Genomic DNA, 140,157 nt, shown 5'->3' on the forward strand with positions numbered 1-140,157 from the left:
TCCCTGTATTTATCTTTTCAACATCACTATGGTTATTTGTCAGGACTGAAAGATAGGTGTCCTCCTTTTGGAGGTCATGCTGTTGGCATCCCTGTAGGTTTGTATTTTGCACACACACAAAAAATCTGTGGGAATGAATAAAAATTCAATTTTCATACAAATAGAGGCAGTGTTGATGTGAGCAGTAGCATACAAAGTCACACAAACACACACATAAAGATTAAAAACAAGACAAGGACAGGGAAGCTTTAACATTATTATACCTCTATTCTAAGAAAATGATGAAATTATTTTGTAAACAGTCTTAATGTTCGCTTTTTAGATCACATCCAGATGGCTGTTTGGACAGTAATGACACCTCAAAGATGAGACGAAAAACAAATCATTTCTAATACATTTATAGCACGCATTAAGACTTCACATGAACTCCTCTTTCTAATGATTATAGCCAAAAACTGTCGGCTTTAATAATATAATATTAGGCTTTCGGTCCCGAGCTCCCAGCGCTCATACATCAAAGAAATGATTTAGACACCTTCTCTGATTCCACAGACATCCTAACACTAACTCTCTCACACGTTAACACACACGTACACAGATACACACTCTTTGGCAAAGCAAGCTGTGAAATGCACATGAAAGCCTCGCATTCAGTGGATCTGAATTTGGGGATGATCAGAAACTAAAAACAGTTTAAATGCTGATTTCATCTCATAGGAACAGGTGTTGCTGCTTGACACGTCATTAATCAATCACAACTTAACAATGAACTCCTGACTCTGGTGGCAATGACCTCTGACCTCGTCCATGACCAATTTCTGAAGGAGACTGATGGGGGTTGAACCTGCGTGAACCCAAAACTAATACAACATGTCTCCTAATGTTACTCATATTCTGAGAGGAGACTTAAGAAAGCCCTACAGATAACAACCAGAAGTGTATTTATATTCCCCTCTCTGAGAAACGAGTTTTGTATTGTGACTTAAAATAACAAATAAAGATTGTAATGCCATAAAAAGACCAACCACACCAACAATGAATTGAACCTCCTGACAAACACAGTCTGTGTGGCCAAAGCCCGATTTAGCTCTTTCTTCTGTGCCACAGAGCGCCATGGTTGGCCAAAAACAATTAAAATCACAAAATATGAGCCACACTGTTGCACTGGCTGCCAGGTTCCTCCATTACGACGAACAGGGGTATTGTAGTTTATTTTGATTGAACTCCACATAGGCCTATTGGGGCCACAGATACACACTAGAGCCCCAAATCTACGGATGAAAATAGTCCTCAACAGATACACAATTAACGCCTGTTTGCATAATGTTTGCTCTGCTCTTTGACTCTTATTTGGCCACATGGTACCAGCACAAGAAGATGTAAAACTCTGACAGTATGAAACATTAACAGATCCTTCGGGGTTAAAGTTTTTGTTTTTTTTCCCAATGGCCAGCAGGGGGCGACTCCACTGGTTTCAAAACAGATTCACATTGTATGCAACCTTATGAGAAAATTATCCCACGTTTCCTACCTGAGTTCTATGAAAAAAAAAAAAAAAAAAAAATCACCTGCGCTATAGTTGTCATGAAGGAATAAATTAGCTATAGAGACTAGAACCATTTTTTGTACCAGGCTGTAAACATGTTTATTTCTGCTGTAATGTTAGGCATTTTACGGGGATTGACTCGCTTTTTGGAGTCAGTCTCAAGTGGCTACATGTGTGTTGTATTATTTGAACAATGATGAAATGTGATGCTTATGAATTGACATGCCCGAAACAAACAACATAAATAAATAAATAAGGAACTGCAGTTTTTGGTACTTAGGCATTGGCTTCAGTTCTCAGCCCAGGAGTTTCCTGCTTGGTCACAACCAGGGCGTGCCTGCAGGTTCTCACAAAGGTCCAGTCAGGATTTCCTCCACAGCCTCACCCTCCTGTCCAAATATGATCACTTCTAGCTCCTAAAAAAACAAGATAACGATGGCCATAATCCAAAACTGTTTAACTCTTTGGGACGGTCCACAAACCAACAGGTGACATCATGGTGGGTTCACACTGACTCTTACAGCTAACATAACAACTTGATCTGTCGCTCTCATGTATGTCAACAAAAAAAAAGAATTTAAAAAAGGAGCCACTGACAGGAATACAATAACATGTTGCGAACAAATAATGCAAGATGAATGGAGGTGAACCTGCTTATCAAAATGCCACCCAATCCCATAATAATCGCACTGACGGTGATGAGAAATGATTTTTATCAGTAACGCTGTACATCTCGGGCTCCGCGCAGTGTGGAGGGATGGCAGAGGAAGGCGTTTGGATGACGGGCCAACAGGCACACAGCATCAATCAGCAAAGAAAACGCAATCTAGCCTGAAGGATGACAGCAATCCTGTCGCGCTGATAGGCCCATATAATAACAGAAACTGAACACGACACATTCATCTGCTGCCTTTCTAAGACGACATCATCAAACCAACTGTGGATTACTTCTTTTGTGTCTCAGGGTCTCTGCAGAGTTAAACACACACAGGCACACACTGGTGAGAGCCAGGTGACCTTGTGCAGTTGTGGTCTCCATGGCGACGCACCTGAAACAGTAACAAAGACACGGTGCAGCTTTTACAATCTTCTCAGCTTCTCAGTCACAAATAAGATTGATAATCTTCTGAGTTCTCTGCAGGGCCGCGCTGTTCTTAATGATAACACTGCGAGCACAGCGCGGAAAACAAATCAGCGCAGGGAAAGAAAATTAGAGATTTTAAGGCGGCCTGAAAGATATCTGTTCCATCTGAATCACTTATGAGTATTTGACAAAAGTCACAGCAGAGAAATTGCACCTTAGAACAAGAGGAGAACAGAGAAAACATGAATAGCTGGAAGTTTGAAATGATTTCCAAAAGTTTCTTCTAGCAAACTTCTAGCGTCTGTACTTTAAATCCTATACCAATGCGGGTTTTGTAATATATTGCTGTGTCATATCCACAGATGATTCAAAGTTTAGTCCACATACGTGTAGGCCTGAAGTCAATTAGGTCGCAAGCTGTGAAGTGATAAGAAGCGGGGGGTTTATAGGTATATAGTGAAGGCATCGTCTCTGTTCGCCAAGTTCAGCATGATGGCTGATGGCTGGCTGCCAGCAGGGCTGTTTATGCTCTGTAGCCATCAATCTATTTTCCAGCCCAGATGGCTGTGATAGCTGTAGGAGGAGGAGATATGCGCTCTACCTGACAAGGATTATAATCAAATCTGTCTTCATGAGCTGGTACTTTTCAAAAAAATCTGCTCCTTTACTGACAGTTTGCTGATTGTCGGTGTCTGTTGACCTAACAATGCATCAAAAATTATCTTTTGTTGTCACAATAAACAATCAGCAAACATACAGCCCTTGGATGCGTCAGCTGAATTATGTGATGGTGCGAAAGACGCAACAAAGCATTCCTTACAAAAATGTGTTTTCAAATTGAGAGGCGGACATGGACGAGTTTGTCAAGGTTCAACCCCTCGATGTGTAATGGTTTATTTTAAGGGGGATGATGCAGCTCTGCAACGCGCCATATTTAGTCGACGATCGCTTTAATACACGGCTCTGAAGCGCAGATGTCTCATTTTGTTAAATGCCCGTTCCCTCGACTCCTCTCTTCTAGTGTCTCTTCCCTGCCTCGTCTGTTCACATCTCAGGTGGGAGGGACTAAGACTTGGGGAGAGGAGGCAAGGGAAGGAATAGAGGGGGAGCAAACGGAGAAATCTACAGAGGGAGCAGGGCCTCTCCATTGACCGTATTAACACGGTGGCCATTTTCCTCAAATATCACACTCAGGGTGTTCCAGGTTGCAGGTCAAATGCATCTGCCGAGCCAAACACCAGCTCTGGAGACCGGTGCTTTACATGTTTCATGAAATGTGCAAATGTTTCACATTTTTAGCAGCAGCTGAAGAGGAGGGTGAGGCAAGTTGGTCAGCTGGTTACAATCTGCAGGGTGATGTGACTAAATCCTACACGCTGGACCTTTAAAATCGAAACAATCAAAATAAAATAACAGTCCATCAAGTGTTACTCTCTGTATTTTCTCCGTAGGACCTCTTTACTTAGTTCTTACCGTGAAACTTTCAAGACATTTTTAAGAAATGTTAAACAAAGCACAAGCTAAAATCATAATTAACACATTACACTATGCTCATTTCATGCATTTGCAAATGTTTATTTTGTTTTTTGGAAAACAAAGCTCACATAATTAAAAAACTGCTTAAAAAAATGAGAAAAACAAAGTACAGAGTACAGAAGTACCACTGCGGTTTCCTGCAGTGGTGGTTGATACTTCCCCTGAAATGTCAGCTGAAATGTCATCTGCCACCTGCTCATCTTTAACCACAACCTTTTAATAACAAGGCCACAGCATACAGTTTATGTGATACCGCCACCGTGACCCTCAGACTCTATTCAACCCCCCGTGGTTTGCTGTATCTGCCCAGAGGACTGTGCCTAAATGAAATATTCACGGATTGCTATGTCAAAGAGTTTTCTCATAATTGAATGGACAGTAAATCTAAATTAATCTGTTCGCAGACACATTTTTGTGCATGGAAGTGGGGAGGCTTTAATGGAATGTTCAAGGCAACATGCCAAATATCAAAAAGGGAGAAGAACGACTTTTATGAATCAGAGCCCTTTTTTATACTTCCTTTCATTAGTCGCTTTTGGTTTTGTTCCCTTAAAGGCTGATGAGAACACACACATCCCACAACAATTAATATTAATGGTTACCATGCAATTGATGGCAAATCACATGCCAGCATCTATCAAAGATTAAGTCAAACTGCTCTGTGCTGCTCACCACAAATGCGTTTGGACTCACTGACACTGTGCGCTTCGCTCTTCCTGCAATCTGTGTGCTTGCACCTTTTTTTTTATGAACCCTTAGTTCACTAAAAGCAGGAATTAAAATAATTGCACTGTACGGACTTGTTACTAATGTTATAACCACGTAAGGAAGAAATAAAGGCAACAAAAAACAACAACATTTAAAACCACTTTGAAGCTGTTTGTTCTTCAGCGCCAGCTCATTCGCCATGGAGTCTTTTTCAATCGTGTGATAAAGCTAAAAGCTGCAGACACAAAGCATCTCTGTGATGAAAGAAAGTCTTCAGGGATGTAAGAGCACTCTGATATTGTTTGCTGGATGCCTCTGCCGGTAATGGGAGAATAAACACGATGCAGGGAGCGGAATGAGGATGCGTGAGTTACCTCGGTCGGTACAAAATGTTCTCGTGGAAAAGCTATGTCAGAAAGGAGCTCAGACATGCAGCAGTGGCCGGAAAGTTGTGGCAGACAGCACATGTACTCGGGTGCTGTAGGTATTCGGGATCCGATTTGTTATTATCATTACTCTTATTAAAGTGATTTTTTTTCAAGTTGTTCTTTTGACATTTCACATTTTTTTCTCCGACTATGAAGATGGAAATAGTGTCCATTTCAGTCCATAAACAACACCTGACGGGGACAGCCCACCAAAAAACGTGATGGGGCAGATTTCGCAGTTACCTCAGGAGTTGGTGGAGACACACAAAGAGCGAAAAGAAGGGTGAACATTGGAATTAACACTCATCAAGTGGCCAGAAATACAAATTCAGAAGACAGCCATTGGTGCCTCTTATCAGCTGAAAGTCAAAAGAGGAAAATGACTAAAAAGTTCATACATCGACTTAACATTAAATACCAGAGGCGCCCTGGTGGCCGCGAAGATCAGCGATTTCAGGTCTAAATAATGAAGTGGCGCTAAAGGACTGCAAACGCATGAAGAAACAAAAGGACAAGTATAAAAGGTAGTGAACAGCTAAAAATAAATTCACTTTCCCAACTCCCCGTCTTGCCGACAGAAAAATTGCCATGTGATTACAGGTGACTGCTGGTCTCATGGCAGTCAGGTCCATTTGGGCTTCTCGTCAGTCTCCGCAAGCTTCTGCAGCTGGGTGTGGGGCAAATGAATTATTAACTGGCTCTGAATCAGTCAACTGGCACTGCAAGGCGAGCGGAGATCATCGCTGTTCTGGGTTGCAGTTTCCTCCGAGGCCACAAGGCTACCGCTGTAGGTGCTGTCTCACCTGGAAACCCCGAAGAATAGCACTAGGAGAAACAGTTCCACAGAGCTGTGATTTGACGCTCTGCACTGCTGCCTGAGTAATTCATCTGTGCCTATAGCGTTTCATTTGCATGGTGTTTGCACAAGTGAGCATCCACTGAACCACCCGCTAAGTCTTTGTGATTACTGCTGTGTTCTGCCGAGATAAAAAAGGTCTTTATATGACTAAATGGTGCATGAAGGGGACTCTGCCCACTGACCATTATGTTGTTATTCTGTCTGCTCTGTTGCAAGAGCCTTAATTTCTACAACAGGAATTCATGGAATCGAACTAATCAGCTCGCTCAAATTGTTTAAAGCTAAGAAGAAACAATTCGAAGCAATCCAGATGCATTAATCGCTTTGTATTGCCAGAGTGTCAACGGATTAGAACAGTACCTTAAGGGTTTGGTAAGTTATTTTAGAAGCAATTTTGGTTGTATTTGTAGAGAATCTCTAAACAACCGGCAGCAATGAATAAATCAAACGCCCTGGGAATAAATGGAGAAATCCTGTGCCTGTGGCCCTCACAGGCCTTTAATAAGCCCCGGATGCTGTGTTCAGTGGCTAACACAGTTAGCAAAAAAGCACACACACCCACACAGAAGAGCAGTAATTGCTGGACCTGGGAGCCAGTCTTTAGACTGATGAATGTTTGCGACAGCTTTTTAAACGTATTCATTTGACTAAAAGCTTGTTGAACATAGCGAACCAAGTGCTGATTTCTCACCACTGAGTTTTGGAGGAGTGGCTTTTGGGGATTTTTCGGTTACTTTCAAAATTGATCTTGTTCTCTTGTTTTATTTTGTACTAGTTGTCTGGATTGTCTTTGTTGACAGCTTTTTTGTTGCCTGCCTCTTTGTTTATTTTGGATTATTGGGCTGGTGTTCAGTGCTCATTAAAGCTTGCTTTTTGCATGCCTCCGTGCCTCATTTGGGTCATCTTTTTGTGAACATGACACTGACCGACCCCAGCTTTAACCGTTGCCTATAACAACATGTGGACTACTTCTTACGTGAAGGAGGGTTAGTACTTCACAAATGAAACACACCTGCGTGCCTTGCCACTCTTTAGCCAAGACACGGTGCGCAACACTGGCTAACGTTCGCTTGGAAATGGAATCTGCTGGCCCTAACAAACGATCTGTGTAACATTAGTCAAACAATAACAACAGTGTGACTTTGTTTAACCCTATCAACATGATGCAGGTCAATTACATTCTTATCTGCAGTATATCACATCACTGTTGTGGCCGTCACCCAGGAGTGCATGCAAGATACAGAGCAAAATTCACTTAATAGCCCCCGGTGTCAACATTAAGGAGGATTTTCTGAAACCTCCAGATAGCACCTAAACTAGTTTAGTTAAATACTCAAATACGTGCCTGTAAATACAACTGTCATTTCATCTATATTGTCTTTCTTCCTATCTTTCTTTCGTCTTTCTTCTCATACTGGTACTTTTCAGAGACAGTTGATCTCTTTTTTCTGTCGAGCATGAAACTCCCTCGCAGAAGGCATTAAGTCACAACTTCTTCATCCTCGCTGCTGTGCCGTTACTCCCCGCGAGGAAGCTCTGTCCTGGAAATCCGATGCAGCAGAGAGAGACATGATGGGGAACTTCCGCTCTTCACTTCTCCCCCTTATTATCTCTGATGATGTTTCCTGGGTGTGGAGCTTGTTTGTTCAATTAAAAGTCTTTGGTAAGAGGGATCAACAAACACCTTTGATTGGCTCAACGAGGCCAGGTTTGATTCATCTAATTGTGTGATGAAGTGAATAATGAGCACGCAGGCGGCTGATGACTGGAGCTAGCTGGTGATGATGCACGCGACTCTTCGGCGCATGAAACGTGTAAACCGAATACGTTTAGTAAGAACATGACGGTTTGGGCTTTTTCCTCGCCGCTGAGCTGATTTGAATCGAGCTCAGCCTCATTCTGGTGTGCCACCTTGGCTACAACATGAAGTGCCTCCAGCTGGGGAGGAACAGAATATAGAAGTGGCAGATTAGGAAACTGTTAAGAGCTGTCAGTGTTCAGCCACAACCTCCTCCCCTTCTCTATTTATGCATCTCTTCCTCCTCTCCCTCCCTCCCTCCCTCCCTCCCCGCTCTCTCCCATTTTCCAACCTCTCGACACAAACACATCAGAGACAGACAGCCTGCTTTAGTGTCTTGTCTTGCAACGTGCGGTGTGTAGCGACTACATTTCCATCACCAAAAATGCCTCCTGCACTGTGATTTTACAAGTAACTTCTCGCTCAGAGTGACTCCTCCTAACAATGTCTTTTAATTCACATGTCTTTCGCTTGAAATGTCTCTATATTTTAGAGAATTCGAAAGCTGAGAGAAATTATTTCATAATGCAGGCAGCCACTCACTGTAAACTGAGGAGGATCGATACTTTATGAGATGCATTGTGGTGCCTTTTCATGAGGAAACCTCCCAGAAATCAATCACTGTAAATAGTTTGCAGTGTTCAGTACCAAAGACAGATGGACGTGAAACAATAGCAGCAGCCTCCCATAACTGCCCGGCCCACATGGTGGAAGAGGATTTAGAAAAATTGACGATTCGCTGTTACAGTCGTATATGGAGGCCTTTTGTCAGCGCAGACAGCTTTGTCTCCCTCGCTGATGCTTCGGTGAGGATGACACTGAAATATTGATGATAATTATTATGATGGATGCGGACTGTGGATTCCTCTGCCCCCTGCTTTGAGAGATGATAGATTCTGCTTTCAAGCTAAAGTCGCAGCAAAACTTTACCCTGAGAAACATCACAGAGCAATGAAGCCTATAGAGGATTACAGAGGAATTCCACAATCAACTGTCATTAATAAGACGTTTCACTTACACCATCCGTCCCTGAGTGTAAACTATCTTAATAAAAATTTACACATTGGATATGCTCTGGTGATCAATGGCTGCTTGAATCTGCTTCAAGCACAGCATAACAAGTGTTCAGTAATTAGTTGGATGACTCCTCAGCCTCTTCTGTTCTGCCAGAACTGGAGGCACTGGCATCATGTGCAATGCCTTTCATTGTTTTCTCATGATGTTGCATCGCCAAATGTCATGTATTTTCCACAACAAGATACATGTAATTTGGGAGATAGCTCTGCTGGGAGTGCATAGTGGAAATAATTGCGCAGCTGCGCAGGACAGGAAAAGGACTCTAAATAGTGTGTGCATGTGACCCCCAACTGCAGTAAATAAATAGATAAATAGTGGAGGATATTCAGAATGGACTGTCAGTCGCAATGTGACTTAAAATTGCATGAAAATTACACCGTGGATTCCATCTTCTATTATTTACAACCACTTATATTTGCAGGGTAGCAGAGGGCTTGTGCTGTATCCAGCTGACACTGGCAATTGCCAGACTGAATGTCATAAATGTACGATTCTGCAAAACATGGATATGTTGAAACTGACATTTCTTTATGTATATATATATATATATATATATATATATATATATATATATATATATATATATATATATATATTTATGTTGTGACAAAATTGTGCTTATGCTCTAGTTAGGTTTAGGCACAACACCCATCTGGTTAGTGATAAGAACACATCATGCTTTGGTTTAAAACACCTGTTTGGGTGGAAATAAACACAGCTGCAGATCTTCCAACTTCTTGTCAAAAATATCTGTTCTTGCCATCACAAATACAGCTGGACATCGTCCCAAGGTCTCCCTAAAACTATCCAATGGTGTAACACTTACAAACTGATTGAAACACAATCGTGAACTGCAGTCACTGGTTTCAAAGCCCTCTCATTTTGCAGCTCCACCACCATCACCTCCACCTCCTGATACAAAAGCCAGGTCATAAACATGTGCGAAATGTGATGTGGCATGTTTTGTTGAAATCACAATGTGGAATGTAGCTTACGACATGTATCAGTGGTTTGCAGAAACGTTGGCCTGGCGACCCCGGACAGTTCGCCAGCTCATCACAGGACTGAAACATACAGAGACATTCATGCTCACATTGACAACCAGTCACAATAGGGTCACCATTAAACATATAAACTTGCGTGTTTACAGTACGTTGCAAGCCGGAGCACCTGGAGTAAACCCACACAGACATGTAAACTCTCAAAAAAAAGCCCTAGCCAGTCGGAGCCTTTGAACCAAGAACCTTCTCGCTGTGAAGCAACAGTGCTGACGCCTGCAACACTGTGCCGCCCACGCCGTACGGTGTCTTTTTTAATCTTACTACCAGCATGAGGTTACTGTAATATTCATATTCCCAAAGCAGCACTGGAAGAAGTGTTCAAATCTTTTTACTCAAGTAATAGTAGTTATACTACAATGTAAAAATGCCCGGCTACCAAAAATAAACATATAGAAGTATCAGCAACAGTGTAAGTGCTACTTTTATATGCTCTTGTGTGCTTTGCAACGGCTGTGGAAAAATGACCCGTGTCGCCCATTGGTTCCCTACAAACCTTACTATCACTTTGCCCTTCAGTCTGTCGCCGGGCTCCATTTTTACTGCAAAAATGAAAGACAAATCCCACCACAAAGGATGCGCATGATTGAACAACTAAAACGGGAAGTGACGCTGTTTTCCCCAGTCGCTATTCCCAGGTAACGGTGGAACAACTGGAACATCTTTACACTGCAAAAGAAAAAGCACCCCCACTGATAGAGGAAGCAAAGAGGGTGAAGACTGAGAGTGATAGAAAATGAGGCAAAGCAGGAGGGAACGGATAGACAGATCATTCAAAGGTTGTCTGTTCCTGCTTTGAATAATATGAATAAACATATAAACAGCGATGGAACATAAACGCATATTTACCCAATAAATACAATACAATTTTGGGCTCTTTCTTCTTTTGTACCTCCACTCCACTACGTTTTAGGGGCAAATATCACACTTGTACTTACCTACAACTGTTATATAACTTTAGTTGATAGTTAGTTTGCAGCTTGCATGCACATCTTTAATTGTATCAGATTACTACAAAAAAAGGAAAAAGCTGAATAGCCAGGCAGATAATTGGTTGACCCAAAGAGACATGATGTAAGATGCCTAACTTTACTTTTACTTGTACTTTTTAGAACATTTATTGGCAGAAAAACAAACCGTTTGATACCAAAGTACATCTAATATTAGATACCTTAAAGGTGCACTGTGTAGTTTTGGGGAAGACATTTAAATGCCTACTTTCCTTGTTTCCATGACTGAATAAACAAACTGACAGCACAATTTCCTACCGTTTCGCTTTGTTTATATGTGGCGGACCCTGCCACCTTCCTTGCTTCAAATTGTGTTCGGGGGACCGTATTTTCCTCTGAGAACAACTTGTTTATTCAGTTATTGAAAAAATTAGGTATTTCGGACTTTGTACTATTAATATTGTTACTACTCAAATTGTGAGATATCTTTACATTTACTCAAGTGTGACTTCCGGTTAGCCCGCTTTTAACAACACTGTAAATAAATAAAATAAAATCCTAGATGTGCAATGTGAATAAAGCTGCTTAAACAATTAACGTTGAAATATTTCTCTATCAGGGGTGAACGCATACAAATAAATCCAAATTATAACCCATTACTTCAGAAGACAATGATAAAAACATTGAAAGAGGGCGGAGGGGGAAAAAATCGTTATTGCTATTATAAAACTATTATAACTATATTATTGCAATTACATATCCAATCTCAACCAAACACGCGGGTGAAGGCTGGCTTCTCTAGTGTCGCCTGCAGCAGCTGTTGTGCCGCCGTGTAAAGAGGTGTGGATGGATGCGCTCCCTCCTGCGCTCCAACACCTCAGACCACGTGACCGGCAGGCGCACAAAAAGCAGCCTTATAACCGCCCGCTCCCTCCAACACGCCACTCCGCACCGGCTACATGTCTGCCTCCACTGTGTTTGACATTGACGGTGCCTGGGGGAGCCAACACACGACAAATCCCACCGGCAACTCATCAACAACAACAACTATTCTGATTTCACGCCTGCTTCCAGCTCTGGAGTTGTGTTGAGAACTGTTGGTGAAGACAGCAGCAGCAGCAGCAGCATCATACTGGTTTACTCCGAGTTTAGTTTGATTATTATTAATTTTTTTTTCCGGATCATCATGGATCGATGCGAGATGTTTGCACTGAGAACATCAAGGTACGTTTTCTTTATTAAGTTATTTATTTATTTATTTATTCATTTATTTTGTTTTATTAATTTGTACTTTTCTAACAAATCTTCGTCTTGTTAGTTTTCTTTATTTTCTGTGACATTTCTAACATTTTTTAAAATTTTTCTTATAGCTTTGATCCAAACTGTCTCATTGAATTGTCAGTCTTTCTTCTCTTCATGTAAACTTGATTGTTAATAATTAATATTATCATTACTGGCATCAAAGGTGTAAAATGGATCGTTAGACAGACATGCATGTGCGCTCTTAATCTTGTCCCTCCCTCGATGCCTAATTAATCCAGTGATTATTGAGAAAAAAAACAGCTTAATGCTTAATGACCTCCTTTAATTAATAAGAAAAGCCTGGGCTGTCCTACATCCTTAATGCAATGATTTCCCCCGAGGCTGTACAGGTTTGTCATCAACTGTTCAGTTTCCCACTATTGTCTGGGATGCATCTGCTCTGGAGTCAGCTGGCTGATGCGCAGATTCCCCCAATATCTCCTAGCAGCACATTCATTTTCCGCTCTATTATTCATTAATTCATACTGATGCTGCTTCATGTACTCTGATATTTTTAAGAATTCATTTTAACACATTTTATGTATTTAATATTTTTTTTCTTTTTTTTTCTTCAAATCTCTTTTTTTTTTCTTCATAGATGTCCTTTTGCACAGGTCTAATGCTGTTTCTCCACTGAGCTCCTCCATAGCCACAAACCAGCCATGAAGTTGGCTTTGCACAGGATAGCAGGCACCACAATGAGCACGCTCACGACAGGCGTCCAGTATCTCGGCTCCAACGACGCCAGCTACGACGACCCCTCCATCGACTCGACTCTAATCAAGAGCAGATTCAACTTTGAGAAGCCTCACTTTGCCTCGGTTAGCAACCCCTTCCCCGGACTGGTCCCTGGAAATAAGGAGGTCATCTATGGCGGACTCTCTCCCATTTTCCCCACCAACGCTTCAGACTTTCTGCTAAGTAATGGCACCTCTGTGCAGAGCGAGTGCGGGGAGGACATGGTGGACAACATGGAGTGTTTTATGATCCTCTCTCCTGGTCAGCAGCTCGTGATCGCCATCTTGGCGCTCACCCTGGGAACATTTACGGTGCTAGAGAACCTCATGGTGCTGTGTGTGATTCTGCACTCCCAGACGCTCCGATCTCGACCCTCCTACCACTTCATAGGCAGCCTGGCTGTGGCTGACCTGATAGGCAGCATCATTTTTGTCTACAGCTTCCTGGATTTTCACGTCCTGCACAGGAAGGACAGCCCCAGTATTTTCCTCTTCAAGCTGGCCGGGGTCATCGCCTCCTTCACAGCCTCTGTCGGCAGTCTGTTTCTCACCGCGATCGACCGCTACATCTCCATCCACAGGCCCATGTCGTACAAACGCATCGTCACAAAGACTAAAGCTGTCATCGCCTTCAGTGTGATGTGGACCATCTCCATTGTGTTCTCGCTGCTGCCGTTGCTGGGGTGGAACTGCAAGCGTCTCAACTCTGTCTGCTCAGACATTTTCCCTCTGATCGACCAGAAGTACCTGATGGTTTGGATCGGGATGACGAGCATCTTGGTCCTGTTCATCATCTACGCCTACATGTTCATCCTCTGGAAGTCCCACAACCATGCTGTCCGCATGCTGAGCCGCACTTCCCAGAGGAGTGTGATCGTGTACACCGCAGAAGGGACTAAAGTTCAGACAGTGAGGCCAGAGCAGGCCCGGATGGACCTCCGTCTGGCCAAAACCCTGGTTCTGATTCTGGTGGCCCTCATCATCTGCTGGGGCCCACTCCTAGCCATCATGGTTTACGACCTCTTTGGCAAGGTGAACGACTTCATCAAGACTGTGTTCGCCTTCACCAGCATGCTCACCCTGCTCAACTCCACCGTGAACCCTGTGATCTACGCCATGAGGAGCAAGGACCTGCGCAGGGCCTTCGTCAACATCTGCCATATGTGCCGGGGAGCGTCGCAGACTCTGGACAACAGCGCTGAGAGTGACTGGAACAGCAGGAGTGTGAGAGGCACAGCGGGCGGGGCGGGGAAAGATGGAGCCGGCTGCGGAAAGACTCGGGTGAAAGTCGCCCAGGTTACTGTTTCTGGAGGGACTGAGACTTCTACAGCAGAGCCGGTCTAAGAGACAAGCTGCACTGCTCTGATACAACTGTGAAGATATTGTAGAGTATCCCCGACCTTCTTCGTGCACTGCTCTGTTACTGTGAAACGTGCCAAAAAAAAAAATGGCTTCGATACAGAACTGAAAAACAAGTTTTTGTTGCTTTGAAGCTGAAATGTGTAATATTTATATGTTACTATAGTGGAGTGTGACGATGGAGATGCTTTCTTTACTCTGTAAAAAGTAAGTCTACGATTTGTCTGGTTGACAATGCCAGTTTGATTTCACTTCAATCAGTGAACAACAGTCACATTCGCGAGAACCAGTTGGCACAAGGGCCTATTTTTCACACTCTGCTCCGTCATCTCTGCTGTTTGAATGTGCGGGGAGATAGAGATTTTAGAGGTTTTGAGGCAGGAAACATTTCCGTTTTGTTCTTTCTTTTTCTTTTCTCCACATCATAGCAATATTGTGGTGGTAATGCAAGGTGAAGGTGTGTCTACCTTCATGAGAAATGTCACTTTTGAACGACAATGCACTGCTTGTAAGTAAACCTAGCATCCCATTAGTGATTTGAAATCAACTATTGATGCTTCTGTAAGACCATGATATTGTGAAATTTGACATTTAAACGTTATCCTACTTTATTTATTGTATTTATTTATTTTTTACTTTGCAAAGCAAAATGGTGAACCATACTTTGGAATATGAACAGCTTTTTGATCAAATCAAAACTTTAGTCTGTGGTGAGTCGGGGATGTAACATAGCTGGTTATTACTCATGCGCTTATGGTACAGTGACAGCGTTTTGTGAGAAGCTACACTTGAAGCATCCATTGTGCCATTGTGTCTCATGATGGTGTGTGTAAGCAAGGACATGAGTTCAATAAATAAATGAAGTTTGTCTATTTTTATCTTAAATTCGTCGACGTATTTGGTGTCTTTCTTCTCAATAAAATGGCAAAATCCCAGCACAACATCACATGAGCACCTACAGCCAATTTACACACAAGGTAGAGAAAAAAAGGGTATGACTATATTTATTTTGGAGCCATGGGCCTAATCATTTTTGGTTTGTTTGCCCCTAAGCTAAGTCTTGTTATAACCGCAGGGCACAGGCCATCGTCTGAACGTGGACGTGAATAATGAGTAGTTGAACGAGAGAGGAATTTTTGTGGACTTTAAGGCTTCAGAGATGAAAATTGTTTTTCACATACGAAAAAATGCGCATACTTTTAGATACAGATAAACAAATCTAGATGTTTATTTATGACCAAATAAATCACCTTTGTGATCCCTAGACTGTTTGGTACCCACAGCTGTTAAGGCCCTGTGTTTTTTTTTTTTGTGTAACACTGCCCTCCTGTGGATAAAAACCAGACATCATCCATCTTTTGTCCTTTATTTCTGGTGGACAGATCACACCAATGAATGGAGCTGTAGATCACTGATAGTACACTGAGGTTGTATTGTAACTAAATAAAATAAAATAATTAGGACTGATCGATTGATTGATTCGGGCTCTAATAAACCTTTAATTTATCGCCTTTTACGGTTTCACTACATGACCCAGAATGCATTGCAGAGTATTTTCACACCTGACGTCACGAGTCGGAGAAGCCGACAGCCTCATATCAAAAACAAGCAGCTAAGTTGCGCTAGCTAGCTCCCCTTCAGACAGTTGGCCCGCAGCCGGCGGATCGTCACTTCAACTTTTTGGAAGCAACTTTTACAACAACACGAGTTGCTCAACTTAGTCGGACAGTCCTACATTCTCCCCAGAAGGTAATAAGCTGTTTTATTCAAATATACTCCAAAGCGCATAGTTCTAGCAGCGGCAGCCAAAGCTAACGTTAGCTTTGTTTTCTTTTTGATTATTAGCTAGCAGGCACAGCTAACGTTAGCTTGCTAGCAAATATTTAAAGCCTCAGCTGCGCAGTATGCTCACAATGTATTCCTCAGGGAAGAAAACTCATTTGAGGGGACCGTTCCACGCTGTTATTAGCTAGTCGTGTGAAAGAATAGCCATAGCTAGCAGTTATCTGAAATACCTGATGTTATCGCTTCATTATTGTCTTGTTTCGGTATTTTGACCCCCCCTTTCTCCCTTTGACAAACTGAAGTCATGGCGTGTGGAGCCACCCTGAAGAGGACCATGGATTTCGATCCGCTGATGAGTCCTACGTCCCCAAAAAGACGAAGATGCATCCCCGTGTCCCCATCGTCCTCATCTTCATCCCCTAGGAAGTATCTTAGCATGGAGCCCTCGCCATTTGGAGAGTCGTCGTCAACACTTAGTGCAGGTAATGGTACTAATGTCATTCAAGTTGGCCTGCTTGCTGACCATTAGCCACACGTTGAACCACAGTATATGAAACCATTAAAAAAAAAAAAAAACTTCACCGGTGATCAAGTTTAGTCAAAGACTTCTAACAGGACAGCGGTCTTTTGTCTTCGCTAATGAACCTTATCTGTCTTTTTTTTCTTTTCTTTTTTACCATCTTTTGTCCCGCTAGAACAAATCCTCAACAGCATCAAGCAGGAGTACAAACGCATTCAAAAGAGGAAGCATCTAGATGGAGGCTACCAACAGTCAGAGTGCTGCTATTCTCCAGAATCCCCATCCCAGTCGTCTACTATGAATGTTTCCAGTATGCCAGGTTGGTTGAGTAACACACACTGCCCACAGGGTAGACCCGTCCAGAATCGCTGTGACATGTCTCCAGGCAGATTTAGAAATGCCACCAAAAAAAAGATCCAAACACCACGATTCTTACATTACTGTCTGACTTTGTACAGGAACGTCTTCTGGAGGCGTCTCTCCAACTAGAAAAGAACAGCCATTATTCACTCTCAGACAAGTTGGAATGATCTGTGAACGTCTGCTGAAAGAAAGGGAAGAGAAGGTGCGGGAGGAATATGAGGAGACCATGACCTCGAAACTGGCAGGTTGGTACACCAGGAACAAGGATACTTTACTGTGACTCGGAAATCACTCACTCAAGTCAAGTCAGTTTTATGTATATAGCTTTAAATCAGAACACCTTCATGTACAATAAAACCTGTCCTTAGACTCTTGATTTTGGGAAGGGAAAAACTCTAAAACAAAGTGCTTTAAAAAAAAAAATTTGAACCCTCAGGAAGAGTCACTGAGGCATTTTTTTGTTTTTGTTTTTACTAATCAATTAATCATTGGGTCCCTGACTACATAAATGTTGTTGGTAATGTGAGAAATTAAAAGTCGAGGCTCTGGGGAAATGACAAAATCCAAGTCTTATTCCAACAATGCACATTGTCCTTAGGGTTTGGCATGAGGTTGTACAATAATAACTCCTGATATCCTGTCCTGTAAATTTCAGAACAATATGACACCTTTGTGAAGTTCACACATGATCAGTTAATGCGACGATTCGGGGAGCAACCAGCAAGCTGTGAGTTCTTTTCATTTCATCTAAAATCATGGCTCCACATTCCTGTTTCTCTTGGCACTCTGTGAGTGAGAAAGTCTTGGATCTTGGTTTTGAGCTCCGCCTTTGAACTTTGAAGTAACATGTCTGCTTTCTGTATTTTATTTCATCTCTCTTCTCTCCAGATGTTTCCTGAGTGTGGCACAGAAATCTTTGCAAGACGGCCTTCTCTTGCTGCAAGCTGTCATGTGATATCTCAAGAAAGGAGAAAAAAAAGCTCATCATTGTAAGAGATTCAGTTTAGCGAATTTAAATGAAACTTTTCTTACTGTGCCATATTTCTGTCTTTGGGCAAAGGTTTATATGGAGCTTCGTCAGTTGTTACCACTCTGTTGTAAGCAACTAGGTGCTTCCTAATGTAAATTAATGGACCCTATCTCTACCAGTGGCCTATGTTCCTCCTGCTGTACGTGTAATCTACAGTTATCTCACTTTTGTAATGATTCCCAGCATTCCAGGCTTTGTCACTTGTTTTCTTGTTTGTTACATGTAAATATGATAAAGCGGCGCAGAGTTTTACTTAAAGTTTGCTGGTCAATCTGAGAGGAAGTGGAAGAAACACAGCTGAACGGAGAGAATACGTTTGCAGTTTATCCTCAGTTCAGTGCTTTTAAATTGAGCATAAAGTGGGCTAATTTGTTTTTTTCCCCCTCCCTACCAGTGTTTTTATTTATTTTGACTTTATTTTGCTGGTAACTTTGAAACCAATGTATCTTATTGGACAAAACAATAAAAATCTTTTAAGACTTGAAATATTTTGAGGCATGTCAGACATTTCGATGGTATGTGTACATTATATGAACTGATGTCCTCGAAGTAAATTACACTATGGAACCTTGATCCTCTTCTAGAGTTATGAAAGTCAGACTTTTCCCTAAATATAGTTTTTAAGGGACAGTTCACTTTAAGACCAAAATGTTAAATTTTTCCTTTTTCTGCTGTTTATTCTTTTTGGTGATATTGCTTGCTTGCTTTGGTGATGTAGAGATGTCTGCCTTTTATCCAATATAATGTCACCAGCTCTGGACTGCCAGAAGTAGGTCCCATGGGCCAGAGTTGGCCTGCCTTAAAGATACATTTGGTCCACCAGTTGTTTCTAGTGAAAACAAATATAAATGTTTAAAAACACTTCCTTGTATCAAGCATTATTTAATACACTTTAATTTGTAAAATTGGTGGAGTTGGCCTGTACTACACTGCTATGAAAAAAAGACATTCATGATTATCAGACACTACTGATTTTATTTGAGGGGAAAATACAATCCAAAATATTAATCCAAGTCAAATGTGATTAGAGCTTAATTGTTCAAGAACAGCAGCCACCGGTGTGGTCAAGAAGTGTGCGGTGCGTTTTCTTTTTGGACTCTCGGGTCAGCAGCCTCCCCAGGTGAGTCGAGCCACATGGTCCGTCTTCTGTTTGGTGGACTTGATGAAGCCCAGAAATTCGAGCTCTGACACAGCTCTGATGAAACGGGCACTGGAGAACAAGCTGAGGAACAATATTTCTTCACTGTGGATTTCAAACAAATACCCAAACACCTCATCTGCTATGAAGTTAAACATATTAAATGAATCAAAAACTCATAACATAAAGTAATGAAATGCTGAAAGAGCGTGACAGAAGAAACACTGGTGTATAAAGTTATGAAAGGATACTGTTTGACTTCCTCCACCTTCCCGTAATTGTCAGAATCTGGATTGTTCCCCTCAGCAGCAGAAACCACTGTGGCATAGGCCTGAAAGCAAGCACAGGTTTTCAATTCAGTCAATGTCCTGTCTACTCCTGGCCAATATTTGATTTTCAGATCAATAACGGGACACATTGATCCACAGAATCAATACAGCCTCCTCTAGAGAATGAAAAACAAAACTCTCCAACCCTCAAACTTTGGAAGGAAAAGTTGAAAGGTAATTGGCCAAATATAAAATGTATTCAGCACATAAACTCACTTCCAGCCAATCGTAGAGGTTAATCAGCCTGCCGCACTCCAGATGGAGTTTGTACGCAATGCAGATATCGGGAGCAGAATTTGAGACACTCCCATCCACTGTCTTCAGTCTGTCATTCTACAAGAGACAGGGTAGATTTTTAGGAAATGTAGATGAGGGCCCAAACAAAAGACATGGACATAAAATAGCTAGTGGTAAGCTGGTGGAGGTTACTGAGGGAAAACTCTCATTAATGGTCTCGTAGTTGATGAATGTGTTCATGTAGAATAAGGCAATAAGACCAGGTTTAGAATGACAAAGAGCCAACATGCACACACATGGTAATATGAAGCTAGTCAATGGTTAATATGCGTTGGCTAATTCTAATTTTCCAAAGAATAGAATAGTTAAATTATCACTATACTTGAATACTTTCATTGCTTTCGGGTTCTCCTCATGTTAAGCTAATTACACACTTGGTAATATTAGCTAGCTGTACCTGAAGATAGTAGTAGGGGCTGTTGAGAGCAGCCTGAATGGAGGTGCGAGGTGTAGCGTTCAGGTGGCGTCTCACAGTGGCAGAAGAGGTGTAGTAGCAAACTTCATTCAGTGTGTGAGACTCGGGGGGAGACAGGTGACTCCTGGGTTCGAGAGAGAGAGAGCCGTTAGCCTGAGAAGGCTTGGATATGTCATTTAATTCGGTCAAGCAGGACGGTGAAATGTATTACTTCACTAAATTGTCAAGAAACTCGAGAGCTTCGTTTCTCAGAACCTCAAACGGGCTCAGTTTCTTGGCTCTCCGGGACTCGTTCATCTCCAGCAGCGTCTAGAGCACACAGGAATAACCAGATCACTTATGACTCAGGGTATTATAAACACACTAGCAAGGTGGAGAATCTCTTCAAAGAAATGCTGGGATGATAACATTCTTCATAAAACCATAAAAACCTTCTGCAGCTGGAACAGATCTGTTTTCTTTTGAAGATTCCTCACTGGAGAGATGATGGGTTCTTCCACACAGGGGGGAGGCTCAGCAGCTACTGCTTATAGGAACAAGACAAAAGACAAGATTTTTAAGGAGTGTTGTGCATGTGTCACATTTCCACTGCCTATTCCCAGGAATTATTTGAGAAAAGGGGCTAGCCCATGGCAAAATGGGGGAAAGTAAAATCCACACACAGAAAATAACTTCATGTGGATGCTCAGCCTTCATTTTCACGACTTACTGTCCAGCTGCTTGAATTTGGTGAGCAGGTCTGTCAGCTGGAGAAAAGCGTTCTTCATCTTCTTTGACTTGACAGGCTGCAGAATCTCCACACACCTCTGTAGCAAAGCGACCAGCTCATCCTTAGCCAGCATCCTGGAGGCAAAAACACAGTTTAGGTTTACACTGAGTGGTATGACTTTAAAGTCTAACTTTAGACTAGATTGTTGTTGTTAGGCTCATGTCTGGTTTGTTCAGGAGAGCTCCTGCAAAATAAACCTCCAGTATCCAACAACAAAGGCAATTACTATTTTACTGCGTATTAACAGCTATTTGTCCACCTGGCGGAGCAATAATCCTCCAAATATCCATGGATTTGTTGCTGTCTGGTGGTGAAATGTGTAAATAAAGTGGGCTGAGGGACAGAAGAACAACATTTGGATATATTAAGATTGATGATGTTTTCCAAATTTGAAATATAAATGCGTGTAAAGGTAAACTACATTTCTACGGTCAAACACTTTGCATCAGGTCTTCATTATGCATTATGACAACATCGTTATTATGTTACAACTAATTCATGATTATGTTAACAGGTTATAATTATGTTAGCAGGCTGGCAGGGGGCCAGACGGCAGCAGCTGTGCTGTGTGTTGGTTGCAACCTTGTGTGCATCGTATATACCTTTGATCAGTAGGTGCTTTCTTTTTGTAGGGTGGATGGTAGACTTTGATTTTTGAGCATAATTTCACTTTGTCTATTCTTTCTGTTGAAGGAAGACACCTTTTTTTTCCATTTGTTACTGTTTTCTTACTCTAAATTTTGTTTCCCTCTTCTTTCACCCCTCATTTTGGGGGTGCCTGTTTGCTGGTCCCATTTACTGACATGCAGGTTAAATATCTGGACTTACCTGAGAAGCTTCATGGCTGTCTGGTAATCCTCATTCTCCCACACATTCTTCTCCAGACATATTAAATGAAGCTCTCTGACCTGTCACACGCAGACAACTCAGAGTTACATCCAGCCAGGTTTCTTAAAATGACACTATTCGACTTTTGTCCAAATTTTGTTTTAACCAATTATAAAGCAGTCATTTCTTGCCTGTTTTCCGAGGGGGTACCGAGGTAAGGATGAGGTCAGAGTGTGGAGACACCTCAGGACAGGATAGTAGTTTTTGTGGTATTTGTGAAGGCCTTTTATCAGCTTCTGACACACCTCCTGAAAACAGAAATAACCTAAAGCATTAGATTCTTTCGAGGTATGCGCGCTGATTAAATGCAGAGGCAAAAGAATGCACCTTTAAATGAGTGTCGTCCTTAGACAGGTTCACTTGTTCCTGAGGTTCCTGCTTCTCTACATACCTGGGAAATCACAGGTAGGACTCGATTTAAAGGCTTGGTTTATACTTGAACAGATAAGCCAAACACCACAAAACAGAAGTTCAATTCTCTGTCTACCAAGAGATTAACTTTAATTGTGTGTTTCTGTACCTCTTGAAGGACGGCAGATTCCTGATCCTCTCCAAATCGCTGTGACTGAGCTGCATCACATTAAGCAGAGCGTCCTTCTTCTTACAGCACAGTACGCTGAGAGGCTGAGAGTGAAAGTGCTCCAGCAGGGCCAACTGCAGCGAGACAAAGCAGAGTTTGTTTACCACAGGTCTGAATTACATCCGCAGACATCATCTGCAGAAAGACACACATGATGGGTTAAGTATTTCAAAGCCACTCTGTACCTGAAGGCCCTTGATGAAGTTTCTTACTGAGAAATCGTGGTAGAGGAAGATGCTCATCAGCACCTGCAGCACTTTAGCGTTGAGCTTAAAAGGGAAGTGATGTGTCAGGATCAACTGGAAGAAACACAGAGCACAAAAAATGCGATTTCACTTCCTGGGATTTCATTTAAAAAGTTGATAAAACAGCCTGATAAAGAAAAAGCTGTACAGGCTGGTTACTTCAGTTTTAATGTGTGCGAGAGGTTCATATCACACACTGGAGGCCATGGCGAGAAGAAATTATGTAAAGCTGTGACTAAATGGAAACAGACAGAGAGGAAGACTCTAATGGGGATAAAAGGCGTGATAGTGTTTCCCATCTGCAAGGACCTTGAAGCCCTCTGCCTGGATTGACTTATTTTCTTGATTCTTTGCTTCTTCATCTACCCAAAATGTTGGTATTTGACTTCCCGGGATTGAGATTGAGGTTCAGTTAGCTTGGTAGCTGGTAGAAGTGTTCCTCAGAGGGAAACGTTTTACTTTTATGCTTTGATTACATTTCAGAGCCTGATATTTCTTTTGTAAAGAAGCTGAATCAGTGCTTCAACTTTTACACAAGTCACTGTAGTTCTACTTGAGTAAAGAACGTGCGTTCACATGAGTGCGAGTGAAACTACCTGGTCTATGACTGTGGCCAGGTGCTGTGTACAGGACAGGGACTGGAAGAGCTCTATGCACAGCAGGGACGACACGGAGTGGGGCAGCATGTGTTGGATGGTGCTAGGTGACGTGGCGATGCCAAAGATGAACATCAGTGGAAGGCGTTCTATGTAGCGGCTGTTGAACAGAGAGCAACATTTTAAACATTTGAATTATTCCATAAACAGGTGGAGGCTGCTGCAGTAACAAACTCACAAAGAAGCAGTCAGAATGGTTTGACTCAAGAGTTTCTAGTTACCTGCAGATGAGTATGAAATCCTGGAGAACTTTTGGGTTGAAAGCCTCTAAATCCTTGAAAATAATTACAACAGGAGGCTGCTGTGGATCATCTCTGGAAGGAGAGCTTCGCTTTTTTCCAGGAGTGTTGGATTTCTGAAATACAGGGAAAATGTTTAGGAGATGAAAGTCTCTTTGTGCCCCTAACTGTAGAGTTGAAACAGTTGGAAAAGTAATCGATCAAACAAAAATGAACTGCCAACTATTTGTCCAAGTCCAGAAAGTTGAACATTTGCTGGTTCCAGCTTCTTAAATGTAAAGATTTTGTTGCTTTTCTCTGTGGTTTATGACAGTAAATGAAGAGTCTTTGGGTTTTGACTGCTGGCTGAACAATGTAAGTAATTTGAAAATGTCATCTGGGCTCTGGGAAAATTGTGATCAGTATTTTTCACAACATTTTATTACATCTTTACAGACTAGACAACTAATAGTGAAAATAATCTGCAGATCAATCGATACCCAAGCTCGACAAATATTAAATCATCACTAACTGAGCTTCATGGTCCCACCTTTGTTTTTGTCTTGTACCAATCGCAGAGCGTACTGAGTGAGCAGTGCACGCTCTTGTGGAGCGGAGTGCTGGTCTGCTCCGCCTCCTCCTCTTCCTCATCATCTACAGTCACATCAGTGCCCATCAACCTCTCCAAGACCCTCTTCATCAAATGCTTCAATGCTGAAATGATAAAGCAGGCAACATATTGCACATGTTGCTCTAGGGGTACGTGATAAAGTAAGTATTAAGCCACTATCGTTAAAACTCTAAGATACGAAGAGACAATCACAGTGACAATTTTCTTTACGTATTCAAGGCCCTTACCTCCACACTCTTTGGCTTGTACAGAGGCCACATGAGGGGTGACAGACTGCTGGAGCAGTTCAGACAAACTCTGGAAGGTCATGTCATGGTCTGGGACATTCACACCTAACAAGGATGTAGGACATCATAACAGTTTAGGCTTTGAGAAACCATCAATAGCAACACTGTAAAATGAAGAGATATGACTTATTTTCCTGGCAAGCAGCACAGAGCAACAGAAAGACTGTTGAAAATATTAAATATCACACTTTTTTATGAGCATTGGGTTTTTTTTTTCTCTTTAGATTACGCCTTTTGAAATAATTCCCTGCTGTCAGAGAAAAGAGAATGAGCTTCTGCAAATATATTACTACTGCAGAAACAAAGCAGTGAAACAATTCAAAAATATTCAGAATTCATATATATTGACACATCTTACCGAGCACAAGAGCCGCTGTGGGAATCTCGCTGGCCCTCATCTGTGACGCCCAGTCGCTGAGTTGGCGAGTGGAGGAGCACTTCCTGGTGAAGTCCAGCAAACTGTCCAAGATTTTCCTGTTGAGGTCATCCTGTAAAACCTTACAATCAGGAAAAACATTGTCTTTAAATTGTTTGTATTAATCAAAAAAAGAGAACCATTAATTGTTTGTGAGACCTTGTTCACAGCTAATATTGTTTACTGTCTCCTTATGCATAACTGGTTTCAGAGGCACAGTGCTTCAGAGAGTTTTGTTTACAATAATGCACTGTCAAGGTTGTGTGGTGTCACTGTAAAACACGGCTTTGCATTTGTAGCTGGCCACTAAAGGGCACAGGAGAGCTCCAAAACGCATCATATACCCTCATGTTTGATGAGGACACCACCATAAGACAACAACGTGCTGAATATCTGCTCTTACCTCTGTGTCCGATTTAATTTTGTCCCACAGATCTTGACAAAGCTTGAACCGCTTTTCACTGCTCTCAGCACTTTCACAGCCGTGGCTGAAGTGATCCTCTGTGGAGGAATGGAATCACAGTGTGAACAACTTCTGACATTTCTATTCATCTGACTGTAAGCTCATTTGTAGCTGCTGAGGATACTCTGCTGTAAACATGATCACAACTCACCCAAACTCAGCGTCTTTTTCTTCTTCGCACTTGGCTTGAAAACAAAACAGCCCTGAAACATCAACAGCAAAATGTTACAAAAAGTACCCGTTAACTTTACACTTGAACACAGACGCTTAACTTCGAAGTGGCCATGTTGTTTTCACGATTTTCCAATCTCAGGTTAGTTTCATGAGGTTTAACGTTGAATAACATGAGAATATTACTTTACCTTTGACACAGAGGAAGTAGACATGTCAGCATTCGCTACACGTACGACACTTCTGTATTCAGGATACTTCAGTCTGGATTTGTGCCTGTTTAAAGGCAAAATATTTGTTTAAAATGTTGCTTGTGCAGTGCCTTACGAAGCAGCTGCTACTTCCCGCCACAGTGACGTTGACGGAAGTGGTTGTGTTCAATTCAGGTTGGGTTAAGCGGGTATGTTTATAAACATTTGAAGCTCTCCGGTTTGATAAAATATACTAACTATCCTAAACAAGTGACGAGACGAGCCATGTTAACGTGTCTTAACTTCCGTTATGTTTGTTTACATTACCATAATCTCCGGTTTTATCCGCGGTGGAATTTGTCAACATTGCTGATCTTGAACACCACTCGTTAACATTCATGTTCACAGATAACGTGCATAGGTCGATGCTACCTAACGCTGAATATGATAATCAGCGTTGTTTACCTTATAGTCACATTGGAGTAAAAGTAAAAATATTTTGTTAAATTATTTTACTTTGGTTAAACTGAATCGACATGAATATCATTTGAGTAATAGTCTTAAAAGCATCTGATATCAAATCTATGTAATCATCAGAAGGCATTTTTGGCTGCAAATGTGCTGTATACTTTGCATCAACTGATTAGCTGCCTGGTTGATTATCAGATTGGATATAAAGATAAGAATAAATCATTTAGAAATGTTCTGAGTAGTGAGTAGAATGTCCAATATTTGTCTCTAGATTGTAGTTCAGTCCAGCTATGATGTAGCAGAAAATGGAAATATTCAAGTGAAGTACAAGTATCTCAGATTGTGCTCAAGAACAGTACTTTAGCAAATGAACATTTACATACTATCACTGATGACACATATTCATCAGTATTATTTTACATAATAGTATCAGCTTTGAAACTTTTGAATGTTGAATTTGTATTCGTTCAGTTATTTATGTGGCGTGTTTGATATTCAGCTATATCTCTCTAGTGTCAATGAATACTCTAATATTGCTCTGAAAAAAACAGGGACCTGGAAAGGACTTTATTCAGCCCTTTTTTAAAAATACTTACTTTCTTTAATTTGCATTCATACCTATAGGCTACTGTTTATTTCAACTGAAGCTAGACTGCTGGAGAAAGTTACCAAATGATATGTGTAATTTTTTGTAAAAAAAACTTTTCAGACAAGAAGATTTAATTAAGTAATCCTGCTGTCGTGTTTCCTCATAAATTTAGCAATGGTATAATATGCTGCCCACTATACGTCTACTTTCTATCCGAAAATGAACACAAAAAGATCAGCGGACAATAGTTTACAAAAACCAGTATCATTTTATTGAACACTTTGTGGAAGACATGTAAATATTACAGATAGGTCTACTAGTGTTGAAAAAGGATGAAATAAATACAAACAGAACTTGAAATCCCATAGGGATATATAAAAACATTGTTTTTCTTTAAAAGTCTCCATTTAGCAAAAGAAAAAAAACATCTTCAGTACTAAGCATAAATACAAACATGTTTCTAAAATCTATGCCCTATAGATTACCTGGTTATTATAGCTAACATACATACTTAAAATCATCCAAGACAATATTTCGTTAAGTACAAAATAGGCCATATCATCGTTTACTGTGACCATGACTGTTATCAGTTGGAAATCTGATGCATTAACAAACAAACCATTCTGCAGCATAACTTCTCAAATCCTGAGTGAGATTGAGTTGAACACAAAATTGTGGGCTATGATCCGCTATAAAGCCACTTTTTTATAATGACTATGGGCCTCATGTCTTGTAGCTGCTTTAGCAAGAGATCAGCACCGTCTGAAAATGTTTTATCAATGACAATCTTGACATTGTTTGCTGATTTTAGATTCAGGGGATTTCTGAAGTCTACCAAATTTTCACAACCAGTTATTTTGCTTTTCATTGCAGATTTCTGCTTGTGAGTTTGTTGTCTTTTGGACGGCAGTTCAGCACTAGATTTGTCATTTAATTTGCGCTTGGAAGTCTGTGTAGACTCTGAGGTTTCCAAGAACTTAAGAAAAGAGTCTTCAAGTCCTAAAGGCTTGAAAGACCCTGACGTAACCCCGTCGTCACGTTGTTCTTGGGCTGTCGGTGTACCAGGATTTGAGTTCTCTCTGGAACTGTTAACAGTCGTACGATTCCTAAGGGTCTGCATCCTCTCTGGACAAGCTGGTGTAGGATGTACAGGTTTTCTGGGACGGCCTCTTTTAGTCCCCCCTTCTGTCCCAGTGGAAGCTTGAGATTCTGCACTATCGTCATTGGACAGTTTGCTGTCTTCCTGACCTAATCGATCCTCCAGCTCGTCTGTTTTCTCGTCACTGGGATTTTCGCCTTCTTCTGGCTCGGTCTCCTCAGAAGATGAGCTTGACGCCCCCTCTGACTTGTTTGAATCTTTGAATCTGGCACGCGGGTACTTTTTGCAGAAAATGAACTGGCTCCTCTGGTCTTCAATGTATCTTTCTGTGAGGCCATGAGTGGTGTAATGCTTAAATATACTTCTCTCAGCCCGCTCCACTGCGTCACAGCCTATTATCATGCATGGGTACTGCAGGGTGTACTTCTTGGTGCACATGGCTGAAGCCTCCTCATGGGATTTTAGTGTAGGCTTTCCAAAACTAGTCCAGTGCTCAATGGACTTGCCATCTTTCTTTTTAGTGTTTTTCTTCTTCATTTTAAATTTACTTTCCACATTCTCTTTCCCATTGCTAACAGCCATGAAGAGCCCTACTGATTTAGTCCGTCTTCCGTCACTTGTTTTAGGGTCATAAACATATTCATGTTTTTTTATCAGGTGACGCAGGAGGTTTGATTTCGTAGTGTAAACGCGGTCGCATCCCTCATACTCGCACTTAAAAGTTGTATCAACTGAGCCGCTCTCAGAGATGGCAATTTCCTTGTGGAAATTCTTAATGTGCTCAATGTACTTTTCCACATTGTTGAAGGGGAGTGCACACTCTGGCCGATCACAGTTGAAAGTCCCTATGGTCATACTGGCCATCATCGCGGTGGCTTTGTCACGGCTAAACTTGTGAAGTAAGAGGTAATGCTGCACTAACCTTGTGATTCCCATGAACACCCTTGAACAGTCTTTCACTTGACACCTGACCTCCTGATCTTTGCTTATACTCTGAATGCTCTCCTGTACAGGTTTCACAGGAGACTTCTCGGGCTCAGGTTCAGGTTTACTGGGGGGCAGGGCTGCCTGATGCATGGCCCTGTAATGAAGGATCAAATTGTGCTGGATGGTGAATGCAGCAGTGCATCCTTCATGAACACAGCGATATGGTCTATATGGACTGTAGGCATCTGTTTCACACATTTTGAGACTCAACCTTTTCTGAGATTTGTCTTTCTTATGGAGCTCATCCTTCGTCGGTGTGTTTTTGGAGCTGCTAGGTTTCTCTGGGGAGGATGAAGCAGATGCAGATGCAGATGCAGAAGCAGGGCTGGACATTGGCTCTCTGACTTTGCTTAATGATGCATCTGATCGTCCCTGCTGCTCTATTGCTTTGCCAACCGGACTGAGATTCTCCTGTATTTCTGTTTTTTTATTTCTGGATTTGTGTTTCACATCTGGACTCTTGTTTACAACAGCCACTTTTGGTCGCTCTGGGGTTTTAACGTGATCTGATGGTGCTAACTCACCAAATGACCTATCAGTCAAATAGCTGGGAGGTGATGGTAGTTGTGTAACAGTTGATGCGTCAGGAATGAAGCCCTGTGTAACTGAATCTCCTGGTGAGGTGATCTGAGGAACCTCTGGATTGTTCTCATTGTCTGTTTGAGGTGCAATTGCAACGTCAAGCGGTTCTTGTTTTATAGAAGGTAACACCAAGGCAGATGGTGTTGTGTGACTGCTGTTGGCATCAGTGGGTGCACGACTAATAGGCGTGCTTTCTTTGTTAAGCCTAAATGCACGCCTGTTTCGAGCACTGATCTTTAGCTTCTGAATCTCTGCCTTTGACAATCTATGCACTTTTTCATAGTGAATTCTCAAACCTGTCGTTCTTGTGAATGTTTTGGGGCATATCTGACAAGGATATGGAGACAGTTTGGATGGGGTTCTTTTAAGTTCTTCTATCATCTCATTAGTGTAATCGTGCATTTTAGTCAAGTGTCTGAATAATGCCTCCTTTGTCATGAATGAGTATTCACAGTCATCCTGGTCACATTTAAAAGGTTTGGGTACCTTTTCAGAGGGCTTGTCATCACTTTTACTCAGTAATTTACTTTTTTCAATCTCGGGGGCTTTATCACAATGACTGACATTTTGTTCTAACGAAAGAGCACTCCGCATCTTCTCTTGTGCAGCCTCAATCAAATCAAGCCTTTGAAAGGCATGTGAGATTTCCATCAAGTGATCCTCCTGATAAGGTACAGCGAGGGCTGAATTAGCCAGCTCTACTGCCTTGTCTTGCTGGTTTTCAGAGGGAATGGACATTGAGTTTGAAAAGTCCATTATATTTGTATTTTGGGGCTCTTGTTTCAACACCATTGGTGAAGTCAAAGTGGTCAAGCTACAGGATTCCTGTGAGAAATCACCATTTGACATGTTGAATACTCCTCCGTTAGTGTCAGGGACATGGGGGTCATTGAGAAAATCAAGAAAAGATGTTGGCAGATCGGCCGTAAGGTCTATTTCATCTACAGGCCTGCACTGTGAGCGTTTGGACAAATGACCCCCAAGAGACTTGGTGCTTGTGAACTCTCTGAAGCATCTCCTGCAGATGACTTTGCCATCTTTAATGATGGCTGGCCATTTGGTTCTCTTGCTCAGCCTGCTGCGTTTTCCTTTCTGCATGTCGGGGTCACTCGCCTTTTCCTCTATGGCATCAGCCTCACAGTCAACATTCGAACAGCCCTCTTCGAAAGGAAAGTCTGTCTGAGTGACACTTGGTGGACTGAGCATTTCATCAACAGAGTTGTCCATCGGCTCATAACCAGGAGTGGACATATTCTCTCTTTTAATTACGTCGTGTGAGGGTTTTAATGCAATCTGGGCTTCTGGGCTCAGACATTTAATGGGAACATCAACTGATGAGCCTTGAGTATGACAGGAGTTTTCTCGCTGATCATATGGAGTGTGATAACCTCCATCAGGGAGGCTGTCAATTGTTGAGAGACTGTTTCCATTATCCAACTGACTTGTCATACTTGGACTAATTTTTCTCACATCTACACCATCTCCACTGCCCTCTGGATGCATTAGTCCATATTGATGCCCTCCGTTATGTATTTGCCCTCCGTTGTCAAGCATCAGAGAGCTTGACACATATTGGGACATCAAACTTGAATCTGAAGGAGCATGTGATGTAGTGGGACCATGCACCGCTACCATCGAATGGTCTCTGTCAGATGGGACAGACGGCGTGGTTTGATAAGGGTCTGCCTGCCATTGAGGATAGCTGCGAGATGGGTACTCATTCATGTTGAAGGCATCTGGATAGCAGTTATTCACTGGAGGGGCAGACCATGACTGGGACATATCTGACTGCATCATTCCGCTGGGATTATTTGGGCTTCCCCATGAAGGGTAGTGTGTGGGGTTCACCATTGGCGTGATAGGCACGGGCTCCATTGATCCAGGATAACATTGGGCAGGTGAGGTCGAGCATCCTGTTTGGTAATCCATTTGCTGCATCCCCTGTTTGTTGCATAGTACCCCAGGCTGATTTGACTGCCTGTTCCACATGTTCTGAGGCTGACTGGGTGACGCTGGCCCACTTGGTGCCTTTTTTGCTGTAATTTTAGCCACTTTGTTATATTTCTTAGCCAATTTCCAGTCTTCAAATATTTCAGGATGTTGCTTCTTCACATGCCTAGACAAACTTTTGTTTGTACTGTACGCCCTGGTACAGTCACTATATGGGCAGCAATGCAGATTCTCTTCACTTCCAGCAGTTACAGCAGGCGTGCTGGAAGGATATCCTTGCATTGAAGAAGGAATTTCTGTCTTGATTTGACTTGGAGAAATTATTTGTGTGATTGCTTTAGGAGCTTTGTTGCCTTGGACGTTATCAAGAACCTCTCCCTGTTGTCCTGCCACAGGATTTGTGGCACTAGGTACAGGATATATTGGAGGGATTTCACCTTGCCCGACCACATTTGGGGGCGCGTGAGGAGCCTCAGGTGCTGGTGTCACATCAACTGGTGCTGGAGTGGGGCTTGTCAGAGGAGTAAAGCATTGCTCTGGTTCTTCTATTTCAAGCTCTCCTGCAGAGTTCAGCATGCTTTCAATTGAGTGTTTCACTCTCACAGGACCTAGGCCTACATCTTTAGCAATTTCTTGTAATGTGCTTGGTGATGTGTTCGCCTTAGATGCCTCATTCAAATATACATCTGTATTAATCATTTCAAGGCTCGGGGTGCTCTCCAGTGGTGGTTGTTCTTTTGGAGTGACAGGAGGGTTTTGGTTTGTGATGGGCAAACTCCTTGCTGCATCATTTGTACTATGATTCTCTTGGTGAGACAGGAATTGAGACTGTGAGTAGAATATTTTGCCGCAATTATCAGTTTGGCAGGTGTAAGTAAGGTAATGCTGAGCCTCGTGATCATACAACAAGTAGGCCTCACTGAAAACTTGGCCACAGTTAGGGAACATGCACTGGGCCTTAAATTCAGGATGTGTTTTTCTATGCATGAGAAGCTCAGAATTGGAGTTAAAGTTGGCCTTGCAATCCAACTGTATGCATATGTATGGTTTGCTGCCACAATGCATCTGCAAATGATCATTAAGATGTCTTACGTTAACAAACTGCCGTCTGCAATACTGACACACTACCTTCTGCTTTTGTATCTCTAAAAACCTCATGGCCTCTTCATCATCCTTATGAGATCTGACATGAGCCATGAGGTTTCGGAAAAACTTGAAAGCCTTGGAACAGTTTTTGACAGGACAGAAACAGTCTTGACTTATGTGTGTGTCAGATGTAGTTTGTTCTATCTTAACAGGGGATGCCAATTGGTCACCAATTTGGGGTTCAATCTTAACGGGACTCATGCTCATCTTGGCAGCAACTTTTGTATTCTTTGATGGACTTTTAGGTGACTGAGGTGGTTTGGTTACCTTCCTAGCAGCTTTCATTGCAGCTAGTCTCTCTTTGCAAGATTGCTTTACATGTGATGCTACATGTGGCTCTAAAACCTCCCTACTTTCAAAACTGTCAGCACAAATAGGACAAAGATACACTCCATCTTTGAAATGCTTCTGTGCGTGGCGAACTATTCTGTGACCCAGGAACTCCTTGTCGCACAAAACACAATACTGCATGTAGGCTCGCCAATTTCTGAACCGAGCAGACACAAAACCTTGCTCACGAAGTTTTTTAGCCTCTCTGTTTTTTTCTCTTTCATCCGTGATTTCATTGAGTTCATTTGTAGTGGTTAACAGAAAATCCTCCAGGTCTCTGTATTCAGGGAGTTTGCCGAGTGCACTTTCCACCTCCTGTTCGTCTGTGTCATTGAGTGTGTCAATAGATGACACAATAGCTGCCTCTTCGCCCATCAGTGCCAAGCAGTTGCGTTTCAGTGTTTTCCAGTCCCAGAACTCTGGATCAAAAGGCCACTGTGTCTTCAAGGCCAGCAGTAACTCGCACCGTAAAGAATTGGGCACTGGTAGACTTCCGTCCTCCTCAGGCTTTTGGTCAGGTTCGTTGTACAGTGACTCCACAGCATAATACGAGTCAATGGTAGGCTGGAGGAGGAACTCTGTGAGCTGGCATGCACGCTTAACCTCTAGATCAGTTGGCAAGAGGCAGGAAATAGTCTTGCAGATGGTAGACTTGCTATCCTTGTGGTCACTGGAGGTCATTTTCAGAGCTTGAATGCACATTTCCACGCACACTGGAAGCCCCACCTCTCCAACCTACAGAAACATACAAACATAAACACCAAAGACTTGACTTTAAGATCCATTTAACAGATGCAGTATCTTAAGAGTTTGAGTAATTCTTTATGTGAATGGTTATGAGCACAATTTTTCTTACCTCATTTTGGATTACTTTGATTAGGAACAGAATATGACAGACGCTTCTACAGAGGAGAGCCATCTCTTTGCTGTGTCCGAGAAATGCATCCGCTGACGACTCTAAACGCATGAGTAGCTTACTCCAGAACAGTGTGAGTTCCCTGGAAAATATCACAAATATAACTGTTAAAAACAACTCACCATTATTTTTATTACTGTTACATTTGAATACCCATCACAATCTGAAAGATTGGAATGTGCCATTAGAATATGTCTTGCTTTGTCTGAACTAAAGCCAAAAGACCCCAAAACACACATCGCAAAGCCTTTTAACATCAACCATGGATTTTTGTCCAAAAAGAAAAGCGGAGCTAAAAATGGTATACAGCACCACAGATTACTCGCACCGGACCTGGTGTGCCTACTTGTCAAGCAGAAAAGTCATACACAGATTTTTTGTATTGCTGCACCACATTTTGGCATCCAATGGTGTGAAACGAGTTTCACTATAATATGATACACCGAGGAGCGGCTAATTCACACATCTGAGAACTTGGAACCATCAAATATTTGATACGTTGTCCTAAAAAAACTATGTAAATGATAAATCACTTATCAAAGCAGTAGAAATGAGTAAAGTGACTGATTGTTGCAGCTTTATTTATACACGTATTCTGAGTACACAAATTAAAGATGTATGTTTAACTAGACCATTGCTGTTGCAGTTATGGCTTGTAGAGAGTAAACCATTTATACTCATTCATTCACAGCCAGTCTACAGTCCCTCAAGCATTAGGCTATTAGGAGACATGAACCTTCAAAAACACACACACTCAGAGTCCGAATGTGCTCTGCTCAACAGTGATGGTATCTCTGTGAACATGTTTATTGCAGAAATTGCTTCACCCAATTGCATAATTAATCATTTCCATGACCACTGTATTCCTGGGGGTCATTTTGAAAGTGTTTTAAGAGTATTTATCAGACACAAACAGCAACACTCACCAGGCACAATAAACATCTCCTTGGAGAAGCTGTCGCTTGAGAAAGGCAGAGCACATGGAGAGAGCTCCTTTCTCGTCTCCCTCCGACTCAAGGTTGCAGATCATTTCAAGAGCATCTTTACAGTCTATTGACGCAATCTATTATGGAGAGAGAGAGAAAGAGAGAAATAAAACCCTAGTCAATTTAAACAAAATCAAATAACTATCTGACAGACTGTTCAAACCTTTTTTTGTACAAAAATCAAATAAGTGATGAGACATTAATGGGTTTTGCTGTTAGATTTCATATCAGTGAATTTTCAGTCCAATAGTCTATTTGTTTAAATAAAAACACCTTCAAACATTATTGTTTTCAATTTCCTGTTGTATTATTGGGTAATTTGCTGGGTTAAAGATGTAAGAACTGTAACAGGTACATTATCAAGCATTAGATGTGATGACTTTGTGTGTACTGTGTCATTTCTTACCTCTTCCATTAGCTGCTCCTGACTTTTTGTCATGCAGATGCAAACCAAGAAGGTTTGTTTGAAGTTTCCTTTTCCTTCATATCCCGGATACTCTGAGCATATCTTTGCAAGGACAGCAGCTTTATCGACATTGTCCACTTTGATTAGGTGCTTTATTCTCATGTTCAGAAGTGTGGGACCTTCCAACTCAAGAAACTCATGAACTAAGGAACAAAAAGGAGAAGACGGAGACAAGTGATAAGAAACTGCATACACACACACTGAACAATCATAAATCTCACGCAGTTACAACTGTTCAATTTAGGAAGTGAGAACTAACCTTGCTCAGTTTGCGGGATTAGATTTGACATGATGCTGCTTAGTGTGGTGTTGGACCAGACGCCATCCTCCTGTGCCAGAACTGAGAGCAGACAAAGCTGTGTGCTCCCACTTTCTTGCAAAAGGCTGTGTGCCAACTGCAACAGAAGATAAATAAATATGTAGTAAATAAATTGCTAAAACCTCAATGAGTCAATTGTTATGTTACTTGAAGGAATTTGTGTTACCATTCAACGGTTTCTACATTTCTCCCACATTATCTAAAATGAGCCTACTGATCCAAACATTCATCTCATTTATTTTCATTATGTTAAAACGATGAACTAAACTACTTGCATTCTAATGACTAACAGTCAGCTTTTCTTTGCTTATCGCTGCAGAGATACGCCTCAGAAAAAGTCTCCTAACAGCACAGGAGATACTGACCTTCATGGAGGACTGAAACTCCTCCCATAAGGCACCAGGGACATGCTGGGGCAGTAAGAGCAGCAGCTCCGCACAGCTCCTGCGAATCCAACATAGTCATTTGTTAAAGCCACATTTAGGTCAAGGATGTGTACACGCTACACAAAATAAGGGTAGCCATGAAATGTGCTGCTGTAAACCAGAGTGGCATTTTTGAATATCGTAAAGAGAGAGGTGTTATTCAGGAGCTGATTTAGTCACTGTTGGTTTTTTTTATATGCAAAGACAAAATCTTAGAATACGCAGATAAGTAACTGTGATCAATAATTAATTAAGTTACATCCTTGTGCTAGCTGTTGCCTCTGATTTCCTTCATTTTGTGTATGCACTGCACCTCCGCGTGCAGCTCATCCCAAATATGTCGAAGCTCCCCAAGAGGTAGCCTACATTTCTGTTCTGTATTACAGCCTCAAGGACTTTGCCTCCACAACTGTTTCAAGAGCACATTGTGCGGATAGCTGAAGAGCTCCTGAATACCGTTTGTAGCATATTTCCAAACTTTTCATATCTAAATTTCCGCTGGGATTTGGATGTGCTTTTTTTTTTTTTTTTTATTCTTATTGTCAAATATTGTGCATCTTTCATGTAATATCTAAAGAGATCACTCTCAGCCAAACCTAACAACACCAGTGTGACAGCAAAGCAAACTTAGCAAAAGCAAACCTGTAACTCTCTCTTTGCCACCTCAACTAATTCAGGAAATTTAGACTCAAACCGGAATTTTGCCAATTTCGCCTTTGTATTACTACAAAGTTGGTAGATGATGCAACTGAACAATGGTAACTTATCTCTCTTATTTTGCTTGCACCCAGAACCCCCACTAAATGATATTAAAAGTGGCACCTTGTGGATTTTATGGCTGTTTTATCAACTACAGATTGTACTTCTGCATTTTTGAATGCCTACATCCATGGACACAAAAAGTATAGTCGGATCCAGACAGAGAGAGAGACTCAAGTCAGGGGCGTCTTACAAAACTTCAATCAAACTGTCCAAACTAGGCAACCCTGATAAACTATAAACTTAGATTCTGTTAACACATCTGCAGTAAAGAAAGATCGAGAAGTGGCATCAGTATTGTCTCTCATTTTGTGAAAACGAATGCTGAAAAATCTCTGATCAAACTTTAAAACTTGGCAGTGCTTATCAAATATGAACCAAGATCCTGTTTGTTGTTTATTTCTCAACTAAAATATTTTCAAAAACATTTTTTAGTGTTCTGTTTAGCTGTAATATGATATTTTTTGTAACCAGCCATCCACCTTACTGTTTCCTGTAACGCCAAGTCAAAGCCAATAACCGCCCTTGAGGTGTGCCACCCATCACGCTCAGTGCCTTCTGGTTATTGTAAATTTTTATCATTTTGAGCCAAAGGGAACACTATAGCTCCTTTCCCGTGTTTTCTTCATTCATGTTGCACCAATTTCAAAAAAATCTACACTGCATTGACAGCCCGGTTTTATGCAAGGGCCATTTTTCGAGGGGTGAAATACTTCTTAAAGCATTTTACATTTTAATTCTGTCATTAATATGTAACATTTAGTTAATAATAAAGACACTGTTTGAAAAAATTTTAATATGTGGGCCCATGTATATCAAATAATGAAATGTACAGGACTGAGAGATCTTCTCTGCAGTGTGTTTCTACTCACAGTGCTAACTTTTCAAGTAGGAGTGGCGCGTTTTCACATTCGGAGGAGAGACAGGAGGCTGCCTTAGCAAAGCTGAGGATGGCCACAGTGTAGACCTCCAGCAAAGGCAGTGGATCCTCGTCAGTTTTCCAACGGCCAGCATGTTCCACAAGGACCTGGAAAACATAAAAAGATTACAATAAGAATTAACTCACTCTCAGACTGATTGATTTTAAGGCGGTCAAAGTCGAGCTGATGCTAAAAAAACGACAGACTGTTATGGAAGAAATACAAATCTAAGATTTAATCAATGATATCTAGTCTTTCATCAAGCAAAAATGAAAAAAAAGCTCTGTTTCTAGCCTCTTAAACTTCAGGATTTGCAGATTTTTTCTCATTTAAATGAATGTACGCTGAATTTGGGGTATTCGGGCGACTCTCTAGATAAAACAACCAATTTGGATACATCAGCCTGAACACTGCGAAACTGAAATAGCTCTTTAATGTGGGACTGCACCATAGTAGTTTCATCATCAATATCAACATATGTGCATGTGTAATAGGCTGTCTATGTCATGTAAGGCAAATTAACTCAAATACTTAAAGCCCAAACTTTTTTGCTGCTTGATACGAAACTAAAACTCACATGTTTCTCATTTTCCATGACGCTTGCTTATATTTGCACTCACTGAGTTTGTGAGTACACTTGTGAGCTTGCGCAGGCTGATTGTTTAAACATTTTTAATGCACTTCCCTTGTTAAATCACCCCTGTCGTTCTAGAATGATTCTTTCCAAATCGAGCTACTCAAGGAAATTCACATATTTTTTAAAATTACAATACAAACCGCAGAAAACAAAACTACTGCAAGGTTAGTTTTTTCCAGTATTGTGCAGCCATAACGTTCTGACATTTATAGACCGGAAATAACTGATAGATCAATCGATAACAAAAATAATAGTTGGTTTGTAGGCTATTTTGAGTCGCTTTTAAAAATATATTTTTTTAAATGTTTTGATCCTGTTTGAAGTTTGTCTGTTTTAACACTCACCAATACCTCGGAGAGTCGGTCCTGAATATAAGTTAGCTCACAAAGCTCACTAACCTGTCTTTTGCAAAGTTGCATCTGTCAGCATGGCCAGATTTATTCTGATTTCATACCTTTAACACTTTTTTCCAGAGCTGAGGTAACGGCCGTGTTGGTGACGTATAATGAGCGAGACGAGGTAGTTCACTAAATGGTATTTTACTATCTTAAACAAACTGACTTTCTCGACTTGCGTCTATTACATTGCAATTATCATTTTTTAACCAACCAACATCATGTGTGTTATTCAAAGCACAATTCAAACAGGATTATAAATCACAGATCAAAAACAGAGCATTTTTCCAAAATAAGGTCCAATGGGGCACACAGGAGCTAGGGGCGGGACTTTGCCTCTATAAAGAAAATATAACTATAACTTCATACATTTAGAGAAAAAAGAGATTTAATCGTGTATGATTTACTATGTACTAAGACTGAATGATGTGATGGTTATTACAGTGAAACTTCAAGCTTTTCCGGATGCGTTGATTTAAAAATCCACAGTTTAACCTCCCAATGAAGCAATAAATAAATCTCATCAAGGATGAAAAAATACATTTGGATAAATATTTAACATGTTATTACACATTGATTATAAAAAATACAGTCAAGATGTGGACCCCAGACAAAGCACCAAAGTTATGCAGCTCTGTAAAAAAAAAAAAAAAAAAAAAACGAGAGAAAAGAAAAGAAAAAAAGGAAAGCTCCCTCTTTTTTTTCTTCTTTTCACTCAGCTCAAGTGACGCCTAACCTTCATCTCTGAAAAGTCCCTCCATTTCTTCCTCACACACACACAATGTTCACGCAGATCCATTTCACCCCGAGTGACTTTTATTATTCCTGCAGGTTATTTTCTGATGAGATAAGTCTCCATCAGGACTTCGCTGCACACAACCACAGCATTCAGTTCCGAGGCTCGTCCCATTTTCCCCCACAAATAACTTTTAAGTTGAATGAATTCTCCGCCGGGTTTATAGCGCGGTACGAACACAAAACCGACGACTCAAACTGTAATTTGGTGCAATCCTCGCGGTACGAAGCTGATATCAGGTAAACGGAGACCCCTCGCATGAGATTTACGTGGTCAGGGCACATTAATGAGGAGGATGTGTAATGGAGTCAGTGACCACTGCTGCCACACTTTCCCTTTTTTTTAAATCTCAGCCAGCTGCAGCCAGATCGCTTTGCTATAACATTGACATCAATTCAACATCTTTTTTTTTCTTTGCTGGCGCTGATTAATGTGGCTGTAATAAACAATCTCCGCTGATGTGGTGGGCAGGATTAATTAGTGCACAAGGCCTGGGCTAGCACCTTGGAAAAATCATTGATCTTTCCGTTACGATAGAGCAGCTTTCACAAAAGTAACCCCTTTTTACACCAAGCTAAAACTTAAACCAGCGTGCAGATGCAGCGTTATAACGCCTGAATAGTGTTTTCTGCGAGGGGAACAACGATATAATTCAATGGATATCAATGCAATCGTCCTGTAAAATCTCGCTAACGTAGCTATCGTATTTTTTGCACAGCATGACCACTGCACAGGACAGGGGGACCCTGCATAACAGCTAGCAACATCCATCTGCTAGTAGCTATCTGGCCTGGAAAATACGAGTAACACAAGCAAAGCGCGCACACATTTGCGTGACTTCTCCTCGCGTGGTTAGTCAGACTTTGCACATAAGTGCAAGCCAGAGGCGAACATCATTGTACGAAAGGCTGAAAACCACCGAGGAGTTTTTTTCCCCCATCTCGAAATGCCCAGGCAGCTAGCTAGGCAGCTAGCTCCTTAGCTACATTGTTGTAGCAAACGTAGACGCGCATCCTCGGCCAGGAAGCCAGAGGGGCTGCAGGCTGCCCGGGATGAGCAGCAGGAGGACGGGCTAACCTGGCAAAACTCCTGGCAGAAATGCAGCGAGGCTTCCAGTGGAGACTGCGAGCTCTCTTTCAAAGCTGTGGTCAAACCCTGGAACCGCTCTCGGAGCTCCTCGATAGCTTTCCGTGTGTCATATTCCTTCTCTGTCTCCCCCTCCGCCATCTTCACAACAATCACGACCGCGTACGCACAGATGTTACGCTGCCAGACTCGCACCCGCACGCGCACGCAGGGGGGTGGGGAAGGGTGAGCACACCGTGTGCTCTACACACACACACACACACACACACACACACCCCTGATGTCAACAAAGCATCAATGACCTTACAGTGACAGAGAATCACACTCCGCATACAGGCTGGACGTGAGATGTTTGCTTCATGAGCTGATCGCAGGACGGCTGGATGTCCCCTGAACACACCATCCATCCACAGATACTGCAGGTCAGACATGACCTCCAGGCAGCAGACATGTGACTCAAGTCATTTGGTCCTAGGTCCTAGCAGGTTCCGAGTTATTTTTGTCTTGTAAGTCAGGTCTACTACAGTTCTTAGTTAGAGGATATGCTCACCCACAAACGAAAAATTCAGTCTTAATCCTCTCACCCCCACGCCTCATGACTGCTGAACATCTGTAGTGAGAACAGGTACATTCCTGAAATATTACTAGTTATAAGTAAAACTGCTGGTTTTGAAATAATATGTGAATGAATAATCTCACACGCTAGCAATAGTTACTTTAATGCATTATTAATAGCAGGCATTCAGTCAATCAAAGGGGTTTCTTTTTTTCTAAATCTTTAGTCTAAATGACTCCCAACTCCTGCGCTGTTGTGTCAGTGGTCGCAGTCATCTCTCCAGAGCTGGGCCTGCAGCAGAGCTTTGTTTTATTGTCTGTAGTACGTGTGTCAGGGTTTTCATCGGCCTGTTTGTGATCGGATAGCCATACTGGCTTCAGAAATGCAGATGAAAGGAGGGTTAAGATGTTATTTCAAATTGTGCTCAGTACTCAATTATGATTTTAAAAGTAACCAAGTTGATTACATGGTGCAATGCATACTTAACCCCCCAAAATGACGTAATTACAGCAATTTCAGTAGATGTAATTCATTACTTCCCCCTGATGGAAAGTCTGGTGAAGTTTTGTAGTGCACCAAACATTTCTGGAGCTTCACAGTGTTCAACAGTGTTGCAGCATTGTCCTAGACAGCTGAAGTAGATGGGGATGTGTTTTAAAATGTTGATAAACAACCATAAAAGAAAGAAAGAAAGAAAGAAAACATTCATGCAGCTCGTCCAGCAAAATCCAAGTCCTTAAAAGCCCAAAGATCCAAAATTGATTTGAAAAGCTGAAATCTTCACAGCAGCTGCTGAGTTAAAAGCACGCACCTCATCTCAAAGTGAGTGCACCGCGCGTCAAAGGTGTGAAGTACTTCCTTTCAAACCAATTTGGGGTCTTATCTCTGCTATATTTCCACAAGACGGGATTGTGACATTTAAGTATGGCAGGTGTTCACTGACAGGCGTCAGCTGATTATTCATTTGGCCTCAAAGGCAGCATGTACCTGAGCATGTTCCTCTATAAGAGCGGTAAAACTGTTATGTTTTGTAAATTATGAAGAGTATGATAAAACTTTAAAAGAGGGAGGCTGAGATATCTTACTGTAGGAAGTGATGATGACTTTTAGGAGGTTTAATATTGTATATTATTTCTTTATATTTCTTATTCCTTTCCATAAATAAGCCATTAACCTACTTTTCTTTACATCACTCAAAATGGGCAATTAATATGCATTTTATAAGCATTTAATTTAAATATAATCTCAGTTCTGGAGCTGGAGATTGTGCGGGGCGAGCTGTATGAAGCCATTTGTAATGTCTTTTTGTTTTTTGCTTTTTAAAACAAGTCTCCATCTCCCTCAGTTGTTTTTGTAGAATGCTGCAACGCGCTAGAAAGGTTTTGTTGACCGAGACACTTCAACCGACTTTCCACCGATGTGGGTGTGAGCAGATGATAAACAGATTTTTTTTTTTCATTTTTGGGTGAATTTATCCTTTAATTAAGCAGACACGTTTGTCCAAAGAAACTTACTTTGAGCGACACCCAAAAACAAAAATGCCCCCAACACATAACCAACAATCCCAGTGGAAGACACATTCATGGCAACACAACATATTGATGCAGATTTTAATTACTTTTTCAATCTACAGTTAATCCTATACATCTATCAATGCAAAAAAAATGTCAGCTAATTACACATTACAGAGACACAGACACAGACAATAAAAAAATATTATCTGGCAACACAAGAACACGCATTTTAAAACAGAGAAGAGCTCGTGCATATTAAAAGAAACACGTTCTGTTGCCAAGCCGAGTGCTGCAGAATTGTCTCCGGTTCCCATCTGTCATATCTTATGATAGTAGCAGGTGCTGCAGTGGCAGTCTGTGTGGTTCCTCACCCTTATGCCGGCCACCTCTGTCTGAAAGAGGAGCAGAGGAGTAGAACGACAGTCAGTCAGAGTCAACATTAACAAAGTCACATCAGTCTACAGCAGCAAATATGTAATGTCAGATGCTTTGCAGCATTTTGAGGTGTCAGCGTGTCTGCACTTCAACACTTCTGAACTAAACAGAAAACAGGATTAAACATAAATTGTGAGACTTACTGCAAGCACACAGTGGCAAATGTATTATTACAAGTAAACGTACTGAAGTATTATCAGCTAAATGTACATAAGATGAGATATAACTTTATTTATCCGGAGAGAAAATAGTGCAAAATGATATATTTAAAAACTCGACATGAAAAGATTCCTTCCTATTGAACTTTCAAGTAATCAGGGACAGAATCCACAGGCCTTGTTGTGAACCATAATGTATTCAAAAGTTCTTCTGGAGTTAATATGAGGCTGCAGCAGATTTTTAAGTTGATCAAATCAAGTGTTTATCGTCCGACACTACAGTCTTTCTCAGTCTGACATTCTCTCTTTGTGGGCATTTTGTATTATAAAGACTATCTCTGATGAGGAATGCAACTATGCAACTGAGCAAAGGTGAATATATGGGTAAATAAATACACAAGTATTAGCTTTTATTTTGGTCTTTATAATTTGAACAACTTGCAATAATCCAATTTGCATAGACACTAAGGAAATATATAAGATAAATGTCAAAAAGGCTTTGAACTAAACACTGAGAATAGGAGGAATACTGCCCCCCATTCATCTGAAGCAGGTAGCTGGTAATTTATCTGACCATAAAATTAAAACTAAAGATCTATAAAAAAATATATATATCATTTTCACTTCTGATTATCTTGACTGCTTTCTAAACTGGAGCATTTTGCCTGCAGATATTGGGAAATAATTACTGGACACAGAGCCTGTAAATTCCTGCCAGTCAACTGAAATCTTCAAGGCTAAATTCTTCTCTTTTTTTTTGTTGGTTCGTTTGTTTTAAAGATCTTTTTTTGCTGGTTTATCTGTCAGTTACCGTGAGCAACAGTAGTGACAGATGGGACGGGATGGAGAAGGCGATGCAACAAGAGAGCCAGGATGGATTTAAACCAGCAACGTGGATGTTTAGGTTATCGGGACAACCCCTCCAAGATTAATTTCAGCCTCACCGTGACCCCTTCAGTGTATTGTAAATTCCCAGCATTAAAGAAAGGTTTGCCAAATGTGTCTTTCGTCCGTACCTCGTAGACGTGCTTTGCGACGCAGCACGTAGCCTCCGAGGTGATGTTCTTCGGGATCGTCATCGTCTTCATGGCCTTGAGAGGCGTTGGGTACGCTCTGGAGAAGCAGCAGCCCATGCACTGGTAGATCGGACGATCCCTCGAGAAAACAGTGTTCTTTCGCAGCGTGCACGCCTCACAGCCCACTGGAGAAAGACAATGCAGGATTTATCACCAAAATCAAACAATTATCGATCACGGGGCTGCTCGTGATACAGTGCCAGAGCACATTTGAGGTTAAGGGCAACACATCTTACTGTTTGATAAGTCAGTGTTGGGGTAAGAATCAGCTACATAAAGGAGAAAAGACAGCAGAAGAAGAGACAGTCCAGCGGATTTCACTGAGCCCATCGTGATTCCAGCAGTTACCTAAAAATACAGAGAAGAAAATGAAAGTGATCAATCGAAAAAATCTGTTGGCTCAAAACACGAGTAAGTCACAGACGGAAACAGAGCACTACCATGTTAAGAGAAGGCACCCTCTTCTTTGTGCCTCCGCGCAAGGGTGGCCTTTTATCAAGGAATTCAGCGTCGCTCAGGGTCGATTTACACCCGCCGCCTCCCTCAGTCCATGACGACTTCCCGGATTAAGTGAAACCTACCAACCTTATCAATGATCTCACTGACTCACTGGCCACTTCGCAACCTTTTCTCATAATCCCTTGAAAGCACAAAATGATAATTGCATGGAAAGTCAAAACATACTTTAATCATCTTCCGTCCTGACTATGGATGCTGCAATTAATCCCTGATGGGTTTTTGTTACTTAGTAACTGGGCGATTGTTATCATTTGTCATGTCACAGCAATGGAAGGGTCAATAGTTTGTGTTGTTCTTGGGTATTTACTGCTGAAAGAACATTTGTAGGCTGTAAGTGGCCTTGGACTGCTCTTGAACAATAAAGAGTGTGACTTTTTTAATAGCAATTTCTTCACTGCAGCGGTCACAAACCTTTTGAAACGTTTGTTGGATTCAATTGTGTCCTCGCTCCCCCAAAGATTAGCATCACACATGTTCAAAATTCTTAATGTACTTCAGCGTTTAGATTTCAAGACCTTAAGATGTTTTCCATGACACTGAAATCTATCATGGTCCTGTCATGTTTGTTTCATTGTCTGAGTGTTTCATAGGGGTTTTCTGGTCTTTCTCCAGGATTCTGTATTCCCTCCCTCCAGTGTTTTTCTGTTCCTTTCCCTCACCTGTCCCTTCCCTGCCTCACTTCACCTGCACCTTATCCCTTTGTTAGTTTTGTGTGTATTTAAGCCTGCGTGCTTCATTCTGTCTTTGTCAGTTCGTCCTGTGTTACTCACCCGTGTTTTTTTCCAGTGTCTTCTACCGTCGCCCTGTGGGATGTTTTCTTGTTTTTGTACCTGGCTTTAAGTTTCTGATTTTAAAGAGTCAATTAAAGGCATCAAACAATGTCTATAAATGACTATAGTTGTGTTATGGAGCTGTGTGCTTATCTCATGTTTCCAACAATGTTAAAAAACCATGACAAACGCAGGATTGTATTTATAGTACTCTCAGTTGTTTGTTATTGATTACATTTAGAGACCCCTGGCACAATAGATTGGTTAATAAGCCAACGTTTTATTTATTTATTTTCTTCATCAAGGAGGTTATGTTTTTACTCATGTCCCTTTTTGTTGGTTGGTTGGTTGGTTGGTTGGTTTGTCTGCGGGATTACACAAAAAACTACTGAGCAGATTTCCACAAAACTTGGATGGAGGATGGGTCTCAGCCCAAAATAGACCACATACACCTCATTCACACGGTGGCCATTTTCCTCCAACGTCACACTCAAGAACAAAGACTTTACCAAGAAGTTCTCCAGGAATAATGCATGGATCTTGACGGAAAAAAATCTTAATACAGTAAGTGGCCGGTATGTGGGTGAGAACAAAAGATTGTCTTACTATTTTCTACTATTTAAAATACTGAACAATCAATTAATGGGGGAAAAAAATCTGCATGCTAATCATAAAGAAATCATAATAAAGAAAGTTGGGTATTGTACATATATATATACATAAATCCATTTCTCGATGGCTTTGAAATTACACAATCAAAAATGCATTTATGATGGATATTATAAAACTAGCCTAACTTAAAGAAAACATGACATGATTATGTAATATGGTTGGATTCTTTTTACCCGTTGTTTAACACTGTTTTCGATCAATAGGCTCATTTCAGCGGCTCCAGTGGCTCCTTCAGAGCTGGAGGATGTGATGGATGGAGGACGCTATGAATAAATGGAGAGATATCGGATAGCTGTTAGCAAGTATCCATCTGTCCACCTCCAACATCTGAAATGTCAAGGATGAATATGAATTCATTTTGTATTTCATTTTGTCTGTTTACTTAATCGCCCGTGTCCTGTGTCCTTGGTTGTGCTGGTGATAAATCCTTGGCATGGGACTCGTAAATCACAAAAGTGAGGCTGACGTGATGTTTAAATCATGGCGATGTGTAAAAGGTGTTTCTTAGGTCTTCTTCCCATAATTAATACACCGTCAATCCTATAATAAATGGTAGCAGTTGTTGTGCATATTTGTGCTTTTGTTTGGGCTATATGTCATTTTCTGACATCAAACAAAATCCCCTTTTTTTATTTTTAAGCATAAAAATATATTCTATGATATCATCTGAGAAACGTCACATCTCTGAAGACATCACAGCTTTTTAATCATAACATGCTTATTTGTCTGGAAATATCATGTAACACCAGACTTGGCTATTTGCTGGCCTCCCTCCATGTCTGAAATCTCTTCTCTAGATGCTTCACGGCCTCCCGATCTTGTGTTCTGCAGGTCGCTCAGACTCCTTTCGTAAGTCGCTTTGATTCTGGCTGGATGAGGATGAGGATGTGAGCCATGGGTCAGATATATCCTCAGGGGTTCCGGTGTAGACACCGTTGCTGTTGAGGGGAAGGCACAGGAGACATGGTGAGGTCAGCAGGTCAGGCTCTGCTCAGCTCAAAGCCAAGGTGCTCTGAACCGCCTCACCCAACATAACCACAGTATATAACCTATTGTTGTTTTATGCACTTTTAATCATGTATAAGTTATGTTTATTATGATGTACTAGGTTTCTCCATTTATGTCTACCATTCTGTTCTTGTGCTTAGTCAGCGGTACAAGACAAAAGACCGAAGGTGGAGAGCAGAGGTTTTGCGAAGTTGTTCAGGAGGAGGGTTATTTTTGCTTCTGTTGATGAATACACAGACACTCTCTCCACACGGTGGCATGAGAGATCTGTAATACAGGAACAATAGCAGCTCTTATCTCATTCAAAAGTTCACAGTGGAGCTAAAAATGTGGCTCCGTCGGTCTTCATCTTAACGTAGTCACTGTGCGTCACTGGAAACAAAGACAGACAAACATAAAGCCACAATGTTTTCATAAGAATTCATATCTAAGATGGTCAGATTAATGACAACAACAAACACATACCACTCTTAATAGTTGACACTATGGATATTAGAGATATTATTTTTAGTCTGCGTTAAAGAGGCAATTTGATGTCAATATAGACCTTGTTCACTTCTCAAACTCTACTCTATTATGTCGTATTATGTCAAATATTACCAATCAAACACTTTGTACTTGTGAAGTTCTTCAAACAAATGTTTTGGACTTTTGGAACAATGTCCAGAAACGTTGTCCTCCCATTAATATTTGGCATGTACGTTTCCCTTTTCCTGTAATTTTCATCTAAATACCATCTTCAATTGAACTTGTAGAGTAAATTTAGGTTTCCTTTATGATTCTGCAGACGGAGTTTTGTCTAAATGTGAATACAGGAACTGTGAAAAAAGAGACATTTTGCCTGTTTTTTCCCTTTACAATGTTGATGGCATTGTTTATATAACATGCAATGCACCCATGATGACAAATAGTCTGTTGTTGACGTCCATTGAAACAGCAGAGCAAGACGACAGGCAGTGTGCCGTGAACGAACATCATGCATGATGGGCTGGAAGCTGTGGGTATTTTGCTGGCAATTTCCCTGATTATCATGGATCTGCACAATAAACATTTGTGGCATAGAAATAAAATGGAAACTATTGGCAATCTGAAGCGGCTGGAAAAAATACAACTCAAAACTTTAAACTGTGTTTTTGAGAATGGTCCACACAGACGTAAACATAAACTTGAAAACACAGTATGCAAACTGTAAACTCAAGTGAATGCAGACACAATAATGGATGAACTGCAGCAGGCATGTGTCAGTATGCAGAGAGATGTATGAAAAGTGCCAGTTGTTTTGCCTTCTTCTTTAGATAGAAGTGTAATACATTGTCTTATTATATAAGTTACATATATAACAGATATAGGTAGGGCATAAAGGAGACGGCACAGGGACTGATTTCCAACATGTGTTTGCTCCTGCAGAAGACAACACCACACATTAACTGCCCTGGTCTTCCTTTTCTGCACCTCTGCTCCCTCAAACAGCATCGTCTGATCTAATTTACACTCAAAATACATACATTTGAATCAATGTACAAATACATTGACAAGAGTTATCAAAATAAACCTATAAATACATTTTAAAAAGTGGATTATAACAACACATCTACTCGAAACTATGAAAACCAGTGTAGCAAACGGTAAAACAGTGACACCTGGTGGGCAGAGTGAAGAAGCACAGATGGGTGACTGAACAGAAATGCATCATTAAAATGATTACATTTCTGACAGCATCGCGTACATGCAGAAGACGGTGTGCAAGATGAATTGCCTTCTGCGCTTCTTTTTTTCACCACCTCTGCTGCTAAACAGTGAAACCACCTTATCTGACTCTGACACATGAGAGCAGGGAAGACAGTCTCTGCAGCGCTGCATTAGTCACGTGACACGGCGCGATGCAAGCTATTACAAAATGGCGCCCAAAAAGTTACATTAAAAGAGCGTCAGAACTTCTATTAAACTGTCACAAAGGGCACGAAACGGCCGGGTAACATGGCAGCGTCAACGGCAAACAATACGCACCAAAAGCTATAAATGAAAAGGCTACATTTTTCATAGTAAAATGATACAATAGTGCAGCAGGGCCTCTCCACAAACATAAACATGTTTAGTATATTGGAATAAAATTCACAAATAATCAAAACCATCATTTAAATAAATAATTCAATTCTCAAACACAAATTGAAATAGTTTTTTTTGCCTAATAAATAAAAACTAATGAAGACCACAACAGAATAATAATAATGATAACATTATTAATAATAATTATAATAATAATAACAATGATACACTTTATAAAGCACTTAAAAAAAACAGTTAACGAAGTGCTTTGACAAAACAAAGCAGAAGGATGTAGAATAAAACACATTAGTGTAAATTGCAGTGACGAATGATATAAATGGCATTTATAGCTTGATGATTAGAAACAAATAATTGAAGAACAGAAATAAAGGAACAAATGAATAGAATAAGTAAAATAAAGAAATGGAATAAATAGATAACATAAATAAACAAATACATTAAATTACGAGTAAAAGTAAAAGGACAACATCACATAGTGTGTATTCTAATCTGTTGTCTTTTCCCCTTCAGGTTTAAGCCTGGGTTTTCAGGGCTAGGAAGGTTGTTCACTGTGCATCTTTTTGCACTTTTTCCTCATCTAGGGGGAAACAGGTGTTCCAACTGTATACAACAAATAAGTAATGTTAAGTATGCTGTTAATTTACAATAAGTCATAAAAGGAGAATGGGGTAAGACGAGCTACGGGGTAAGATGAGTTACTGGGTAAGATGAGCCACCCCCTGTATCTAGATAAGTCATCATGTGACCGCCAATTAAGAAACTGTAGCAATGTTGAATTCAAGCACATGTCTGATTTTTGTCATTCAAAGTAAAACCATGTCTTTAATGTTATGTGTTTTGTATGTTAATCAAAACAGATGTGTTGTGGACATTATTACATGTTAATTTATGTCAGTGTAAGATACATAACAATGTTATAAACTTTGCATAATTGTTAATCTGAGCTACTTTTTGAAACAGTTTTGACAAAATGGAGGTTGTAGGGTAAAATGAGCCACTGGGGCAAGTTGGATCAGTGGCTCAGTTTAGCCCCAAAAGTTTAATTCAGTTAAACCTACGGTGTAATCTGTGTAGTCACGTATTAATTTCTGATATTTTAGGGTTAGTTAAAAATGGCAAGGATACCGAAGAAAGACAAATAAGGGCTTCAGCTTCCTTGGATGATCTAAAGAGAGCAGCAAGGCTGCAAAGTGTCAGAGCGGAGGTCCATTCGGTCTGTGGCAAACAGCCACAACATCGACAGAATGACACTGAAGAGATTTATTGATAAAACAGCTGAAGGAGAAGTTCCCAGAATAGGTGAGGCTATGCCACACTAGCAAAAGATCTTTAAATGTTTGATGATGACATGGAGTTGGAACTTGCCAGCCATATCGAGAAACTTGCAGACCAGTTTCATGGACAAACTGCCTTGAAATGCAGAGACCTTGCCTTTGAGTCAACAAGAATGGAATTTATATTCCAGAAAACTGGACAGAGTAAAAGAGAGCATGTTAGTTCTCCTTTTAATTAATTTTAATGTTAAACAATAATACAACCCAAGGTTACATGTCTTGTAAAATTATTTCTTTAATGGGTTTTTACCTATAGGTCCTGATTGGTTTGAGCTCTTCAAAAAGCGACAGCATCTATCATGCTGAACCCCAGCAGCTACATCACTGGCAAGAGCCGCTGATGTTGGAGAATTCTTCAACAATCTGGCATCAGTGATGGAGTGTTAGGATTCAGATTAGCTAACTATGTCTGAGAGCAATTCTAAAAGAGGGCAGCTTATAACACTGATTCATACTAACTGCTCAAAAGAGCATCCTGCTTTGCTTCTTCTCGACAATCATGAATCCCATCACTCTCTCAAAGCTGTAGAAATTATCTAGGACAATGGAATTATATTGCTGACCCTTCCACCTCATACATCTCATCGCCTCCAGCCCATGGACAACATTGTCTCTGGGACCATGAAAAGATTCTACAACGCAGCAATGGACAACCAGAGACCTGTCCCTGTCTGGCTTCAGATCCACAGGTATCTGTCCTTTTAATCCAGACATATTCTCTGACGATGAGTTTGAGCCCTCTGCAGTCACAGACAGTCCCCGTCATCCGGACAGACATCCGTGCCATCTACCTCACAGTGCACTAAGTCTACCTCTGCTAAGCCACAGTTTGAAAGGATGGACCAGGAAATGCCTTCATCAGATGTCTACAGTGAGGGGGGGATCAGCCCATGAGGAACCGGAAAGTGTGTCACCAGAGAACATAATTCCTTTCCCAAAAGTGTCATCTGCAAGGGGAGAGAAAAGATGTAAGAGGCTCAAAACAAGAATCTTGACTTACACTCCTGAGAAAATTGCCGTAGAGAGAGCACACCAACGAAAGACTGCAAAAGAAGTCTCCAGAAAAAGCTAACTGTGAAGCAATTTGTGAAAGGAGGCAAGAAAAAAAGCAGAAAGCAAAGAATTGAAGAGACACTGCTGTTGTTCTGAATGACTGCACAGGTGATGGAAGTCCGAAAGAATCGAGCAATGAAGATGTGACAACCCTTGCTGTAGGTTATTTTGCTGCGCTCAAATTTGGTGGTAAGCCTAAAGTATCCCACTACATTGGGTTACTTGAGGAAGTGGGTGAGCTCGAGGCAAGATTAAGAGAGGCAGAGTGTGCCCGGTGCACAACAGGCCAACTTTCACAGTCAAATCATTGGTTGAAGGAAGCTTTCCAAGAGAGGATGTGATGAAGAAGTTGTCTGAACCAATCACAGTTGGTGGAACAGCTAGATGGGAAAAACTGCTCATATTTCCATGCAGTCTTGAAAAGCAGAATGTGAAATAAGACACAGAGCCCCTAAATCTGAGCCGCACCAAGAGTGGTCAGAAATCGTTCAGAGGATATAGACACTACACTTATACTTAAATACAAATGGACTGACAACCACAAACGCATTGTTACCATGTTGTTGTTATAAATGCAAAATTGCTGACACATGTTATCCGGATACCAAAAGCACGTCTTTCTGTAGCGAACACAACGATCACAGTTACTGAAAAATGTTTAGTTAACGTTGAATAAGGGGACACAAACATGGTTTTACATTACAGAATTGTTTGATTTGATCTCATTTTTATATCAGATAGTACTACTTATGCCTACATGGCTCAATTGACCCCACGCCTGGGCTCATTGTACCCCTACCTTGTGGCAAGTTGAGCCATATTGGACCATTTTTTTTGGACAGATCATTGTTCTAATGCCATCATAACTGATTAACCAGGTTTACTTTCCATGGGTACACAACAACCTGAGGTATATATAATAAATACTATATGAAGCTAATATACTTTTATTTTTCATTAAACTCATCAAATGTAAAAAGTGGCTCATTTGGTTACATATTTTCTACATACTACTTTATTGGTTAAAGTATACTTCTTGTTGTCACTCCTCCTGTGTGAACACATGTACTGTACGTAGTATGTAATGAAAGTTTGGCTCTGGAATGACCTCAATGACCTCAAGCTCTGTATACACCCAGGTGTAACTGTTTTGTCACCTCAAACAGACAAAGCTGACCTGTCTTACGAACCAAAAATCATCAAACGTGAGTCAGTGATTTACTTTGAGTTATAGTTAGTTAATTCTACTAGGGCACAACTGTGTTTAATATAAATGTGTTGTTCCGCAGCTACACCGAAGTGACACACACACACTACATATCCATATATAACACCTAACAAGCAGCCTGTTCCCCACACAGGTCTATGAAAATAAACTGGAAAAAATCCAGATCATAATCCAGTGAGAGAGGAGTGTGACCACAATCCCGCAGATGGTTTGTGTCTTCTGTAATAACCATAAATGTGGATGTTGGCGGAGGGGGTCTGGGCAGCTGTGAGAATCTGCCACCTGCAATAAAAAAAAGTCCAAAAATAATCTTAATTTAGGCAATACATTCTGTTGAAAAGGTCTTTAAAACCTTTAAATGAAGTATCCATCTGCAGACACCTTCAATATGAAAAACTGTGGGTTGAATTTTTCGTGAAAAAAAAACAAAAAACTGAAAGAATGCATTTGTCTTCATCTTTCACCCCTTCACCATCAACCTACACTGCCAGATCAGCGACATGAAACAGAAAGTGGTCCGAGACGTTTCGGGGGATCTCAGATTGGCACCTTTCGGGGAGCACCTGAACGCAGCATTTGTCACGGCTGAGATCATCCGCTCGGTCCGGAGCATGCGCAGTAGGCGGGTGTCTGGGAGTGTCTGAGCGGCTCGTTGGACGTGAATCCAACCCGCAGTCAGTGAACCCAGGAGCATCTGCATGAACAATGAACCGGCGGACTTGGGAGGGAATGGTTTGAGACGAAGATGGAGCGGATGTGTGAGGAGTGCCGGGGTGATGGGAGAGCACCGCAGCTGTGATTTGCGGGATTTCCTGGGGCGTGAATGACCTCTAACGGTACAGGGAATTAAGTCTTTTCTAATACTTTGTTGTCTGCACAGTCAATCCTCTTATAGACTGTAATAGCGTCACACCGGCGGGATTGTTGATGAACTTTCACAGACAGTCATTGAAATAGGCTGCGTATCTGAACCTTTAGTGTCTTAACTGATCAATTTACATTGATGTGTTATTATTGGGTGGCCTGTGGTCCACTGGATTCAACCAAAGTGCTGAATACTTGCAGCAAAATCAGTCTTTATTTTTTAAATTTCTTTTTAAATTGTACATCGCTTGTGGTATCCTTGGTTCACCAGCTGCTTCAACCACAGAGGTGAGTTTTTTTAACTACAGCAGATCACCTTTAGATTCTTGTACCAACCCACAGCTCTGGCTTTTGTTCTGAGACACTGGTGGCACAAGCTGCTGGGTGTCATGAGTTGGCCATCTGTTGTGGAAACCTACTTAAACCTGCAAGCAGATTAACCAGCGAAAGGGTCCAAAGCACCGGTCAGTCAGGACGTTCCTGTGTCGGCTTCCTGGTGGAGGAGGAGGAGGAGGGGGAGGAGGCGGAGGAGCAGGGATGCTGAGGGCCACCGTGGGCTCGGTGCAGGAGAGAGACGAGGAGCAGGAGGATGAGGGCGAAGAAGAGCTGAGGGATGGAGGGGTGCCCTTCTACGTGAACAGAGGAGGCCTCCCGGTGGATGAGGAGACTTGGGAGAGGATGTGGCGCCATGTGGCTCGAATACACCCCGGTGGTGAAGCTTTGGGGAAGGAGATCCGGGGTGCCACCGACCTGCCCAAGGTAGAAATGTATTAAAGGATGAGTTCATTGAAAATTTTAAATGTAATAATCTTTTCACCCCCATGCCGCTGTAAAGTCTAGTGAAGTTTCTTAGTCCACAACACATTTCTGGAGCTTCACGGCAAAACAGTGTTGCAGCATTCTCCCAAATAACTGGAGTAGATGGGGACTTGTTTAAAACTTAGAAAAAACAACTGAAGGAAATCATGAAATGACGCCATACAGCTTGTCTGCTGTAATCCAAGTCTCCGGAAACTCAGATAGTTTTAAGAGACGTTATTTAAAGCTGTAATCTTCACTGTGGTCGCTCAGCTAAATGCATTGGCGCACACCTCCATCTGAAGCAGGTGCATGAGCTCCACTGCCACCTCGCGTGTGTAAATAAAGTATTTTCAAATCAATTTTGAATCTCTGGGCTTTTGATACCTGGAGTATGCCAGGCAAGCTGTATGTACACCATTTATGTTTCATTTTTTTGTAGTTTTTGTTTACGTTTTGAAACAAATCCCCATCTACTTCTGTTTTTTTTTTTTTTTTTGGGACTATGAAACTTTACCCTGACATCCATCAGCGTGAGTGCTGTGTAGGTAATGACTCAATTTGAAGTTTTGGGTGAACTTTGCTTTTAAAATCTGCAGCTGATTATCCATGGCACGGGTGAACTTCACAGAATGCATGCGAAAGTAACACGTAGCGGAGAGGCAATTTACACCCAAGTGTCGTGGGAAAACGTTGCATCGCAGCGTTACTATGCAGTCCCACATGACAAGTAAATGATTCATTGTGTTCATCAGTTCTTTCCCCAGTTTCACCCCAGTATTAAAACACAAGGCTTGTTTTGTTCATGGCACATTCGAATGCTACAGATGAAGAAGAGTGGTATTTAATGCTCATTCCTCATGGGAGCTGTTCAAGAGCAATTAAGATAACTCTTTGCTATAGCTATACTGGACAGAGAAGCGTGTGGAGGGCACACAGGACTACATTCTCCAGCTGCAATGACTGTTGGGATTGTATAATGGTAATGCAGTTGTTTGGATGCTCTGTCCCACAGATTCCAATACCGAGCGTGCCTACATACCAGCCTACCACCCCTATCCCACAGCGCCTGGAAGCCATACAGAAGTACATCAGGGATTTGCAGTATCCTTTGACTAAGTCGGTACAACTGGCTGGACTTAAAGCAGCGGTTGTTTGTCATGTACAGGTCGAGTGAAATATTTAACAAACTGATCTTAGGTATGCAACCAGGGATTACTTTCAGTGTCAATGAAACTCAATGAATCAAGTAGTTGTTTGGTCTATAGATTGTCAGAAAATGGCCTCAAATGTCTTGTTGGGTCCACAACCTAAAGATTTTCTGTTTACTGTTAATTTTTCTTTAAAAAGTGACTAAAACTGATCGTAGATAGTGATAGTTGTCAGTAGTTGACAACTTTTTGATTAAATGCAGCTCTAATGTAAAAATGAATGCTTACAAACTGCCTTTACTAATCCCACTGACCCACTGTTTTGCTACACTTTGATAAATATGGGCCAAACATCCGAAAGTAGGCCACTCTAGATTCTATATTAAGCTAGATATCCAGTCAGAGCCGAGATTCATCCATAATTAACCAACAACCTATGAATATCACAACACTTTAAGTGCTCGTCTCCCCTCCCCACATTCACACACACGCATTCTCCCTGTTATTGTTTTTCCTTGACCGTTTCCTACAGGTACAATCACACGGGAACACAGTTTTTTGAAATAAAGAAGAGCCGGCCTCTCACTGCGTAAGCACATTTGTTTTTCTTTCATCCTAGACCGATCATCAGTGATGGACTTCATTAACAATGACACAGGACGTCTGTGACAGCGTCGGTTGATTTCTCATGGTTTAACATGTGCTGCTGATGCTTGCAGATCATTTGCTTCTGTGGGCTCTCCGAGTTGAAATTAATGTCAAGCAGAGCAGGACTGGAAGACAATTTTTCTTGACGTCGCTTTATTAGATTTGGTAGCACAAATTGTATTTCCCTGGCTCACGGAAAATGTTGTTTGTATGGTTAACCAGTGTTACTGTGTTATTCTCTTGTTCAACTTGTTGTACTGCACAGGTTGATGGACATCGCTAAAGAGATGACACGGGAAGCTCTGCCAATCAAATGCCTGGAGGCGGTGATCCTGGGGATGTATCCTTACAGCAGCAGATGCTTTATGTGTTTTGATGTCTTTGAGTTGTGTTGTTGTGGCAATGACTGTAGAGAGGAACTGCTTTTATTTACACGTTTTTCGAAATTTTGCTCAAGATTCATGAGTCAGATTTCCTTGACCCTCCATTGCACAGTTACCTCACCAACAATATGCCAGGTGTGGAGCGCTTCCCCCTCAGCTTTCAGTCTCAGTTCTCAGGGAACCACTTCCACCACATCGTGCTCGGAGTCCACAGCGGGGGGCGCTTTGGCGCGCTGGGCATCAGCCGGAGGGAGGACCTCATGTTCAAGCCCCTGGAGCTCCGGACACTGATGGACTTGGTGCAAGAGTATGATGGAGCCTACAGGGGCTACTGGCACACCCTGCGCAAGGTCAGGATCGGCCAGTACGTGTCGCACGACCCTCACAGCGTGGAGCAGATAGAGTGGAAACATTCGATACTAGACTTGGACAAGCTGACCAAGGAGGAGCTACGGAAGGAGCTGGAGAGGCACACTCGAGACATGAGGCTGAAGGTATGTTTTTTAAGTTCAAATTTTGCAGGTTTGAAAGTCCCATTTTCAGGCTCATATAGTTGTATGCTATATGTAAGAATTGGCCACCTGTTGAATAAATACTCCGACAAATACGGGCAGCATATTACACAGGTAACTGCTAACTGCTGCTAACAGTATTCTTAATGTTAAAAAATAATTATTTTTCTCATGCCGTCCTTTGCTTTCCTCAAGGCCACCCTCCCAAAAAAGCCCAGTCTGCTATGATTGGTTAGCTCTCACAGGCCTGAGCAGGCACCTCCCACCGCATGAGCTCTAAAACTGTTGTTTCAACCAAGGCTGTGGTCGGGGCGTGGCTGAGGGTGGTGTCGTTGTTTAAAGGCACAGTTTTGAACATGCGCTGTGTGTGTTTCTCTGTGGATTGAGCATGTTGATATCTTCAAAGCACTTAAACAGAGATTTGACCTGCTTCATAATCAAAGAGGACACTGAAATAAAATATGGGTCCTTTAAAGTCTCATTTCCCTGCTGACACAAGCTGATGCGGCTCTTGCAGTTCCCCAATGAAGACAAACCGTTTGTCCTCAGCAGGAGGACTGCCAGTGTGAGCTGCTTTATTAGATTTCTGTTGACGCGCTGTCTTCATGCGCAGTGACACGGAGCTGACCTACCATTTGAGGAGCCATTTCCCTCAAATGATGCTCTCTCATCACCTCTCATGCTAACATAATGAAGGCAGCCTTGATGCTGAGCTCTGTGTATAATAAAACCAATGTGATGGCTTGACTCTGCTCTGCGGTGCTTCATGCATGGCTGGCTCAATCCGTCAATAGGTGATCTTTTACAGCGAGCGCTCAGCACAATCACATTAGAAGTACAGGGAGATATCATACCCTGACACGAGGCCTAGACATGAGTATAGTTTACTCTCCTGTGTTTTAAAGGAGACCTGTTATTTTCCTTTAGTTTTTGTGCACGCAAAAAGGTCAGATCCAACAAGCAACCATTGAAACCTCTCTTCAGTAGTACATTACATCACATCACACTTGTCCCTAGCAGCTACTTTGGCAATTGATTTAGCACACCAGCTGTTTTGGTTGGCAGTGCTGGGTCAGGCATGCATAAGCCGACCAACCAGAGGAGACTAGGTATTCAGGAGGGGCCTTAAAGAGACAGAGGGGGGAATATGAGGAAACTGATGTGTTATTTGAGCATAAAAGCATGTTAACCTGTTCTAGGAGTAACCCAAAATAAAATGATGAACCTGAAAATGAGCATAATATGTCTCCTTCAAAGTGACTGCGATTCTGATGTGTGAATTGTTTTTGCAGATAGGAAAGCCTGCACCACCCTCTCCCACCAAAGACAGGAGGAACAGCATGGGTTCACCCCTCAGAGGACCAGGCAGCCCCATACGCAGGGTCAGCCGTGCTGAGAGACGGTATGATTAATCATGTGCTGCAGATAAATCGGTTCTTCGCTAAAAATACAATGCATTGAAGCCACTGACGTGAATTTGTTTTAGTCACGGGGACAGTTTTGGGACTGCTGATGTCTTGTGATCTAAGGAGAAGTATGTTTTTAAATGAGTCACAGTTTCCTTCTGATGTGAATAAAACTCATTGTCCCGTCTCCTGTTTTTGGTTTTTGTTGCAGCCCCTCCGGAGAGAAGAAGGTTTTGGAGCAAAAATCGACTGCAGACATAAACGGATACCAGATTCGAGTCTGAGGATGTGTTTAAGCTTGCTTGTAAAGTCTTAAGGTACCACACTCTCGTTTCATGGGGCCATTGATCAATCCTTTGTACACACATTGGCCTATTCACTGGATGCAATGTTGAATAGGTCACCAGCAACTTTTTCTCTCAAAACAAACGCCTCATTCAGCTTCCCTGTGTCTGTGTTCTTAGAGGCGTTGCCTGGAGCTGCACTGTGGATAGTAATTGGTGCTGGCAACATTCCCAAATTATAAAAGGGGTCATATGTGCAGTACTTTGTAAAGATTTTTAAATAGCTGCTGAGTTTTCTGCTAACTCAACCCAGCAAGAAATATGACTCAAAGCACCGGGCAAGGCTACCACTCAATGTTAATGTGCTACTGGTTTTTATTCTGTTCAACGAAAGCTCTTAAAGCTCGTCCGCAATCTGTATCGTCGTACTGTAAGTGTGCAAATACATGTAATGTGATTTTAAATCCACTTAGGCTCTGCTGGGCAGCAACTGCTTGTGTAGTGACTAGTTTGCAAAACCACTACCCTCGTGCCTTGTATGAGAATTCAAAGAAAATTACTTTTTATACCCAACCTGTCATGATCATTGCATAAGTAAAACGCAAAGCAGTGTAATCTCTGCTCTTCCGAAAATACTGAAAGTGAATGAAATAAATTGTGAGCGACAGTTCATTGACACCTAATATCCAGACGCTAGTACGTTTAGCATGCAATTTTACCCACCGGGGTTGAATATGGGATTGAATACACGATATACAGATGTGTATTCAAGAGTATAAAGGCATCTGTTCAGTGGTTACAGGAGAAGAAGATAAGGACATGACTCATGCCAACGCAGCTGACTGAGCTTATCTGCATTCAGTGTAGATGTAAAGTACTGACAAGTCAGTTTTTATGTACTGTACAACTGCTCTGCTTACATTGTTTCTAGCTTTTATTTGTAGCAACTAAATTCAATATTTCACTTGCCTTAAGTGGTGTCTAAGAAGCTGACGTCAGTTTAAGGTGGAAAGACATTTTTTTAACAGCACTTTTATCCGCATTTTGTATTTCATTTTATTTTTTAAATCGGAAAATTCTGTCGTTTTATACTTCCGTCAGTGTTGGTGATCAGCAGTGGACCTCTTTAATATTCACTACACACCGTTTTGAATATGTTACAACAGCAATCATTTTAATGTGTACAGTACTGTAGGTGTTGTCCATTTTCATTCCAGTGCACTGTCTGTCTGTAACACAACTGTTTTGTACCAAACAGACTGTTGATTTACAGGATCACAATAAAGGCTCACTTGAATTGTGGCGACACCATTTTGTTTTCTTGTTCATTCAATGTTTTGTTAAAAGGGCATTTTTATAAATGTATGGTCATGTGTTTTATTACCTTGCCTAAACTAAGGGGTACAGTGTAGTTTTGAAGTTAAACTCTGAATTCAAATATTTCCGATAATGAGGAAATAATACCAACTCAGAAAAAAAACATTTTTTCCATGACTTAATAAACAAGCTGTTCTCAGAGGAAAATAAGGTCCCCAGAACACAGTTTGAAGCTAGAAAGGTGGCAGGGTCCGCCACATATAAACAAAGTAAAACAGTATGAAACTGTGTTGTCCTTTAAGGTCAAAACCTAATTAAAATTTCTTCCCTAAAACTACAAAGTGCACCTTTAAGCTGTCTAAATCCGAACAAATTCCAGAAATTCTGTGGTTAATCATTAGGTACGCTGTAATACATTGTCAGGCAAGGAATGGTGCCAGTTTTTTTCTCATTATAGTTCACACTAAGCACAGCGTCCTGAGCTCAAGGGCAGTTTTTGGCACCAAGGCAAATAATGACGAGAGCCGAGATCACTCAACACCACCCGTTAGGTTTATACAAAGGAAACTTGCAGCCAACAACTCCATACAAGGGAAGAATAGGCCTCTGTGCAGCAAAACACTGAATCAAAACACTCAAGTGGGACAGCTTCAACATGTTCCATCCCTAAATCTCACATCATGTCAAACTCTCTGGAAAAACTATGCTGTCAAGCCTGACATTGTTTGCCATTAATATTCCGTTCATCATATTGTTAAGGCGTGGCCAGGTTTTGCTGCAGTCATATAAGTAATAGCTGTAGTGTGCTGGCAGCCCTGTGGGCTTTTCTCATGATCAGGATTCTGCTGTTTAATGGATCCCCAAGTGAATGGATGCAAGTCCACCTTCCAGCACAGCCATCAGCTAATACGGCTTAATGGCTGCTGCATTCAATGAAAAACAGGCTGCAAGGAAGCACTTTCATGCACAGGCCAATAATGTACCTCTGACAGTCAAGTTACAGTGTACTGGTGTAAAACCACATGTGTGAGAAAGAGTGAAGTGAGTCCCTCGAGATGTCTGCCCTCTCTCGAATAAATTGGAACAAGATTCATTAACTCAACCTTTATTTAAATCTCGTAAATGGCACTTGACTCGTGAAGCTCAAAGTACCAAAAAATACATTTGAGAAAAACTCAACTGCACTGTCTCTTTCCAGGAAACATGACCTGGTTACTCAAGCTGATCCACAGACCTTTTGCAGTTTCATGTAGGAACTATTTTCTGTCTGTATCACCACGCAGAAGGAGGTGTGCATCTACTCATACTGAGAGGCTAGCTAACTAAGCTGCTTCTGAGCGATGATACGGAAAGAAAATAGTTCCTAAACGTCTAACAACCATGCTATGAGTAACCAGATCATGATTTCAGGCATTGCTATTGAAAATTATTGTTGCTGCTTTGAGCACCTGACATTGAGTTACATGTTATTCCATTACATTTGAGAGAAGCCTGACATCTCCGCGCAACTAGGTGGATAAATAGCACTTGAGGTAAGAGGGAAAATATGTATTTGTGATTTGGGGGGTGAACTGTCTTTTTAAAACAAGGGTTTGTTAATGTTGCAGCAGTTCCCTTGGTGAATTAAGAAGAGATGGAGGTTATGATAAACACATTCCTGTCCTCCCTTCCAGTAGATGCCAGATGTCAAACACTTTGTCCACCAGTGTTTGGAAGACAGAGAAACAGAAGGCATAATGACCTACTTGAGAAAAAAAAAAACCCTACTGACCTACTTCATTTACTTGGATGCATTTGATGCCACAGGCAGTGTAAAGACAAACACAATTTGATTTCTTCTATACGTTCAAGTTTTCATGCTGTAGACGATTTTACGACACTAGTTATTTCTACATAGGACATCCACAAGAATGAGCGAGGAGCGGGTGAAAGACTGATGGGAATCCTCTCGCAGACATTCTACAGTCCGCACACAACACAAAGCTCTTACTGAGCCCCATCATGCATGAACACTCAACTATCTACATGAATTATTCATGCATGCATCAACCAGACACACCCACATACACACAGACATCTTCACCCTGACAAACTGAGTGGCTCAGTGTAGTAGGATGAGGAGGGGCACGGCCAACATTCAGGTCGCTATCTCAGTGCTACACCAGGCAGGATACACATGGAGCCAGACACCAACTGGGGGATTTAGTGCTGTGGATGCATTTAAATGTGCCATTTTATAAATCCAGGAAAAGGGCTACAAACTCTGAAGAAGGGCTGGATGATGTGGCCTTAGTACAGTATTTAAGGCTATATCGCCATACACAATACATTAATATTTAGAAATTTCAAAAGCTCGTGGGTGAGCTTGGGTGACAGAAATCTACTTTCCAAATATTTTTGGTCAAATACCTCGACGTAGATAGTGTGACAATATTTATGTGAGGACAACTGGCACTTCTACAAACTCTGTGAGATTTTTGATAGATAATCGTCATCAGAATGTGGAAGTAATGTCTACTGACTAAAAAGGTCAAGGTAAAAGTTGTAGAACAAACAGCAGTCTGGTAAGTTTAGAAAATCACAGAACTGTTATGCAGCTTTTAAAACCAGGAAAATAAAACATTTAGGTCTCGAATACGAAAACAATACAAGATCACCTTATTGCCCAGCCCTACTGAAGCCCTTGTAACTTTGTGCTTTCTGTAATGCATTACGAGGAAACAATCACAAAGGGGCCATACATGAATGAAATATTTATTCAATATTTTTAACATCTGAAAAAATAGAACTGACTCAGAAATGTAGTCACAAATCATTCAGAAATGTATTTCTGATTTGAAACTTTTAAATATAACAGCAAAATAAACAGGTCAGTGAGTCGTCACACCAGCAAGAGTCAAAGCAATCACTGCCTCCGTTTTTTATAAATGAACTATAACGTCACCACAACTCTGCATCATAAAAACACGTGGAACAAGACTGAATATAATAAATTAGAAAACTATGATCCTGCGAACTCCAACAATTGGTATTCACACTAAAAAAAAAACAAATGTGTACAGATTTGTACCTGAATCACTTGAACAGAGAGGTGCTTACTCTCTGACATCTCTTTCAGTTCAACCAGTCTTTTCCATCACGGGACATTCAGTTCTAGCTGGAATTTGGCCAGAAGACTGAGATGGTCGGAGGGGAATATGTGATTGGGAAGGCCCCTCATTGACCACAAGACATCCTCTGATAGGAGAGAGAGGGAACCAATCAGCTTTAGACCCTCACGCTCAAAGTCACCGTCACCTGAAAATACAACAACAAAACAAATAAGTTATCTGTAGTAGCTGCAACACTGTCATCTGCGTCACGCCATCATACCTTTATCAACAGTGGGTGAGATGCGTCTTGGGGTGTAGAAGATGTAGTCCACGGTGGCTCCAGCTTCAGCGTGCAGGGTCGTGACCTCTGGATTGCCAGAGCCTGGAAGAATGTGTTTGTAGACCGACTCCAGGTCTAAACGATGAGTGACAGTGAGTCTGAACCTGTGACACAAAATGTATTACTTAATCTTGAATCCACCTCCTCCTTTACTCCACATTGTTATATCATGTTGTTTTGCACTTTTTCACAATCGTTTGTTTTAATGTGTGATAGGTGACACAAAAATAGCTGAAAGATGATGGCGAGCTGACCTTTTATCATAAGTATGATTTTCCTTTGAGGCATCTGCATTAAAAAAAAGAAAGATGAACCAGATGTTCAGATCTACACGAGAGAACAACTACATGTGATGTTGTGGTTTTTGTATTTGAAGACTGTACCTGGTGTGCTGTCAGTCACGCCTGGAATCAGCTCCAAGTCCTTTGGACGGACACATGCGGCTGGACAGAAGCGCAGCTGCTGCATGAAGTCATGCCTGTACTGAGACTTCCCTACACAAGCAGAACAAATGCATCATAGGAAGTGAGCGAGGAAAGGAAAACACTAAACGCTTAAGAACATTAATTCCTTGGACAAAAATGAAAAAAAAATAACATTAGGTTCAAAGCATGCCACAACTTCTCAACACTGACCTCGTTCCTGACTTGGGCTCTTCATTTCGTCCTCGACAGTTGCGTACTGGCAGTTGTCAGTGATTTCCAGACAGCTGGGCCACAGGGGAGCAAACAGTCTGTGACAGTAGGCTTTGTCTGACAGGTCCTCTTGACCTGATACCTGTTGAAGATGGATGAAAACATACATCGTTACAGAGGTAACTCCTGTAAGGATGGTGGCAGGAAACCTGAAACAAGGAACCTAGACAGGAGAGAAGGTAGTTGGGTTGTTCCAATACTAGTATCAGAAATGCCACCAATACAAACTAAAATGCCAAATCAGGTACCGGCAAGTACACAAGTCTATGCAACAATATGGTGCTGTGTAGTTTTTTTATCCCTGAAACTGTACGCTCCTTAACAGATTCACAAGTAGACAACAGCTAGTGACTTGTGGTAACTTCATGCATATCCATACATAACATCCATGTACAGATGATAGCACACAGCTGTTACAAATAAAGCCTGACAGATTATCAATTTTTGGGGCTGATATCCATATAAGGAGTAAAAATATCAATATATCGGCAAATATACACTTTCTTTTTGTAATGATCCCTCAAATGCCACTATCAAATACTTGATGAATGAAGACGGGATGTTACATTTTAAAAATAAACTTCACTGTCTAAAATGACATCAGTGCACTGAAATAGTAAACTTCACTAAGAACTTCATTTGCACAACATATACACAGACAACATATTTGTGGTAGGCCAATATCTGCCAACAGTAACAACCAACTGTTATATTGGTTGGGCTGAAATGATTAACACCACATATATATTTTAAACACTGTGGTGTCAGATTGTTACTCAATATCAGCCGCTCCGCAAGTTCAGATTTCATCTTAGATATTGTGAAGGAAACAATGGTATTATGGCATCTGTAGAAACTCGATATTATCCAGGTATTGATTTTACGAAGTTGGTCTTTGCAGTGTTTCAGCCTCACCATCCACGCTGATAGACCCTGGTAGTAGAGCTCCCCGGTGGTGATCAGCTGGTACAGAGGCGTGTAGGGGAGCGAGTTGAAATCCCCACACATTATGAGGTTACAGTGCTCGCCTCTGGCCTTACAGGACTTGACCACTTTGTCAATTTCGGCCAGCAGCACAGCCAGCTGAGTCAGCTTCACGTCACCCCTCCTGGGGTTAAAGAGCAGGTGGGTGTTGGCCACACAGAGGGGTGGGCCCATCGTCTTGATCTCTGACCCCCGAGTGACTGCTGGCCGAAGCAACACAACAATGCCCACGTTGTGCCGGTCCAGCAGCTCCGTGTCAGGCCTGAAGAACTCCAGTGGTGTGACGGATACCTCAGAGAAGCGACTACTGCGATAGCAGGTGGCACAGCCGTCTGTTTTAGTTCCTGTACGGCGCTTGTACACACAGGTGTAGCCTGGAGCGACAACATATGGAACATTAACACAACATGTGACATCACTTTCACAATATCCTCCAAAATCACTGTTCCACGGAATTATCTCAGATGACCTACCCATCTGAGACAGGACTGGACACAGCTGTTCATGGTAGTGGTTCTCCTGAACCTCTTGGAGACACAAAATCTACACACAGGAAATAAATGACTCATTAGTGGACAATGCAGATACAAAATGTAGCTGGTTTCAGAAAACCAAACAAACAGTACATTTGACTCACATCTGGTGACCATTTCAGTATTTCCTCCAGCAGCAGGCTGCAGCGGTAGCTCCAGTCCAGCACCTCCAGGGGGCAGTGTGTGTACAGGTCCTGGTTGGCCTCCAGCAAGTCATCTGCAAGGATGTTGTAGGACATAACAGTGAAGTCCATCGAGGCCTTTGTGAACGGGATGGGTATCAGGGCAGGCTCTGCTGCAGAGGCACTTTCATCCACGTCCTCCCACACTCTCCATGTTACTGGGTGGATAACAAACACATTCACATGAGCCGGTGCAACAGCTGGATATCAAACAACCAGTGAGTTTTAGACAAAATGTCACTACACAGGAATTATTACTACTGTTAAGAGGTCCTCACCTTCAAAGGGCACTGCCGGCTCTATTGGAGGATAATAGCTCATTGCAGGAAATTGCCACAGCGGGCACAGCACTTCCTCTGTCAGGCCAGGTCCTGCAGGAAAATGCCATCCTGTTTGTGTATCTCTGCTGAGATCAAGGTGGATTTGACTGTTCGAGAGAAGGGAGGCTAATGGCAGCTCAGAGCTTTCCCCACCATGCATCCCATCCGCAGAGATAGAGATATATTCATCCCAGCATTCTGTTTGTTCGATCGGAGCTTTAGCTGGAGTCCTCGACTCTTTCACACTTGGTATCTGTATTTGTTCCTGTACTTGACCACTGGTTTCTTGTATGCTGGTCTCAGCTGGAGTGACCAAGTCTTCCGAGTTTGGTAGCCCTTCATTTTTTAGCACTGGATAGGTGGTAACTTTAGCACTGTCCTCCATTTGCAGGCACTCTAATTGTGCCCCAAGTTCTCTCTCTGGATTAATGACCTCAGTTTGACAAATTAGTCCATCGTCTGTGCTTTGCATCGTATGCAACATCTCATGGTGATTTGTCATGTCCGTGTCCTCTTCCTTAGGACCTTCTTCTTGTGGTCCATTAATGGTCTCAGCTTCTTTCTCCTTCGCTGCAGGTTGCACTTCGCTCATCTCTGAAGCAGCCTCATTCTCCGTGTCTCCATGCAGGACAGCCAGCAGCTGTTCCTCGTCTGCGCCTGGCCCCGTATCCTCTTCCTTTTCTGGGCTTGGTTCTTTCATCCTTTCTTCCGTTTCTCCCGTCGTCCCGCTTCTCGGGCTGAGCCACTGGTCCAACAGGCTTGTCTGAGACTGAAAGAGCCTTCTGGTTGTGACAGCACCACCATCCCACACTGCTGTGCCATTAACCACTGCAGGGGGTAGATCCTTCTTTGAGGCCTCTGGAAGACAAGATTAGAGTCAGTAAACAGCGTACCCTTACACTAAGCTGGAACATTAAACTTAGCTTGTGTCATGGAGGTTGCCAAACTAATTCAAACCAGTGTTGAAACACGTGACGTATAAATCTTTGTATCACAGCATCGTTTACAAGGACAGCATACAAAAGGACAACAAAAAAACAGATTAACCAGGGGCATGTTTGTTACAGTACACAAAAATATTCAGCAAAACACACATGTTGAGGTAATAGCCTTTTTGTTATTAGATTCAGAGTTTAGTTTTAGATAATGTTCAACATCTCAGGAAAATATCTGAATTAGCTTTTTACGACTAAATCTAAATTTATAAATGAAAAACGGGGCCACTATGATCTTATTTTCTTTGGTTACTTAATAAAAAAATAAACCACCACAATACCACATGATTCCACAATAAAGTAAATGGTGTGACACTGAACGTAAACTACGCAGCAAAACAGTCAAACACGACGCAAAGAATGATAACAAACATTTGCAAGCAAACACCTGCTCCCACGGGCTAAAATTAGAGATGGCGAAAGTGTACGAACGTTGTGAGTCATAGATGTTCGTTTTGCACCAAGAGAGGAAATGTTATTTCACAATTGGTAAACGACCTGAAACGTGCCACACACACACGACCCGGTGGAGAAAGTTTGAATCCCGACCCAAACGCACCACACGTGTGAAGAAAACAAACTGCTCGGTCAGCAGCGACCTACATCCAGCGCTAGCCTCCGTTAGCTCGAGCCACACGCACACACAGCTCCCATTAAGCCCAAAAGCTTTCTCAGCCGAACACGAGGCTTTCAAATGCAGACACCTTTGCAGAAACTTTACCTGAGAGTCGAAAGGCCAGGTACCGTGATATCGGGTACAGCACGTAAAATAACAGGTTGCCAATCATGCTTCTTGATGTCGTCTGCGCATGTGCGTCCCGAGGGTTGTTAGCGCTGGTGTGAGCAAGAAGGTTAGGGGTCAAGTCAAAAAGTCAAAGGTGGGTTTTCCTCATGTAGGTGTTGTGTTTTTTTAAATGTCTTAATCTGAAAAAAAAAAAAAGGAAAAAGAAAATACATAATCACATGAAATAATATAGTATGAAAATGAGCAAACATCCTATAAATGTATATTTTACTCCAAACTGTATCATAACACGCAGCCTATATCATGCTGTACTCACAGTTTTGATTAGATTCAGATTCAGGCAACTTCATTAATCCCACATCTTGCCTTGCAGACATACTGTAACAGAAAATAAAATCAAATGAGACATGCCAAGGAGTTCAGTGGAATAAAGTGATCTTATAATAAATAGAAGATGTTAATGGTTTGATCATCAATTCATGAAATAGAATAAAAACAAAACAAATACAAATCTCTGCAGAAAAATTAAAGGCAAATTGCAGAGCAGTTAGTTTTAATGGCAGGTATAACATAACTGCACCCTGACGGTAACCGAGAGTTACCACACTGAGGCATACATTGTTAATGTCACTACACATGACACGTTACCTGATGGGTAGAATTACCTGGTGACCAGCACAGGCCTATTTCATTTCACAGTGCCAGCCTGTACAGAATGCACAGGAATGAATGAACCTCGAAGAATGTTTTCCCTCTGCGTTGGGGAAATGGTTTCGAGGAGGACATAGGCTCTGACAGCAGGAAGCCATGTCGACACTGTCCTTTGAGTCCCTCTGCTTGAAAGATGAGGATTGTCCATCTCCGACTCGACCTCAGGGTGTGGAGGATGAGTTTGACACAGACTTGGAGTCAGATGGTAAGTCCACTGAATTAATTCCTGGATTCATCCTGCCTGTGTGCTGCTGTTACTGTGGACCTGTACTTTTAATTCACAATACTGAAGTTAAATCGTTCTGAGTTTCCAAAAAAATATGAAAATTAACATAACATCAACACAATCGTGCATTACTTTGTGTATAAGCCAGGGTCCTTATTGTGGTAAAATCTAATAATGGGCTTCAAATTATTATCACTGTAAATACTGCACCTTATCCTCTCGCACCTTATGTTCCACTTACCTTTTCTTTTCAACCTTAGTACTTCATAGTTACTTAAGCATTTTATTGTATAAAGTATTTTATTGTTTTTTATATTGTGTATATATTACTTTATATATTGTGTATTTTTTGTTGTATAAAGTATTGTATTGTTTATAATAATCTAATCACACTGTATGTGCTCACTCATTTCCAGAGAAAGAGGAGAGCAACCAGGAGACATCCATATCTGAACTCTACCTTCAGGCCTGTAAGCTGGTGGGTGTGGTGCCGGTCTCCTGCTTTATACGAAACCTCGGCTCTCCAGCCATGACCCTCAGCCACCATGGGCTAGGACCTTTAGGTTGCAAGGCACTTGCAATTGCGTTAGTGGTAAGTTTTAAAATGCAAGTGTGGTATAAGTGCAACTTTCTCAAATTAAACATTTCTGACCAGCTCCTTGTTTTTTAGTCTGATATGCATATCAACACTCTGGAGCTGGCAGACAATCACATTCAGGCCGAGGGAGCTAAATACCTGATGGAGATGCTGAGGGCCAATTTCACCATACAGCACCTGGTATGTTGTACTGGAAACATGCCACTAGAGGGCACAAGTGCTTCTTAGGTGACATTTTGTTTGATGTTATACAGTATTCTGTACAAGCATCTGTTCTCCTGTTTCAGGATTTGTCCAACAACTATCTGCTGTCTGCAGGAGCTGAGTGTGTTGCTAAAATCTTAGTGGACAACATTTCATTAAAATCGATGAAACTTTCAGGTAATGTGCACATTGAACTGTACAGATAGTGAGGTTATGTGAAGATGGATACAAACCAAATGACGGTGCTTGAATCTATGCTTAAGATAAGTGGATTCAACTGCAACAGCAATATTATGATTATTTTGTATATTTTAACATTTCTGTTTTGTCCCAACAGGAAATGGATTCACAGATGAGGATGCTAAATATTTTGCAGATGCCTTGTCTGTAAGTGTGTCATGATCAGCTATCAGATACATTTTAGTTAGATAGGATATTTAATTACTTTTACAATTATTATGTTGCTAATATATATATATTTTTTAACATTTAGACCAATTCCCGAATAAAAGAAATGGACCTGAGCCATAATGAGTTTTGTGGAAAAGGAGGGGCACATTTGGGACAGCTGCTGGGTACATTAAACTTCGCTCTCCTCAATGTCACTGCAGTGGACATCACATCCAAGTACTTCATTTTGATTTTACCTTCCATTTCTGCAGCAAACAACGAGGGTCTTGAGGTGCTGGACCTTAGCTGGAACCATATTAGAATGAAAGGGGCTGTGGCTTTTTGTGCTGGACTTAAGGTATGGCTGTAAAAAATAATTCAGTTGATCACTGACCCCGCTGTCTGTCCGTCACGTCTGATCACACTGTCCGTGTTTAGGTGAATATGATGTTAAAACACCTCGACCTATCGTGGAACGGTTTTGGGAATGAGGGTGCCCTGGCCATGGGAGAGGCCCTGAAATTCAACAACACTCTGGTGCACCTCAATCTCAACAACAACCGGCTCACCAACGAGGGTGTCGGCATGCTGTGCAGGGGGCTTGAGTTCAATGACACTCTCCGAGTCCTGCTGGTGGGTGGACGGGGCTGTGCCAATCAAACACACATCGTATGTATGGCTATCAAAGTGATGATTTAATTTCTTTCACTCCTGTAGCTGGCTTACAACTCTTTAACAGTAGAGGGAGCGCTGGCCCTGGTTAATGTGGTAAAGAACACACATAGATGTGCCTTGGAGGAGATCAACATATGTGTGAGTTACTGTAGCAACAAAACATACCATCACAATGAAATGAAACACAATCAATCCGTATGTGCTTGTGTATGCCATCTCATCTGCACCATCATTACTTTCTCCAACAGAATGTGCTGGTAAATGAGAATTTCGTGCATCTGCTGGAGGTGACATGTCAGGAGCATCCCAGTTTGGATGTACAGTATGGAGGGGTGGGAGGCTTCATCGCCAAGAAGCCACCCAAACGCGTTGATCCAATGAAAGTCATCCAGGTTTGTTTGTTTGGTCGCCTAATGAGATTATGCTGTTCGCCTAAAACAGTAATTTCAAGTATCACAAATGAATGTTGCATCTAATTCTACTGCATAAATTCAAAATAAAGGGTTGTATTAAATGCAAAGTTTTTTTAGGATGTTGAGTCGAACTAGATATACAGTTGTGTGATTTACTGCAGGAGACAGAATACCCAATTCGAAATGCATCACTTTAATTTGTAATACTTGACTGATAACCACTTGAAAAACAGCGTAAATGTATGTATAAGTCCGCATTTATTTAACTGAATCAGAGCATGTTTTCTAATGTATTTACTTGTATTTAATAATTAACATGATTGAAAAGACTCTGCAAAAATCTGAAATTAACATTTTACATTCCATGATTTCAAATAAACTCATTCATTCATGCACGGCGTCTAACAGGTATTTTTCTCAGGCATTCATTTATCAAAACGGTCAAATGACAGCAACTGTCTCTGTTTGCTTCTAAATGTTTATTTCATGATTGTCAAAGTGTCTTCTCCCAATGTTTTTGAAGGACTATTTGGATCAGCGCAAGCTGCGACTCTGGGATTTCTTTCGGAATATTGACAAAGACGGCACCATGCGAGTCCCTGTTGCTGACTTCAGGAAAGCAGTGCAGGTTTTTGAAATTGATTAAACCTTTTTGACTGTTCAGAGTCAGTGACATTTACAGGAAGTACTCCACTGATGAATTTCACTGACAGAATGCCTTGTTATCATCCCCTGAAATCACGCATGATGAGCTCTCTAAGGGGTCTAGAGTCTCTGACCTTTTCCTTTTTGTTATTTGAAACCATGACAGCAATCAAGTATTCCTCTGGATCGGTACCAGATTGAGGAGCTGATTCAGAGACTCGATCGTGACAGGACAGGAATGGTAGACTACAGGTGAGTGTGTGTACCTGCTGTTTGCTCATGCTCACAGATGGGCCTTTTTAAATGCTTCACACTATAATTTGTTAAGATTTATTGTTGTTGTGAGTCTTGACGTAGCTGTGAATTTTTACGATCACTTGAATCATCATTGTTTGAATGACGGTTGGACCAAGTGTGTTTTATTCATGAGCTGGGAATTTGTCCAGATCTTCACCCTGAATGACTGAGGATGATGCTGTAAACTGGCTACAGTCCTGAAGCTTGGTTCCCTAAAGCAGGATTATCTCATGTTTCTGTGCAGGGGACTGGCAGATACAAGAAAACAGATGATGAGGGATCACCGCCGCCAGCTGAGGAAGGTTGAATCCCGTCAGAAGAAAGAAAAGCAGAAGAGCGACCGCATCCTCAAGACCTTCCAGAGCGCAGTCGAGGCCGTAACACCACACAGCTCCTTGGTCATATCTCCAGGAGTTGCCAAAGAGGATTCAAGCGGCCCTCAGCCCTTCTCTGCCACCCCTCTCAGTTCTTGGCACCACATTGTTATGTCCAACAGCAGTCGCTATTCTGTCACCAATCTGAGCAGCGAGCACGTCCACCTGCCCATGTTAGGAGGCACCATGTCCTACCGGGCCACCAGTTCCCCGGCTATGCGCTCATACTCCCAGCCAAACCTGCTGGATGACTCCCCCCGCTCTCCTCCGGGCAAGTCCATCTCTGCCCAGGGTGTGCGCTCCAATCCAGAGATGGGCCACAGCAAGCTAAGTCCCACCGCAAACCACCTGACCAGGTCCAGGCCTGCGCTTAATGCCAAGCAGCCAGAGGTTAAAGCCAAAACCAAGAAAGTGAAGAGGAAGAAAACAATGAAACATGTCGACAAAGGCTCAAAGAAGAAGAACTGAAGAACTGTCAAGTGATTGTCAAACCCTTTGTAATGTTAGGAAATGTTTTTTCTTCTGAATGTGACACACAATTACTAATTAAAGATTTTAATCATTTATCTCATTTCTAATTTCTAAAAAATGCCAAATGCATCTCTCAGTTTTCTACTGATGGGTCGTCTTGGTACACGAAGCATTTTACAACACTTGGGAACTCTGTCAGATGGTGGACCCACCCATCAGTTCTTCTTTCAAACATTGATGGATCATTTCAAACATCCTGGTGTTTCATTTCTGTTTGCTTAAGATAACACTACACGTATATAACCCCCCAAAGATCCAGCTCTCTCAATCATAACGACTCTGATGCCATCATAATGTTCGGCACTCTGTGTTTCTTCGCACTGCTGAGCTCCGCGATGGCCTGGGGGGTATGTATGGCTCGACTAATTCATCTATATTCCTGAGGTTGTAGGGGTCAGCCAATCTACTGTAAAGTATGTTCATGTGACCTCTTTTTTTTTCAGCGCGTGGGCCAGTGGAGCGAGGGGAGGAATGAGACAGGTGGAGGTGGAGGTGGAACCGGGGACAGGTGCACTTGTGATGCCTTCCTGCCCAGTTCTACCTTTCCTATTGGAGACCTGGTGGAGGTGGAGCGGACGGCTGTGGAGATCTCCCAAGAACTGGAGCTAGAGATGGGAAAGGTAGTCTCAGAAGCACGTTCAATAGATAATGACACATTTCTATGGAGCGCTGGATGTAAAAAAAAAAAAATTACTGTAGTTTTTAAACTGATTTTTTCGATATTTCGAACATTTTCCTCACATTTGAGACATAAATTGCTTTCATATTCGCTGCACATTTCAGACAGACAAAACAATGTATAAAATCTTTTTTTTGTATCGGATTCTTTTCAGCTAGAAGAGTATGAGACCAAGCTGACGTCTTATGCAGAAAAGATAATAAAGCTGACAGTCAAGATTGAAAAAATGGAGAAGAACCCCGACGATTACACTGAGGCCGACATAAGTGAGATAAAGGTGGAGATCAAACAAGTGGAGGCTCTGATTAATGAGCTGCAGCTCTCCATCAACGTCTCCACCACTGTTTTCGAGTCTCTGCGTGTACAGGTAAAGCCCTGCTGATGGTGGTTGCTGAATCAATAATACACATAATGCAAATCAAATGTGTTTCCTCGCAGATCACAGTGATGGTGGAGACCCTGAACAGGCTGGAGAAGACCTACGACAGGAATCTGGTCCTGGTAACCCGTCGGGAGTACATCAAGGTGCAGCTGCAGTTAGAGGAGTGTGAGCGACGCCACCAGGAGCTTTTCCACCCCAACATTGGTAAACTCATTCACACTGACATCCACATTTAAATGTAAGATCTCTTTGCGGTCATTTAACACAGTTGTTTTCCTCTCTTTCTACAGGGTCTTGTGCACACACAGGTATAACCAGGCTTGGCAAGCCCCTTGTAAGCCATCTGAATGCCGATCTTAGTACTGGCCAAATATACGGAGGCTGGGGGAAAGATTCAAAGCCCATTCCTGACAGAAAATCTATGTACTGGTACTCTGGGTACACTAGTCCCTCAATGGTTGACATAAAGTTCTACACTAACTACAAGAACCTTATTTTGAGAGCCCACTTCAATCATCAGCGCTTACACAGTAGCTGGTATGGCACAGGGAACAATTTCATCTTCCGTGACAACACTCTGTACTATCAGAACAAGAGCCCGTTTGGGTTGGCCAAACTGAATTTCACCACCTCACAGTATGAGTCCAGGGTGATTCCAAAGGCTAGCTCCAGATTCTCCTATTCGAACTCAGCCAATCAGAACTTTGACTTTGCTGCTGATGAAACTGGCCTGTGGGTGACCTACGCTTCAGAGGAGTCCAGTGGCCGGATGATCCTGGCCAAAATAGACGAGCCTTCTTTTGGGGTTGAAGAGGAATGGCAGACTAGCGTCTATAAACCGGGAGTCAGCAATGCCTTCATGGTGTGTGGCGTTCTTTATGTGCTCAGATCAGTTGACATCCACACTGAAGAGATATTTTACAAGTTTGACACCAAAACCAGACAAGAGAGCTACATCAGTATAGAATTTGAGAGGTTTCGGGAAAAGTATTCTAACCTGGACTACAATCCCACCGACCAGAAGCTCTACATGTACAATGATGGCTACTATGTGACCTACCATGTGTGGTTCAACCACACAGCTGAAGCCACTGTTGAACCACCACTTGTCCTGATCTAAATCATTATTTGTGATTTACTGAAGTATCACAACCTATCAATGAAGCATATCTTTCACTGCATCTTGCATGCATATGTAGTGCATCTTTAAGCTTCCTTCTTTCTAATAAATGATCTCAAGCATTACTAAAGTGTCACATGTGTCATTGTCCAAAAACTCATGAACAGACTGCATTATTTTCTAATCATTCAGTATAGCTGCTATCATTTCACCACATTCCCTCTCAAGTATTCATTCTCATTCAATATTTAATTTAGTTTGTCAAGGCTGACACAATAAAATGCTTCTATATCTGCAACAGTGATGTTATCAAGCCTCCATACAGCCTGTGGAACTATAACAGGGACAGCAGTGTTCATTCAGATGAATGACTAAGTAAATTATATTAAATATATAAAAAAAATAAACAATGTGTCTCATGAAACACCTTTCAAAACATATTTTCACATAGGTCTTCAGTAAAGCCTGTTTGAGAAGCAAACACTTTACATGGTGTAGATGAATAGCCAAATGTTACTAATGGCAGGAATGAAAAAAAAAAAAGAAAAAAAAAAAAGTCAAAATTAAATGTCTCCGTAAGATCTTCCAGCGAGCCAGCATGCTCAGTGGGGCAGGCACACCTAAATGTAATCAATAACTTACACCTGTGATTTTCCTGCCACGACATGTCAAAATATGTGCTTTTAAAAGATCTGATTGAGAACCATATCTTATAAGTCCCACCATTGACCTCTCATACTATCCTGTTTACAAGCATCTGCGCTATTCATGCATCATATTTTTCATTTTTTCATATTTTTCCATTTATCGCTGTATGCAGAAGCAGATTAAAAGGAACCTGCAGGTATGTGAGAAAAATGTCAAGGTGGATCACACACAGTCACTGTTTTTCCCACACTACTTTTTGTTCACATAATTATTGCACTCTTCTGCTAATTCATAAAAGTGCATTTGTAAGAATTTGCAACCTGTTGAATTATCTCTGCCAACATTCAGGGGCAATATGTCATCAGAGCAGGCTACATGCTAACTGCAGTCAACTCTGTTCAGTTCAATGACTATAGCCACTGTTAGCTTGTTAGCTGTACAGCTAGCTGGGCAGAGCTGGTGTTTGCACCACTAACAATTGCTTTGGTCCACTGAGAGAAGAAAGTTTTCAGGCACGTGGCTAGCTAGTTAGCATGGTAACTTTAGTACACATCTCTGCAAAACAGTATAGGCTATAGACATCTTTGACATAATAATGAAACTCTTGTATTTCACACTTTCACACTTCTTTATGTTTATAACTGTCATACACACACACTTCTTTCTCTACTAATTAGTCATTTCCTTTAGTGTTGCTACTGAAGTGAGTAAAAAATGCACTATACTGCACAGTGACTTCCTGGGGTTTGAGTCAGCACTACACTCCAAAGATTTTCCCCTGTGGCACAATATCTCCTTCTCATGAAACACTTTGTTCGAAGTCACATGCATAAGATTATGCAAATAACCATGTGGGTGGGGAAGCAATTCAAAGACACCATTTGATTCCTTAATTCACAGCGCACTGAGAGTTAACTATCTGGATCAGATTAGATTACTATAAATTATAACAGCCTGAAACACAGTGTCTGACTGGGCATATGATGACATCATTCAACCATAAAAACACATGCAACTCTTAGCTAACAGGACATAACCATGGCGAGGTGCTCACCACATATGGCATTTTTCTCATCCACACCCCATGTTCACATCACAGTTGATGTGGTGGCTTCCTCAGAGGGTACTGTGAGCAAACAAGGATGAAGAATAGCAAACAATGATGAAGAATACCTGTGACGAGGTGATAACTATGAGAAGAGCCAAGGTGTTGATGATGACGTGATAGGAAATGTCTTTAAAAACCCTCTGACCAGGCCACCGAGGAGACACTTGAGAGGAAAACTGAGACACGATGCTGCCAATTCTGCTGCTGCTTCTACCAGCCCTCAGTCCTGCTTCGGCCTGGATTGTAAGTGACCCATATTTCATATTATAACATGCATCAGTCGTTTATTTTAATTGTCTTTAATAATGTTTTTTTCCAGCCAGTGGAGGACTGGGAGTCGGGCAATGTGACCGCATCAGTAGGTGAGTGGGGTCAGTGCGTTTGTCATGTGTATCTGCCTGACACCACCTTTCCTGCCGACCGGGTCGAGCACATGCAACTAGTCAGCAAGGATATGATCCTGGAGGTGGAAATTCAAATGAACAAGGTGCATTTTGACCAAATGATATTTAAGTCTGAACCGTTCCACAGCTATTAAACATCAACAAATATATTTCTGGTGTGATCATTATGCTAATCGTGTGTCACTAACTCAGATGGTGACCTATGAGGGTAAGTTGGAGGTCCACTTGAAGGAGCTTTCAGAGCTGACTAAGAGAGTGGTCATGCTGGAGACCAGTGCTGACAGTTACATCAAACTGGACTTTGAGCTGCTCAGGATTGAGCTCAGAGAGTTTGAGGCTCTGGTGACCCATCTCAAAGACTCCCTCAACTCCTCCTCCCCCATGTTTGACAGCCTTTACACTGAGGTGGGAGAAATGTTTTTTTTGTTTTTTTTTTTACTTACAATTAACCTGGCTTTCTTCACAGTTGGAATATAAGATACCACTTTGATTTACATGTTTATTCCCAGATCCGCAACATGACCCTCATTGTGAACCAACTGGAGAGTTTTGACAAGAGCAACCTGGAAGTGATCCGCATTGAGTTTGCTAAGCTGCAGAGGAAGCTGGAGGAGTGCCAGACAGAGCAGGAGCTCATCAAGCCAGATATTGGTAAGAAAGCTTGTCGGAAGTTTTTGGATTATGGTCTAAAAATCAGATATCGCCAGCCACTCTCAACATTTTGCTCTTTCTGTCCAGGCAACTGCAATCACACAGGAATCATGAACATCAGCAGACCAGTGGTGATCCAAATGAATGCTGATTTGAATGCAGGTTATGCATATGGAGGCTGGGGTAAAGACTCCAAACCTCAGCGAGGCTCTGAGTCAATGTACTGGTACGGTGCATACGAAAGTACCAATCTGAGGAAATTCTATTTGTACTCTAACTATGACAAACTACTTGGGAGGTCTGCATTCAAGTCCATAAGCATAGCATCAGGGTGGATCGGGACCGGTAACAATTACATCGTTTACAATAACGCTCTATATTACCAGATCAACTCACCTTTCAGTATGGCCAAACTGAACCTGACCACCTCTAGTTACGGCCACAGAGTGATCCCAGCTGCCAGTTCGAGGTTCTCGTACAGTTACTCAGCGAATCAGAACTTGGACTTTGCAGCTGATGAAAAGGGCTTGTGGGTAATGTATGCCTCAGACCAGAGCAAAGGCAAAATAGTCATTGCTAAAATAGATCCGAAATCTTTCGGCATCGAGGACGAGTGGAACACCAATGCGTTCAAACAGTTGGCCGGGAATGCTTTCATGGTCTGTGGAGTCATGTATGTCACCAGGTCAGTGGATCTGACCACGGAGGAGATCTACTACGCGTTCGACACGAGGACCAACGAGGAGAAACACCTCAGCATCCCCTTCCCCAAGTTCAAGGACAAGTACAGCAACCTGGACTACAACCCCACTGATCAGAAGCTCTACATGTACAACAACGGCTTCTACGTCTCCTACAATGTGAAGTTTAATAAAGAATGATCCCTTCTCTTTATGATCCGCCGTATTGTGATTGATACGATTGATCTGTATTTACTCACTTTGCCACCGGAGCTCTGTCATGCCCCGTAAGGCTATGTATTTTCCTTAATAAAATCCAACTGAAGCATTCAATTGACGAGTTGCTTGACTTTATATCTGCAATGTAATGTAGCCTAAATATGTAAAATCTTGTCCCAGATAATGAAATGAAAGTTCTGTTCTACCAGTGAAGTGGTTAGTATGGAAAAGATATATACAAAAACTAGCTGATAGCATTTGTTAGCTTCAAAATACAAGGTTACATGTTACATTTTCAGTGTAAATACTCTGATTACTCATTGTATCTGCAGCCTTTAATAAGGCAACTACACTGCTTCTCAGTTAAAAAGGACAAAAAGGTTCTAAAATATGTGTGAGAGGGTTTGAGGTAAAAATGCACTTATATGTAAGTGAGATTTCTAATGATTATTTTTTATAATGTGAGCATGGGGGCAGAGGAACACTTTGCACAGGAAGTCAGTCAATTAAAGAACACTTGGGATTCTAGTACCATCCAAGATGAAAAATGTTTGGACACCCCCAATCTCGAGGAACAGGATGATACAAGAATAGGTTTTCTCATTTCCAAGTTGCTGCTACTTTTATATTTTGCTCCTGAGGTAAATTGAATTTATGAAACACTGAAACATTTCACCACATTTTTGCACTCAGCATCATATAACTGGGTCGGAGCCTCTTCCAATTTCTGCATCAGATGAGGGACAGGGACTGAGAGTTCAGGTCAGTGTCATGGCAGTATTGTCAGAATATAAAGAGAGCAGTTTCTATTTACATACTGAGGTTAGTCTTCTCAGAGGAGCAAACAAAATCATAAAACTGCCGTAATCCCTAGAAAATTTGCTGAATATGCACACCTGCCCTGATCTCTAGGATGCAAATAAAATTGTCATGCGGGTGCAATAATGTCACATGCTTTAGCTGAGCTGATAGGAAGTGCAAAATCCATCAGTCCACTAGTCTAACACTGACCTCTAATAACACTGTTTGACTCATTTTGGACAGTTTGAAAACAAATAATCCAAATTTGATACAGCAGAACCAGAGATATCTTAATTTTCATTCAGTGCATTCTTCTTCCTTTTCAAAACCTGACACCTACATTACCCACAATGCAATTTTAGCCACTTAGTGACATCAGTGGAGGCAATTTATCAGATTAAACGCAGCTTCCTCTGGAACCACAAATGGCTTTATACCACCTTTACTTTACTCACTCCACTCACTTTAATGTGTCAAACTGGTGTAGTTACCCTTTAAGAACACTTAACTGGTAATTATAACTACAACTATAACTATAAAGAAATGTATGCATGTACACTATATAGAGAATTTAAGGAAGAGTGTGCAGAATAAAAAAATATGACTGAATGAACATTTGAGAAAGGGTGCAAAGTGATCGTAAACCTCTGTGATGAATCAGACCCCTCCCTTTCCCATTGAGCTTTTTTGGAAAAGGTTGAAGCTCTTTCCTCCCTCCCCTCCTTTTAGACACCCTGCTCCGTACTGTAGCTTCCACCCCCTCCCTGTAAGCCGGCCCTCCCTTGGGGACGACGACTCTCCTCTGTGCTCCGGTTGGAGCCTGGCTCCATCTGGTACTGAGCACCAAGAGCCAGCAGATTATGGATTCTGTGCAGGGTGATCCTCTGTTCACAGTGGATGGTGTCACATCAAAGGTTTACTATAATTCATAATATTTTTTGTAAATTGAGCGTAGTTGACGTGGGATTCGACCCCCAAAAAACAATTTAAAAACCTATCAATCCATTTTGGAAGAAGAAGTCAGGGTTGAAAATGGCCTTCAGTGCACACAAAAACAGTACTGTCCCTTTAAGGATAAGAGGGGGGGGCGGGGGAGTGAGAGCCTCGCGTGAAATGGTACCCTGGAGTGACATCATGCTCGGCCAATCGGAAGCCTCGCATGAGCTCTCTCCTCCTCCTCCCCCTTTCTCCCGCTGGGATGAGTGTTGAGGCTGCTGGAGACACGGAGCGCTGCTGCTGCTGCTGCTGCTGATGATGCTGCTGCTGGGGTGGAGGGTCCAGGGCATGCTCGCCTCACATCAGGTAAACTGTGTATTTGAGCCACGTACCGCCTGTTTTATACGCTTCACGTCCATGTATTTAGCATGATCACCAGCTCATCAGATGTATGAGTGCATGCTGAGGAGGTGATGGAGGATGGAGGTGGAGGAGACTGAGGATGGCTTTGTGTTGTTTCATAACACTCCTCAGAGGATGTCGCCTCCATGACTGTAGCAGGGATGATGGGGTGTGATGTTTGTGCTTCTTGTCTTTGGCCGAAAACAAACGAGATCTGACATCAGTGGTTTCCCCAGTAGACATTAGCATTCACCGTGTGGCTGGTAAATACATGTGTGTCACGTGACATAGATGAATTGCATGATATTTGGGATTTTAAAAGTACTTGTCAGCAAAAAAAGGTGTGTTTGCTCCTGGGAAATAATCCATTGCATGTGATTTGAAGAAGTGTGTGTGTTTTCCAGTGTAGCACACACAGGTGCTTTTTTATTTTTAAAGGAGAAAACAGTAAGATGTGGGTGTCATCTTCAGCTCTCCACCACCCTGTAGGGATTACTGGCTTCTTAATTTACCAGAGACACACGTCAATGTGCCTCAGTGCTCTGAGTCATCCTCCCTGTCATTTTTTGCAACTCTCCTTCTTTCCATTCATCAGAAATAGTAGGCAGTAGCTTGTACTCACTTCCTGTCCTGGTCATGAGTTTAACTCTTTGTTTATCCTGCTCGCTCAGATGATCATGCTCCCGAGCTGTGGAGTCACCGGGGGCAGACATGCACCGAGCTCAGTGTCAACATACAGAGATGTGTCCTGCTATTGAAGACGCCAGGGAGCAAAGGTAAGTCTTTAAAAGCCCAAGAGCTGCAGTTATGACTCAGATTCAGTTTCTGTTTCTAATTTCATGAAGCTCGTTCACACCTCGACTATCTGCTGTGTGCAGCTGAATCCACAGTTTAAAAAAAAAAATCTAACGTGTTTCGCTGTGCTCAGGCCCATCTGGTCCTTGACGGGTCCCAAACAAGGCAGCGATGGCGAAGAGAGATTACCTGGTGGAGGCGGCCAAGCAGATCCGCATGGCCCTGGACAGCGAGGTCAACGAGGACTATGAGGCAGCTTTCAGTTACTATAAGAACGGGGTGGACCTGCTCCTGAATGGTGTTCAGCGTAAGTTGACATTTAAGGTCTTTTTGCACAAGTATTTGTGGCCCTGGGACCCACCGAATGGGGAATTTCAAAAGGCGTGTGTGAGCAAGACATGTGATAGGAACATGAGGACCAGAATAAAAACAGGAAGCCACAAACCAAAGGGTTAAAGACAGATCCCTTTCCTGGCAAGTCATTCTTCCCCCGGTGTCAAAAGATATCTCTGTGTGTGACCAATTCTTACACTAGATAACGACCCAGGTCCAGTCAGGACAGAGTTTTGTCTGTGAGAGTTATTCTGTTCACAGCTGCAGTATATTTCTCATTTTATTGGTGTCTATAACTGTTTTTATAGTGGACCCAAACAAGGAACGTCGGGAGGCGGTGAAGAGGAAGACAACGCAGTATCTTAAGAGAGCTGAAGAGATCTTCATAACACATCTGCAGGATAACCTCGGGAAGGGAAGCTCTCATTTAGGGGTAAGACAATCAGCATTTGCTATAGTTAATGATGACAGCAACCCCATGGTTTCTCTATAGGCTTATCTGGTTCTGCAACCACGAAGATACCAATTTTTGGCTGGAAAATGTCCTGATGTCTCATTTAAAAAAAAAATTGAAACATCTCGCTTGTCCTTCGGACGTGAAAGCCAGCTCATATATATATATCTGTAATCTGAACATGAATATATGTTCTGTAGAAATGTTGATGTGATGTGAAGTGATGTGAAACGTGCAAATTTAACGTATACACGGTTTGCCAGAAACATACAATGCCAACGTTTTATTCTGGGGACCGGGCTGTGCAGATGAAAAATGTACTGCCTGTCTGTCTCACACTAAGCCTCATTCAGCTCAGATAATAGGGACAAATGCATTTTTTTGCTTGCCACATGCTGCAATTGTCGCCGTCGCTGACATCCTGTCCGTGGCTTTCCCCACCAGGGTTACAGCAGTCTGAGATTCCGTCCGATCAGACACTTGAGTTCGCCTGTGGAGGACCTGGAGATGTGTAAGGTTGTTGGAGTGACTGATAAGGTAAGCCGCGGGTTTCAGTACCAGCGTGTTTGTTGTATCTGCTTTGCTATGGAAGCCTGAAGATGTTATATATTATTTTTTCATTCCAAAGGTCCTGATTGTCCAAAGTATGGTCAATAAGGAGACATTTGTTGTTAAGGTGAGTATTCAGTTTTCTTTGACATGATAGTGAGGTGCAGTCCAGAGTAAAAAAAAAAAAATATTGGGAATTTCTATTTATTATAATACATTGAAATTAAAGACAGCAACAACTATCCACTGATAGCAGAAATGATTTGGGGGTTGCCATCTGGCAGCCAGCTAGTCCCTGGATTGTGTGGCAGGCCAGTCGATGGGAGCTCATCCTGTCTCCCTGAGTATCATCCAGCATTGATCCGCCTGAAAGCTCCTTCCCTTTTAGCCGCAGCAAGACAGTGCACCTCAAATTTCAGTAGCCAGAGGGAGAATGTAACAGACAGCCACTGATCTCTGCTGGAGCAGCCACAGCAGTAGCTGGTGTTTATTTTAACCGTGACGGATTTAGTACATTTTACACAATAAGGTGTCCATTTCTCTAACCCTAACCCGACTAAGATCAGCCGTTATGTGTTCCTGCAGAGTCTGGTTAAGTCGAGCTGGGAGAGCAGGGACCGGCCAACTATCATTCCTCAGGGGGTGCCGTACATGGTTAAGCTACTAAGATATTACGTCAGCGAGGATGCCGTGTATCTGCATCTCGAGCATGTCAAAGGTGAGCTGTCAACAGCTGCTCTGTTTCTCAACTGACCACATTAACACACAGTGGCCATTTTCCTCTAAACTTTGAATGCTTGGTTATTTTTTTTAACCTGTAGCTCAAGTACACTTTACATTAGCTTGCTGATAGTTCAATTACATTCATATCTGCATAGTTTTTTAAGTAGATACGTTTTTTTTGGGCTATTTTTTGTGTTAATTACTGAAACAAGGAATTTTGGGCCATAAACAATAAGGCGAACTTGGATAAACGTATATGCTTTTAATTAGTCATAGGTATCAGAATTACAAGTACAATTTACTAACAAATGTTTACTTGGGCGCTTTTTGCAATTAATTAAATCGAGTGACACTGGTGCTTCCTCCCCTATCGTCTCAGGTGGGAGGCTGTTCTCCAAGCTGCACAAGCTAAGAAACGAGAAGGCCAAGGAACACCCAGAATGCCTCACTTCTGGCCAGCACAACATTAAGCTGAAGACCAGCTACACCTCACCCACCATCAGCACGGACTACCAGCACAACAGCCGAGGGAGCACAGGCGTGACTCCACAGAAGTTAACCGATGAGAGCCCGGATACGGACTTCCCCACCTCGTGGGACGAGACTCAGCAGCGTCTGGAGAACTGCGGGACTCACTCCTACATCGAGGAGACGGGCTGTCTCCAGAACACACGCTCCGCCGTGTCATTTTATACCAAGCTCGATCGGCTAACTCTGCATTCTGGCTCGACAAGAACACAGCTCAACACCCGCATCCACCCACCAGCTCCCAGTTTGTGTTTGCACTCCAGCGAAACTCAGGAACAGCCTGCTCTTCCTCTCTCCTGTGCCCGTGTCAATCTGGCTCTCAATGTCATGTCGGAGATCCATACAAAGAAAGCCGGATTGGGACTGACGGAGTGCAGCTCAGAGTTCCAAGAGGCTTGGAAAGCTGCCGATCGAGCACAAAACTGTGAGAAAATAAACCCCTATGCAGTGACTGACAGTCTTTCGCTCGGACAAACGGAACCTCATACAAGTCAGACCTCATTTCTAAAAGCAGGATCACCGAACAGTGAAAATAATGGTTTGAGTTCGTCCCCTGCCATTTTGCATCTTCCTCTCCATTGCCAAACCCAGATCCGTGGCAGGGCATCATGGGATACCAGTTGCTCTCAGCAAGGATCTGTTTCGAGCGGCACCCCTGCTGCAGACACGGTGACAGACTCAAAGCAGGACAAAAGCAGTCCCGACACTGAGGAAAGAAATGGGATGGTAGTCATCAGGAGCACAGACAGAGCAGTATTTTCTGACCACACTGACACAAGGACAAACTCAGAAACCTCCTGGCCTCCCTCTGCTTCCCTCTGTCACAGCATCGCAGCAAAACAGGGGACATTTTCAGGGGTCGCCCTGGCAAGAGACGGCGTAGAGGAGGCCTGCGAACTGAGTCCTAAAGAGAAGGTGGCGCCCGCAAAATCATTTGCTAGCTGGTTCTCCTCTGGAGCCCCACCTCACAGGAAGAGAGAGGACACGGATGCTATCGTTAAATCAGAAGAATCTGTGGGGCAGGGGGAAGACCAGATCATAGAGGTGGAAGGCTGGTGCCACCTGCCTCGGTTCCCTGTCAAGTCCTCCCCGACAGATAAGGCCATGCAGACCTGCTGGGGGCTTCCCGAGGCAGAGGTGCGTGTATGGGGGGCTCAGATCCTGCTGGCCCTGGAGAGTCTGCATCAGCAGGGCATCGTGTGTCGAGACCTCAATCCTAGAAACGTTCTGCTCACCAGCAACGGTGAGTGAGTCAAATACCTGTGAAAGACGGCATGGGGAAAACCGCAGTACTTCTGTTTCTTGATCGGATGTTTTGATGTTTTCACAGGAAAGGTGTGTTTGACATTTTTCGGCCAGTGGAGCGAGGTTCAGTCAGAGATTTGCTCCAGAGCCATGGAGCAGATGTACTGCGCTCCAGGTAAAGATGTGTTTGCTGTTGGCTGGAACCAGATGTTCCTGGGTGTGACCTGCCATCTAGTGGCCACATTCAGCTGGTCCACCTTATTCTGAATATCAGACCAAGGACTGCACATTGTATGGGAATAAATATTGTGTATGATTGCAACTTCACTCACCTCATTGTATGTTTTGTAGAAATTGGAGGTGTGTCCAGGGTAACAGAGGCGTGTGATTGGTGGAGTCTTGGGGCCTTGCTGTTTGAACTCCTAACTGGAATGGTAAGCCGAGGCACAGCAGGCACGATTAGTCTCACAGAGTAAAATCTGCAAAAAACCTGCAACTAACAATTTACTTAGTTGTTGATCAATCTATTGATTATTGATTTATTCATCAGTTGTTTGGTTTATTGAGATGGTGTATAATGTCAACCAGTGTGTTTCCAAAAGGCCAATATGCACATAGATATTCACTTTACTGTCATAGAGGAGCAAAGAATCCTGAAAACATTCACAGTAAAGAAGCTGAATCAGAATACTGACTTTTTTGCTTGAATAATGACTCAAACGTATCAGTTTTATGAAATAGTTGCCAGTGAATTTAATAGTTGAGAACTAAGCAATGAATTGATAAATCGTTGCAGCTCTAGCCTACAACTTGGTCACTAGTTCACTATTTCTCACTCTGTTCACTGCGCCTCCAGCCGCTGTGGCAGCTCCATCCAGCAGGAATCCACTCCCACACCCAGCTGCTCATCCCCGACCACCTGAGCACCGCAGCTGCGTCTCTGCTTACTGAGGTCAGGTTTAAGGCTTGAAACACCCTAATCCTTAAAAAAAAAAAAAAAAGGGGATGTCATTTCATCTTACAGTATATCCACTCTCCATTATGCTTCTCCACAGTTGCTCCAGTTCGACGCCGGCTATCGCCTGGGCTCTGGAGGTGGAGGAGTGAGTGACATCAAGTGTCATCCCTTCTTCAGCAGCGTCTCCTGGAAAGCTCTGAGCTGCTAGCAGGTTGCAGCTGCTGCGCCCCTCATCTCTCTGTGCTGCATGGGAAGTGAAGCTGAACCTTGGATCTGAGCATCCTCGTGTGGCCGGAATGGATGCAGCACCGGATCCTGGTTTCCCTTTGCATTTTGTGCTTCCCAAAAAAAAAATCTCACAATAAAACTGAAAAATTACAAAACCGATGAGCAGTGTCTCTTCAAAACATGACACAAATGTATTTTATTATTATACTATTATATAAGTTTGGATAGACTGCCATAAAATATTGTAGAAAAAGAAGGATATTAGGCAATAAATTGTTACCTCTTCTCCATCTCTGGCACTGTTGAGGCCTCTGTCTGTCTATAATTGATAGGCTGTATGTATGGCTCCAAAGATGTCTGAGACCATTTACAGTTTATCACTATAGACGTAAAGTTAGGGGATATGATCTTCACACTTGCAATCATTTCAAATTTTCAACACCTACAGCATCATTAAATACAACCCACCTTAATCTGTTGTCATAAAAACTGAGTCATAAGGCTCAGTCCTGTTGAGTAAGACAACTTTTCTTCTTAAGAGTAGCACTAAACACAAATGTGGAACTCCATAGGATAGTAATGTGTTTTAAATGGTATTCGTAGAATTGAGAAAAATTTGGATATATTTGGATGAAATACCTTTCAGGCTGGGTCCACTGTAAATTTAGGGACCTAGACTGCCAATGTGAAAGCACCAAAACAAAAAAGAACAAGGAAAAAAAACACACAACCAAAAGCCACAGTCGAGTAATGCAGCTTTTATTCTTTAAAACTTTCTTTTTCTTAAATAGTCTTTCTTACACAGCATATCGAGCTTTTTGTGAAACAGATGGCATAAATTCAGAGTTGTTTTTTTTTTTTTTTACATTTTAGAACATAGTGTTTCTTGGTTTCTGGCCCAATATGTGCTCATTGTTCTTCTCTCACCCAAAATAGTAAAGTGATACTATTCAGTTTATCTATATTTGCAATTCATCTCGTAATAGGTTGAAAATGTTGTATGTAGAAAATGACATATGGCCCACATGAGTAATATCCTGTTTTGATCTAAAGACCAGCACCACAGAAACCCCAGACCCTAACATTTCTCCACAACAGCCCCAAACCTTTCACCACTCCCAGCCTTACAATCATCCATCACACAACCCAACTGTTTCCCAAAAAAAAATCCTTTTTTCCCCTAGTAAGCCGATACAACAAAATACATCAACTGCAGTTACGGTAATGTTCATCGGGTGAGTACAGCCACTGTTTGTTTAGGGTGGTTTGTTTGGTTGGGCCTGGAGTTCACAAAGGTTCACATGTCAAGGAGCAGCACCCTGGGGTCCTCCACAACCGACTTGATCTTGCGCAGGAAAGTGACGGCCTCTCTTCCATCGATCAGGCGATGGTCGTACGTCAGTGCAACGTACATCATGGGACGGATCTCCACCTGAACAAGAGAAAACTGCTCAGACCAAATTCTAATGCACTGAAAAAGGGTGGTACATATTAACTTGATTTCATATAAGTATATCAGACATCTGTACACAGTATTTTAACGCTACATTTGTTTTCAATGATTGAGTTTTATGCTTGTCAGCTTGGAAAATACAGGCGAAGTGTAAATCTCCCTGTGATGTGCTCAACTAAAATATTAACATTTTTTTTAAGAGGACACAGGATTGTTACCAAGAAAAAGAACAAGTGTCAAACAACTTATAGAAAACTGCTGACTGGGTGTGAGTCATTACTGACAGACCAGTGAACACTTAATAACTGGCAAACAGAGGGGTGATGCAAGATCGAGATTTTATAAACCAAGCCCAACTTTTATTTTATTAACTTTCATTTTCTTTCTGCACGTTGTGATTTTAGTCCACTGGTTTTTTAAACCGGAGTCTGGGGACCAACAGGGGTCTTTGAATGGGCTTTAGGGGTCCCCAGCAATAGAGAGAATAGAATATTTGGAATTTTATCACATTTTTCTTGGAGGTTTGAGTGACAAAGAGAGGAAAGGGGATTGCTGTTTTACGTAATTTTTAATTCACAGTGATCCCAGACTTATTTTTTTTAAATCTTCAAACTTAAAAATAAAAAAAGTCCTTAAAACAAATAATCTAAAATCTATTATGAGCTTCCTTGACTTGATAAAGTTTGGGAACTTTGGATCTAATCGCCAATATTTTTGTCAAAAACAAACTATCAGTTAGTTATTACACAATGTTTAAAGATGAGGACACAAACCTTGCCACCGACTGCAACAGGCCTGTCAAAGATGCCATGCATGCCTAAGATAGCAGACTGTGGTGGATTGATTATAGGTGTGCCAAACATGGACCCAAACACGCCACCGTTGCTGATGGTAAAGGTCCCGCCGTCCATGTCCTCAACAGCCAGCTCATTCTTACGGGCCTACGGACACACATCAACATTAAACTATCAATCACATTATAAGGAAACAGCAAGAGCAGAACCTTGAACAACATATATATGATAAAAGTGAAATATTACCTTTTCTCCCAACAAATTGATGGCCTTCTCAATATCAGCAAAATTCATTCCCTCCACACTTCGAATTACAGGAACCACCAAACCCTGTGAGAGAAGTCATATTACTGAATTTTCTGCCCTGCACATTAGAGACAAGTGGGCTTTAAAGCACTTAGACTTGGCATTACAATATGCACTTCTCTAACCTTTGGTGTGGCCACAGCCACACTGATGTCGACGTAGTCCCTGTACACAATCTCTTTGGTTGTGTCATCAATTACTGAAAATAGAGAGAAAGCATTTAGATTTTACACAGAAAAACTAAGTATACAATAACTATAAATCTTCACTACACTACTAAGAGTAGTGCGATTTGTGCCATTTTCTACAAGGTAATTATCAAGGTGAAACCAACAAACCATTTTTTTATTTTTTAAAGGGAGCACGACGTACCAACCCTACTTCACTGTGGTCTGTGTAAATAGGTCAGGGTGGCCCAAAGGCAATAAATAAGTCTGCGTTGGTTTTGAGGTTTGGCAGTAAATATTGTGAAACCTAAATCGTTTTCTTCAGCAGACATACTTGCTGTGACTTGATACCACACATGCAAAGGCACAGTCAAACTGAGACCACAAAGTGAAGTTTCTCTTCAAAAAATTAGAACCATACCGGCATTGACAGCAGGCTGGTCAGCCAGAGCGTAGGCAGCAGCCTTCACAAATGCAGACATGAAACCCAACTTGATGTTATGCTTTTTCAGGAAGGCGTCTTTGTAAGACTTCCTCATCTCTGAGATGTTGCTGCAGGGAAATATAGAAAAGGCATCAACTAACAATTTCGCATGAAGGCAACAAGCAGAACTGAAACTTAAGAGATACTAGATTTGATGGGAGTTATGAAAAAAAGAAAAGAAATCTGTGGCCTAACAAGTAGCAGGACTTGGAATATACATTCATACAAAATATGAAAAACAGAGAGGTGCTTGTTATAGTCATCTGAGATTAAAATCATTTTATGTTCATGATGTCATACTTGTGGCTCAATCAGTGAAACAGGCCAATAATATCCCCTTTTTAATGGGCTGACTACAGCTTGTGACAATTGTTTTCAAACAATATAAAAAAAATACCTTTCAATGAACTTGGTAGGTATTAAAGTTGGTTACTGATTTGTCGCTTTATGTACAATAAACAGACCAGAAATGTTTAAATGATCACTAAAAAAAAAAAATGTATTAATTAGATAAAATAAGTTGATTCGATATTGTAACCATTTTATGAAAGATACAAATCTAACACAGTTTTAAAGGACAAACAAACTACGCCTTTTTACGGCTATAAAAGAATGCTGTTACAGATCATGGCGAATTAAAGCTATTGAAATTGGGCTGCTAATCGTTTCCCCATTGCTCATTTTTCTCTTGTATCTCTCATTTTAATTGTTTGTTTTCCTGTCTCTAACCCTGTTGGAGCTCTAGGGTTTCTACACTAACATAATTAGCCCCTCCCAAGACACAGACTCTCCGAGAAAGGAGAGAAGAAGCGATAAAAATCTTCACTTTCTAGAGCCTGTAAATCTTATTGGGCTGTCATAAAAGCCCATATCGGTTGAGGCAGCTCTTCCACTCAGAGCGCAGGTCTCTGTGGGCCCCTACAGATGCTCCAGCCTCCTGCTCTGACTAGCTCCTTCGGCTCCAGATGAGCCCTAGCCTGGGAAGTCTTCCTCCAGACCGTCAATGTCAATCAAATTAGGATACATAGAAAACCCTGAATAGCCGAAAGCTGACACCACACATTTGCGGGGAAAAGAAATCCTCAAAGTGTCCTCTTCAGCACAGGGGGCAAGTGCAGACAATAACATTTCCTTGTAAATTAATAAAACCTGTTTTAACAATTCTTATCTTCGTTTTAGATGGCATTACGACCAAATATTTACATTCCAGTGTTTAAGAGGATATTGAGTTTCAAAAAGCTTTTCCTATTGGGCAGATTCCAATCTATAACCATTTGTGCAAGTGTTGTTTAGGCTTTTAACACAACAGGCATTCAGTAACTATACTGTATCCCTACTAAATACAAATACACACAAAACATGTTTCTAAATATTTGAACAGATTTTGATTCCCACACTGTATGAAGTCTGTCTTTTCCCCTTCAATGGCTTCTCTTTAGAAGTGTGAGCTGCAGAGTACATTTCTCACATTTATCATCTAAAATAGCATCGAGGGTTTAATAATGTAGGTCAGCTAAGCTAGAATTTCCTACCTCATGTCGACCTCATTAAACGTAGTCAACATAGCGCAGGTGTTTTGGGCTTCCTTCAGTCTCTGGGCAATTCTCAGTCTCATGCGGTTCATCTTAACCTATATGAGAAAAAAAAAGAATTATTAGACTCAGTTAACAGCCCCCATCTCTGACACTACTCTACATGACTATTAAACTAATATAAAAGTCAATAAAAACCACAAAATATTATTTAAAGATTAGGGATTTTATACTTTACCCTGCTCTCTGTCCTGGCACCTTTAGCTCCACCCTCTGCTGGGGCTGCTGGTGCTGCTGTGGCAGCAGTGGGCTTGATGGCCGAAACTATAAAAAGACATAAAGAGCAGTTTCCCATCAGTTTAGCGGAACTGGTAAAAGCCGAACAATGATTAATCATGGGAGCTCGAGGTCAAGAGCACAGATGTCAAGCAAAACAGTTCTCATATGACACTGACCGTCTGTCTCATTACAACTAACCTGGTTTGGTGTCCATAGCATGTGCTGGCACAGGTGGCACAGGGGGCATAGTAGTAGGAATGGGGCCCACAGCTGAGGTGGGAGGAGGAGGTGGAGGAGGTGCAGCAGAAGGTGGTGGGGGGGCTGCAGCGGCCGGGGCCTCAGCCTTTGGAGTGTCTGCAGCTTTGGGAGCACCGGCTAAAGACAGAGAGATGAACAGTTAGGAATAAACTACTTCAAAGCACCATCTTGATAATTGTATTTATCATTTTAAACAATAAAAATACAATATGAAAGACCTCCTTTTCGAAGCTTAAAGAGCGGAGTTCCTCCCTCGACTTTCCCTCCATCAGGAACCAAAAGCTCCTCGATCACTCCAGCAGCAGGAGAGGGAACTTGGACTGAGGTCTAATAGCAAAGAAAATAACAAAGTCTAAATAATCAAAAGTATGAAAAAGAAATGTAACAAGTGGCATAAAAGTTGTGAGTTGGCTGGAGCCAGACTAATGACTGCATACATTTATCTAAAATTAACTCTTATCAAGTTCAATATTTTTGTTACCGTTTTCTAAACAATTATTGAAAAAATAATATTCACACCAAAAAAATAAACATTACAAAAAGGGTGATGCTATTTTCTGTGGTAAAAATGACCCAATTCTATTTCTTTTCTCTGAAGGCTTTATTTTGTTAGGCAAAGCCAAACAAATACCAGTGATTAACAATAGGGAATAGTTTTACCTTATCAGTCTCAATTTCGCACACCACCTCATCCTCTGAGACAGTGTCTCCAACAGCTGGAAGGAGAAAAATGCTTTAGCATCTGAGCACAAATTTACTTCTGTTTGTTGGGCTTGGTTGTGATTTGGCTGGTGACTGTATAAGAAGCAACTAACATAAGCAAGTTCTGTACAATAAGCTCTAAACCTGCTGTGATATGTTCACGTTCATTAATAAGTGAAGTTACCTTTCTCCCACCTCACGTCCCCCTCTGTGACAGATTCTGCAAATGCAGGGGTCTTGACTGTGAGGACTTCATTTCCTGGAGAACAAAGACAAATGAAAGAAAATAAATTTCTTCAGTCTACACATCAGAAGCTGTGCTTCATATTTGGATAACTGTAAAAATGAAAGGCATACTGTAGGCTACAGACGTCCTGAAGTACTGGATCTGGAAGACACTGGACCGGGGATCAGATTTTCTGAAGAAAACAGAAAAAAGTACAATCAGACAAGTAGTAAATATCCCCCCAAAATTATTTTACCATTCAAGATTGCAGAATAATATGATGCAGGTTTTGCAAACGCTATATTCACTACATCATTTGAAGTAACAGACAGATATACTGATGATTGTAACATAGCTTATTGACAGTGGATTGGTGGCAAAGTTATGACACAACTGATCGGCTAAGGACTGTCCATGTCAACAGGGTTAATACTGTACTGAAGTTTGGTGTTTTTATGAGTGATTGTACTTACACATTGTTGTTGAAAGTAATAGAGTGGTTGACTGAGAGGGCTGTAGGAAAACAGACAAGGGCAATGTGTTAATACGTTTTTACTGTGGTACTATCACAAAACAAAGATAGGGATTTATAACTTCACGCTTGAACAGAAAAGCACACATACCTCCTGAGGCCCGACGAGCTAACACATTATTCCCCTGTGGAAAGGTAGAGTCAATCATTACAAAGTATCTGCAACATTTTAAGTGTCAAGGACTGCGCTGAATAAAAACATGTCACAAGCATTGAACGCATGTGGAAATGTCTGCACATAAGTTAATATTTAAGTTCAGTATGGATGTTTGACAGTGGCAGTCAATAACAGTTGTAACTGTACATAAATGGCAGTGGAGTCAACAACAGGGACAGAAGGCAGAGCTGTCGGTCAAAGGTCACTTCTGACGCGCTAAAGGATGACCTTTGACATGATCAATAAAATGATCCGTCAAACAGGTGGCTAGTGTGGTGCTGCATGAGACCTGAACCAGCAAATGCATAGAAGATAGTTTTAATGTGAGCTGCTGATTTAACAGCTGCATTAAAGCTTCTAATGATCTGCAGCTAATCTTACTAACAAGCTGATAATTAAGGGGTTATCTCCGACTATGCTTGACATTTGACTTTGTTGACCTAGACTCTTGTGCAGCTACACAAAGTTAAACTCTAAAGCGTGAGAACATGTTTATTCAATACTTGTATTGAGTGAACAGCAACCACGACATGACCTCAGAGTGACAGCTAAAGCCGGCTTGCTAGCCTACCTTTACAGTTAGCTTAATGTGGCTAGCATGTGCTTGCTAGCGACATAAACATTATTGGATAAGTTTGCTTTAACTGTACATGAACATGGACCAGATGCTTTCTGCTAAGGTCAAACAGCTTTAACATTCATGCAAAAACCCGAGACCAACCTATGACAGAGGGCACTGCATTTAACTTTACCAGAGCCTGCAGCAATGACTTGTGAGGGAAAGTGTCATACTGTCCTTGGTTTGCAATGTTACGGCCTGCCGTGGCCTACAGCAGCCGGCTAATGCTAACGCTAACGCTATCATGGCTGAGCAGACAGGAGCTGCACCTCCAAAGACAGCGACGAGTCCTGTAGACAACAGTTCAGTCGCTTGTTGCCTACCTGACGGATCGCAGAGAGAGAACGGCCAAAATTCCTGGTGAGACACCGGGAATGGGATAACATGGTGGCTGTGTGACAGCAGCCTGCCAGCGGAAGGGAAACTCTGTCACACCGACGAGCTGCAAGAAGCGAGGAAGTGGTGTGGGATAAACCAAGTGCTCCGAGCGGAGGGGGGGCCGGGGGGAGTCCTCGATGTGGTCCCCTCTGACCCACTCTGTACTATCCACTGACCACTAAGACACACAGTCATGGAAGTAATCTATTAGGAAAGTGCAGGTGCCATAGAGTTAACTCCATCATTCTGGGAAAGTGTAAATACGGTGCTGCTATCACTACCCTTACATGAATAGAAAATAATAGAATAAAATTAAAAGGCTACAATAGAATAGAATATAATAGAATATGGATTGGCAATATAAAATATTATATTGTAATCATAATATGAGACTTTATATAGTCTTAGATTTTGGATATTATTGGATAAATCACAAATGTTTCCCTGGTTTCACAGTAATGTCATTTTCTAAACTTACCAGACTGTTCCACTTGTTCTAATACTTGCCTTTATCCACTTAGTCATTATATGCACATTTTTATTGATTTTTCATCAAAACTCTCATTGTGTTGATATTTTTTTGAAACCACCAATAGTTATCCTTAAAATGCTGTCGCAATATCGATATTGAGCCTCTTGGATCCCATGGCCTTTTGAGGAGAATTCATATTATTGTGATATAAATTGTGTGTGTGTATATATATATATATATATATATATATATATATATATATATATATATATATATATATATATATATATATTGCGATAATATCTTAAAGTCATATCAGCCAGCCCCAGAATAAAGATGAGATTAGATAAAATGCAAAAAGGTAAAGTCTTCAGGCACCAATGTTGAGACACAGAAGAGAACAGAATAGCAAAATTATAGGCCTGAACTAACTTTTTCAATTGACAAGGCTCATGTTTGTTTTAATAGTGGTCTGTTTCCTTCAGAGGATAATCACTTTTTTGTTCGTAATTTAACTTTTTCAACTCAGCTCTCTGTGTTTATGTGTTCTTCGTGTTTTATCCTGTGTGTGTTTCACTGCTGGGCCACAAATTGCCTTTTGGAGACAGCAATTGATGTATCAATCAGTCTATCAATATAATGTGGGCCTCCATCCTATTGTGTAGCCTCTGCGCTGAGATCTTGTTTACAAGTTTTAAATAATAATTAGGACAAGATTATTAGTGCATATTTCCAAACAGCCGTCAGACCACATTTTCATCGGGGCTCAGTTCCAACCTCAGTGAGAAGACTGTCACTCCGACACCTCACACATACTTTCCTCCTCTTGACATTATGTGGGTGATGTGCAAAACCACCTCACAGCCTTTTCTCACATGGCCACGCCCCGGCTCCCTTTGATGCATCCATCCATCCACTCCCTCTCGTGCACAGCCGCTGTCCGACTCACACAAGTCTGAGCGCGCAGGCCAGCAGCTCGGCTCCGCGTCCCAGCGCAACAGGTAAGGTCCCGTCACTGTGTCTGTGCGCCGCCGCGGTTACACTGCAGCCCCGTCGGAGTGTGGCAAAGTGCACGCCTGCAACTTCTCAAACCTCATCACTTCACTGTTAGTGGGTTGTCACGAGAGGGCTTTGAAACTCCTGGGTAGTTTTTCTTTTTCTTTTTTTATGACACTCTCACGCAGGCTTTTTAAGGTTCAGCTGCAAACTCTTATCACATGCTTGGTGAGTTTTTTTTTTGTTGTTGAGTTTTTTGCTCAGTGTTTATTGACTGTTAAGTGAATGTTTCAACTCTATTCGGTTTGCTTGTTGTTGTCATGTGTAGCCTATTCTTTTGGATTCAAACTTCACTTTCGTTCTGTTTTCATAAATAAATAGTTTCAGAATAGATCATTTCAGCTGTAGATTGCATGCTCCCCTTCAAGGGGTAGATAAAATAACAATTTATTCACAATTTATAACAGGTCCAGGGTTTGTTATATTGCAGGAAATTTACTAACTGTAAAGAGTGAATGGAAACATTCAAATGACTTTGCTTTATGTCACAAGTGTTACCTCTATATTCGCCTAAAGCAGTTTGGTCTTTTCGATTGAGTGTTTATTGATAGTAAAAGTCAGCAAAAGATACGTAAGTGGAACTGCCTGATATAGAATTATTGTCTGTTTCTTTTCAAGTCCACCCTTCATGCACTTGCAGCCCATCATCTGAGCGTTACAGCACAGAAAATATTTGAAAATGCACTTAAAGGGAATAAGGCAGAACGAGGCTATTGAGCTTTTTTATTTTAAGCAGTGGAGATTGTCTCTTGATCATTTCTTGAGACAAAAAATCATAAAAAATAAAGAGGTTTTCATGATATTTTCTCTTGTAAATAATGTATTCACAGAGCCGTTTCTTGTGCGTGCACGCTCTGTGGCTTTCATAAGCTGAAATTCATCTTTCATGGATGTATCGCAATTGTTCTTTTTCTCCTTTGTGTTAACCATTATTACAATCCTGAGATGAAATGATACTGTAGACTGCGCCCCCGTTTATTGCTTAAAGATGAAGGATCTTTTTTTCACTTGACAGAGGACCTTCAAATACTGCAGGGTTCTTTGATTTTCTATTATAGTAATTTGAAAATGTAAAGTGTCATTTTGAATTTTATAAACAAAAAGAAAGAAGCAATCGTGTCTGTTATATTGATCTGATTATTTTTCCATTACAAATTGATACAGTTTATATTTGCTATCTACTCAAAAAAGCATAAAGAGACATAACATGCTGTTGTCATGACTGTTTAAATCAACAGGCAAAGAAACAAAAGCATTTAAAAGCAATAAGTGGCTCTAAATATGTATTAGATGTGTTTTTCATTATATATTATCTTACCTGTTTTCCATTTTTCTATTGTTTCAGAATAATTTCACAATAGTCTAATTCTGCAACGTGTGAAGCCCTCACCAGTTCTCTCAGTGAGGATGAACCTCAGTCATCCAGACCAGAGCATGCACAGCTCCAGTGAAGGCTGCCTCGAGGACGACAAACCTGATGTCATGCTGCCTTGCTTCCGCCGAAACATGTACGACGAGCCTCTGGCCTCGTACTCCAATGGATCCATCATCTCTCAGCTCCTCCGCAAGACAATCCACAACAAGAGGGCACTCGAAGAAAGCCATTTCTACCTTTCCAGCTCCACTGCCGCTGACTCCGGCCAGGAGGACCAGAGCAGCGTCTCGTCAAAGGACAGCACGGTGGAGGCTGCCTCTCCCAGTGCTCACGTTTCCACAGGAGGCAGCCCGGAGGGGGAGTATTCCATGACTGACCACCTGCAGGCTAAGAGGGCCAGAGTTGAGAACATTATCAGGGTCATGGCGGGCTCTCCCAACAGCAGGCAGCACGGAGACAGTGAGCGGTCCGACACGGACGCCAGAGACACCAGAGAGGCCCGAGAAGCATACAGGGAGAACAAACGTAAGCAGAGGCTGCCTCAGCATCAGGAACACAGTGTTGGAGGACCAGCGAGCAGAAGACCTGGCAGCAGCAACAGCGACAACTGCAACACCAAGGATGAGGAGTGTCACAAGCTGAAAGAGCAGCTCCACAGCATGCAGAGGCTCCTGCGTCAGCTCCAGGAAAAGTTCCTTCAAGTTTACAACCAGGAAGACCCGGAACACGACAGGGACGAGACAAAAGTTGATCATGACACCAGCATAGCGTCACACTACAACAGCACTGATGACGACTTTGAAAGGAAGAACAGCCGAGTGACAGCAGAGTGTAAGGACCGAATGAAAGTGGTTGGTTATCTGGTGCACCAAAGAGAGAGTCAGAACCTTCAAGAAACCTTGAAGCAGGAGCTCTCCAGGGCTGTGAATGACTGTGTGGACAGGGTGTTCAAGAAGGTGTCCGCCACAGGGCTGGAACTGTCCCCTCAGCAGCGCATGTGCTCATCGCCAGAGATACAGATCAACATGGGTGTTGACAGGAAGAGCCAGCAGGCCGGCTCCACCCAGGAACAGCCCCAGGCTGAGGAGGCCTCAGTGAAACCCCGCTCTCTGGAGTACTATGAAAGCTCCGAGGCCAAAAGCCCACAGGACCAGACAGAGGCGCTGTCACTCGTGGTCCGCAAGCCGGCAGTGACCCCTCTGAGCTCCGTCACCCCAACAGTGAAGAGGCCCTATCCCGTGCACCAGGCCCCATTTCAGTTCAGCTACAGCACCCCTCTGCATGACACCCAGATCCTAGAGCATCTCCTTAAGTACGGGCCCCATTCCAACTTCGGGGGCCTCCCCTGCATGCCCCCATCAATGGACCGCACCTCCCCAGACTCAGTAGACCTGCCCTGGGACGCCATCGCCATGAGGTCCAAGGTGACATCCAGCCACCTCGGCCACCACGGTCGTCCCTCCGCCTTGGGGGCAGTGACAGTCGACAATCTGTGTCTCCCCCACGTCAAGATCGAGTGTGGTGAGCTGCAGAGCATGGCTGAGCGAAACCCCTACATGTCCCTCAACATATCCTTTACTTCAAAAACAGAAATATTAGCTATGCTTTTTAAATGTTTTTATTTATTTTTACATCCTCTTAAAGCAGGAAAAAACAAAATATTGTTTGATAATGAAATAGAGTTTTTTTTTTTTTTTTACATATGTAGGTTGAAAGTAAAAAAAAACCGACTACATTTTGTTATGAATGCATTTACTTAATACTCAAAAATATATACCTGCGCAAATTGAAAAACCTTGCTATCACATCGTACTATTCCCTACTATCTCCATTAAAGTAGGGTTTGTTTTATGATGGCTTATATATACTGTATTCATCCTTTTATTTTATACAAATTCTCTATATTTCAACTCCTCCATGTGAACAATGGCTGGTTGAGCTTCATTGCAGCATGGGCAGTTCCAGTAACAAACTTCAAGGAGAATTTTGTCTTTGATCTCGCTAACCCCATGGAAAATTACAGCGTCTTCTTTAATCTGAGCCGAGTAATGACTTTAAGTTTAGAAAAAGACAAATAAAAAGGAATACAAGGCTTTGATAAGAATTGCCAGGAACAAAAGCCAATTTTTCAAAGGCAGAGAAAGCATCGGTTTCTGTTTCAGGAAGCGTCGTTTTTTCAGACTTGAAAAGGTGCAGGATCTATTTCTCCATCATCAGAGTGATAGGGGTGCATCTAAAAGGTCACATCTGAGTGCTGCTGGAAATCAAAAGTGCCTGCCAACCACAACACTTGAGCTCTTGTCTTGAGCATTTGTTGTTGGATACCTTTTTCAATACGTACATGAATGAAATAGAGTGCAAGATAACAGTATTTCTGGGCTCATAGGGACTCTTAAAGGAGCAGGGGTAAAATTCAAACCCTAGAATTTTATTATTTACAACATTAATGAGGTAATGATACAAACTCAAAAATATTTATTTTTCCCTTTACTGAATAAACAAGCTGTTCCCAGAGGAAAATAAGGCCCCAGAACACTGTTTGAAGCTAGAAAGGTGGCAGGGTCCGCCACATATAAACAAAGTAAGACAGTATGAAACTGTTTGTTTTTCGGTTTATATAGGCATGAAAACGAAGACAGCAGGTTTATTTTGTTTGTATAGGCATAAAAAATCAGTCTGTGAAGATCTTTCTCTTATGATAAAAATTTCTTCTCCAAAAATACGTAGTGCACCTTCAAGTTTTCCATTCAGGGAAAAAACGTGGCCATTGTTTGGACCTTAGAGTAACATTTTTTTTTTTTTTTTTTAATTATGTGGAATATGATTTGAGTAATATCTGCATTTCTTTATTATTTGATGCCTAATTTAATCAACGTCAATTATTTTCTTCACTATTGCTCATTGTGATGTAAATAATCCAGGAATAAAATCCTAAACGAGTCACAGAAACATTCAATTTTGTTGATTCTCTCGTGGCGAGGCATTACAGAGAAATATCATGTGGTGCCTCTCAGGATTCGCTTTATCTTTACAGTGCAAAGAGCTCTGCTTCTCTTTGAACAATACCACATAAATCTTTCATCCCAACTTCCTTATTTCAAAGGTAGGGTTCCCTAATAAAATGTATGGTGTGGTGACCAGATAAGGAAATATTATGACCTAAGGCGTGGTGGTGGTGGACTACAGAGGAAGCGCTCCTGAGCGTCTTCATTGCCATAGGGGGAAAACTTGAGAAGGTATTGAATTTATTCACATGTGCAATAGGAGAAATATATGTTGTGATATATGTGGAACATATTTTACACCTTTAGATTATCTTAAATATATATATATTATCTATAATTTTGTACTTTTTTCTGTGACATTTTGACCAAATTTCCCATTTTTGCTAGAGGAAAATAATAATTCGGCAACATATGTCGTCTTTAAATCAAGTCAGCTCCTTTTTCAAAACATTTCCAAACAAGCTGTCTTAACTGCCAGGCATGAAGTGCCCCGCTCTCTAATTAAAAATCCCTAATCTAATTCGTAATTCTGTTTTGCCAATAAGCACATGTTAGGGTCATTATTGACTCACTGGTTAATGCCGAGCTGTTCTTTAGGGAAATTCAATTTAGCCGAAGATTGAGGCAACACAATACTCTGGTCTGCTATCACTTTGCACACAGCTGTATGATGTGTGTTGCGTTTAATTGTCAGCGTTTCTGCCTTAACGTAAACGTGAACATCCAGGAGGGCCTCACCCCGAGCCATCTGAAGAAAGCAAAGCTGATGTTCTTCTACACCCGCTACCCCAGCTCCAACGTGCTGAAAACCTTCTTCCCTGATGTCAAGGTGCGTGCTTTTTTTTTTTTTAACGTACAAAACAAATGTTGCTTTTTAGGATTGTTTGTCCTGCATTTATCGACTTGTCGGCGTGTGTTTGGGACTGAAAAAAAATTCAGCAGTGTGTCGGAGGAGAGAAAACAAAAACGCAGAGGGTTTAAATAACAAAGCCACTGAGCTGCTAGTATGTCCTGGGGGCAGAGGGAGATACAGGGGCATTCTCTCTTTAAAAAAAGCCACTCCAGTCAGCAAATGGAGTGACAAAGGACTCTGTAGGGAAGGCATTACTATTGAGTGTCAACAGAGAGTTGGTATTAGAGACTTGCGCGGCTGCAACCAGGCGGCGGTGAGCTGGCCCTAAACACAACATCCTGTGTGTTTTGGCCTTGGTCTCACGTCATGCCTCCTCTTCTGTGCCCTCTTTTTTTATCTTCTCTCTTGTCTCCTCATCTCATGTTATCTCTTCTCATTCATCCTGTTTACCGTAGCTTCCTTATGTATTATATTATGAGTATAATTTTCCTAATTATAGCACAAGCTCACACTCAAACCTCCTGTTTTTCTCCCCTTGAGCTTCTCTACCATTCCCTCTCCTTCCACTACGTCCCATGGATCTCCGAGCCAGTGCGGGCCCCTGCCCCTCAATCTGCTCTGACCCCCGGGGTCAGGGGGGAGGATGCTGTTGCTGCAGCCCTGCGAACGTCTCCTCCTTGCTTACAATCCGGTGGTGGGAAGTGGCACTGAACAAAAGAGCACCTAATCCCAGTGTCTGATTCCATCCTATCAGCCCGAGTCAATGAGAGGGAAGCTTCCTTCTGTCCTTACGCTGCCGCTTTCTCACCCACCACACCAGAGAGAAGAAGCGTCTTTGATGCCTGCCCAGCCCTTAGGCATTTTTTTCTGTCTTTCTGGATGAGGAGATAGAATAACAAGACTAATGTCAAGACTGAGTTTAGAAATACAGAGGCCTGACAGATGTTTTTTCACCCCGGACATTGGTGGGAAAGGATCAGAGCAATTAATGTCTCGTAGAGTGACAGACCATTTGGTGGCATTTTCACCCTACAGGTACCAAATGCAGGTTTTGAGTCGATTATGAAAAGGGTTTGGTTTTTAATTGAAAAGCATGAAGGTTAATTTTCTTAAATGTCTTTATGCTTTAATTGAAGTCTGAAATTAAATTCTGAAATTACATATTCCGTTCATCCTGAAAAGGATGAACTCTGCTTTCATTTGCTGTCATCACAGGCAGTCGCGGGAGTGTCCCTTTAATCCCCTGCAATAAACTTGTGAACGGTATTAAGGGATGTTTCCTCTCCATTTCCAGTTTAACCGCTGCATCACCTCCCAGCTGATCAAGTGGTTCAGTAACTTCAGGGAGTTCTACTACATCCAGATGGAGAAGTTCGCCCGCCAGTCCATCGTTGACGGCATCAGCGACGTCAAAGACATTACAGTTAGCAGGGACTCAGAGCTGTTCCGGGCACTGAACATGCACTACAACAAAGCCAACGACTTCCACGTAAGTGTCATCCGTTAGTCATTCATTCTTTTGTGTTGCGGCTTGCATCGAGATCATTCTAGTTGATTTCTTTTGGCTTATGAGGTTTTGTCAGAAGTCGAACGGGTCTCGTGATGTCCATACGGCGTGGGACACATTAGTCATTTTTGTTCAAGAGGAAAGAGAGATTTTTAGTTCTTTTCTTCATCCCTGCTCCAAAAGGTGGAACATCTGAAATACTAATAAATATTTACTTTTTATTTTCTCTCTACATAAATTGGTGATATTGTTAGGCTCAATCTTGAAACAAAACATTTAATATTGTGGGAAAAAAGAAAACTAAATAGGAACTTAAGGGAAAGAGAGAGTGGGTTTGTGTGATAAATAGGAAGCTACAGCCAGCAGCCTGTTAGCTTAGCACAAAGCTTCATGCTGACAGCAGGTTTGTAACTGCCCTGACTACTAATGTGTCAGCTCCAGTGCTTTAAAGGAGTAGTCTGACATTTTGCTTTCTGATGGCAAGATAGACAAGAAGACAGCTACCACTTAACTATCTGAACGTTAAATAATCTTAGCTGTAGCTTCATAGGCTATTTAACGTACAGTTGTGAGAGTGGTATCAATCTTCTCGTCTAACTCTCCACCGGATAGTGAGTAAGCATACTCCTTTAAAGCACTGAAGTCGATGCATTCGTCACAGCAGTTAGTAACCTGCTGAAGCATGTCCTCCTGTCAGCGATCATGTATGTCCATGTGCTGACCTGTTGTGTCACACCGCACCTGTGGCTGGCCAGCCTTTACAGCCATTATCTAAACTCCAGAGTGATGCTTTATCAAACTGTGGGAAGAGGAAGCCGCAAAATCCCACTAAAACAACTCAGGATTAGAGGACCAGCACGCCTGAGCGAGGCCGAGATTGCTACTGATGCGGAATGCTGAGAAAGACGCTGTGGATTCCGAGGGAGAAGGCCGTTCGGTGGGAAAGGGACGGGACCGTTTTCTTTACCTTGGGACCAAGACATTCCTTTCCCAGGGATGCTTTTGTGTCAGGAGATGAGGGGAAAGAAAAATAACTTATGCCAACAACTGTTGTGCTAACCAGTCAGTGGATGGGAAACAAGGGCTGCAGGGCGGTTTTCTCCCAGCACCCCTTGCTTCTAGACTTTTTTTTATGGATCCTGCTGTAGCTGCGGGTCACTCCCAGACTCTTACTCCATTTTTAACCTTAATCCTATCGACTCTTCCAGTTTAATCACACGGGCCTTATTCTACCATTCCAATTATTCAATACGATTCCACAAATTAAGTTTTATTAGATAGAGCTCATGTTTGTCATGGGTCCTAATTTAAGGGGTCACACACTATAAGGGGTGGGGGGGCACTCTGTCAGTCATTTGGAAGGAGACACACAGATGCAGCAGACACAGATAAAAAAGCAGTTTCAACGTATAAATATAACACAATTAATTTGTGTTTTGAAATTAAAATGATACCAGAATCAAAGGATGGTATTTACACTGTACTTGGGATGAAAGCTGCATTTTTTATTAATGAAACGTATTTATTTTGTTTTACACGATGTAAAAAAAATGAACTTTAACTTTCTTTTGATAATATATGTATTGTTTTATATGAAATTGATAACATTACTAAATAACTAGCTAAAATAATATTTTGAGAGAAAAATAAGCAGAGATATTATGCTCATTTTCATGTTCACCGTCTTATTTTGAGTTTCCACTAAAATAGTTTTACATGATTTAGTGCTCAAAAAACACTTTTCTCATACTGTCAAGTGCAGCAGATCTGTATTCCTCCTCTGTCTGAAACGCTGTTCTTTAGCTCCAGCTCTTAAAGGCCCGCCCTCCTCAATACTCAATCTCCTCTGATTGGTCAGCTCGCATGCACCCGAGCCAGCAGCGCTAACAACAACAAAGCAGCTGTTCCTTTATTAATTCTTACATGACGAACTGGCCACTAGGTATAAATTATGCAAATGTTTGACGTGTGGATGTAGTGTGATGTCACACATCACTGAATTACAAGGGAGACTACTGACGAGGCATTTCAGGAGCAGTGTTTTCTGTGGGAGAAACCAGCTTTAGTTGGCTCGGACGTTGGGCTTTTTAACCTTTAAAGATCTTTTACATGTACAAGAACTTATATAACACACTGAAGGAAAGTAAAAAATAATGTCTCCATTAACATTTTGCTATGATAATCTTTCTTACACAAGTTTATTCAACCATTTACAACTGAATCCAACCATCTCAAGTCTTATATCATTTAGTTTTAATCTTCAGCTCCTGGTCATATTCTTGGTTTGATCCGTAATCATGGTTTGTTGGGTAGCATCCCTGGGAAGAAAGCTCACCGGTGGTTAGTTTGGGTTCACAAAAAACAAGACTAGCTAATCAAAGAGGCCTCTATAATGAAAGTTAATGACTGCAGCATTGCATTCATTCTATGTGTGCAGAGAACAAAGAGACCAGCTCCCTTTCATCAGTTTGAGTGTTTGAAGAATTGCGCTACAGGTCTTCTTTTCATATGTTTTTCGACTTTGAGAAAACTGAAGACGGATTGTAGCACGGCTTTACATGACACGCGTTAATATGTCAATATGAGAATAAGGATTTAACCAGATTGACTTCAACCTTTCTGCTTTTCCCCCTCTTTCTTTACAGGTTCCGGACAGATTCCTTGAGGTCGCTGAAATCACCTTGCATGAGTTTTACAATGCCATCTCTGCGGCCAAAGATTCAGACGCCTCCTGGAAGAAGGCCATATACAAGGTGATCTGTAAACTGGACAGCGACGTTCCCGATGAGTTCAAGACGTCTTCCTATTTATAGGCCGGGGCGGAGAGTTATGACAGTGAAGGCATTGAAGTTAGTCACTTGACAGTATTATTTCATCTTTTCTTGTAGTGCATCTTAGTGAGGTGAAATGTAGATGTTGGATAATAAATCATTTTGTAGATCTGTAAAGACATGCATGCACACACATGCACATGCACACACACGCACGCACACACACACACACACACACACACACACACACACACATGCGCGTGCACACACACACACACACACACCATTTTATCTATAGTCTAAAATGCTGTATGTGCTACTTTTATCAAAAAGCAGATTAAAATGAAAGCTCTTGTGGTTTATTCTGTTTATTAGTGTTATTACTTATATAATCTGCCTCAACACATTCAGAGTTTGTAGGTGTGTAAAAAATGTTTACAGTGTATTCATGCTTTTTTTCGATAATATAAAAATGATAGTGTAGCCTGATGAAGTTGAACTGGAAGAGATTTTTGGCAGTTGCTGTCAGTATTACCTTGCTTTAATTTCCTTATTCGTTCCATAGCCTTGTGTGTCGTGTAAATGTACATGCGCCACTGTTGTATGTCACATAATATTCTTTAATTATGTTGTAAACTATTAGCTTCACAGAATGTGCACGTGAAAATAATGCTAGTGACTGCCATGGGTTTTATTATCATGTATAAAGGTCATGTAAAGTACAATCATTTTCTGATAATTTCCCTCACAGACATTGTACTGGATGATTATTGAAATTAAAGATGCACTAAGTTATAATATAAAACTTGTGTGTTATAGTTTTCTTTGGCATGACATTAAAGGGGCTCTACTGTATTTAGTTTTGGGGATGAAATTCAAACTCAGAATTGTTATGTTTACAATATTACTGACATAGTAATACAAATTCCAAAATATTTAACTGTAATAACAAGCTGTTCATATCGGAAAATAAGTCCCGGGAACACTGTTTGAAGCTAGAAAGGTGGCAGGGTCCGCCACATATAAACAAGGTAAAACAGTGTTGTGTTGTCCTTTAAGGTCAGTTTGTTTATTCGTTTTATACAGTCATAAAAATGAAGAGAGTTTGTTTATTTAGTTTGTTTGGGCATAAAAAAATCAGTCAGTGAAGATCTTTCTCTTCTGATTAAAGTGTCTCCCCTCCTAAAAAAACTGTGCACCTTCAACATACAGCACTTTAAAGAAACAAGACACACCAGGTGAACGCTTTGTTTTTGGCCGCAAATGTCCAACTCCCTCTATGAAAATACTGCGTGTCACTGCCGAGCCCCTAAGGTGCCTCTAATCCACGTCCAGCAGCCAGCTGTTAAATGTCCCCCAAACTATGCTGTTCACATTGTTCACCGAAGCCAATTCAAGTCAACTTTCTAAGGCCTGCATTCATTGTGTGACCGCTGCGGATGCAGACAACTGCCATGTCTTAAAAACAGCCACAATGCATTCCCTCCTAATGACTAATGCCCGAGGTGACCTCATATCACAGTTGTGCCACCAAAGCAAAATTCCACAAACCCGTTGACGCTTTCTTCCAGGCACCCGCTCAAAGCACACTGATCGCACATGCATGCACACACACACGCACGCACGCACACACTCACACACTCACACACAAGTTTGGTGATGTCACAAAAATCACAGATGAGCTACTTTTGATGCCTTGGGCTTAACATAAAATCACAGCAGTGAACTAAACCCAAAGAATCAGATTCCAATCATGTATTTCACTCTGAATGACAGCACATACAAACTGTTGTATGATTACATGTCATTTTGTCTCCTTAAACTTGAACAATAAGGCAACATGGTGCCTTTGAAATAAAAGAATAAAGATATTTATGCAGCATGCAACACAGCGTGATGCAGCTCTGTAAAAGGTGTCCTGTCGCTGTGGGAAATTACATTCTCACTGCTGAAAACCAAAACATTTAATTGGAAAACCTGTTAGGTGCCCAAGCACCAATTACATCAGAAATGATAACATTAAGGAAATTAAAACATTAGTTGGATTGGTCGATGACAAAGACTGGAGACAATAAACCTCACTAATCTTTTAATAGACATTTCTTTTCAATTAGATCTGTCTTCTTCAGTAAATTGATTTACATTCTCAACTCAATTAAAATGCCTCTGGTCGGACCAAAGTGCCTCGCTCAAATTAATTTGTTGTGTAACATTTTTCTGAACAGGACTTGGTCACCTCTGATATAATGAAAGAAAACAAAGAAAATACCTTCAGTTGTTTAACTGCCTCTGGCTGACAGGGCCTCAACTTAAACAGTGCCAGATGAAATTACGTTCTGTATTAGAGTCCCTGATAAAAAAAGGAGCATGCGTTGTAATGAAGGTGAAATGAAAAGCAAAAAGCAACAGGACGTGATCAAATTTAAACAAAAACACTGTCTGAGCAGATGTTTTGTGTTTAACCCCACAGACAGTCACATTTATACAAAGTGCAGCTTTCGATGGAGCTGTACTTTTCTCAGTCTCACACTGAAAGAGGCAAAATGAAGAGAATCTAAATCAGAGCCAGTGGCTCAGTTCTTGGAGATGGATGATCAAAAAAGGGTAACAGCATCATCTAGTGAATCTCTGCTGTAATACACACAGCTCAGCTCGCCTCAGAGCCAATTCATTCATCTCTGACAGTGCAAGTGTCATAGTCTTTCCTGTTTTTAGTTTTTTTTTTTAAAGATTTGAGGCAAACAATAGCCTTCTACCACAAGTTAATCTACACTATAAATCATTACAGTCCCCCTCCAGTCAAAAGTATGTTTTTTTCCTTCTTCCTACAGTTGAATGTTTGAGCTTCACTTGTAGATCACTGTGTGTGCAGAGTTCCACACTAGAAGGATGATTTCACATTCACTGCTAGGAGTGTTAATTTTTTCCGTGCTCACGGAAAATGTTATTTTAAGAGGCGGGCTTATGAACATGATTTGTGAAATCACAAATAGTTTGAAAGCCAAGTTAGGAACCCCTTGTTAAATATTCAGCATACACAAGTGCGATGAGGAAGCTTTCAGTGCACAACTGAATGGTTAAACTAGTGAAATGAAAAATATTTGGATGTTCATACATTCTGCATTTTTAAAGTTTGGAAGGAACTGGTGCCATTTTAATGATTTTAATGTCGCTACCATAGTTTTCTCAACAAACCACGTCAGACATGTATATTTTTTAAAGATTCTATGCCTTAATACATATGTAGAGGGGATACTTCCTTCAAATAAACGAGTCTGTCATGTACTCAACCCTCCACAGAGGGGTGCACTTGCCACTGCATGGAAGCTGAACTGCAGTTCAGTCTTCAGGACTTCAGGGATGTGGACACCATGAAATCTTTTTTAATAATTGTCAACACACTATTTTATATATTTGTGAGTTAGAAAAGAATGGCTGATTGTGCACAGTCAGTGCATGTGTGTGGTTTTAATAACATTAATGGGAATATGAGCCCGTGTCTCCTCTGCAGGGTCCTGGAGAGACAAAGACAGGATCAAACCTCCCTGAGCTGGAGGCCCTTTTGTCTCTAGCTCAGGGATGTTTGATCCTGGGGGACCGGGGGCATTGGGACCGTCCCTGTGTTTAATCTCCAGCTCATAGATACAGGCTTTTTGGCAGGCTCGCACTGGGAGGGCGCAGGGAGCAAAAGGGAGTGCAACTTGAGAACGGAGGCCGCTGACTTTAGGCTGCCCTTCAGACAACCACTTCTTGGTGTAGTTTGGTGTGATCACCAGTAAATCTTTATTAATTTTAATTGGAGCCCCCATTTAAAAGAGCAATTAAAGCGGATTAATCGAGCCCATCCCGTATAATGTCTTCTGTTAATTAGTTTGTCAGCACTGTTTTAATATCGCTTAATGACTTCATATTTCAGGGATGACATTAAAGGGATGCTGAAGGAAAAGAAATGGCCTTATCACAATGCGCTGCTTTAATGGGAGATGTCCCCCGCCAGCGGGCAAGGTCAGGCCTGGGGCCGCTTGGGAGGAAGAGGCTTCAGGGTGGCACAGAGGCAGCCACCTCCAGGGATACACCGCCTCACTCACACTGCCACACAGTCAGTGTTGTACATACACTCGCCCTCAGCCACTGGATGTACAAATAATTTTGGGGGAAAGGGAAGATTGCGTTGATTCTGTTATTTTGTTGAAAATACCGGAGAGATATTCAGATGAAAGCAGTGCATTGCATCTCAGTGCATTTATTCACATTATTTTGTCCCTTTTGCCTTTTTTAAGAGTGGAGAAATAATCTTAACTCACTGGACTACAGAGCAGCTTCTTTTCCCAGGCTTTAAGATGCCTCACTTCATCCTCCATCCTCCAACATAAGCATACTTTTATTTTCATGAAGTACTAATTATTCATCCCTTTATGTCATTTTTGTTGTAAAGGGACTGCTAAAACTTTGTACCTTCAAAGTTTAGGGGAAACTGATGTGATGTAAGTGTAGGCAAGTGCTTAACGGGCTCCTTTATCTACACATTTTGTTCACTGTACGTTTTTAAAAGTCCCATCCTACAGTTGAGTGAGTGAGCTTCTCTGTGTAGATCGATGTATGTGCAAAGTCTGTTTTTACATTAATTACTCACAGTGTACATTTTCTCTGTGCTCACTGGAAACCTGATGATAAGAGGCGGGCCTAGGGAGCTTGACACAAATAGATTTGAAGCCAATCCTGGTGCACTCTTCAGCCTACACATGTGTGATGTGGGAACCTAAAACCCCCCCAAAAATATTTGTGTCATATAGTTTTAATGAAGTATGGGTGCCATTTTGCAGATTTCGATGTGGCAATTATAGTTTTCCCCCTGTACAAACCACGTCAGACACACGTTAGAGATTTTTCATATATGTGTGGAGGGGAGCTTTAATCTAATTTCCTTGGTACTTAATGTAGATTTTATATCGGTGTCCTTTGCCACACAACAGATACAACAGGTGGATGTTTAACATAAAGTTCAGCTCCTTACACAGTGTCTGTTCATCAGCCTGTGATGCTCCTTCTACAGTGACACCGATCCAAAGGTGGCCAGGCAGCAAGAAGTTGATAAAAACCAACAGCACATCCTCCTTATTGCAGCCCTGGCTGGCGTGCATCCCTGCTAATTTGAGTGTGCCCTCGCACCTCCACTCTCCTCAGCAGATTCATAAATCTCATTCCCATTATCCCGCTAATTAGCCGGGATTACAGGAGCATGTAATGCCCCCGCTTCCCAATAGATTGATTGGAGGACGGTCTCTTTGTTTTGAAATCACATCCTGATTGATGTACAGAGCCCTAGTTTGCAATTGTAATGGCCCAGATGTTAACAATCAAATGCGTTTCCGCTCCAGGAAGTAACAGTCTGTCATGGAAGAGGAGCCAGCCAAGCGTGTAACGACACATCACAGGAGTGTGGGGAAGGAGGGACTGCGGAGGAGGGGATGGAGGGATGGAGGGGGGGTTAGGTACTGGGGCCGCGGCTTGAATTGCTGCTGAGAGAGGGCACAATGTCCATGCCCATACTTCTATCTGAACTGTACTCAAGATCAGTGCTTTTTTTTTCTTTTTTATAGTGTTTTGAGTGTGTTTTTTGGGTTTTCTAATGCTGTATTCTGGATCTGGACTTGTTTTTTATTGCTTGAACTGGCCCCTCGTTCAGTTTATGGTCGACCTTAGAGGCTCACACGAGCTGATTTTAGTGTAGAAGAGGTGCAGGAGCCTTTTCCAAAACTTCATCAGCTCATTAGTGTTGCAGATGTTATCAGTGCCAGTTTCCTCCTCTGTCAAATCAATCCACTTTTCTACAGTAGAGGGCACTATTGTCTAACCAAACCGGCTCCTTTGCCTTCCTCCTCATTCCTTTTTTTCTTACCCTTCACCAATAAATCACTTTCCTGGATAGTTAATGGATATAGAAGCAGATCATGAGTGAGCTATCTGTGGGGCGATAATTTAAGTGAAGATCCCCACACTGATTGCAGTGAAAGGTTATTTATTTCAACAATAATGCAGGACACAAAGGGGGGAATCTGGGCAAGATTACCAGCTAGGGTACGCTAGAGTGCTCATCTCCAATGGAGCAGCGTGTAAATTGGGTTCGCTTTCCCCAATGAAAATACAGACTGCAGTTTATTTCAACTTTATGCACATGGAAGGCTGCGCTTCCCTCTCAAGGGTGGCTGGGGACTAAGAGATGGTTGCGCATATGAGGGGAGGGTGGGTTTAGACCTTGAAAAATGCCCCTTTTGTCCCTGAGTCTCCAGAAGGCTGAACTATTGAGGTATGGTCCCCCATCCACTAGTTCCCACTCTCCTCTAATTAAAAAACATGATGACAATAAGGAAATGGTCTAAAGCATGTTGGCCTGAATAATGGACAGAGTAAGCACAGGCTCCTAAATGGGGCCGAGGCAAACTCTTTGTCTTTGTGAGCTTTTGTGTTTGTAAGTGTGCTTGTTTTGTCCACAGTGGTGCACGGGCACTATTGATTGACTGGGTTGGTGGACAACTGTCCACAGGGCACAGAAGCCAGCTCGGCTCAGATACTCCAGTTCTCCCCTCATGCAGAAAAATGCATGATTTAGGCCCAACTGACATGTCTAAAAAGTCCTGGAGAGAGCAGAGGAAATAGCTCCATATGCTGCCCCATGTGGTCACAGCATCCTGGAAGTATGGCACCGCTTACTGTGTGGTTCTGCATCACTTCCAGTATCCTCTAATCACCGGCCTCCGCAAACAATGCCACTGGTAAACACATGCCGCGGCGCAGTGCAGGAACTTAAAAGCCGCAGCGTGCGACGCTCAGCGGACTTGGGTGTAAAATGTACACTTTTACATGTCTGTCATGCTCCAGGCTTTCAACTATGCTGTCAGTGAAGATATGCATCAGACACGGATCCAATGCTGTGTGAGATATAACCATTGGGTAAAGGATGGGAGCCCTTGAGCTGCATGATAAGCACTGTAACAGAGACATAACATATGTATCTATGCTATGCTTTGCTTAACGCTCCAGCAGGCTTTGGCTGACTTTACCTGGGGTGGCAGGTGTATTCCCCCTGCTCAGGAGTGAGAGGATCAGAGCATCAGTGTCTGAAGTAGAGTGCAGGTATGGAGAGCCAAGAGAGGGGCGTCTTTAGGACTCCAAGGTTTAGACTCTCCAGGGGCGGATCTCTTTTCCCAGATGGGCCTCCCGAATCATCAGACTCCGTCCTCAGGGTGGTGGAGGCTAAGCAGCCCTCTCACTGTAGCCCTCAATCCAGATGGGTGGAGTGCAGGTCAAATCGTCCCAGATGACTGGCTGGGGACATTTGGGTGGCTAGTCCCAGGGGGACGGCATAAGAAAAGAAGGAACCTGCCCGAGACTGGCAGCTGCAGCTCTCCCTCCTGGCCTAACACACCCGAGGGTGTGCCTGCTGCTCAGCTTGTGCCCCAGTGGCATGTGACAAATGGTGACATGCTTCTGCTCCCCTGCTTTGTTAGATCGGTGGCCCTGATTGAAAGCAACGCAGCAGTTATCGCTCAGATCCATATGTCTGCAGAGAGGGGGCAGACTCATCTGCAGCTTTAGCGAAAACGCTCAGACAAATGAAAATAAAGTGATATCATTCCAGCGCATAAACGTATGCAATTTTCTGCAATAATGGGGCAGCGGAGATGATCATATGCACTGCTGTCATTTTATTTACATATGGATGAGTCCATTTTTGTTTTTATGCACACCACTCTCTTCATTAAAATGTGCAGCTGAAGTCATTCAAAGAAGGATCATATTTCATGGAGGAGTGAGGAGAGTTCCAAAGGATTCTGAAGAAATAAAACAAGGAAGGAGACAACTGAGCCAGGCCTTCCACTGAAGTTCCAGCAGCCTTTATTAAAAGTGCGGCATGATTGATAACCTGTCAGTCATTGGAATAATCACAACCAATCCCGTCTCTCGCAGCCAGCTCTGCTTCCCGCCCTCATCCTTTATGCCCCTATCACCCCCAACACATCCACTTGCCATTGAAATCCTGTAATTGAATGAGTTTTTGTCATTATTGTGATTAATCATATTAATTTGAACTAATTAAGAGATGGTTCGAAGTTATGACAATTAGATTAATGAAATTAGTTTTAACTTTTTTTTTACCCAACCTAATAAAAAAGGGAAAATCAGACCAGGACTGTTATGAAACAGTTGGCAATCTGGATTTTGGGACTAATTGAATGTCTGATTTTATTAATGATGAAATTTATAAAAGTCCTTGAGGGGGAAATTAACGCAGATTCAGCTGCTAAGAGTGGAAAATTAATTAAAATTCCTGGAGATATTCCTGTCATTAAAGGCATAGGCCCTGTTCACCCTGGTCCCACTGTGAATGGCTAGTGTGTACACACAGGGGCTCTCCACAGTGACTGGAAGGAGATAAATTGGGTTTTAAGGATGACAATAAAAGATATAATAATCCCCTCTTTAACTGGGGTTATTAGCGGGTCAGTGCTCAAACTCTTTGCATTTGTCCAGGTTTTTTCTTATACAATTTGGCTCCAAAACTTTCCTACTTGTCTCTTTTATTCTTAACCTCCACTATGGATGCATTTAAATATCAGCTGATGACCTTCTTGCTTAAATCAGTCTTTGTTAAGTTGTATGCATTTTTAGCCATGTTAGCAGCATGGTCCTAGGGACCACTGTTTTGGTCTAGTGGCCAGTCAGAGCACTGCTTTGGTTTAGACTGAATACCTGAAAAATTATTTGTTAAAATTGGTTGAATGGTTTTCCGTAGCATTGTGCAGATATTCATGGTGCCCAGAGGATGAATCAAACTGAAATGAAGTTTTGAGTAAAATGTCTTGACAACTGCTGTCTCAGGATGTTTTGTAATGACTTTGTTGATTCCTTAACCTTTCAGTGTGTTCTCAAATGTATTCCTAGTAGCTGCCAAACTAATATAATTATGCACAACTATTATTTGTTTTCAGCACTAATAAGCAAACGTTAGCATTTTTTATTATTTATATACTATTTTAATCCCAAATTGGGAAATTCTTTTTTCCACTCACATTACACACAGGTGCACACACACAAACACACACGTGCAGTGTAGGGGAGATGAGCATAGCATGGTAAATTAAGATGGTGAACACTGTAAACATGATACCTGCCAAACAGCAGCATGTTAGTATTAACATTGTGAGCATGTTAGCGTGCTGGTGTTAGTATTTAGCTCAAAGCACTACGCTGCCTAAAAGCCGTCACAGAGCTGCTAGCGTGGTCGGGTCACATATGCTGTGAGCAGCGCATGCGCATTGCAGATAGTCTTTTCATTTGTGTTCATTTAAACAGGTTAGAGCAGCCACACAGCTTCAGTGTCTATATCTGCAGAATACGTCATAGACTTGAAAATAATCTTCCCAGGTGAAGTACAGTATTATGGTTTGAAATCTTTTTCTGTCTCTCCTTCCCCCACCCTCCCTCCCTCTCTCTTTCAAGGGGTGTAAAGGAAAATCACGTCATCATCTTTATTGATTATTATCAAAGACAAACTCCATGTAGAAAGATAGATATTGTCAAGCTCTATTGATCCATTGATCCATGATGCAAACTGCTGTTTGTGAGGTGCTCGGACCGTGATTAATCTCCCTGCAGGTAGTCAGCATCGACTGTTCAAAATCTAGACGGAGATTCCGGGTCTGAAAAGTGTCAGCCAAAGGAAAAGAGTGATACGACTGAATCATTTCTAATGGCCAGCAGGCGGCAATGCAACTGGTTGTGAAAAAAAAGTCAGACTGTATGTAAGCTTATGAGAAAATGACCCTACTTCTCATTTGATCTATTACCTCAGTAAACAGCTTCCTAATGAGTTTATGGTCTCAAACCCTAGTTTCAAGTCTTCTTTAATACAGCATGATGTTAAGTTTGTAAATACTGGTCCCGTTTAAAGTTTGGCAACCATCAATTAGCTCTGAGATGCACCCTCTCATCCACATATGGTCACATTTGGCACCAGAAAACCACAATGGTGACGGCCATAAAATACCAAACTTCAAAACTATTGTCCACAAACCAGTGGGCAATGTAACAGCTGGTTTACACTTTGTGATTGGCCGGTTACTACGTCTCCCTTTGTAAATGTCATTCAGCACATTGGAGGTTGTATAGACATTGATCTGTTCCCATTTTGGTTCCTAAATCTCATGCCCTTTTTTCGAAATCCGAAGATTCGTCAGGAAGAGATGAAACTTAACTTTCTAGTGCTACCATTAAATAAAAAAGTTTATTTCCATGTGAGTCAAACTGCGGCTTTTTTGGGTCAGTTCCAAGCAATCCCTGTCCTGTTGCTTGGCTGGTGCCAGTGATTGACACCCAGGTCAACCCCTGCCACTCCGGCTGCGGTAGGGGTCTGACACTTGTGTTGCACGGGCTCCGCGCGTTCCTTCAGCTCTGCATATTCACCAGCCTGTCTCCTTCTCTGCAGGCCAATTCATAATTAACAGCTGTTGGCTTGTCAAGAGTGGCCCTGGCCATGGCACACACACATATATTTATATTCACTGTGAAGACCCCCTTGCCATGGATGGATTTCAGAGGCCATGAACCCATCCCTTCTCCCTGAATGATGGACACTCACCTGAAAGCTCAAATACATACTCAGTCAACCTGCTCTCACCATCCTACCACCTTCCCCTGCTCTCCCTCTTTGCTTCCTCGCTCATTCAGTTTCTCTCCCACCTCTCTTTTTTCTCGCCTCCCTCCCGCTCAGCACCTTCTGCCACCATGTCAGGAACTTTTGCATTAAGTCCAGGCCGTCTGGCCTGCGAGGAGGCAATATGAAAATGAAGTGTGGCCACGGCTGGCCCTTTGCTATGTGTGTTTGTCATGCCTGTTTAGCTGAAGTTGAAATGTAAATATAGACCGCGGGAGATCTCAGCCGCGATAGGCTGCTTGAAATTCTAATAAACAAGTAGCTGTCTACCTGTAATAAATGATACCCATAAAAAGGGGTGATTCCTTGAGTAGATAAAGATGAAAAGTAATTGTTTGCGCTCACACAAAATTAATCAGATCAAAACAGGGGCAATCATTTTAAAGAGACACCAGACCCATAAAAAAGGAAAAGCTGTGATAAAGTATTGGCTATCAGGCATGCAGTCTGGAGGTTAGCATTACAATAATATGGAGGGCCAGTATTCATGTGGCTGGAGATAGGATTATTGCATATATTCAAAGCGGGGGAAATGTTTATAGTACATATGTATAGAAGCAGAGGTTCACAAAGACATTCAAGGGACAAGGTCATAAGCTATGGACAGTTTCACTACTGGGTTGATATCAAGGGATGCAAATGCAGAGCAAAAATGTTTTAACGCTTTACAAGAATAATATAATAATAATATGATAATATAATACCACCTTTAAAAAGAGTGATTTTAAATGACAATCCAATCTGCTCACTATTAAAATACATATTATGTAACATTTCTGCAGTAAAAATATCTATAAAGGTTGCAGACATTAGTAAAATGTTTTGTTGATTTGTATACGGACATTATCCCAAAGCAAGTGAGGAGGGATGAAATGAACCTGAGTAAATGTAACAGGAATAAAACTTAAAAATTACCTTGTCGATGAACATTTCTGCCTCTTCTGACCCCTCATGGCAGATCTTGCACACAGTGCATTTAAAGGTCATAAGACAAATAAAATGTCTTTTCCCTATCAACATTATAATGATGTAAAGATTAATTTAATAATAACAATTTTAAAAATGGTATCAGGTCCAAAATGAATTACTTACTTATCCCTTTTTCTAAGAATTTAAATTTTTGGTTCCAGCTTCTGACAAGGTTTGTGAGCAAATAGTACACTGCTGTTGGTATCAAGTGATATATGTGCATCCTCAGTGATCAACAGTCCTGGTAGTTGCCAGTTTGTGGGATTTATTTTTATTTTTTTAAATGGCTGAGTTCTAAAGTATGGCTAGCAACATTAATGTTATCTAGAGCTAGCAGCGTTAACGATCGCTAGCTAGTGTTAGCAACTTCAGCTAGCGCAACCACTTGAGACGCAGATGACTCAAACAACAGCAGTGTTGTGATGTGAATGCAATGGAAAGGGGGAAATGGAAGGCTGCATTTAGTAGATGAATGTTATCAATAACACCTTTAAGTGTTAACAATGAAGAAAGATAGATGGATTACATTAAAAAAGTACTTATAATCTGTCAAAGTAGTGTGATGATAATTTCTGAAATGATAATTACAAGGGCATGCGGTGCACTGTACCTGATGGCATTCATCTATCACCATTCTCACATTTGTGTAGAAAGGAGCCTAACTGGAATGAGTTTTCTGTCCTGTTTGCTTTGTCATGGCTGCCATCACTTGTATTGAAACTAACACACTTGTGGTGCCAGCCAGGGGTGTTCCCCTTACCCAGATGCCATAGTGATCAACACACACAGTGCGTGCCATCCGGTCTGAGGGCCCAGATATGATAGACCACCTGGAAAGAGACGAGGCAACGCAAACATGGTTATTTTCACAGCTTTGATATGCTAAACACACAGAAGCCACTCCAGCAAAGGGGCCAATTTTCTGTTGCTCAGTGTTTAGTCGTACACATGGTGAGGACATAGAGAAGCTCTGTTCAGCTCTTATGCACTGGCTGTGGTCCTATGTAATGTGTTTACCAGAGCAGTGGAGAGAGACCCTGATACACACAAACAACAGTGGAGCTCAGTGCCCACTTGCCACCTTGGAGACCATCCATACTCTATTTCCAGCACGAGGACCGTTCATTCTGTAAAATATTTCCCGTTTGAAGACTGAATATAACAATTCTTTCTTAAATTCGGTAGAGGAAACTACCCAACGGTATGAAAAAATGGTTAAACCGAGCACAACCTTAAACATGTTGATGCATAGTGAGTATTTTTACTTTGGATACTTTAAGTACATTTAGCTGATAATATTTCACACTTCATAAGTAAGCTTTGAATGCATGACTATTACTTGTAGTAAAGTATTTTCACAGTGTGCTGTTAGTATTTTAACTCGATAAGAGGATCTGAATACTTCTTCCAGCGTTGGTAAAACCTCAGTGGGTCAACCTGTCACTTCCAGAGACAGCGTTTGAGCTGAGATGAAGCTCAAAATGAATCCACAGTTCACTGGAACAATTCTGTCAAACTGACAATGACCTGCTTTTCTATTTGAGCTGCCAAACTAAAGTACAACGAACTCTGAGGGTGTCAAATAGAAGAGATCAACAAGTCTTCCATTTAGCAGCTGTCCTAATTGAATGGGTGATGAGGCTAAGGCTTCTCTGGAGGGGATTGTATGCTTTGGCAAGTGTCTCATCTAGTTACAAGGGAAAAGATTGCATTTGAGGAGAGCCAGCAGCCGAAGGCAGCACTTGTGTGAAAACTCTTAACGCCGACCAAATTCCCTGCTCTCTTTATTCTTGTCTGGCAGGTTGTAATGGAGTTAATTGTACAATAAAAGCTATTCTCTAAATCATTTCCTCTCTGTCCATACAAGATTGATCACGGAACCAATCTTTTCTACTGCTGTAATTTTCATATTTAATGAGCGTGACTCCAAAACTATTACACTAATTAGTCAAATCTCACATATCGGTAATGATGCTCGCAGTAATTAATATTGTATTTAATTAAAAAATGACCCATTTCAATGGCTTGCATGCAGGCGATGCTGGTTGGTTTGCCTGCGGGTAGGAGGGGATGTTAGAGAGGGGGGAGGATGGGGGTTGGGCCGTTGGACAGCGCGTTGGAGATGGATAGAGAGCTAGAAGAGATGGGGAGAAGTGGGTGGGGGGGTGGACAGGTGTAGGTGCTGTGAGTGTCTCTCTCTCTGGCTGTGCCACTGCAGATTCCCAGTTTCCTGCAGCATATGTCTGCGTGGTTAGCATGTGCTCCAAACCCCCTCTTTCTTTCACTGGAGGCAGCCAGCCTGTGTGATTTATGTGGGGCCCCTGTTCCACTGTGCATACACTGGAAAATCTCCAGTTTACACAAGAATTGCCTGAAAAATGAGATCTGTGACTACATTCTTTTCATTAGCGGCTTACGCTACCGTGGAGCCTGGGAGCCTCTGAGCTCCTAATGATGCGCACGCAGGCCCGTAGCCTCCCAGCTGCTCTCCGGCTCTCATTACCTACAACACTCATGTCACAAACACTCTTATTTAATTTCCACAACAATTAAAAAAGGAAAACAGTTGCTAAAGTTGTGCTGCTTGAGGCAGCTGAGCGCTCTGTGTGCTCACTGGCTCAGACAAAATGTTTGTGCAACACACACAGCGACGCACATTTTGATGTTCTGCTATAAAGGGAAGCCATAAACAACAGATATATTTTGATATTGTATTCCATCCAATACACGGCCAAAGAGCTCCGAGATAGGAAACGACATTAGGATGGATATACCACGATGAAATTTTATTACACAAGGGACTCAGTTCACAAATGCACACTTAGAAAACAAAAACCATAGCTGTCCGTCTGAATAGTGACGGATACTCACAGCACGTGGTCCGTACGCCTGCAAACACACAAACAACATTCAATCTCTCTTATAGCATAAGAACATGCAAAGACCAGCCACTTTCCCCTGAGCCCACCCCTCCTCCTCCTCCCTCCTCCTCCTCCTCCTCCTCTCTTCCTCTCCAGCCATCAGTAACAAACAATGATGCTCTCGTCCCGGGCAGCAGTTCAGTTCTCTTATCTAAATAAGATTTAGCCTTCATTTAAACGGGGCCTCCATCAGTTTGGAGAGATGGCAGAGGAGTAGTCAGCGGGATAGAAGACCTAGGGCACCTCATTTTATCTTTATTTATGTCTCTCTGCCGCGCTCTTTACCCAGCAGCAGGACTGGGTGTGCACATGCCACCGCCGAGACGCACTCAACAATGTAATTGGGGTGATGAAAAATTATCGTGATTGGGGGCATTGCCTCTCTCCCTCTCACCCCCCCAACCCCCTTGCCGCCCTGTGCTCCCCCCCCCCCCCCAGCCCACACCCTCTCCTCCCAACACCCTCTCTCTCCCCGACCAGTAATAACATCTCCGGGCCCATCTGTCACCATCTAATGTGACAAAGTTTTTATCGCATGTATTAAGGCGGCCAGATTAAAAAGTAAATACGGCAATCTCACCAGGCCCCTGCGCTGGCAGGTTATGGCGCATTTCACGGTGGCCTGAGCACCTCATCAGTGTTCCGCCGCCTGTGCCCCTGGCAGGGAAACAAACAGGCCCCCAGGGAGCAGAGCCTGAGGGGGGTGGAGGTGGAGGGGACCGTGGTGGGGTTGTGAGTGGGTTGCGGTTGGCTGCAGGGGGAAAAAAGAAGGGGATGGGAGGTGCTCGGCGAGCAAGGGGGATTGGGGTTAAGGAGATGTTAACGGATACCATTAATGTTATATGTCTTCTTCCCCAAGAGGTAGACGGCAGCCTATATCGCCCCTTTGTTCCCCCCACGTTTTCTCCTCTTGCTCTCCACGGGTTAACAGTGTGGAAGAAATCCGAAGGAGGAGAGGCGAAGGGCCAACATACCCAAGTAGATACCACAGCTTCTGGAGAAAGGATCGAACATAACAACTAAAGTGCTGAATTGGATGTTGAATCCAGGTGATTCATCCATGGTGAGCAAGCTCTCAGCTCCCTTCTTCCTCCCTGCGTCGCTCTGCATCCATGGTCAGCGGCTTGCCACTAAAGTAGGGTGTTTTCCATCTGGCCCATCCGTCCCGGCTCTGCACTCAGGAGAAACACACTGTGGCTCTCAGCACCGCGGCTGGCAGATGGGGAACTGAATGCAGTATGCCTGTCAGATTAGCTCCTGTAATGGCTCATTTGGGCTCCTATGAGGAGATATTAGCACATGTGTTCCATACGTCTGTGCTGAGCTCCATTACACTACCAGGAGAATCCTTCATAAACACAAAACGCACACCCCAGGAGTCATCTTTACAGGGGAGACCGAGTGGAACAGGGTAGTGAGAGTTTTCTGGAAATTGAACACCAGGAGATGACTGAACAACATCGACTCTGGACAGCCATTCAAAGCACGAGAAGCGTTGTTTATTTGTGTCCCACACTCTCTTAGGTGTGTTCATAATGAAGTGGCCAGGGCCGCCTCGGATAACGCCTTAATGAATCTTAGCAGCAGCAGGCTTGGCAGAGCAGCCGACAGAACAGGGTGCGGAGATTGTCAGCCGAGCACCTGGGATAGCTGGGCCACGTGCTGGGCTGCACGGCTGACAGGCTGGCTGCTGACAGCTTTGTGACAGGTCAGTGTCTGTGCCGGAGCGCTATCTGTAGCCTCCTCCAGAGGGAGAGCCAGAGAACATGTGTAGCTGTCTCTCTGCCTGTCATTAGGGGCTGCTTAGCGAGAGGGCCCCAACGCGCCACTCCAGTTCACAATTAACTTTGCAGGGCGCCGGGTGTGACAGACAGTGGATAGTGCGGGATGGTGTCGGGCCAACAGCGAGGACAGGGCGGCCGCTGTGCTGCTCCCGTCCACAACAGATGCTAGTTCAGAAGCCCGGGACCTCTGTGTCACTGACCAGTCTCACTGCCACCGTACTCCATGGACCTGAGATGGCACTTGGACAAAGACCAGGAAATTCAGTGGCAGCACATACACGTGTCTAACTCTGCATAATGTAGTGGAATGGATCATTGACAGGCTAGTATGCTGTGTAGAACTATATCTACAGTGCAGTTTAATAGGCTTCATACATGCTGTAGGTCAACACAGTAGAGTGTTATGTGGTGGTCGTTTCCACATGAGGAATTTCTAATGTGAAAAAACCAGTCACATACAAACATATGGAACTCACATGTGACCATACAGATTTCTTCTGTGGAAATTTTCATCCATATGTTGAATAAAAGGTTGTGAAAAGTCCAGTTCACATTTTATTTTCACATTTTAAAATGTTTTTGTTCACATGTGAAAACCTAAACGCCAATCGCATATGAAAATGTTGAATTCACATGTGAAGAGGCAAATATCACAGGATTTCATACGCCGTGTTTTATTTCAGCACGCGCAAATTCTAAATCACATGTGAGAAAAAAGGCCAGTCACATATGAACTTAATAAGTTCATATGTGACTGGCCTTTTTTCTCACATGTGATTCACGAGACGTATGTAATTCACATGTAGAGACTGGAAATATTTATTCTTATGGGAAAATGTTTAGTTCAGATGTGACATTATTTTCCTTTCAAATGTTAAATTAACGTTCACATGTGAAAATGTGGAAATTCATATGTGAAGATGCAAATATCAAGGGATCTCATGCGCCATGATTTGTTTTCCCATGTGGAAATTCTGAGCCACATGTGAAAAAAGCCAGGAACATGTGAGTGAACGTAAGTCACACATGAAAAATGAAAATTGTATACGTTAATACTTTAGTTCACATGTGATAATCATTTCTGAAAACGTATTAAATTGTAAAATCATACGTGAAGAAGCTAATTTCCAGAGTTTATGTGCCGTGTTTTGTTTCCGCACGTGCAAATTCGAAACAACATGGGGGAAAAGCCGATCACATTTGAATGTATGTAATTCACATGAGAAAATGTAAATTTCACACATGGAAATTATCATTCACATGTGGAAATATTGGACCTCCTTTGAAAATGTCCAGTTCACATGAAAAAGATATTTTCTTTTAAGATGGTAAATTTTTGTTAACAAGTGACAAAGTGGGAACATGTGGAATGCACAATCTTCTTATCTGACATGTTTTGTTTCCACATGTGGAAATTATATCTAATCCACATGTGAAAAAGCAAGTCTCATATGAATGTATGTAATTTACATTTGATAATGTTTCAAGTGAGGACTTTTTCATCCGTATGTGAAAATAGTCAATCCATTGTGAAAATGTCCAGTTCACATGATGTGACATTTTCATTTCATATGTTAAATACGTCATTCACAACATGGGAAAAGGCAATTTCCATAAGGACATTTTCACAAGGTGCAACATCTTGTTTTCCATCTACCCACACTGCAAGTCTGAACAAAATGCAGCTGCGTGTATTGTTACAGCCTGAGACGGACACACTGTCCTGCAGTTCTCTGTTCTCTGTCACATCCCGGCCTAGTTCAGCGCACTTGTGTTTATGTGTGATAGAGAACGAGTGCGTCTGCATTTGTACGGCGAGGGTGATGTGCTGACAGGCTGCTGATGTCTGCCAACCGGGCCACACTGCAGACGGAGGACACCCGTGGTGCTGAAAAGGCCAGGGCCAAACACTTAGGAGTCAATTCACCAGAAAGGAGCCCACCAAGAAAGGTCAAGTGGACACATTACTGCATTCAGCGAGGAAGACATGGGCTTTATAGGGCGGAAGAAATCAATTCATAATCTCCTAACTGAAGGTTTTTCTGTGTGCGTGCGTGCGGGCCGACGCCTGCTATATCTCTCTCTTTCCAGATGTGTGTATCACAATGCTGTATTATTGAATGACCTATTGTGTATCTGGTCTTAACGCACACAAACACACATTTCAGTCACAACACTCACCTTATCCAGCTCTAGAGAGTGTTGAGCTGAGAATCTAAATAGCACAGTCGAGTTACTCGACTCACAGGCACTGACTGTAATACCAGAGGAATGAAAAGCAATCTGAGAGCTTTTCAAAGGTTAGAAAGAGATATTTCATACACAGTTATACAACACACTCAGGTACACAGTGCAGAGGGGGAATATCTAATAAAGTCGTAACAGATTCAGGGTTTTTTTTTTTAAGCACCTCAGTATTTCTGCCAAGTGGCCATCTATCATTGATTCCTGTAGCCATTGTGATCAGATATGTGAATGACCTCTCATTAAGTCAAACGCAGCAGATTAATCAGGGCCAATGGGTCCCGTTCAGGAGCAGGATGGGAGAAGAGGGAGGGGGGGGGACATAATGACTGGGGTATGAAATGAGATTGAGAGGAGGAGGAATGGAACGTAAAGACAGAGGAGAGGAATGGATCATCAGACTGAGGCAGAGGAAGGTGAGAGTAGAGAGGAATGAGTATGCAAACCGGGCGACGGATGGAGCTCCACCACTTACTAAATTACTCCATCTACTTTTTAAAAAATATTGTCGGGACTTACAGGGCAATATAGGGAACATTTTACAGTATCTTTTCATTTCATTTATTTTGTTTGTAGCACAAGAATCAAATGATAAAGATGCAACATAAATTAATGTGTTGAAAATAAGATTTTTTGGACTGGAAGGTTGGTACTTTTGAATTTATTGTGAAATGTTTAGTATAATATGTGAAAGCATTCATTCGTATCTCAGCTGGAGACTTCAGGAACAACCCAGCCTTCATTTGTAGGTTTATTCAGAGAGATTTCCTTTGTATTCCTGTATTTGTGTTTTTATACTGCCATCGTTTTACTGCAGTCCTTTTATCCATGGTATGTCTCTCTGAAGCTACAAATAAATACATTCTTCCTGTGGAGGAAGGTTGAAAATCCAACTCAAAGGCTAGAATTAGTGTTGCCAGTGTATGTTTCAGCAAAAAACACGGATAAGTTAAAACTTCAAGTTTCTTTATGGATCAACATCTATGTTTTTTTTGGTTCAATTTTCAATTACTCTCTTGTCACAATGCTGCGTTTATGATCTGGTTTGGTGTAGTCCCAAAAAACATCTAGTAAAGGGTAAGGGAAAAGATCATGTTTTGGTTTTAAATACCAGTTTTTTTGCTAAGAACACGGCTGCAGATGGGCTGACGCCCCATTAAAAGATATTTTTGATTGAATTGTGTCCCCACAAACATGGCTGGGAAATTGTCCTAAGGCCTATAAAGTATTTTCACAAATATACATGTTGTAATAGCCTCGTCGCTTCCACCTCCTGAGATAAAAGGTAGGTAGGTAGGTGTGGAAATGTCAACATAGTACGTATGCCTGTGACATGCACAATTTTGAACGTATCTGTGGTTTGCAGAAACGTTTACTGCTAACACTTCTATCCCGGCGACAGGGCTGTGCAAATATATCAGCCAGTATCTTGAAAACAGATAATTTATCTTCAGCCACTATTTTGTAAGAAAATGCTTTCATGAGGAGTCATAATATTTATAATATATCATATAAATTCATAGCCCATAATCTGCCCTTACACTGTCTTCGGCAATTACTTGAAGAAAACAGGCATAATTTTCTTATGTGAAGACTTCACAGTGAAAATAAAGTGAGAATCAGGTTTAGCCGACAGAAGCTAGTGTGTCAGCCATCTCCGACTCGAGGCAATGAAGTCATGATGTCTATTGTGATACAATTAAACACTACACAAACACTATCCAAGAAAAAAATCTAAACCTGTCAGTCTTTACACATGCTCGATGTTTTATAATGTGTGCCGTCTCTCTGCCTGCTGACTACTGATAATTCCCTTTGTCCTGTGTGTTTCTGGTCACCTGAGATCGCCCTCGTCCGCAGCTGTGTAGATATTGACAGGTGGACAAGGTCAAGAGCCAGCGGCCCTCCCACCTTCTTGTGCATGGCAATTAACACTGAAGCAGTGGGAGGGAGGGGCCTGATTTCACTAGCTGGTCAAAGTGCCAATCAAGTCTGATTGGCTCTTCTTCCTCTGGTATGAAGGGTGCTGACTGGGAGTTGTGCATGTGTGTGTGTGTGTGTGTGTGTGTGTGTGTGTGTGTGGGTGGGGGTGGGGGGTGGGGTTGAAGGTGATGGTTGGTGGGGAGGGAGGTGTTTAAGCCTTTAGCACAACTCCCTCTACTTAGCGTCTTTGTTTAGCAAAATGGTATTCCTGATTTAATTAACACTTCAATTAGATGTGATTGCATAAACACTCTGCTAATAACAGCACAAACCGCTTGTAAGCGGTGCAACATTTGAAGGAGTTTTTCTCATTATGGCAATGAGAGCAATCTTGTTACACAAATGATAATTAGGTGTCATTAGCACATACAAACTGGGTTAATTAGGGAGCAGGAGCACAAACACTTGAGATGGACTGATCAAAGTTCCAGTCTGACATCGTTAGGACTAAATCCGGCTAAGGGTAGGGCTACAGGACTATCACTCATATCAGCCATGGAGCCGGACCAAAAACAAAACATGAATACACAGAGAATCATCCATTATGGGATGTATTTTATCATACTCTCAGGCTCCCCCTTATCGTCCCAAGTTTTTTCCTCTTTATTCATGGAATATTCCTGTGGTAATCTGTAGCTGCTCAGAGCATCCCCCTGCTGCTACAACAAGATGGTAGACTCACACCTGAACTTTGATACTCTTTAGAATAATTGCATATCAGCATACAGCATCACCGTGGTGCACACCAAACAAGCTCTTATGCATGGCAAAAACCCTGGTGTTTGCATAAGCCCATTTATTATGAGTGATAGCGCTGCCTTCACTGACATTTCGTAAACTGGAGGCGCCTAATCTTGTTTGGGCTTGATACTTATTAAAATACCAGAATAGTCAGGCAGCCGATGTCCAAAAGCAGTGCTGGCCATGTCCTGATAGGCGTCCGTGTTTTTGGTTACAAATATAAATACATTTGTCTTGTGGCGGGCTGGCCGGCTGGCTGGCTGGGTGCGTCTGTGTCCGACGTGCTGTCCGAGGTGAGAGGAGCCCCGTGGCTGCCTGCCTCCGTCACATGATTTATGATCTAAGAGCAGCAAGCAGGAAGACGTGGCTGAATATGAAGAAGTTCACCATGGACGGCCCGAGAGCAGGCCTGTCTTCACTCTACAGCTGGTTCGAACAGCGGGCCAGAAGAAAAGGCTGTCAATATCACATGAAGACCATCAGATGTGTGCCTCTGTGCAATCAAGGCAGGTGGAGGGGGCCTGCGATGGTGGTGTGGAGGTTAGTAGCTGAAGACAGGTGGGGGTAGTGTTGCCGAAATAATTGAATTCTACAATGGCTGGCAGATATCTGAATGTGACTTTGTACAGCTCCAATCCTTTATCCTTTCCCAGTCCGAGTATTGACAGCTAAAAACAACAGCCATTATCTGTTAATTACATTAACATTTTATCAGCGGTGGGTTGCCGGGGTGCTTGTCCCGCAGCTGGAAGATAGCTGTCAGTCAGCGGCATGAGTGTGGAGGGGAGCGGAGAGGGGGCTGCAGGAGCAGGCCCTGGAGATGCAGCCCTGCAGGAGAAAGGGCCTTCTCCTAGTTGCCCTGCTGCCCCTGCACCCCTGCCCCCTCCAGGCCTAACAGGGAGGGGGCTGACAGGGGCTCGGCACCACCTCCTCAGTTGCCCTGTCCACAGAAGACAGGCCAAGATAACCGCTGACACCTGCCAAGCTATCCCACCCCAGGGCCAGAGACTCACCGATTCAAACAAACTACTCAGGACAATGGACTTGAGACACATGCAGACGTGTGATCAATGTAACACTGCAGCTCACTATGAGAACTAAAGGTGGAGCTGTTGGCTCCACTGTAATTGCACCGGACTATCTGTGTGGACACTGCTCTCTGGCTCTGTTGGCCTTGCAGCTCTTTTCTCATTACAGCTCTCATATGTTTTATTTATGCCGTCTGTATAGTGTCCAGCTCTGCCTGGGCACTGGTGGCACTGCCAAACAGAGGACAATAAGAACGGGTGCCAGCGAGCGCTGCAGGACTTGGCAGTGGACTCAGTGTGATGGCCTCAGTCAGGGAGCAGAGAGATGATTTCGACTCTGCCTGCAGGTCTTTGGGGTGATCCACAGACCTCAATCGCATTACCCCCCGGCTAGTGGGGCTCCCGCTTTGGGGGTTGGCCCTGCCCCTCCAAGCTCCTGGCTCTGTTTATTGATTGGAAGCTGACTTATAACTTAATATTTCACCTGCTTATTTCCCCCACTGAGGCTGCTTCCTGTCAGAGGGGCGACGGAGGGATCAATGGGAACCTTGTCTGAGCAGGGGAAGGTCCCGGCAGGGGTCAGCCGCTGATTGACAGGAGCCCTGCATCCAGCTGGCAGCAGGACAGCTCACGGTCAATGAGAAAAGCCATGTCACTCTGGCCATATTGGGTCTCTTCACAATTAACAACGTTACCTTGTTTTTACATGGGAGTGTGCTGCAGTGTCCAGTCACTGAGGGGTTAAAGGACCAGCAGCTTGCTGGGCTGACTACACACAAACACATACAGCATACACCAAACCATACACAGGAAATGCTATGAACCACTGCTGACAAAGAGAGAGTAAGAAAGAAAGAGATATCAAGTGTAGTAATCAAAATGAAAAATGGGTCCCCGGCTACTTTAAACAAGAGCTAATTTATCACCAGAAAGTACGGATAAGTAGCCGAGTTGTTGCCGTTCAGTAAGTACCCGTTCTGCACCAAATTATTCCACCCCTGCCTGCGTACAACCATAAATCATACACTTCCACACATCTTTTCCTATTAGCAGCCGTGTTAGGCATGGGCGCGTGCTCAGCTACCAAACACAGACTAATAGGCTACAACTTTTAATTTTGAGAATGCAACTCCCCCTTCCACGCTCCCCTCCTCCAATCCCTCATTTTCACGTCAACCCCTCCGAACCCCCCCAGAACCCCCCCCCGCTGCTCCTCACAGCACAATACTCACATTATCACATACAGGAGCATTACACAATCATGTTTATCACCTGGTGCCAAACATTCAGCCTGATTGTAAATGCTGTCCTGGTTTTGTGTAGTGTGACTGGGGGGCTTTGTGTTAACGACACGAGCGCAGCCCACCGCCATAGATAGAGCTGGTCGTTCAGCTCTGGACACAGGGGGAAACACCTGCAAGCGTTGTGCTCCCTGGATGTAGATTAGACCCCTGAATAGAAAAAAAAAAAAATTAAACAAGCTGTTCTAGAAAAAAGCACTAACCTGAATGGAGAGGCTGCATTTAAAACTCTTTTTTAAAGATATTGAGGATGAAAACACTTATTTAAACTTTATTAAATGTGCAACTTCTTGGTGTCTGAAGTGGGCTTTTAAAGGGGTAGTTAGCTATTTTAGTGGGGAATCAGATGAGGAGATCACTCTACTCCCAAATCTGTCCATTATATATCAACCTATCCCAAGCAGCCATAGCATAAAGCCACAAAACAGGGAAACAGTACATCACTAACTAATACTTTATAATGTTTTATCTGTAAAAAAAAAACAACAACAACCCAAAAACCAAACAGAAGTGTAAAAATTACATTTTTTGTTGCCTCTGAGCAGTAAGCAGGAAACCTGTGGAGGCTAACCTTGTATCAATAGATCTTTTTCTTTTACGCCTTCAGACGGCGCCAAAATAGCTGCTCCCTGTCTTTGTTTGATGCTAACCAAAGCTAGCCCCATGTGCATATTGAACAGTATTCAGATATTTCGCAATATCAAAAGTAAAATTTTAAATCCTACTTAAAGGTGTGGTGTGTAGGGTTTAGTGAGATCTGTTCGCATAAATGGAATAACAGCATATTTATAATTATGTTTTCGTTGTGTATCATCACCTGAAAAAAAAAAACAACACAAAAAATTCAATGTTTTCTTACCTTAGATGAGCCTTTTATATCTAAGGAGGGAATGGATCCTATTCTACAGTCAGTCCATGTTGCACCACCATGTTTCTGTAGCCAAGAAAGGACAAACCAAAAAGGGACTCTAGAGAGGTCTTTTAATGTTTTTTTTCAAGTAAAAATGCAACAGAATAATATAGATATGATATTGCTGGATTATAATTGGTGATGCATTAAAAAAATATTTTCCAGTGATTTAAATCTGCAGCTAAGACCATAAAATAAATGTAGTGAGGTAAACTGAACAATATTAACCCCCGAAATGTAGTCAAGTAGAAGTATTGTACAAATACCTCAAAATTGTATTCAAGTACTGTTCTTGAGTAAACGTACTTAGCTACTTTGCACCACTGTATATTGAACTACTCATCCCAGCGTCTGTCAGAAAGAGGAGAGGCGCTTTTCCAAAAATGTCAAACTTTCTTTAAACTCACTTAAAGAAATAACCAAATATGGTTTCTCTCTGAATACATACATTACAATAAATGCTTCACCCTCACTCACAACCTTCTCCTCCACGGAATAACACCAACAGCAAAACAAAGGCCGGAGCAATAAATTCATCACGCAGGCTCGTGAGTTAGACTGGGAAGTCCCAGGGAAGACAGCAGCGCCAGCCCCAGTCAAATGCTAAGGGGACGTTATCGGTGATGGATGGAGTCTTTGACTTCCAGTAGAAGTGGCATGATGGCCTGGCATCTCTCTGAAGTGCTCCGCTCGCATTGTGACCAAATCCTGTTATGTCCCTGTTTCATTGTGGTGACAGCATGAGGAATGCTTGGTTTTGTTCTCCCCACTGTTGCTATCCATCATCTGTGGAGAAATAGAAAGAGAGTGCAGTGGCACTTTGCTTTCCACCTCCAACCCCCTCCCTCCTTCACACACACACACACACACCTTTCCCTGCACGCTCCTCTCTCTTTCCCACTGTTGAGACATCCTGTCTTTGCCACAGAGCACCCGCGCCCCCCCTCCATTTCATCTACACGTGTGTTGTTAAATTATCCCTCCTGTTTTTCACATACTCCACACTCCATTCCAGGGGAGCTCTCTTTATGGGACATGCGAAAGGACAGAAGAGGAGGTATGTGCTGCAGCTCTATTCAGAAACACTTAGCTCGTAAAGACAGCCTCTCCTTCCCCAATCAATCCGCTACTTAAAGGCGGATGTAATTTGAGCTCAGTCAATGTGCTTGGTGTTGAAAGCATCCTGCTTGGTTTTCCTAACCTGGGAAAAAAAAAAAAAAAAAATTCCACTAATGTCCAAGCATCTAATTAAAGCTTGAGTCTCACTTGATCACATTCTGGAGCGGTCAATGGGTTGTGTTGGGGGGGGGTGTAATAGTTTAATTATCTCCCCCCCAAAGTGGTTAAAGCTAATATTTAATTAGAAAATAAACAGAAAACGGAGGCCTCGGTATCAAATCATGATCAATGAAGCAGAGCGAAGACCTATATCGTAATAAGGGGGGAAACTCCCAGCTTATATTGCCACATAAAAGAATCATAATTAGTCAAACGTAATTAGCAGAACATTACAGAATTACTAGGCTGCACGGCGATGCCTTTCATGCTTCTGTGAAGGGAAAGCAAGGAGACGGCTAATCAATGAGGCCACGATTCTGCGGATATGTTTATATACTGCGAACCTTTCAGTTCTTTTACCTTAACCTGTTTTTATTCCTGAAAATTTATGTGAGATAATCCTGTGAAGCCTATCCCAGCCTAACCCAGAGTAAATTCAAAGCTGGTTTTTTTTTAGCGCAAAAATGAGATGATTAACAGATTAGATGACCTGCAATTGACCCAGTTAGCTGGAAAACACAATGGTCCACATCATATAGTCTTATATGGTCGAAGTAAAAATTTGACAACAATATCACTGAAAATTGGACACGTAACACTTGATTTTCTGAAGAAATATCAATGTAGCAAACAGGAGAAATGCCATTTTATGACCTCAAAATACTCCTGCCTGAGAGCAACAGGGCCAAAACACTCATTAAAGTCCTTGATTTCCTTATGTGTACTAAATGTGTGTATATTAAATAGTCAAAAATGTGCATAATGTTCATGTTTATGGCTTCAGAAACTGTGATAAACCACATATTATTACATGAGGCTGGCGTGTAAGTGGCTCAGGACAGAGGAGAACAAAAATAGAGCGTGGGTCATTTGTCTGCACAGTCACTCATTGGCTGTTGTAGGCTCTAGGGCATGCATATAATCTCATATCTACTCAAATGAGCTTTATTTTCTAATGAGCGTAAAGGTGTAATGGCATCAGTTGTGAACTGAGAAGAGATTCTTGACAAATAAAAGGTTAACACACTACATATACAATAGATTTGTAATGTAATTGTTTCTTTCTATCAGATTCTAAAGGTTTGCACTTGGTAGTACTCCATGTGAGTGCTTTTATCGCTGTCGATAAGCATAAGAAATAAAAACCTAAGTGTGGGTCTCCTAGAAGGAATATCCCTCCTCAGGCAAACTGTACAGACACGCTGTTATTCTGTTGCTTAATAAGCATCCATGGCCTGGCTCGGCATGTAATTGTGTGTCAGTGTGTATGACGCAAGCTCAAGTGTTGAGATCTTATCTCATAAAGAGGCTTATAAATGTACAACTATCTCATGTCACATAAAGGAGCCCGCTGATTTATTCCTATTGATCAGCTGCCGAGGGGCCGCGACAGCCTTGTAACGGAAATCAACACTTCCTCGCAGCCAAGGCAGTCTGGCTGCACCGAGACATATGCACACAAGTCGTCTGCCGGGCTATACGGATTAAAATGGAAATTATGCATGATTTATCACGCTTCACTTGAAAGTAACTCCGCGAGAGGAAATGCGGCGTGTGCAGCAGAAAGACTGGCGGACAGGTGGACGTAAAGAAGCACATGAATATTGCAGGAGGAACCTCGCACGAGCGCTCCATCCCCAACTTTTGGCGAGCTTTTTAAAAAAACAAGTGGAGTAAACTGACACCCAAGTTTACTAAGTGTTTATGTGACATCACAGCTGACCAGTGCTAGACAATGACCCTCAACCTGTCTCTGTATGGTGCCCCAGAGGTGTCATAAAACCTGGGCAGGGAGCTTTGCTTGGGATGACAGAGTGCCAGGCGCTCTCCCACCAGGACCTAATTTCCCCCTGTGAAAATGGATAGCACGTCCATAGCGTAGCTTAGTTTAAAATGCAAAATGTGGACATTATCTGGCATGGAGATTCAGCGGCATCCATCACACTATGCTAATGCAGCCCAGTGGTTAAGATATTCTAATGTAAGCCACCCTGGAGATGTAGAGGAATTAACACAAACAGAGCAGGGCGGCGGGAACACAGAGGGGTCAGGAGATAGGACAGGGGAGCTACTCCTGAGACAGGCGCTGCCACACACACGCACACACACACACGGAGGCTCAAATAATAAGAAACAAACAACGCTTCTGAGCGAGTGCACCTGCAGCTTTACTCATACACACACTCTCTTACTTATTTGTGCACCTGCAGATCAAAAATACACACATGCAGAAACACGTGCTAACATACAACAAACCACCTCTGAGGCAGAATTTGCTGGATGCCGTCACGCCACAAGACAATGTCATCTTTGACAGATATATGCGGTAAAATTGACAGTAGTATTATTAAAAGAGACAAATTGTGTCATCCTCAGTCTCAGCTATATGCTCCCTTTACATACGAAACTAGATACATCCATTTGAAACATTACTTTCAGTCTTGCGCGGACGTCCATTTTTCCTTCACCACCATCGAACTCACCTTTAATTCCCGCCCAATCTTCTCCCAGCTGTAGCAACTGTTTATCTCACCATACAGATGTTTAAAACTCACCAGCTCGCACGGCCTCTCCTCAGAAAGCTCTGCCATTTTTAATTCTTCTTCCTCTTGTTCTGTGATTGTGTGTCGCATAACTGTTGGCTACACTTCTGCAGCCTACTGCCTGCGAGAGGTACGCTGGGCTGTATCCGTTTTCAGAAAACATGCAGAAATAACATGGTACGGACAAGTCAGTGTCTGTTTTTCGTAACGCTGAGCATTCCATGAGTCTTGGAATGTGCAATATGTGACTTATGCCACTAGGGGTCCCTCAGTCAAAACAAAGACTTGTCGTGCGTTCGAGTGTTGTCAGAGTAATTGGAAAAAACATATTCAGACTGGGAAACGGAACACCACTCAAGTTGGAGCAACAACTTGGAAAGAGGGAGAACATTTTGGCAGAAGTTGACGCTGAAACACGGTGGATGGAAGACATTGGGTTGATGCTAACATGATTATTTGTGAGATATATTTCATGGCTTACATGATCCGGTTCCTTTGCCCTTCCTTGTCACTCAAATTGCAGTAGCCTTCCTTGTCACTCAAATTGTAGTAACTCTCTGAGCGCCAAAATACTAAAAAAACGTCATGAACACACCGAAGGTGGATGATCAACTTCTGAACTCAGAAAGTGTGACCATCTGAGGAGCACATGAATGCAGCATTAGTTAGACGATGCTGTAAAGTAACGTGGGACCGTGGAAGTTGCTGTCTCTGCTGTCAAGCAACCACCCCCTGCTGATGACGTGACTCAGGCAGAAATGTTCACAGACAAGGTAATGTTTTAAAGATTTACTCGCATTACATTTAGTCACATTTTCTGACTTGCTTCCTCACTCTCCGACGTATCACCTGGCATTTCCTCTGAAGTGACAGACAACCAAATGAGACACACCGTTACTCAGAATAAAACTGAGATTTTTCAGAGTTTGAACATTATTGGAAACAAGACAGCATGACAGCTTGTTTTTTTTTTTAGACATTTTAATAATAAAAAAAAAAAACATAATATCTTTAAAATCAATTATGGATCACACAGTGGTCTGACAGCATCAACTCCTCGCTCCCATATCTCATTCATCCTGCGTTCAGACTGTTTCTCCCTGCCTGGTGTGATGCTCCCATTGACATAGCAGCGAGCAGTGAGCTTGTTTCCCTCGTCCTGCAGGCAGTTTGGGGCTGTTTCTGTGCACAGTCCCAGCAGAGTAACTCTCCTCTCAGCTTAGCTGCGCTTATAAAAGCCCTGTCCCAGTCCCCTGCTCTGCCTGCCAGAGCTGTAAGGGAAGGCATTATTATCATTATATTAATGTGACATTAATTGCTTTTACTTTTTCACTCCATTAAGTGTGCTCTATCTCTTTGGGAGCCCGGCCAGATGGTTTATCACTTCCTGTGCTGTTGGTAGCACCATTAATGGGCTAAGACACTGGGCTATAAAATAATTGCGCCGCAGTGTTGGAAATGTTCATCGCGCTAATTGAAAAGTAATTGCGGAGGTATAGTGCAACTGTCACGCCATAAAAGCCTGTCATAGGAGAGGAGGAGGGCTTTCTAGTAAAAGGCTATTGTTTGCAGTCATACAGCACAGCAAGTGGTCAAAGCAATGGTGGAACAGCCTTTACGCTAAATGTTAACAGGGGCAATGATCCGTTGAAAACATGACTCTTTTATTTTCTGCCAGCCCACGTATTAATGTAATAAATACATCACGCTAATTCTCTTTTATACTGTAGTGATTTACATTATCTTAGTGTTTTTTAATGTCTGTAAACCATGTCTACATATTGTAAAATTAACACTGTGAGCAGGAGTATACGAGTCAATTAAAGGGGTTGAAATGATAACGCAGGTCCTGTTATGTGACTTTGGTGTGCAGGTGTATCTTCGTATAAACGGCCAGGGTAACTTGCAGTGCAGGAGAGTGGAATGAAATCAAAATGGGTGTATCACAGCAGACATGTCACACTGAGGAACCTGTAAACTGTTGGATAAAGGTGCAATATGTAAGAACTGGCAGCACTGGGAAGCACATCACTAGAGGAACCACTGCGTGCTGCAAATTGTAGCTGCTAGTTAGCTCAATTTGCGGTCTGGATCAAAATTTTGAAGCACCGATGGAGTGTTGGTGCCTAACTTCATTTAATATCTGCAACACTGTAAATCAGAACTTCAAAACTGTTATTTCTTCACATTTTAGTTCTAATTTTTGTACATTTATGGATGTTTTCAACTAAAATCGTCATGTTTTACACCTTGAAAAACAGGAAGCATGCAGAGCTGTGAGGAGTTGAGTCTTTCAGTTGTTTCTGTGAACATACAGCCATGCCTCTCTGACAGCGAGTGGGATGGGGGAGCAGACACAAAACAAGCAAGAGTCTGAATCAGCGACTTCGGGGACCAAAACATATATTGTGGCTTTTGTTTACCCTTTGCCTTCTCACATGTAATCTAACATTTCCCAGTGTACGTGCATGTGGATGCGTCCACGAGGGCTATACCGTCTGATATAACATTTGGTGCATCCCCTGATTTTCCCTCTATACGACATATCTCGCTGAGATATAAATCAGGATTACAATTTCAATAACCACAGCGCCATCAGTAATGGGACATGATTTACTTCTAATGAATTTTGGATATTGCATTGCAGAACCAAGAGTATTAAATCGTTAAATTGTTAATGTAACATTATAAAATGCCATTAAGTTGGCAATTAATCAGATTGAAAAATAAAAAGATAAAGTGCTTAACTGCTACATTTCTTCACAATACTGACTGGTGAGCAACAAATTCCTGCAAATCCTCCAGGAAGTCTATGAAGTTGTTGACACCAAGGCACAAACCCGAAGTGCATAAAACCCAGAAGTAATTGTCCGTAACCTCGCCACTAAGTGAGCGTCCTTGTTGTTTAAGGTGACGTCGTGGGTTAACAGAGGGGCCGGTGGGCGTTCTGTTTAAGCCGTCATTACTGAAACAAAGCAGCCTCTCGCTGCTTATCAGCCCCTCATCGACCCCCCTTCCAGCCCCTGTCGCCCGGCCAATCCAGCGTATCGACACCCATTGACTGGGACTTAAGGAAGAACAGGATGGTGAACTTGTCTGACGCAGATCGGGGTCAGGGCAAGGGATGTTTGTTTGTACGAGAGACCCCCGCGTTCTGCCCGGCGTGGATCCAATAGTGCTGCGTGTGCTCGGAATCAATGACTTGGGGTGAAAATGAGGCCTGAAATTGGAGTGATTGATTCCAGCAGTTATGATGCTGCGTTCATTGACGCCGTTTGATTTGCACTACTCTCCTTTTTCGATCCCTCTGCCTTCAGCAATGGCCATGTGTATAGACTTCCGGCCGTGTGTGTGTGGGCCGCTTTGAGGAAAGAATAAATTCTCTGTAGGTCAAGCAACCAGAGTGAACTGTGAACCACCTCAACCCCTCACCCGATTTCCCCCTTCCCCTCCCTCCCTCCCTCTCCTTGTTCTCTCCTCCTTCCCAAGGTCAATATCCTCAACAATTAGTCCGAGGAGGAGGAGGAGGATTTGAAGCATGGTCGCACCCTCTCCAAATGCCCCCTCAAGGGCTTCGGGGGGCAGCAACGGTATGTCAGACTAAAGTGAAAAGTGTACCCATTCCCTCTTTATGTCTCCATTTTCTACCCTCATTAGGACCATTCATGAGTACTTAGAGGCCCCCTGCACATTCACACATCACCCCGGTCAGGTCTGCCCTCTCCTCCACGCACCTTTCCCAATCAAATAACTATCATTAAAGGCCTGTGTGTGTGTGTGAGTGTGTGTGTAAGAGGGAAAGAGAGACAGTCAGAGAGCAAGAGAGGCCGCCACAGACATAGTTGTATCCATATAGCGCGGTCATACTAATGTAATATTGATTGGTCCCAGTCACCATGGCACCAGGACAATAGTCCGGTCCTGTCGGCCACTGGTCAGTCTCCCAGCAGCCTCTCTTTCCCCCCCCCCCCCCCCTTGGCTGGGCTGGATGATCCATACTGCAGCAGATGAAAAGGCACCGGCTCCCTCCTGTCTTTGTCGGGAGCTCTGTAACCTATAGCGCGTGCGGGACACGGGCGTCAGAGGACAAAAAATCTAAATGCATTCATAAACTTCATCCTCAAAGTGGCAGATCCACAGAGTCGTAAATCTCCGGCTCACCATCCTCTCTCCTCTCTCCTCCCTTTCATACTCTCCCGGCCTGTCAAGCCTCAGAGGATGAGAAAACAAGAGCGGGGCAGTCGTCAGGCAGGAAGAAGAGTGTGAAAATACAGGCGAGGTGAAGCAAGTACAAATGTTGAGCTCGGAGAAAGTAGTCCCCTGTGGGTTCATGTGCAGCGCTACAAGGAAGAGAAAAAAAAAGGCAGAATCATTACACTCAGCTCAGGATCTGTTTTTTTTTTTTTTGCAGTTTTGTTCTCACACACTTTTGTAGCACATATGGAGAGGTTTTGGTGGTGAGTTGACGTCATTTTGAATTCCAAAATTCTGAGGCCGTTTCTTCAGTTGTTTGCTGTGGACAGCTGCGCCCTTCCATCCGCCGGACCACACACACACACTGAGAAACGAGGAGCAGAAAAACAAACGTCTGATGCCACGAAAGGCAGAAACAGGCAGGTTTTTTTTTTGGATTTTGTCTGAGCATGCCTGAAAACAAAGAGCACAGGGCTCCATTTTGGATTCAAGTGAGTGATTTGCATAGAAAAGTTCATAAGCACGGGACATAAGGATATGGTCATAAAAGAGGGCAATAAAAAATTTAACTATGACAGAATATTAAAAGTGGCAGTAAATTGAAGGCAGGCTGCAGAATGACCCTTGTGGAGTGACTTCCTCGGTTGGGACCGCTCATCTCAGCGCGTGAGAGGGGCACTCACTGTACACAGAGAATAAAACATCTCCTGCCGACCCCTGACAGATATGGTTGTCTCTCACACTTTAATCCTGCTGGATAGTTAAGATTTAAGATAATGACACAACGACTTTCACGTTGATGCCGACATTGAATCTTTTTAAGAGGCCTCCTGCTGCCGAGCCGGGACGGCCTGTCAGCCACTGGCAGTGAAAGAGTTGAATGTCTCGCGCATACTCGTTTCCCGACGTCAGGAAGAAATTGTTCGTAACATCGGCCCCCTCACACTTGTCTCAACTCATTTATTTCAGCCAAGGTCTGCGGATATAAATAAAAGGAAATGTTACTGGAGCATTTAAACTCGGCGCCAGCCTTGAGACCAGTAATGTAACCACATATCATCAAAAGTGCTGAATCTCCCTTTGTCTCCACACATGACGTGCAATTCCTCCAAAACATATTCACGTTTGGTTGCCATTCATACAAATAAATAATCACAGAGAGCCAGGACAGCCCTTTAAAGCTGACCTCTACAGTGATACAGAGTGTCCATCAGATTTATCCTGCGGCTACTAAAAATAGAGCGTTGGGATTATTTACCACCCCGCGAGCGTTTTTTTTTCTTCAACACACTAGAGTAACAAGCTGGATTCAGGGGATTTTTGATCATGAATGCAGTTCAACAGGTGGTCCATAGATGGAGCTCTTCTCATTAGAATATACAT

General features: G+C 42.2%; 13 protein-coding genes across 18 annotated transcripts; 8 read left to right on the forward strand and 5 right to left on the reverse strand.

Moving 5' to 3' along the window:
* Positions 1-11,938: 11,938 nt before the first annotated feature.
* Positions 11,939-15,327, forward strand: LOC115597281 (cannabinoid receptor type 1B-like). 2 transcript variants are annotated; one of them, XM_030443071.1, is made up of 2 exons: positions 11,939-12,268; positions 12,961-15,327. In XM_030443071.1, exon 2 carries the CDS (start codon positions 13,009-13,011, stop codon positions 14,425-14,427), a length of 1,419 nt encoding a protein of 472 aa, XP_030298931.1. In that variant the 5' UTR covers positions 11,939-12,268; positions 12,961-13,008; the 3' UTR covers positions 14,428-15,327. The 2 variants fall into 2 exon arrangements, with proteins under 2 accessions (XP_030298931.1, XP_030298930.1); XM_030443070.1 differs by having other exon boundaries at positions 11,941-12,268; positions 12,945-15,327.
* A 673-nt stretch (positions 15,328-16,000) lies between these two features.
* On the forward strand, positions 16,001-18,711 carry LOC115566273 (akirin-2-like). The gene is made up of 6 exons (XM_030392078.1): positions 16,001-16,191; positions 16,530-16,709; positions 16,923-17,066; positions 17,206-17,355; positions 17,766-17,837; positions 17,999-18,711. Exons 2-6 carry the CDS (start codon positions 16,532-16,534, stop codon positions 18,007-18,009), a joined length of 555 nt encoding a protein of 184 aa, XP_030247938.1. The 5' UTR covers positions 16,001-16,191; positions 16,530-16,531; the 3' UTR covers positions 18,010-18,711.
* A 384-nt stretch (positions 18,712-19,095) lies between these two features.
* orc3 (origin recognition complex, subunit 3) lies at positions 19,096-26,017 on the reverse strand. Of its 2 annotated transcripts, none has more exons than XM_030392077.1 (20): positions 25,834-26,017; positions 25,623-25,674; positions 25,412-25,509; positions 24,952-25,090; positions 24,534-24,638; positions 24,226-24,389; positions 23,679-23,812; positions 23,398-23,557; positions 22,742-22,855; positions 22,497-22,630; positions 22,304-22,367; positions 22,108-22,224; positions 21,917-21,996; positions 21,029-21,162; positions 20,751-20,842; positions 20,531-20,628; positions 20,302-20,443; positions 19,824-19,940; positions 19,530-19,609; positions 19,096-19,350 (listed from the first exon to the last, which is right to left on the reverse strand). In XM_030392077.1, the coding sequence occupies exons 1-20, from the start codon at positions 25,855-25,857 to the stop codon at positions 19,245-19,247; spliced, it is 2,154 nt and encodes a 717-aa protein (XP_030247937.1). In that variant the 5' UTR covers positions 25,858-26,017; the 3' UTR covers positions 19,096-19,244. The 2 variants fall into 2 exon arrangements, with proteins under 2 accessions (XP_030247937.1, XP_030247936.1); XM_030392076.1 differs by having other exon boundaries at positions 20,751-20,845.
* Positions 26,018-27,138: 1,121 nt separating this feature from the next.
* znf292a (zinc finger protein 292a) lies at positions 27,139-40,949 on the reverse strand. Its single transcript, XM_030391564.1, has 8 exons — positions 40,684-40,949; positions 37,731-37,885; positions 36,040-36,118; positions 35,615-35,750; positions 35,296-35,498; positions 34,830-34,966; positions 33,844-33,985; positions 27,139-33,722 (listed from the first exon to the last, which is right to left on the reverse strand). Exons 1-8 carry the CDS (start codon positions 40,831-40,833, stop codon positions 27,573-27,575), a joined length of 7,152 nt encoding a protein of 2,383 aa, XP_030247424.1. The 5' UTR covers positions 40,834-40,949; the 3' UTR covers positions 27,139-27,572.
* A 1,895-nt stretch (positions 40,950-42,844) lies between these two features.
* cga (glycoprotein hormones, alpha polypeptide) lies at positions 42,845-45,011 on the reverse strand. Its single transcript, XM_030391537.1, has 4 exons — positions 44,872-45,011; positions 44,668-44,779; positions 44,372-44,556; positions 42,845-43,154 (listed from the first exon to the last, which is right to left on the reverse strand). The coding sequence occupies exons 1-4, from the start codon at positions 44,872-44,874 to the stop codon at positions 43,080-43,082; spliced, it is 375 nt and encodes a 124-aa protein (XP_030247397.1). The 5' UTR covers positions 44,875-45,011; the 3' UTR covers positions 42,845-43,079.
* An 8,680-nt stretch (positions 45,012-53,691) lies between these two features.
* vash1 (vasohibin 1) lies at positions 53,692-60,443 on the forward strand. 2 transcript variants are annotated; one of them, XM_030391536.1, is made up of 8 exons: positions 53,692-53,918; positions 54,289-54,705; positions 55,760-55,848; positions 56,428-56,484; positions 56,809-56,883; positions 57,039-57,420; positions 58,731-58,840; positions 59,056-60,443. In XM_030391536.1, the coding sequence occupies exons 2-8, from the start codon at positions 54,484-54,486 to the stop codon at positions 59,126-59,128; spliced, it is 1,008 nt and encodes a 335-aa protein (XP_030247396.1). In that variant the 5' UTR covers positions 53,692-53,918; positions 54,289-54,483; the 3' UTR covers positions 59,129-60,443. The 2 variants fall into 2 exon arrangements, with proteins under 2 accessions (XP_030247396.1, XP_030247395.1); XM_030391535.1 differs by having other exon boundaries at positions 53,692-54,705.
* Positions 60,444-63,350: 2,907 nt separating this feature from the next.
* Positions 63,351-68,437, reverse strand: angel1 (angel homolog 1 (Drosophila)). The gene is made up of 10 exons (XM_030391532.1): positions 68,308-68,437; positions 66,550-67,449; positions 66,194-66,429; positions 66,030-66,099; positions 65,488-65,930; positions 64,513-64,654; positions 64,261-64,371; positions 64,132-64,165; positions 63,818-63,981; positions 63,351-63,742 (listed from the first exon to the last, which is right to left on the reverse strand). The coding sequence occupies exons 1-10, from the start codon at positions 68,372-68,374 to the stop codon at positions 63,582-63,584; spliced, it is 2,328 nt and encodes a 775-aa protein (XP_030247392.1). The 5' UTR covers positions 68,375-68,437; the 3' UTR covers positions 63,351-63,581.
* lrrc74a (leucine rich repeat containing 74A) lies at positions 67,446-73,352 on the forward strand. Its single transcript, XM_030391533.1, has 14 exons — positions 67,446-68,464; positions 69,031-69,247; positions 69,685-69,860; positions 69,939-70,046; positions 70,154-70,247; positions 70,408-70,457; positions 70,564-70,645; positions 70,733-70,818; positions 70,899-71,093; positions 71,178-71,273; positions 71,384-71,527; positions 72,072-72,176; positions 72,360-72,445; positions 72,735-73,352. The coding sequence occupies exons 2-14, from the start codon at positions 69,139-69,141 to the stop codon at positions 73,330-73,332; spliced, it is 1,929 nt and encodes a 642-aa protein (XP_030247393.1). The 5' UTR covers positions 67,446-68,464; positions 69,031-69,138; the 3' UTR covers positions 73,333-73,352.
* Positions 73,353-73,645: 293 nt separating this feature from the next.
* On the forward strand, positions 73,646-75,701 carry olfm4.1 (olfactomedin 4, tandem duplicate 1). Its single transcript, XM_030391534.1, has 5 exons — positions 73,646-73,742; positions 73,839-74,015; positions 74,229-74,441; positions 74,513-74,660; positions 74,747-75,701. Exons 1-5 carry the CDS (start codon positions 73,689-73,691, stop codon positions 75,574-75,576), a joined length of 1,422 nt encoding a protein of 473 aa, XP_030247394.1. The 5' UTR covers positions 73,646-73,688; the 3' UTR covers positions 75,577-75,701.
* Positions 75,702-76,809: 1,108 nt separating this feature from the next.
* Positions 76,810-79,400, forward strand: olfm4.2 (olfactomedin 4, tandem duplicate 2). Its single transcript, XM_030443344.1, has 5 exons — positions 76,810-77,575; positions 77,652-77,819; positions 77,929-78,141; positions 78,246-78,387; positions 78,475-79,400. Exons 1-5 carry the CDS (start codon positions 77,519-77,521, stop codon positions 79,266-79,268), a joined length of 1,374 nt encoding a protein of 457 aa, XP_030299204.1. The 5' UTR covers positions 76,810-77,518; the 3' UTR covers positions 79,269-79,400.
* A 1,873-nt stretch (positions 79,401-81,273) lies between these two features.
* On the forward strand, positions 81,274-87,393 carry rps6kl1 (ribosomal protein S6 kinase-like 1). Of its 2 annotated transcripts, none has more exons than XM_030442982.1 (12): positions 81,274-81,389; positions 82,097-82,201; positions 82,354-82,527; positions 82,862-82,986; positions 83,452-83,544; positions 83,636-83,683; positions 84,142-84,274; positions 84,659-86,050; positions 86,138-86,227; positions 86,404-86,486; positions 86,909-87,004; positions 87,108-87,393. In XM_030442982.1, exons 3-12 carry the CDS (start codon positions 82,392-82,394, stop codon positions 87,216-87,218), a joined length of 2,307 nt encoding a protein of 768 aa, XP_030298842.1. In that variant the 5' UTR covers positions 81,274-81,389; positions 82,097-82,201; positions 82,354-82,391; the 3' UTR covers positions 87,219-87,393. The 2 variants fall into 2 exon arrangements, with proteins under 2 accessions (XP_030298842.1, XP_030298843.1); XM_030442983.1 differs by having other exon boundaries at positions 87,117-87,393.
* Positions 87,394-87,976: 583 nt separating this feature from the next.
* Positions 87,977-95,215, reverse strand: dlst (dihydrolipoamide S-succinyltransferase). The gene is made up of 15 exons (XM_030392024.1): positions 95,071-95,215; positions 94,063-94,096; positions 93,913-93,952; positions 93,571-93,632; positions 93,398-93,472; positions 93,172-93,227; positions 92,730-92,838; positions 92,452-92,628; positions 92,213-92,298; positions 91,975-92,072; positions 90,380-90,510; positions 89,917-89,990; positions 89,732-89,815; positions 89,465-89,632; positions 87,977-88,670 (listed from the first exon to the last, which is right to left on the reverse strand). Exons 1-15 carry the CDS (start codon positions 95,131-95,133, stop codon positions 88,536-88,538), a joined length of 1,392 nt encoding a protein of 463 aa, XP_030247884.1. The 5' UTR covers positions 95,134-95,215; the 3' UTR covers positions 87,977-88,535.
* A 1,295-nt stretch (positions 95,216-96,510) lies between these two features.
* Positions 96,511-106,944, forward strand: prox2 (prospero homeobox 2). 2 transcript variants are annotated; one of them, XM_030443313.1, is made up of 5 exons: positions 96,511-96,598; positions 97,999-99,596; positions 101,755-101,862; positions 103,181-103,375; positions 106,039-106,944. In XM_030443313.1, the coding sequence occupies exons 2-5, from the start codon at positions 98,061-98,063 to the stop codon at positions 106,204-106,206; spliced, it is 2,007 nt and encodes a 668-aa protein (XP_030299173.1). In that variant the 5' UTR covers positions 96,511-96,598; positions 97,999-98,060; the 3' UTR covers positions 106,207-106,944. The 2 variants fall into 2 exon arrangements, with proteins under 2 accessions (XP_030299173.1, XP_030299174.1); XM_030443314.1 differs by lacking the exon at positions 96,511-96,598 and adding an exon at positions 96,620-96,821.
* Positions 106,945-140,157: the final 33,213 nt, after the last annotated feature.

Source organism: Sparus aurata, chromosome 16, assembly GCF_900880675.1.
Source record: "Sparus aurata chromosome 16, fSpaAur1.1, whole genome shotgun sequence".
NCBI classification, from domain to species: domain Eukaryota; kingdom Metazoa; phylum Chordata; class Actinopteri; order Spariformes; family Sparidae; genus Sparus; species Sparus aurata.

Bases quoted from the DNA above. Each gene is read 5' to 3' on its own strand.
- LOC115597281 (XM_030443071.1), top strand. From the start codon at position 13,009: ATGAAGTTGGCTTTGCACAGGATAGCAGGCACCACAATGAGCACGCTC.
- LOC115566273 (XM_030392078.1), top strand. From the start codon at position 16,532: ATGGCGTGTGGAGCCACCCTGAAGAGGACCATGGATTTCGATCCGCTG. The intron at 16,710-16,922 runs GTAATGGTACTA...TTGTCCCGCTAG, and splicing joins GTCGTCAACACTTAGTGCAG to AACAAATCCTCAACAGCATC. The intron at 17,356-17,765 runs GTTGGTACACCA...TGTAAATTTCAG, and splicing joins CATGACCTCGAAACTGGCAG to AACAATATGACACCTTTGTG.
- orc3 (XM_030392076.1), bottom strand. From the start codon at position 25,857: ATGTCTACTTCCTCTGTGTCAAAG. The intron at 25,091-25,411 runs GTAAGAGCAGAT...CCTGATTGTAAG, and splicing joins AAATTAAATCGGACACAGAG to GTTTTACAGGATGACCTCAA. The intron at 19,941-20,301 runs GTACAGCTAGCT...TGTCTCTTGTAG, and splicing joins GCCCCTACTACTATCTTCAG to AATGACAGACTGAAGACAGT.
- znf292a (XM_030391564.1), bottom strand. From the start codon at position 40,833: ATGGCGGAGGGGGAGACAGAGAAGGAATATGACACACGGAAAGCTATC. The intron at 35,499-35,614 runs GTTAGTTCTCAC...TTTGTTCCTTAG, and splicing joins AATCCCGCAAACTGAGCAAG to TTCATGAGTTTCTTGAGTTG. The intron at 33,723-33,843 runs GTAAGAAAAATT...ATGTTTCTGTAG, and splicing joins TCAAAGTAATCCAAAATGAG to GTTGGAGAGGTGGGGCTTCC.
- cga (XM_030391537.1), bottom strand. The intron at 44,557-44,667 runs GTAAGATGTGTT...GTCTTTCTCCAG, and splicing joins CAACACTGACTTATCAAACA to TGGGCTGTGAGGCGTGCACG. The intron at 43,155-44,371 runs GTACGGACGAAA...CTCCTCTTTCAG, and splicing joins TCGCAAAGCACGTCTACGAG to ACAGAGGTGGCCGGCATAAG.
- vash1 (XM_030391535.1), top strand. From the start codon at position 54,484: ATGCTGAGGGCCACCGTGGGCTCGGTGCAGGAGAGAGACGAGGAGCAG. The intron at 56,485-56,808 runs GTAAGCACATTT...TGTACTGCACAG, and splicing joins AAGAGCCGGCCTCTCACTGC to GTTGATGGACATCGCTAAAG. The intron at 58,841-59,055 runs GTATGATTAATC...TTTTTGTTGCAG, and splicing joins GTCAGCCGTGCTGAGAGACG to CCCCTCCGGAGAGAAGAAGG.
- angel1 (XM_030391532.1), bottom strand. From the start codon at position 68,374: ATGATTGGCAACCTGTTATTTTACGTGCTGTACCCGATATCACGGTAC. The intron at 67,450-68,307 runs GTAAAGTTTCTG...CTTGTCTTCCAG, and splicing joins CCTGGCCTTTCGACTCTCAG to AGGCCTCAAAGAAGGATCTA. The intron at 64,655-65,487 runs GTGAGGCTGAAA...CATCTTCAACAG, and splicing joins AGGGTCTATCAGCGTGGATG to GTATCAGGTCAAGAGGACCT.
- lrrc74a (XM_030391533.1), top strand. From the start codon at position 69,139: ATGTCGACACTGTCCTTTGAGTCCCTCTGCTTGAAAGATGAGGATTGT. The intron at 71,274-71,383 runs GTGAGTTACTGT...TTTCTCCAACAG, and splicing joins TGGAGGAGATCAACATATGT to AATGTGCTGGTAAATGAGAA. The intron at 72,177-72,359 runs GTTTTTGAAATT...AAACCATGACAG, and splicing joins ACTTCAGGAAAGCAGTGCAG to CAATCAAGTATTCCTCTGGA.
- olfm4.1 (XM_030391534.1), top strand. From the start codon at position 73,689: ATGTTCGGCACTCTGTGTTTCTTCGCACTGCTGAGCTCCGCGATGGCC. The intron at 73,743-73,838 runs GTATGTATGGCT...TTTTTTTTTCAG, and splicing joins GCTCCGCGATGGCCTGGGGG to CGCGTGGGCCAGTGGAGCGA. The intron at 74,442-74,512 runs GTAAAGCCCTGC...GTTTCCTCGCAG, and splicing joins TCGAGTCTCTGCGTGTACAG to ATCACAGTGATGGTGGAGAC.
- olfm4.2 (XM_030443344.1), top strand. From the start codon at position 77,519: ATGCTGCCAATTCTGCTGCTGCTTCTACCAGCCCTCAGTCCTGCTTCG. The intron at 77,576-77,651 runs GTAAGTGACCCA...GTTTTTTTCCAG, and splicing joins GTCCTGCTTCGGCCTGGATT to CCAGTGGAGGACTGGGAGTC. The intron at 77,820-77,928 runs GTGCATTTTGAC...TCACTAACTCAG, and splicing joins TGGAAATTCAAATGAACAAG to ATGGTGACCTATGAGGGTAA.
- rps6kl1 (XM_030442982.1), top strand. From the start codon at position 82,392: ATGGCGAAGAGAGATTACCTGGTGGAGGCGGCCAAGCAGATCCGCATG. The intron at 86,051-86,137 runs GTGAGTGAGTCA...ATGTTTTCACAG, and splicing joins CGTTCTGCTCACCAGCAACG to GAAAGGTGTGTTTGACATTT. The intron at 87,005-87,107 runs GTCAGGTTTAAG...GCTTCTCCACAG, and splicing joins CTGCGTCTCTGCTTACTGAG to TTGCTCCAGTTCGACGCCGG.
- dlst (XM_030392024.1), bottom strand. From the start codon at position 95,133: ATGTTATCCCATTCCCGGTGTCTCACCAGGAATTTTGGCCGTTCTCTC. The intron at 92,299-92,451 runs GTTAGTTGTAAT...GTCTTTTTATAG, and splicing joins TGCTATGGACACCAAACCAG to TTTCGGCCATCAAGCCCACT. The intron at 90,511-91,974 runs GTAGGAAATTCT...ATTTCCCTGCAG, and splicing joins TTTAATGAGGTCGACATGAG to CAACATCTCAGAGATGAGGA.
- prox2 (XM_030443313.1), top strand. From the start codon at position 98,061: ATGAACCTCAGTCATCCAGACCAGAGCATGCACAGCTCCAGTGAAGGC. The intron at 99,597-101,754 runs ATATCCTTTACT...GTAAACGTGAAC, and splicing joins ACCCCTACATGTCCCTCAAC to ATCCAGGAGGGCCTCACCCC. The intron at 103,376-106,038 runs GTAAGTGTCATC...CTTTCTTTACAG, and splicing joins ACAAAGCCAACGACTTCCAC to GTTCCGGACAGATTCCTTGA.